Source organism: Mytilus trossulus, chromosome 5 (assembly GCF_036588685.1).
Source record: "Mytilus trossulus isolate FHL-02 chromosome 5, PNRI_Mtr1.1.1.hap1, whole genome shotgun sequence".
Lineage (NCBI taxonomy): Eukaryota > Metazoa > Mollusca > Bivalvia > Mytilida > Mytilidae > Mytilus > Mytilus trossulus.
In genome coordinates, this window is record NC_086377.1 from 8,287,254 (window position 1) to 8,431,432 (window position 144,179).

The 144,179-nt window shown below is 32.4% G+C and overlaps 1 protein-coding gene across 1 annotated transcript; it reads left to right on the forward strand.

Moving 5' to 3' along the window:
• The first annotated feature begins 35,068 nt into the window (after positions 1-35,068).
• Positions 35,069-80,693, forward strand: LOC134717559 (uncharacterized). The gene is made up of 18 exons (XM_063580049.1): positions 35,069-35,338; positions 39,511-39,639; positions 40,497-40,591; positions 42,226-42,397; positions 44,527-44,573; positions 45,307-45,361; positions 48,606-48,724; positions 51,738-51,899; positions 54,811-54,958; positions 56,923-57,095; positions 58,843-58,883; positions 71,906-71,908; positions 73,185-73,187; positions 74,666-74,668; positions 75,338-75,340; positions 77,928-77,933; positions 79,713-79,727; positions 80,608-80,693. Exons 1-18 carry the CDS (start codon positions 35,069-35,071, stop codon positions 80,691-80,693), a joined length of 1,530 nt encoding a protein of 509 aa, XP_063436119.1.
• Positions 80,694-144,179: the final 63,486 nt, after the last annotated feature.

A 144,179-nucleotide genomic window follows, 5' to 3' on the forward strand; every position in this document is an offset into this window, starting at 1 on the left:
GGTATAAATGACATACACATGATAATAGGGGGAAGGGAACGGTGTCCTTTAATACTTTCAACGATTTATTATTACATGTATGTCAATGAGATAACATCTAAAAAAGTAGAAAGTGACAAAATTTACATTATCCTTCAACAGTGAACAACAGGCCATACAACACAACAGACAAATGTCTATGAAAGTTTGTTTTTATCAAAAATCATATCTACATATATCTTGATATCGCCTAATTACATACATGTATGTGCATTTTGAACTATCACAGGTGTGACACAATTGGCTTTAGGAAAGAATTATGCTCAAAATGTTTGTTTCTTTTGCATCAACTTTTTTATGTAAATGTTCTGATTTTGTACGTACATATATGTGTAATAAAAAAAAAAAAAACAAAGAACCAAGAAACACAAAAATAATAACAATTCAACAATTAGCTCCTCCATCATGAACTCTCACCAAGAAATAGGAGTGATAGCAGGTGGACTAATATCCAGGATTTAAAGCTATTACATGTACTTCTTACATTGTTTTATATTCATATATAGTTTTTGCAATACTTTTTTCAAATGGGATGATGTACGTATCATTGATGCATACCCCTTTTCCTTATTTCTTCATATGTAACCACATAATATATAAGAAAAGATATGGCAAACATGATCACCCAGACACATAAATCTCCCTTGCTACAAGAAATATTAAGGATGCATCAGAATCCTGCACTGTGATCAGTTTGTCATAAAAAAACAAAAGTAAAACTCCACAAAGCTTGCAAACATTTATTGTAAGTGATCTGGTAAACCTAAACACCATATTGATATTTCTTTGTTTATTTTGAGACAAATATTTTATATGACATGTTTTACTATTTTAGGAAAACAAGACAGAGACAAATTAAATTTTTGGGCCGAAGCATTAAACATGAATGGATAATTGATGAAACTTCACAACAAAAAGAATGGTATAAAGGGACTGTAGTATCTTTGATATCTGGAACTGATGGAAGATTAACTGCCATTTACGAAGTGTTGTATGAGGGAGAGGATGAACCATTTGAAATTGACCATTTAATACAGGATTATCAATCTGGATCAGTGCAGTTCATTGATGTGTAACAGTTTTATAAGAAAAAAGGTACTTTTGATAAATAAATATTTATTTTTCAGAGAACTTGCTTCTTATGTAGTGTGGACTGTTGCTTACTGTTGAAGGCCAAAAGGCAAACACTAAATGATGACATTTTTGCCATAATTATGTAGTATTTTGTTCTGCAATACATACTCCTTTCCTTATTAATGTCTGGAACCACCAAAATGATATCGGGTATATGTGAATTAGACACCACATAAGAAACATTTACAAACTAAAACTAGCATCATCTATGATTTTTCCTGAAACTTTAGGGTTCATCAGTAAGCATCAATAATGCAAGGAAACAAATATCAGACATTCAAATTAAAATACCATAAATAAAAGTTATACCTATAATTAAGCAAAATAGGCAAAGTATTTCACGTGAAAAATCAGATATCATATAACAGAAAACAACAAACAAATGTCTTGTTTGGGGACAGGTAAACAAATATTGAATATATATATCTATTACATCTCATCTAATAAAATTATGTCACCATTCACCCGAAGATTGTCAAAAGACATGAAAGTTCTTGTGAAATATCATATTTGATAGTCTAGTTATTTTGATTTTTATTAAACTAATATATCATGTATATGATTCTGTTAAACTTACTTATTGTTACTTATATCTACATATTGTATATGGTCATGATGGTATTGCAACAAAATTTTGCACATACTTGATCCAAAATACCTAAGTGGGTTTTCATGCTTAATATTGTAAAACCATAACCTGCATGCATGCACACACAGCTTTTTGAATTAAAATGATGTGATGCTAGAATTTAGTGCCATAATGTTGATTACTTTTATACAAGAATTATAATTCTTGAACAAATGAAGGGTTTAATCAATCAATTTGTAATGTAACCCCCCCCCCCCCACACACACACATCATTATCCAGTTTTGCAAAGAAGTATTTGCTACGGTTGTTTGCATTATTTGTAATAAAACATAAATTGTATTGAACCTTTTCCAACTTTCATTTTCAAAAACATATTTTAAATATTGTAAGATTCATATATATATTATTTAGTAACACTGTGCTCCATACTTTAAAAAAAAATAGTTCCAAAACAAAAATGGCCTTCAATTTTTCTTAAATGCCACACATTTAAATCACTGAATATGACCTGTTGCATGCATTTTAATGTTAATAAATGGTAGCTTGTACTAGATAGACACTTGATTTATACTTTAAAGTCTTTTTTTCAGGATTTTTGTGACTTAGGACATTACTGGATTTTTTATAAGATGGACTTACTTGTATACATAATTTTTGACTTATGAACATATATTGTTGTTTAGAATTGTTTAATTTGAATAGTGCTCATCAGAAGGAAGATTTTGATATATAATATGGTATGTTTTATCCAGTATATAGTCTGATATTAAAGTTTAAAGTTGAACATGATTTTGACTTTAGCGGAACCTTAACATGTTTAACATTGAAGCCCAAAGCCTATATGTTCCCTGGAATATGCAATTCTGCACGAGACATGTGCCTGTGGGGGGAGGTGGGTCCAACCTAGGACAAAAAAGTGGGGGTCTAACTATATGACCCATTCAAATGCAATTGAGCAGCCAAAAAAAAGGAAGGGTTCGAACCCTCCGACCCCCCTTTTGGATCCGCCAATGAGAACAAGTTGTAAGGTCTGTAAGCCGACAAATGTGCACATTTTCCCTTCAAAATTATGAATCCATGATTATTGGATAGACATGCTTTAAAATATTGATAATTTCTACTCACCGATTGTAATTTCCAGCTCAGATTATTGAACATGTGGTCTAACATCTGTAGTTACCTGTGTAAAAATTTAGTTTGCCGACCTCAGGTCCGGGGTGTTTTGCCGACAAAAAAATAAAGAGGGTAAACCGTTTACGGTGAAGAATTGTTTTCCGTTTTTAATGAGACTTGACAAATTTTACTAATTATTTTTTTAATCATCGGAAATGTCCTTCTTGGTGTAATTCGAATTAAAACTGTTTTATTATGCTGTACAATATTGATAACTTAGTCATAATCTTTAAATTTATTTCAGGTACACCCTTGTACATTTTTCCTATTGCGCAGAATTTATCAAAACTTTGTCAAGTATAAATTTGAATGAATTCATTGTCATCTTCTCATTCTTCTGCAATACTATTTAAACTCTATTTTATGCAAAAGCTTCTGGTTTTTAAAACCAGTTATGAATGAAAATGTTATTTAACAGATATTATAAAATAAAAAGTAAGGATATCAGTAGAATTATTTAAAGTCAAACGCACATGACTGTCAAAAATGAACGGACAATGCTACGGCAATAAACGGAAAACGACAAAAGAAAAACAACGATCGCAAAATAAATGAATAAACAGAAAACAAGTTTACAATCGCACAATAGACGATAATAGTATAAATAATGGACTATTTCACAACAAAATCAAATCTTGAGAGCCGGGTGAGACGTGATTTTTTTGTTCACTGATGGCCGACTACCGCCAAGTTACACTAAAATATTTGTATTAAACATTTACCGACTGCAGCAACCTATGAAGTGTTTGTTTTAAACATTTAACGACTGTGTCAACCTTTTATAAGTTGTTATAAACATTTAATGACTGTGCCAACCTTTAGAAAGTTGTAACAAACATTTAACGACTGTCCCAACTCTAAAAACGTTGTGACAAACATTTTTTGACTGCATCAACGTCTGAAAAATTGACACAAACAAATTTTAACTGTCCCAACCATAAAAAGGTTGGGACGGACATTATGCAACTGCCACAACTATTAGAAAGACTGTAATAAATAGATTTTGACTGTGACAACACCGTAAACCACTGCAACAGTTCTGAAATGACTGATGGTAGCATTTTTTGACTTTCACAACCCGTAGAAAAGTTGAAACAGACATAAATAAACTGTTGCAACTAAATATGACAGATTTGACAGTCATTACTGGTCTTATACAGACTAAGACAGTCGTACAACGACTGTTACTGGTATGGACAGTTGTTTTTTCGTCCAGTAGTGTGTAGTGAACATATAAATTTATCATGTTGTTAATGATATAAATATTAAATGATACGTTGTTTTTAGTAACTGGCGAATAACACACGGTATTGTGGCTTAACCTTGGCAACATAAGTGTGGTTTGATGTGACAAAACGATAGCATAACGGTCAACGTTATTAACAGCGCGTCAGTTAACATTTTCAGATAGGAGTCCATCATAGTGATTAGAATAATTCTGCTCAAAAGCTTCATTTCAAGCAGCAGAGCATAAACTGAGTCATGACAGAACGAAAAACACAACTCCAGGAAAAATCGTATAAACAAAGATTTATGTTATTACTTGGATATTTTATTGAAATTCCGGAATGATGAACATTTCAGAAATTGTTGCATACAAATATTATTATTTAGAGTCTGATTGGCGAATTATATCATTAACTTTGTTTTAATTCCCGAATGTTCAGTATGCGTGTGTCCCATGTACTCCAACACTGCTGTATGTAACTACATGTTAATAAAACATTGGGTATTATAAGAAAAGGACGTTCTGGAAAACTGATTGAAGTAAACCTGATCATGATTTGTGGTTGTCTTATATGCTCAGGAACATGGCATGATTATCGAAATAATAGTAGACTATGTCATTCAGGTTCTAATCATATCATCAAAAGTCTTAAACAGTAAATCACTTATAATTCAATAATTCTTATATGATTTGCATGTCTGCAAATACATGTAATTTGTTTTTTCTATGGTCGGGTTGTTGTCTCTTTGACACATTCCCCATTTCCATTCTCAATTTTATTTAATACTTGAATCAGATAAGTCTGTTAGAATTATGTTGCCTTTTTTACATTTCGATCCGCCATGTTGCTGTAGGGTCTTTCGTACCTTCAATGTTCATGCGAGAAAGTTATACATGAAATCAAAAGGATCTAACTAAATTGAATATGTAATTAAGATACTAGCAATAATGATGATAATAATTATATATGTATAATTATTATACCAGCAATAATGATGACAATAACCATATTCCTCATTGTAAGCACATACTTGAAAATCAAATGAAAATGAAATAGAATTCAAATTATCAGAAGTGTAATATGCTTCATTAAGCAACCAAGCATTCAACAACACACTAATAGGTAGGCAGTACTTGCAACCTTATGCGTTACTGTTTGACGTGAACTTGGACTGATCGGTGAATGATCGGTGACGGATGTTTGACTGATCGATGACTGATCGGTGATCGGTGACCCATAGGATCCGTCAGATAAGTCAAATAACCTATGTGAGAGTTACCGTGACAACGGTCATCGATCGATCAGTAAATCAAATGTATGCACGGATCGGACGGATACGTATATATTTCAAATTATAATGTAAACCGAACTCAACAGTGTTTACGATCCATGAACGCGGACCTCGACGAAGACACCATAATTTACACGTTAATTTGGTTGCAATAAAAAAGTAAAAGTAGTAAAACAGTTATATTAGATGCTTAATAAAAGCGTTAAATTGTTTGTGTTGATTAATAGTTTTCATTCCCCATTTCCATTCTCAATTTTATTGTATTAAATATTGTAAACATTAGAAACACATATAATACATAATAGTATTATATGTATATATATATATATATATATATATATATATGTCTCAGCAACTATACAAATCCTTGGTCTCAGTTAAGATGAACTGCTACATACGAAAATGCCGATAATCCGCCATCGGAGTTTTGAACTTTTTAAAGTTTAGAAAAGGTCGTTTTTCATGAATTTAAAAGAATGTCAGATAAATCACAATACAATTTTATTCGCATTGTTTAAAACTACCAAAAAACTCTTTTTCATTTAAAAAATGACACTGTTTTATTTGAAATCAGTTATTTCAAACTACTCGAGATAAATATTTTCATTAAGAATTTAGATATAATAAGGATTAAAATACTTAAACTTTTATTTTGTGGAACAAGAATGTAGTTATTGAATATTTTGATATAAATTATCAACCGCCATATTTTTCAGTACTTTTTGTACATCAAGATTGGCTGTTCTTCATAAAATATGCTTACTTTAAGGAAAAAGATATTGAATTTTTGAACACTATGCGTAAAATGCAAATATTTCTTCATTTTACTAAAAATTATTGACTGCCATTGGATTTTTTTGTACTTTTTATGTTTAGAATAGTTTTTTTTCATGAATTATAAGAGTGTCAGAGAAATCTTACTAAAATTTTATTCGCGTTGTTATAAATAACCAAAATTAGTCTTCTTTTTATTTAAAATGAAGCTACTTTATTTAAAATCAGTCATTTTTACCATTTTGAGACAAGTCTTCTGATCAGGTTTGAGATATACTGAGAATTTAAATACTTAAAGTTTTATTTTTGTTGAATAAGAATGTAGTTGTTGATTTATTTTGATACAAACTATTAATCTTCATATGATTTCAGTACTTTTTGTACATCAAGATTGGTTGTTCTTCATAAAATATGCTTACTTTAAGGAAAACGATATTAAATTTTTGTACGCACTGCCTAAAATTCAAATATTTCTTCATTTTACTAAAAATTATTGACGCCATTGTTTTTTTTGTACTTTTATAGTTTAGAATATTTTTTTCATGAAACTGAAAGTGTCAGAGAAATCTTACTAGAATTTTATTCGCGTTGTTTAAAATAATCAAAATTAGTCTTCTTTTTATTAGAAATGATGCTATTTTACTTGAAATCAGTTATTTTACCATCTTGAGACAAGTCTTCTAATCAGAATTGAGATATAATGAAAATGAAAATACTTAAATTTTTACTTTTATGGAATAAGAATGCAGTTATTGATTTATTCTGATACACATTATTAACCGACATATCATTTCAGTTCTTTTTGTACATCAGGATGGGCTGTTCTTCATAATATATGCCTACTTTAAGGAAAATAATATTAAATTTTTGTACGCGTTGCCTTAAATGCAAATATTTCTTCATTTTACTAAGAATTATTGACCGCCATGGATTTTTGTACTTTTTATAGTTAACATAGTTAAGAAAAGTTTTTTTTTCATGAAATTTAAAGGGTGTCAGAGAAGTCATACTAAAATTTTATTCGCATTGTTTAAAATAACCAAAGTTAGTCTTCTTTATATTAAAGATTAAGCTATTTTATTCAAATTCATCTATTTTTACCATCTTGAGACAAGTCTTCTGATCAGAATTGAGATATAATGAGAATTAAAATGCTTAAACTTTTATTTTTGTTGAATAAGAGTGCAGTTGTTGATTAATTTTATTACAAATTATTAACCGTCATATGATTTCAGTAATTTTTGTACATCAAGATTGGCTGTTCTTAATAAAATATCCTTAATTTAAGGAAAAAGATATTAAATTTTTGTATGTGTTACCTAAAATGCAAATATTTCTTCATTTTACTAAAAATTATTGACCGCTGTTGGATTTTTTGTACTTTTTATTGTTTCGAATAGTTTTTTTCATGAATCTTAAGAGTGTCAGAGAAATTATACTAAAATTTTATTCGCATTGTTTAAAATTGCCAAAATTAGTCTTCTTTTTATTTGAAAGGATGCTATTTTATTTAAAATCAGCTATTTTTACCCTCTTGAGACAAGTCTTCTAATCAGAATTGAGATATAATGAGAATGAAAATACTTAAACTTTTATTTTGTGGAATAAGAATGCAGTTATTGATTTATTCTGATACACATTATTAACCGACATATCATTTCAGTACTTTTTGTACATCAGGATGGGCTGTTCTTCATAATATATGCCTACTTTAAGGAAAATAATATTAAATTTTTGTACGCGTTGCCTTAAATGCAAATATTTCTTCATTTTACTAAAAATTATTGACAGCCATTGGATTTTGTACTTTTTATAGTTAACATGGTTAAGAAAAGTTTTTTTTTCATGAAATTAAAAGAGTGTCAGAGAAGTCATACTAAAATTTTATTCGCATTGTTTAAAATAACCAAAGTTAGTCTTCTTTATATTAAAAATGAAGCTATTTTATTCAAAATCATCTTTTTTTACCATCTTGAGACAAGTCTTCTGATCAGAATTGAGATATAATGAGAATTAAAATGCTTAAACTTTTATTTTTGTTGAATAAGAGTGCAGTTGTTGATTAATTTTATTAGAAATTATTAACCGTCATATGATTTCAGTACTTTTTGTACATCAAGATTGGCTGTTCTTCATAAAATATGCTTAATTTAAGGAAAAAGATATTAAATTTTTGTATGTATTGCCTAAAATGCAGATATTTCTTCATTTTACTAAAAATTAGGGACCGCCATTGGATTTTTTGTACTTTTTATTGTTTAGAATAGTTTTTTTCATGAAACGTAAGAGTGTCAGAGAAATTATACTTAAACTTTATTCGCATTGTTTAAAATAGCCAAAATTAGTCTTCTTTTTATTTGAAATGATGCTATCTTATTTAAAATCAGCTATTTTTACCGTCTTGAGACAAGCCTTCTAATCAGAATTGGGATATAATGAAAATTATAATACTTAAACTTTTATTTTTGTTGAATAAGAATGCAGTTGTGGATTAATTTTAATACAAATTATTAACCGTCATATGATTTCAGTACTTTGTGTACATCAATATTGGCTTTTCTTCATAAAATATGCTTATTTCAAGGAAAAAGATATTAATTTTTTGTACGCGTTGACTAAAATGCAAATATTTCTTCATTTTACTAAAAATTATTGAGCGCCATTTGATTTTTGTACTTTTTATAAATTAGAATAGTTTTTTTCCTGAAATTAGGATTGTCAGATAAATCTTATTTAAATCTTATTCGCGTCGTTTAAAATATCCAAAATTAGTCTTCTTTTTTATTAAAATTTTATAGGCTTCGATTGTGACAGGAATATAGAACGTCCTTGATTATGATAAGGTTTTTTTTAAAAATCTTATGATGATAAGGATACAAAAATTTTCAATATAGACTGCATCTTTCATTAACTGATCATTTCATTTTGCTTTTCCCGAGTATGTTTGGAAAATAATAAAATCAATATCGCGATATAGACACTGTTTTAGAACCCGCCGGGTTTAAAAATATATATCCTTAATAAAACAAAAAGACCATTCTTTAATAATAATTTTTATGTTAGGTTTTTTCTGTACATTTCTTTTTCATAAAACTTTGCTAAATTATTATTATTAAAGCAAAATGTATCATCATGATCATTGAACGTTCGATTTTTAATAGTCACCATTTTAATTAAACTTAACGAAACTAAGATTCCGTAATTTGTATAAGTTAATCATGTGACGTATTACAGGTCAATCCGTCACCAAGGTCGATCGGTTCTATCCGTCCGATCAGTCCGATCAGTCAATTACTTTTTCTATAAGTCTGACGGATTGCTGACGTGAGTTTGACGCGAACTTGACTGATCGGTGACTGGTCGATGACCGCTGATTGATCGCTGAAATAGTAACGCCTAAGGTTGCAAGTACTGTAGGTGGTACGGATGTCTTTTGTTATCTTCTAAGAGCCTCAAATTTCAGGTTCATCTAACGAGAGATTTTGGACACTTTTTAAACACTTAAGTGTCTTTCTTGATTGATCTTAGTTTATGTGAAAGATTTTAACTGATTCACCGATGCAGGCTTAGATATGAAAACTCTATCAAATATGCCAAAAAATGTCACTTTTCAGATGATTTTTGTCAAAAATAAAAGTGATCGCATCCGTGTTCATCCCCAACCTTTATATATGTTATGTTTTATCATCATAACATGGCATAGTTCATTATTAAGAATGAACACAAATGCAACAAATTTTTATTTGAGACGGAAACCGTCTAAAATTTAACTAAATTACTAAAATTGTGACGATTTCAGTTATTAAGCAGGACTTAATGAGGCTAGTACCCGATAAATTGGCATTTTATTGTCAAAAATAGCCCATATTTATATAGCAGATGCTTTTTACTTTCCAAGAAGTAACTAATAATTTACATTTTCATAATTTTGCCAGATGGACGACTATATTGCATAGGTTTTTAATGGCTTTTTGATGACCTTAAATCTTACTGTCAATTCCTGTTAAGAGTACAGGTGGATAGTTGTCTCATCAGAACCAGCCTCCAATTTTGCTGGGAGAAATAGGTAATGTATCATCCCTTAACTTTTTGTAGTACTGATCATGCTTATTCGGTTTATATATTTTTTTTATCATATTTAATAAATAATTACACAGTACATAAAGATGAATGATTTGCAACTCCATGAATCATATTTAATTATTTAAATATGACATGTACTAGGTGATGTCCATTACATAAATTCCTGGACAGACATCACTTCATATTTAAAGAGTAGCAAATCATTCTCATACTTTGATTTGGTGAAATAAATAATGATAAAAGGTTAGAAGGTACAAGTAAGCTATTGTTCCTTGAATAATTCTAACCCAACTGCGCAAGTGCAAAATGCACACCATATGGTTCAGAAGTCTAGAACTATTTGCAGGTTTTAAGTCCAATGAATTTAAAGATTTTACATCTTTATATACTTGAGGTGTTAAAGGAAGTTGTTGTAGTAATGTCGCTACACTTTTATTTTGTGGAAAGAAGCCATTCTATATTAACCTATATTATAGAATATTATAGAATAGAATGAAATATTTTTATTTCCCAAATTACAGGGTCCATACAGGGCATAAAATCAGATAAAATTGATTTACATAATAGGTAACAACAACATTAATAGAGGCATATAAATATATATTGGGAATATAAGTATTGGTCAGAATTAAGTAAAAATACACACATATATATAGTGAATAAAAAATAATAAAATTACATTATATTTGTATTTATATAAATTGTCTAGTTTTACATCTTTGTCGCCTTGTCTGATTTTACATGAACTCCGATAACGCGCGCTGAATTATAGGTTACTGTGAAATATACTATTCATTGAACAACCAAACAAACACGCATTCAACCACAAGTACTGCATATAAAACTGTATACTGAGCAAGACGGCCGCATCCATTATTCGGGTTAATTTCAGGTGCGCATAGCATATATAAAGTCGATGATCAGTAATTTTAAGTGAAACATATCCGCTTTCATATGTGATGCAAACATCCCGTACCGATCAACTAAATACTGACGGAAGGGTAATTTCTACATTACAATAAGAAATCTGTTTATAATAGCTTCATTGTAAGCAACAAATCTCTATGGAGGCAATCATGACAGAAAACGCAAGCGTTGAAATATCGTAACAATTGGGAAGTAGTTACTCCATGTGCAGGCTTTGCGTGAATACTGCTACATAGAAATGGAAAAAATATTACTGGATAGCCGAAGTAATTTTTGTTTTCATAAAGTTTAGTTACTAAACGACTTTTAGGTATCAGCCAAAAAATAAGGCAAACTTAACTATAACCTTCGGTGTCCTGTGTTTAAAGTTTTATTATATAGATGCATTCAACATAATTACTTTTAATTATTTAAGGCAATTGACATCATTTATATAGCAGATCATACAGTTAAATGATATTTCTATTTCTACCTTATTTTCATTTTTGTCTGAGAATCTCCCCTATAAAGTCGAATATGAATAAAGGCATATGTTCACAAGAAGAAGAGTATAGTTCCCATTAAAAGTTGATAGTTGATAGTAAAAATAGTACAGTTTACGCCGTATAATAAATTTCTATGGAAAGTTGCATTGTCAATATTTACAGAAATGCAACATTATCTCTGCTACTTTTACTAATAAGTTCAATTTGGGTACTCTGTGCAATTTTTGTACCGAAACGTTATATCTAATATTTATATTTGGGTTTTAGTTATGAAGTTTTTGTTAGCCTTATATGATTTTTAAATTTGTGTGTCTTTTGTATAATTCGGAGTTAAGTATGACTGTTTTGAGTCATTAACACATTTTGGACCGTTATCAACTGTTTAGCCATGAAAAATTATCAGAAACAGTTTTATTTCTAAAAAAAGGGTTGGATATTCTAAAAAAAAAGTTGAATACGAGCATTTATTAATATTCGAATATCAGAATATGCCATCCAGAAGACAGAAATATCCCTTTAAATCTGACCAAACGCGTATGTACTATAGTAGCCAAGAAACTATAGGAGGAACTAAAACTTGCATTATTAAAACATTATTCTCGGAAACAAGATTACCCGGTAGATGTTGCTGAAATACTCACGTAGTGAGCATTCAAACACAAAACCGAGACGTCAGAAGGAAACTTATTCTTATGAAAATATAACTGTCAATCATAGAACTACAATATTTTAAACAACGCTTTTGAATCTCTTCCAATTTTACAACAATCGAGATAACCGAAGGAATGGATTCCAAAGTTGGCACGAAATATTACCACTTTTCAACCACTACTTTTCAAAGTTCGATTCACATCGTTTGGTTGTAGATGTGGTTGGACTGTATAAACGAACGGGACTCTACGACATTTTATTCTAGAGAAACATTTAAAGTTAATGCAAGAATGAACTGTCCAACTTGCAAACTGGTTTGATAAATGCTTGTAATATTGTCTCAAATGTTCATTTTTTTAATTACGATAAGAAGTTTAATTAAAGACAGATCACGCAAACAAATTATACATAAAGATGATGATAAAAGTAATAACAGCATTCATTAAAAAAACATCCCTGATGATATTTGATTCTATAAATGCAGAGCAAATATCTTTTCCAGTCGAAGACATTCTTTTTTTATTATTTGAAATACACCAGTGTGGCTATATGCTTAGTTTAAACTATCAACATATTTCCTATATTCACAAATGTAGGTTTGGCAAGCGATAAATCGGATTCAATCCACATTTGTTTCTTAAAATGTGCTGTATCAGGTCAGGAAAATGGTACTTAGTTATCTTGTTATTTCGTATCTAAATCTGTTTGTGTGTGTCGTTTGGTTTTTTGTTGCACTTTTTTGCTATTCCATCCATTTCAGTAAAAGCCTAAAATTCAGCAGATACGAATTGTGGTCCGTTCTCACTTACTATTTGTTCTGGCAAGCATCAATCACAATCAAGAACATGTGATCAATAAATGGTCCAGCAAAGTCAATATGAATTCGTTTCAACGGACTTGACGGCCAATCCTATGGATGAAGTTGTGACTGTTTTGGGTTACGATGGTGCTTTTGACATCCGGGACAACGTTTTACTAGTGATTTTATCTCAGAATCAATATGTGACCATCATACGTAGCTCCTTGCCTATAATTTCATTTTCACCGGGTGCACAGAATGTTACAGTTCTAAAGTTTGCTGTCTAAATTTTGTCCGAACAATAGTAAGTATTCCCCACTGCAAACAACTTTGACTGATCGACAGTTCTTTTTCCGGTTGAAATACGGTTTCAAATCAATATCATCATTGACGGTCCACCCTTTTTGTACTAATTCATGGACTCTTGATAAGATCTTGTCACGCTCTGTTTCTCGTCTAATGTTATTGTTTGTTAAGCTTAAATATATATAGGAAGATGTGGTGTGAGTGCCAACGAGACAACTATCCATCCAAGTAACAATTTAAAAAGTAAACCATTATAGGTTAAAGTACGGCCTTCAACACGGTGCCTTGGCTCACACCGAACAACAAGCTATAAAGGGCCCAAAATTACTACGTAACCATTCAAACGGGAAAACCAACGGTCTAATCTATATAAACAAAACTAGAAACGAGAAACACGTATATATTACATAAACAAACGATAACTACTGTACATCAGATTCCTGACTTAGGACAGGTGCAAACATTTGCAGCGGGATTAAACGTTTTAATGGATAAAAACCTTCTCCCTTTTTCTGAAACAATAGCATAACATCACAACATAGAAAACATCAACTGCATCAAATTCATCACCATCTGCTTCTGTAGATTCCTGTGGTATTCTCGAAAGCGCATCTGCGTTCGTGTGCTTGTTAGTGTTTTTGTACTCGATGTCATATGTATATCCACTTCGAAACAACCCATATCTCTATATACGAACTGCTGAAGTGGTAGAAATTCCCCTTTTCGGATTGAATATTGATACAAGCGTCGCTACACTTGCCTGACATGGCAGTTGATAACTTTATTCAAAAAGGTCTGATCAAGGCAATTCAGATTTCTGCTTTTTTTAGAAGGGGTTCTGAACCCTTTTTTGCGATATCTTACAAAAATATCTTATGAAGGCGTAATCGAGGTATATCTCAATGTAAACAGCTAGTTGATCAATTGATTATTACAGATTGTATTTTTTTAATGTTAATAATGACCGCCGGCTTATACTAGTAATGCAAAATCGTCCGGTATAAATGCTGTTATTTATAAAAGAAAATTTAATATAGATATAGGAAGATGTGGTGTGAGTGCCAATGAGACAACTCTCCATCCAAATAACAATTTATAAAAGTAAACCACTATAGGTCGATGTACGGCCTTAAACACGGAGGCTTGGTTCACACCCAACAAAAAGCTACAAAGAACCCCAAAATAACTAGTGTAAAACCATTCAAACGGGAAAACAAACGGTCGAATCTATATAAAAACGAGAAACGAGAAACACGTATAAATGACAAAAACAAAAGACAACTGCTGTACTTCAGATTTCTGACTTAGGACAGGCGCAAACATTTGCAGCATAATTAAACGTTTTAATGGTATCAAATGTTAAACCTTCTCCCTATTTTTTTAAACAATAGCATAGCATCACAACATAGAAAACCACACCATTAAATATGTTCTACAACGATAATGATGGTGAATGATATACGGTTTTTTTCACCAATGCAACCGTGAAGGAGACGATATGCAAAATATAGAGATGTGATATTTGAATTACCAATTTTATAAAATGGACGACGTTACCCTGGCAACGTTAAGATCGTCTTGCATTTTGCAAAAAAATGACATTCGCTACACTTGCCTGACATGGCAGTTGATAACTTTATTCATTGATTTAAAAATAAACGAGTAAGCATAGAATGTCTCTTCTGAAACAATTGCTTGAAGGAGATAATGAAATAAACGTTGGTGTTTGCAGTCACAAAAAAATAAGATGATTAATTGCCTATATACCTTACCTGTGCCATTTTCATTTCTATCACTAGTTCCTGAAACATAATATGAGCCGTAGAGATAGACTTGTTGAATAAGTTGCAATTTTTGTCACCAAAAAAAAAAACAAAAAAACTTAAACTACAGATCTAAATGAGATGAATTATTAAGACAAACATACTTAATGTGTGATTTGTGCAGTCAGATTGTACATGAATTAGTTTTAACTTGGCTTTATCTTATTTCATATACATTTCAAAGAATACTAGAACACACCCGCGAAATCGTGGGCATATACAGCTTGTGAACTGTTGTAGGATGATTTTTTGTAAAAGATATTATGAATTGAGAATAACATAAAAGATATCTCCCTTTTTCCAAAGTGCGATATTTGTTTCCAATCTGTTAAATTCAATTATATTCGTGTTTCTGGCTTACGACCACAATTATTCTTCTCCCGCCTTGCTACAATGCTTCTTTTGGTTAAAGTCAAATCAAATTAAAAAATTGCACCGTTTCAAACATGAAATAAATGTAACTGCTTATATATAGACCATTATTAGTCTAAAAATTATGCTTCTATGACAATCCATCAGTGCTTTTTTGAGAGTCTTATTAATATGCCAATAGTAGGATTTGAATCATGTATAAATGACTAATACCGACTAATGTTAATTTGAGGGGTTGTCGATCGGAGGGATCCTGATCCCGAAATTCCGGGCTTAAAACCATGAAATCCAGATATGCAGAATTTAAAGAAATTCAAATCCCGAAATCGAAAAATGTATTCCCGCATCCCGTAAGGATCAATTCAGTGGCGGATCCAGAAATTTTCATAAGTGGGGGCCCACTGACTGACCTAAGAGGGGGCCCACCCCCCATAAATCCGCCTCTGCAATTCCCAAATCCCGAGCTTAAAAACACCCGATCCCGACGTCCGAAAAAGGTCCTGCCTCCCTCTAAACTCTACCTTACTTTCTTTTTTGCCAAATCACTATTTCCCTTTTAACGATAAATTATATATAAAAATTCCCTGACAGAATACAGAGAGTCTCTATGTATTAAAGAAGTACAATCGTAGTTTACATGTAGATACACGCGAAAAATATTTATCCTCTCTAAGGGATATGATAGTTGTGATTTTTGCGATCTAAACACCATGATATGGAGACGCTCTACGATTGGTTGTACTTGTGTCACATGTTTTACTTATTTTGATATAAATGCAACTGTTATGTTCCCTTGAATAGTAAACATTAAAAAAAAATAGTAGACAGAATACAGAGATTCTCAATATATTAAAGAAGTATAATCGTAGTTTACATGTAGATAAACGCGAAAAATAATTGTCCTCTCTAAGGAGGTATAATAGTTGTGGTTCTTGCGATCTACACATCATGATATGGAGAACGCTCTGATTGGCTTATCTATTTTTCTTTTTTGTTATCTATCGTAAGATTGGTTGTTTTTGTGAATGTTTCAAACAGGAAGTCTTATCTATGACTAAAAGTCAGTCTGATGATTGAATCATTTCCGGACTCCTTTTGTCATTTTTCTCCCAAAATAACTCAATCTGATTAATCATAAGAATGGATGACAAATGCGACTATGCATGACACAGAGGCATGATGATTGATTTATGTGAAAGGAAGAGAAGCGACACCCAAAATGAGGTCTTCTCGTTTAATAGTATAGATATAAGTTTAGAAGGGAGGCAGGGCTTATTTCATATACGGTTAGTAGTGGTATTGCGTCCCTTTATAAAAACAAAACGATACTGAGAAAAGATCCTTGAGGTTTAACAGACGAATAAATTGATGATTAAGGTGGTACTTTACACTACAGGGAGATACATGGTTGTAACCATTTTTTTTGTAATTTTTCTGATTAAACGGTTGGTTCTATTTTTTTTGAATTTCATATATTTTGTCAAAAGTTCAAAGTAAATACTTTGTCAAAATTTTAAGAAAATTAAACAAGCCAAATTAATTTTAGTTCAGGTGTTAGGTACCATCTTAAGATGAAAATAAATTCATAAAATACATTTAAACCTTACAAGCTGTTATTGTTGGCATCTGTTTTTGTAGGATCAATGAAAGTAGTTTCTTACAGTATTGAACACTTGATCATTTTAAAGGTCACTTGTCTAAATTTCACAAGTTAAGATAAATTCGTTACATAGTGTGCTAGTGACGTAATACGGTATATATGGGGTCAGTAAAACCATACGGGGATTCGAGCTTGTGAATTTAATCCGGCTGCGGCATGATTTGGCTTTTTCAAAGAAATAACTTGAATCGCTGTATATCATGATATTAATAATTCGTATATTTTAACAAATTTGATTCACATGTTTAACTATATTTTCGAAGGTGTGAGAAAACGGCTTTTAGCAAAAAGCATATTGACCGGCAAAAATTATATCGCACGGTTATTTTCAGAATATCTAAATACTTTGTGTGACGTCATGTAATGAATTTCAGGATATTGTTTAACGTTTTGAAACACATGATATTTGTTATCGATAATTTGGCGGAAAAAATCTTCAAATACATAAGATGTAAAAAAAAAAAGTAAATAAAATAACAACTTATATGTTGTTATTGTCAAGGAGACAATGTAATATCTATAAAATTCCAAAAAACCCTAAATGACGAATTTGATACAAATATGGTCGAAAATTAATAATATAACAAATATAGCCTTTGTATGAGGCGAATACAGGACATATCGACCCAAAGAAGTATATCGATCTCGGACTTCGTCCTCAGTCAATATACTTCTTTCAGGTCAATATATCCTTGTATCGACCTCATACAAAGGCTATATTTGTATAATACTAAATACTGATGTTTCTCTGAAACTACTGATCTGATTTTGACAAAACTTGGCAGTAATGTTTTGAATAGCTAGTTGATATCATACAAAAAGTTAAATTAATTATGTTCATTTGTCAAAAAGTGTTATTTTTATTTTTGAGAATAGCTTAAACATGAAATGCCGCCATGTCAATCAAAATTACATACATAAATAGCAAAGTAGACTGTTTGTGTAATCAGTGGATTTTTTTTCTATCCTGTATTTTGATTATAAAAGACTCTTTAATATATAACATCAAATAAAATTCACCTTCATCAATTCTATCAACTATCTGAGATATTGACAGTGACTGGTCCTCAAAACTATCTGGAACATATCCCAATTGTTCCTAGTTAATGAAAGAAATCAAGTTAATTAGAATGTACAGACTTTAAATAATACAAATTTTAATTTCATAAACATATTTAATTTGATATTATACGTCATCATATATATATAATACAGAAATTTTGTATATTTAATACAGGTTCTTTTTTGCAGTCTGTATCATCTACCCTGTATCGCATACCTTATATCGCATACCACGTATCGCATACCAAATATCGCATACCACGTATCGCATAACACGTATCGCATACCACGTATCGCATACCAAGTATAGCATACCAAGTATCGCATACCAAGTATCGCATACCACATATCGCACCCCTTTTGGACCATCTGAAGATTGTTTACGGAACTCTTTAGTTGTTATGCGCTTGAAATTTTGAAGAATAATGACACCTGTGTCCATTTATTTTATTTATGCAAGTACTTTTTGGTTACCGCAACTTTTTCAAATAAAATACCAGCAATGATATAGTTTAATGTTTTTCAGAGGCTTGAATAGAACTCCTGCTATTATATAGAGATTAATACATGGCCTTTTCCATAGCAGCCTGGGTATCATCCCGAGACCCCCATACCAGCCCGAGACGGAGTCTTGAAGAAGCACTGTTATGGGTTTTTGCACGAGACGCCCCTGATATGGGTTATCAGACCGAGCTGATATGGGTTATCAGCCTGGGTGGGGAAATATGGCTTGTCACGGTACTTCCGTTCGTTACACATATGCGAAAGCTATCATATTAATGCCAAGTATATGATAAATATTTCTCACACCGGTGAAAAAATGTGAAAATAGCACAAAAAGAAGAGAATATATATACCCAGCGTCTAAATTGAAAACTACGTTAAAACCTATGATTGCGTTGGATAAAAACCGCATTTTTTATACGTGTGCATGTAAAACACATTTCGTTGTAGAAGGGTCTTAATACAGCACAAACCACATTTTGCAAAAGACCAAAAAAGTGAAAAAGTATATTTAACCAAAACGCATTTGACTTACAGGTCGAACAACTGATTTTCTTAAACCCTGCTGACTGCCATTTAGGAGATAACTGTATTTCATTTTAAGCTCCGACGGCATCAATTGGGGATTTGATGGTCGCAAATTAAGTTTACTGGCGACGCGTTAGCGGAGACAGTAAACGGGTATTTGCGACCATTAAATCCCCAATTGATGCCGTCGGAGCTTAAAATACAATATTGTTATCTCCATTCTAATGAAACTGACAGAAAACAACGTTAAAACATGTAATCAAAATCTGTCATATGCCGTCTGCGCTTGCGCGTACGTCCCATAGCATCAATTGTGAATTGATGCAATGTAAAAAAGTGACGTTATCCAATCAAAATGAACATTACAAACGTTGTTGCATTAGAATGGCGATTGCAAAATAAAATTATAATGAATCTGATTTCAAGTTAAAATATATGATAAAAAGGTATGTATTTTGCTCAATATTGAAAGCCGTATAATATTAAACCCCCAACAAACAAAGTTTTGAGGGATATATAGGAATCCCCCGTCCGTCAGTCCGTCTGTCTATCCATACTTCTTGTAAGCACAACTTCTCCCAAACAAATGGACAGATTCCTTTATGAAACTTTACATAGTCCTAATACACAACCTGATGATGTGCATGAAGGAAAGTTATCCTGGTTCGAAACATTTCAAGAGAGAAAATGAAATTACTTAGTTTAATTTTGCAATATGTGATATAACAGGTCTCGTAAGCGAAACTCCTCCTTAACCACTTGATTAATATTGATGAAACTTCACACACTTACTGTACATAACCCTAGACTGTGCATGAAGGAAAATAATCCTGGTTAGAGATAGTTTAACGTATTTTGTTTTTAATATTGTAATATGTGGTAACATGTCACGTAAACACAACTCCTCCTTAGCGGCTTGATCGATTTTTATGACACTTTACACACTTGCAGCACACAGTCTAAGAATTTACATGAAGCAAAACAATTCTAGTCCTAAACATTTCAAGTGAGACAATTGAACTAATTTAGTATATTGAACACGGAAAGTGGGGGTATCTTTTGTGAGTTGACTCAACGTTCCATGCAACTCTCAGAATGACAGATACTATCCACACTAGTCTGTGTCAACTCTTGTTTATAGTTGCTACATCTAAGTTGTTTGGGATTTTAAACGACAATTGTCTCATTTACAATCCTACCTGTGACATGTTGTTTATAAAGGCTACACTACAATATATCGATATGTAATTCTTGCTTCCATCACACTAGTTTGCAAAAACTTATTTGTTATCGTCTAGTGAATTACAGAAAAAAAAGGTAGCTGTACTGTTTTCAGAAAAAGGGGCGAAAGATACAAAAGTGACATTCAAACTCGTAAGTATAAAAATAAACTGACAAAGCCATGTTTAAAAAAGAAACAGACAAACCACAGTACACAAAATAACATAGAAATCTTAAAGACTGAGAAACACGAACCCCACAAAAAACTCGGGGGTCTCAGACTGAGCGGGTTTAATGGGACGATCTTATGATATTTAGAGGGGGTTACGCTACCATCTGCTGTATATAATAATTACTGAGTTCGGCGCTGATCTGTAACACAAAATAAGGTTCAGGTTCACGTATTGCTCTTCTTTTTTAAGAAATTAACTTGTTCAACTTTTCGTATAACAGCGTACGTACATGCCAGTGTATACTCGTGTTTATTAAAAAGTAAACTATGTCAGAAATTGGAATTTATTGCAGATATGACACTTCAAATTTTATTAAGAAAACATTAAGAGTATCAAAGGAGATCCAAATGCAGTGATTTAAAATTACATATAATTCGAAAACGGGTCAAATCAACTTCATATGACTACTCTGAATTTTTTTGTTATGAATAGCACAATCAAGTGAGAGCTGCGTGAGTTCTATAGGAAATTTTTCTCGGAGAAAATGTTTCTCAATGAGTAAAGTTAATCAAGTGCATTTCGTAATTCCTAATATGTACGAAATTATTCTAAAAAGAGTAAAATCACGCGAAGGCCGCGTGGAGTCTGCATGGACAAATCGAGATAGATTATTCGGAACCAAATAACGGTCTGTACCCAATCAATAATATATTAAGTTTATCGCTATTATGTGCATTTTCCTTTGATCTTTTTTGGTGATAGTTTTCATATCATGCTACTCGCTTGAGATGGAAAATTATCGCTAGAAACTAAGCATGCATGTGACGATGCTAACGAAATTGACATAAAACGGACAACGTCATCATTATGATCATAGGTAAAATACCATTGTTCACAAATGATCATAAAAGATTAAAAGCGATATCTGTAAAGTATACAGTTAGGGACGAAATCAAAAGATAAATGAAGGATAAAAAACTTTATAATTCAAATAAAACTGCTGCAAGATTTGGTTATCCGACATTTATTTTTTACATGTATCCATATAGGTCAATAAATTTTCTCAAATTAAGTTATGAGGGGGGTCAGTGAAAAAACTATGTGAATTAAGTTTTTTATCCTTCATTGAACTTTTGATGTCGTCCCTTACAATAGTGATATCTGTAGGGCTGTATCTGTATAGTAAGACTACCAAATGCAGGATAAAGAAGGGAAACATTACAAAAACTAAACTTATGTACAGTTTTAATAATAAAACGCGATAAGAAACACACAGACAACAACATGTGCAACGTTTAAACTTCATTCCTTTCCTTAAACAGTTATTTGTTGGAAATAAGTAAAATAATGCCTCATCCCATATTGTGTAGTTGCTGATAACTTTTAATTTACATTTTCAGTCTCTGATAAGTTCTACTCTCTCGCGTCTAAAGCCAGGAAAGCAAAGTACGCAGCAAATGAGCGGCATGATTTAGTAAAACATAACAGAAAATAATATATATGTATATCTAAAGTTAATTTCAAGTTCTACCAACCACTCTACTCTGATTTCTTTCTAAATTTTCCTCACTATTTATTTCTTCTTCTTCATTATCATTCTATATTAAAAAAAAAAACACACATAAAAACAACTAAAAACCAAATTAAAACATAAAGAAGACATTTAGGTAAGAATATGTGCAGTGTACGGCTTTTATTGGTTAGTAATCAATATAAAATGAATCATCTAAAATTTTACGGTGGTCATCTTGCTATCTTTCATTTATATGATAACGTAAGTTTCTCTAAAATACAGTAGTTTTATTGGCTTACAACAATTGCAATAAATGGTGCACATTTAGTTTCCATTGTAATTCCGATAACTTGATGATAAACAGAGTTTCCATTGCTAACAAAAATGTAATCTAGGAAAAATGCAAGTGCTGTAATCGTATCAAGCATTATCTAAAGAAAGAGTTAACGTGGATGTGTATTTATACATCCCCAAAACCATTTGAAATAAGAATACAAAAATCTCCAAAGATTTTTTAACACTAAAAAAAAGTTCATACCATTATTTTCATCAACTTTATTAGTCAAGATAGTAATAAGGTATGTGACAGATCAGAAGTAGACAAATTACTAGATGCTGATATGAAAAAGTTATGTTTAAATGTGTGTGGGTTGTTTTTGGTTTGTTTTATTTAGGTAATCAGTACATACTGGATTTTCAAATGTTCAGAAGAGACTTTAAGCTGGTAGTGGCAATGCTAGAGTTGTTTACTATATGTGAAGCGTACGGATCTAAAGTAGAACAATTTATATTATTATACTTCACGTTAAAATGCCATATTTTGATTGGCTAAGACGAGGGTGTCAATTTACTCTATCACATGGCTGAGCGGGTGACAATTTTTTTGAATGTTACCCTCTCGTCTAGACCAATCAGAAATCGATAAATCAAAGAACAATGAATTGAATTTACAGCAAAGAATTAAATACACCGCTCAGCCATGTGATAGTATACAAATAACACATAGCTGAGAGGGTGAAAGAGCAGATTGGAACCCCTCGAAAAGGCATTGTCAATATGCAATTTTTAATGACCTAACAACAGTATCGTAACTATATCCCTTCTTAATAAGTCTATTTAAAGTTTTTGATGTAAATACAGACATTTGTGTTCTTTATAAGGAATATTTCAATAAAAAATAGGATGTGGAATACCTGAACGTATAAGAAGTCTGCATTTTGAGTTATATTTACAAATGATGTCCTTATACCGATGATAAAATTAAGTAAATGTGTTGACTAGTTTGTGATACTGAAAACTCTGATGTAATAATTTTTCAGTTATACATAAATTTCTCTCGTTAAAATCTAAAACATTGTTACATACACGAGCGAATCGTACAAGTTGAGATATATAAACACCGTAAGATGGTGACAAAGGAACGTCACCATCTTAAAATTGATCATTAATGATAGGAAATGAAAAATCATCTCTTTTATCATAAATTTTAGTATTAAGCTTTCCGTTAATGATATAGATATCAAGATAAAGGAAGGGACAGTGGTAATTTTTGATTTAGCTTTATTTAAAGTTAGTTCAACATGATAAATTTCTTTGGTTGATACATACTGAAGTCGTCATTATTGAGAGCCAAAATATCATCAAAATTTCTAAAAATATAATTAAATGTGTGTATCAGATGTTGTTTCGATTGGTCTTGTCATGAATTGTAACTCATAGCAATACAAAAACAGGTCTGCAATAAGTGGTGCACAGTAAGTCCCCATTGTAATTCCGATAACCTGACGATTTACAGAATCTCCCGAATGCGATTAACAATGTTATCAGTAAAAAATCAAGGGCAGATATAGTATCAAAGCATGTCCAATTGACATAGTTCTTTGGTTTATTGCTACTTATAAATGACATAAAAGAGTGTGAACATATACATTCACATTTTGACTTTTTAAATCCTCAGTTAATTAGGTCTGTGATTTTTTTTATTAATGGGAATGTGAGACAATGTAGTATAGAGGGTAGAAAAATCAAAACTTTGAACAGATTCAAAATCACCAATATAAGTATGCAATGTATTTTACGTAACACCACCACTACTTGCTGCTTCGTGTGCCGGTACGAACACAAACCGCTTTGAGCCTGTAATTCAGTGGTTGTCGTTTTTTTATGTCTTACATATTTGTTTTCGTTCATTTTTTTTTACTTAAATAAGGCCGTTAGTTTTCTCGTTTGAATTGTTTTACATTGTCTTATCGGGGCCTTTTATAGCTGACTATGCGATATGGGCTTTGCTCATTGTTGAAGGCCGTACGGTGAGTTGTTAATGTTTGTGTCATTTTGGTCTTTTGCGGATAGTTGTCTCATTGGCAATCATACCACATCTTCTTTTTTTATTATATTGAATGTACTTCAGAGATTTTCTTTATTCCAGAAATAGGCATTTTAATCAGGAAACCTAATGTGAGATATCTATACGAATATCAACAATGTTCATAATTCTATTCAAATAACTTTTTAATTACATTTTATGCTCACATCAACTTAATATTGTATACACCCGTCAATGACGCACGCATCATGGTATATACCGCTGTCAACACTTCCAACGTACTATATATAACTCAAAAACGCTTTCGCCAATTTCCGATATCTTGTCTAAATACTCACTATTATTATTCATTCATATGTTATTTTAAAAGCATACATATAAGATAAATTGGAAGAATAAATAACATGGAAGAATAAATTACATGGAAGAATAAATTACATGGAAGAATAAATCAGAACTCTTAACTGTCTGTGTGCAGCCCTGGTCTATATGGTAGTGTGTCCAATTAAAAAAATGATTAAAAAAGCATATTCTCCGAATGAAATTATGCATACGTTAGAATGCATGTAAATCCCCACTGAAAAACATTACGTAGTTAAAATTAGATATTGACGAAAAACAAAGTCTGAATTACAGATACATGTATGCTGTTGGAGAGAAACCCAGTCTTTTCATACGAACTGTAACGCAAAATAAAATCAATACAAAAAAGGAAAGGGTCAGAACAAGAGGAATGCATGCGATGCATTAAGGATGGTTATTGTTACCAATTTGGTCATTTGTTTATCTTTTCCAAATTATGTCATCTTAACTTTTGAAAATTGCCATAAGCGTTGGGCTTTCAAACTCTCCGTTCTCCGCATATGTATAAAAAAGAAATGCAATTCGTGAACTTGAGTTATTTGTTCATTATATGAAAAATCGATACTCCACAACGGCTGTTTTCAGGGCTAGGTAGATCAGCTGGGCAGCCTTCTAACCACGACGATGTGTTGTTGGTAGATGAATCATTGACTGTATTAGATGACTGCAATTGTACAGTTTACAATTGTAAAACAACGTTACAATGGCCCTCGGACGTATGGGCAGCATGTGCACTCACCCATCCACAATGGGGTTCAGAGTGTCGCTGACGCGGGTCTACTGTAAGGGACGTCTATCATTTAAGAACTGAATTGCTTCTTGTTGTAATTTGTTTGTGTAAGCACATGCTATCGTGTATGTTTACATATTGTGATATAAAGAATGACGTGAGCCTGCTGTTATATAGCCAATCAAAAAAGTGGATTATGTTGGCTTATACATGTAACGAAATTGTTTGCAACTATCAGTTTATCATTTTGATAGTAGTTATTGGTAATTATATTCATACCTCAACTGGCCCTAGGAAAAGTTTCCTCAGCATGTCTGCCATTACTGGATCTGCAAATACCAAAAAAAGTGTTATACACCAATTATATTTTTTTTGATACTTTTGATTTCAATTTCTTTGGACAAGGATTCATTTTTTTTTTCAAATATTTCGAGCTTTAAAATAACAAAGATGTAAATATATTCTTTCAACTGGTTTCTTCTACTCACAGATAATTATTTCAATTCAAAAGCAAACACAAATTCAGCAACAACCTTTTGGTGACTCGGCAGTAAGCGGTCTTAGGTTCATGTATTGCTTTTCTTTTTTTTAAAGAAAGCAACTTGTTTTAATCATGAGTGGTCTTTTAATAAAAAGGCGTTGAACAAATGCAAGCGATTTCCGAGGAAAGCATTAGGATATTTGATGACATGGCGGTTCAATCTAAACCACTATGATACATTACAAATCACTTTTGCTGATTTAGCAAATGTTGTTTTAAAAACCATGCATCCTATTAATTTCAAAAAGCTTCCTGTAATGATGTTGTCAATGATATTCTACAATATCTATGAAAGGTATAGCTGTATAGCTTGCGGTAAAGTAAGCGGTGTAAGTTAAGGCTCACAGAGATATTGTTGGATTTTTTCAAAACTAACTCTACCCATTTTTATAAGGAAAGTATGAGTCATTTTTATCAAATTGGGATCAAATGACTTTGACTGGAACTTCGATTTGCAGACCCCTTTCAAGAGGTAAACCATCATTTAAAAAAATACCCCTTCTTATCATTGAAAATACATAAAAGACAACTAAATGAAGGTTAAGATCAATAATGACGATTTTGACTTTTATCGTTCAGGAGTAATGGTTCTTGAAAGATTGAAAAATGGAGTTTCCAGTCGTGTCCTTGCATTTACGCATGAACTGTTCTACCAAAGCTTCCTTAATTTTAATATATTGTTACTGATGACACAATGGAGATCAAGTTCAAAAATGACGATTTTTACTTTTATTGTTCAGGAGTTATGGTTCTTGAAAGATTGAAAAATGGTATTTCCAGTCGTGTCCGTGCATTTTCTCACCAAAGCTTTTGAAATTTTTATATGTTTTTACTGATGACAAAATAGAGGTCAAGTTCATTAATGACGATTTTGACTTCTACCGTTCAGAAGTTATGGTTCTTAAAAGATCGTAAAATGGCGTATCCATTCACATTGTTGCATTTACTCATGAACCATTCAATGTAAGCTTTTCAAATTTTAATATGTTGATACTGACTACAAAATGGAGGTCAAATTTGATATTGACGATTTTCACTTTCACCATTCATCAGTAATGGTTCTTGTGATATTGCCAGGATACAAATAAATGTTCAAGAATAAATCCGGTTTGCTGTCGTTGTGACAGCCTCTTGTTTTAGGCCTAAAATGTTTTAATGAGCGTTTTTCAGTAAAATATTCATGCACAATTATTACTGAGACGGCACTGTTTGGGAAAAGTTGTCATTTGGGGAATAAGTTTAAGCCATTTTCATGGGAATTTTGTTCCGCGCTTCATAAAAAATGTACTTCGGTCAACGCTTTTACACCACAATATATTTACAAAAAGAAGCATTCGATTCTTAAATAAAACTTTTCTTTCATGATAACACGTGGTCCCAAAATAAAGTGCACAAGGGAATTAAAATAAAACAATTATAAAATTCGTGTTTTCATGAACATAGCTAAACAATGTAATTAATATAAGTATTGAATGCTTCTTTTTGACACTTCATATGGTTGTAAAAGCGTTAACCGTGGGCACACTTTTAGAATGAAGCGCTTCCTAAATACATATTAAATATATTATTATTGAGTTTCAATATTTTAGCTTGTCATATGAATGCTATCTGTATAATACTATCTTCAAGTTGCAAAAGGTCATTATTGTTAAGTATATATTAAAATGCTCCACTGGAGACCTCGTTTGGAAAATAAAATTAATCGTATCATTTTTATACGACCCCAACATTTATTTTCTCGATTGTATAATGGTATGATGTCATTGTCGTCTGCGTCGTCCGAAGACATATTGGTTTCCGGATAATAACTTGAGTTTAAGTGGATAGATATTTATGATTTTTTTCCAGACGGTCCCATACCACAAAAGGAGGGTTGGAATCGATATGAGGGATGATATTTCCAACCGTTTAGGAAGGGTGGATCCAAAAGGGGCCCAAAAGAAGCATAGATGTAGGAATTATGGGGCCAAAAAGGAGCATTTTTCTTTTTTCCAAACAATAATGACAATAACTTGTGTTTAAGAAAATGGATCTCCCTGAAATTGTACTACAAAAGTTCAATACTACAAAGGAAAGCATGAAATTGAGTTTAAGGATTGTTGCTCCAAGTGGGTTTCCAAACGTTAGGGATGGAGGTGTTTACTATTTTTTTAAGGGATTCCTTTTTTTCAAATTTTTTTAAAATTTCGAATTTTGAAAAGTTTCAAGAAGCTATCTTCAGTTGCACAGTATTTTGCAATAGATTTGTTAGATCTTTATAGTATAGATTATTTATGTTTTTTTAAACGAGATGTATTTTCTCATTCTCATCTCATCTTAGGGAGGAGCCCTGAGATGAGAATGAGAAAATGCATCGAGTTTAAAAAAATATAAATAATCTATTTATCGCTATCATATGTATTTTCGAATACAAAGACTTTTATACGATGATAATGCATTTTCTTTTGTGGTACTATTTTTTTTTGCGGAGGGTTATTTGATATAAATATGTAGTCGCTCAGGTAGTTCATTCATTTGAAAAAAGATGTCTCATCTGACCATCCGGCGTGTTCGAATATGGCAAAGACCATTTTCACTGTTGATAAGCTGTAATTTGGTGTACCTACGTATCAAAATGAAGTGAACGGTTGAATATATAATGTATTTTCAAAGCAGACGAAGAAATTTACATGTATGAAGAAATGAACATGCAGACAGACCTGCGTTGATTTGTTTAATTGTCTGATGTAAAAAAGGACATTTTTTATTTGTTAAAAACATGATTTTATTACTTTTATGAACTTCCAATAAATTATTTAACGGCGAAATTCACGGTAAAATATTAAAACGAGAAATCATCTTTTCAGCGCGAAGTCATCCGATAACATTTTTTGTATAGTTTCGGCTAATCTTTTCCGAATGGCCGACACTCTAGCGCATGAATTAGATTATTACGCTGTTGCTAAGGACCTTAGAAACTAGCTACACGAGTGATATGAAAATTATCACAAAAACATCAAAGGAAAAATACAGATAATAGCGATAATTCACCATATTAATTGTGTTACTAAAACCTGTATTATGTACTCTTTTTTTTATAACTATCCAAATTCAGTCAATATCAAGCTTGAATATTGTGACCAAGTTTGCCCAAACTGTTTATGGTTTGACCACGGTCGTATAAAGCTGCGCCCTGCAAAGCACCTGGTTCTCTATTCAAATTTTTTTCCCCTATAAACATACCCTAATTTCAAGGTTCAATGAACACTGAACTATGTCTATAATTTTAATGTGAAACTTGTCATCACATAAACATAGATTGTCGGTAATATTGAGTATTTTTCTAAACGCCCTCTTTATTTCACAACTAAAGCTTTTGCATGGTGCATAACATTACACCTCTTACCCCCTTTTTGTACGCCCGTCAATTTTGACGTGATTTTTCATGGTATATTGTATATTTTAATGTTATTGTGTTTTTTGTAAAAAAAAAAAAGGGGTCGTTTTTTCACATGTCGCATCGTATTGCAGAAACTGTTCAAGATGATTGCATAAAACTTTACACACTTGTTATTTATATTAATCTCTGAAGATCTGTATACTTTTTCGTGATTATTCTTTATTTTATTTTTGAGAAACAGATTTTTTGGTATAAAGGGATGTTTTTTTTCATATTTCGCGCCATATTTCTATTACTTAAAACTTAACACACGAATCCAACCAGCAGCTCCATTGAATAACATGGATTTCAGTCAGGATTTCAGATGTGGTAGAATGGAGCTTGAAAAAAAAGGTAAATATTTATTAAAATCCATTTAAGTAGAAAAAATGTTGTAAGCAATTTGTGTCGGTCTTTTTATTAACTTCATAATCGATTTTAGGAAAATTAGGAATGAGTCAGGATGTACTTAAGCATGACATCCTGTACAAAACCTGGTTATATTCCAAAAACATTTATTACGTTTTTTCACAAGACGACGGTTGTATCATGATATTGCGGCGCAGCTGTTTATTTATATGTGTTGAGACCCCTTTAAAAATGACAAGGACCTCCACTGGTCAACTTAGGTGTAATCATGGTCGCGGTGGTTTAAAAAAAAATCTTGAAATTTACGATACACCAAGCATATCCCAAATTTAGAATAGCGGTTTTAACCTTTTTCGAAACTTTCACTATCTAAATAAACTTTTATATTTTTATTTAATACTATTTTAAATTTCGATATAATAACCCATAAAATATCCCGTTTTGGGCCTATAACACTTTAACCCCGCCTATATTCTCTGAAATGCACGGACTTCTTTAACGGCGGGAACTTCATGGCATGATGATCAGTCGATATATCATGTCGTGAGACTGTTTCCAACAAAAATACGATAGAAACGTACTCGTATAGATGTTCTGTATCCGATTTTATTTAATATTCCATGATGGATGAAAGGGTTTCCAAAAAGTAGATTTTAAAGTTGCGAATTACCCGCAGATAATGAATAGTATAGCTCCAGAAACGTGACAAAGAGGTGATGGAATACACATCCGACGCGCTAGTCATTATATATGAAACACCCTCTTGGAAAATGTGTTCTGTTTGTAGGACTTGGACATAAGATAAAGAATGGAAACGGCGAATGTGTCAAAGAGAAACAACCAGCCCAAATAAAGTGTACAAAACAACTCAAAACCACCAATGGGTCTTTAACCGAGAAATACCACACCAAGATTGTTGCATTTGAATTTCGGGAAAGCTAAATGACTAGGTTTCGCCTTAAACGGCATCTTTATGTGATTATTCTAACTGAAGAGGGTAAGTTTTTTTTTTATTAATATGAACTAAATTCTCACTTTCTTACTTGTACATTATATGGGGTTCATATGGATAGTAAACCCGGGAGACAGTTACGATCCCCTGTGCAAAAAATATAAGTGAATTATGAAATAAAGAAAAAAATCCTCTGCATGTACAATATTTTGTAATGGATGTATTGCAAATATTCTCTCTTCACTCAAATAATATTGATCTATTTTTTTTTTATAGCTTTCTATAAAGTCCTAAGAAACCTCCAGTTGAAAAAAATATTGAATATGTTTTTATAACTCAATGGATAGTTTTCATTATAAAACTTATATATATATTCTTTTTCTGAAAAAAATTCTTTAATCTGTTCACATTTATAAGTTTACTTTCTTTTAATTGCTTCCTTGCAGGAAGCAATTTTCCGACATGTTTTCCGTATGGAAAGTGACCTCAGTGTGACCCGTGTCGTAAAAGTCAGGTGTTATGTGTACTATTGTTTTTTGTTTGTCCTTTTCTTTTTTAGCCATGGCTTTGTCAGGTTATTTTCGATTCAGAGTTTGACTGACCCTCTGGTATCTTTCGTCCCTCTTTTAAACACGTGTTCAATATCCATACTTTTTTGCCGTTGATTGTTAACCAACATTTATATATATATCTTTATTCTCATAAACCAAAGTACAATGGTACAGAGACATATACAAATAAATTAACATAGTATAAATTTTAAATACAAATGTAAAATAGAGACATTTATAAAGTGATTACCCAGGAGATTCTAGGCATTTAATAATAATTCTTAAAAACTTGCACAGATTGTTTAGTTCAGACGGGTTGCTACTATTCATTAGACCTTGAAATTTTAAAATATTTGGTCTGTTTATAAAATGATGCTTTAGTAGCAGTTGTCTACTATTGTTTATTGCCGAGCATTTTAAAATATAATGGAACTCGTCGCCAATGTCACCGGAATTGCACAAAGTACAAATACGATTTTCTCTCTGAATGTTTTGCCATCTACCAATTTCGAAAGGAATTTTTGTGTTCAACGTTCTAAATCTACAAAAAGAAGCAATGTTTTTGTCATCTAAAATATCAAAGTAGGTTTCGAAATTTATACTATTTTTGAATAATTTATAATTTAGAGCTTTTGGAGAATTCTTTTTGACAATCGTTTAACTTCGGCTTCAAAACAACAACTTGATTAACCTGACGTTTATACAAAATTTATGCGAATTTTTTTTATAAAATCGGGCACAGAAAACAGTTTATGATGTTTGTATGCATTGGTTCTAGAATTGAAATAACATTATTTTTTACCGGTCACTCGTTTCATATGACTTTAAATGATGACCAAAATTACAGATACATGTACAAGAAGTATTGTCTCGTCTCAATAATAAGTTCAACTTTTGACTGACTAGTTCAAAAATAAGTTGCTACCCATGTTAGACTTATGTTGATAGTAAGATTTAGAAATAAAAGTAAGAAAGAAATAAAGTAAGAAAACTAAAGATTTTTTTTTTTTTTTTCAAACTCGTGTTCAACAATCCAGCCATTTTAAACACCTGGGAAAATGCCGTGGTCAAATGCATGTCTCAATTCAAATGCATTGATCTACAACAAAAGGGGGTCTAACCGTGCGGCTTAAAAGTCTTCGTCAGTTAAACTTTGTAAATAACCACTGAATTGTATTGGTCTTATATCGATTAAATCACGACAAAACTTGTCCCCTTTTGACTGGAAAGCTTCGATCACAGGAGAGTACGATGTGAATAGTTTTATCAACGAAAAACCTTCCGCATTTGTTGCACAGAAAATACGGTTCTTTGTATGAACAAGTTGAGGTACATAGATTGACAATAAAACTGCACTGTTCTGTAAGTAATGGGTGTTTTCGGCTAAAAGTCCAACTTCAGTATGAAGACCTGTTGAAAGTGTAATACCGGCGACTGAAGCAATTTAAATCTTTGTCTATTTGTGTCCTGAAACGCCACAAAGATTCATCGATATGCAAGTTGGGCAGCAACTTTGTCTTTCTTCTTGACTTCCATTAAATGCAGGTTTAGAAATAACCTGTACTGATTCAGTTTTTTTGTTGCCTACTCACAATTGTCCGCGGTCAATATGGGGTTATTTTTACGACGTGCATATTCCTTAAAGGTGATTTTGCCTATGCGAAGTTGCCTGCTGGAAAGTGGTAATGATATCTGTGATTTATCGGTAATCCCGGCTGACTCGGCTGCTTGAACTTTTGACGCATACAACAATCACTTTTCAATTGTGGCGTCAGATATTTTTTTTTTTATGACGTCAAAATTTTACGGGAACTTGTGTGATATTCAGTAATGGCGGACAAATAATGATAAGGTATAATTATTAAACCGAGAAAGGATTATTTTCCTGGAGGTCCGTAATAATTTTGAATATTAACTTCTATGAAGGCCATAACTATTTTATTGTACTGACATAGTAGTTATTTGAAAGACGTCATGCAAATTGCCACCAAAGGAGTTATTTTGCCTACGCGCTCATTCCTGCCTATGCGCAGTTGCGAGCGGGAAATATGGGGGTATTTTTTACGACGTGCATATTCTCCTAACAGCTATTCCGCCAAGGCGCAGTTACCCTCTGGAAAGAGGGTTATATTTATTATAGTGCATGGTTACTATAGTAAAGTATAATAATATACAAGTATGGCCTTTGTCACAAGTTAATATTCAAAATAATTAAATCGAGAATATTGGACGCCGTAAAGTCGTTATTTGCCGAAAGACGTCTTGCAAACTGCCACTAAAAGGGTTTGCTATTTAACCTACGCACCCATTCCTCGCATTTAAATTTGGCTACGACAGGTAAACGACCCGCGGGAATTCGGGGTTATTTTTACACGTGCATATTTTCTAACAGTTGTGCTGCCTAAGCGCAGTTGTCCGCGGTATATTAGATGGGTTGATTTAATTTGTGATTTTTATTTTTATTAGTGGTTGCTACAATCAGGGTGATTTATATGTTCCTGCTACCATTAAGTACCATCGTAACTTGGAACTTAAAGCAAATGCAAATCCTTAAATATTATTGTATTTGCATAATATTGTTTAACGTTGATTTATCTGAATAAATAATGCAAGTGTATGACCGTATTTGCACGTTAAAATTTATTTAGAGAACAGACTAACCCGCGCACCTAGTTTAAAATTTTGAACACGATAATTAAAACTGAAATGCATTTGAGTAAATTTGCATTGCAAGGTGAGCTTTCAATTTTTTATTATTGTTTATAAGATTATTAATTGTTACAGCGATTTGAAGTAAATTCAAGTTAAGAAATAATAATTCAGCTACTATCATTTTCCCTCCGCAAGCAAAGAATCATACGTTCTCCGTGAAGATATCAGTCGGCACACTTTTGATCAGATAAGGATAACACAGGCACAAGTGTCCATTTTTTTTGGACACTGGTCGCGGCATGTAAAATGGACACAGATGACAGAAAAATTCGGTCTAGCACAAATGCAAATGCAAGTACATGTGGCGGATAATAGATTTAATATATAATATGTAAATTAGCAACTTAATTAATTGTTTTTTTTTAAAGTAGCTTAATATAAATATATATAGATTACCTGCTAATGCTTTTTTTTTTACTTTCGTTCAGTTTTCACAATAGGAACTTGTCTGTCTCGAGGAAATATACAATTCCTTGGTCACGCGAAGCAGTTGCAGACGAAAGTTAAACGAGGTGGTAAAGGTATTATTTGTTTGTCATGCAATTTTTATTTCAACTGTAACTGCGTGTGTGTATAAATTAATTAAAAAAAAAAGGACAATTCGTTTTTTAATTTCTCTTTCATCGTCAATTTACTCTCAATTCACTTCGCTCGTGTACAAACTACCCCTAACGACCCTCCTAAACATAGGTTCTGTAAACGTTTTAAATAAAGCCCAGTATGAAAGCTTGTTTCAAGCTCTTGACTGCAAGCATAAGCACATGGAAAGATGGCATCTAACATGTATCACTGTGTTTCTTGTGAGTTTTCCTCGGAAAAGCAGAGTAATTACATAAAGCATTTAGCAACTCTAAAACATAAAGCGTTAATTGAATTGACACAATTTAGTGAAGCAGGAGAAGCTGGTACTAGTAGTAGCACATCGGAGAATGCAGCAAGATCAGATGAGAAGCAGGTTTTTACAGAGGACTTTTTCCCCTTCTCAAACAGACTTGAGCTACTGCTTTACGTGTTACGTGGGTCTAAATATCATTGTATTGTAAGCACTTTTACGATATTGACGTTAATAATGCACCTTCTCACTATCTTGTTCATGTCGAAGGCATCATGTTTATACCACTTTTCACAAGCACTTGTTTCTATCAATAAAAAAATGAGCGGAAGGTCGACTAATAAAGGACTATCCATTGGCATTACCATATTACAATTTTTATTATAACCTATTTTACAATGATAGTCAACCTTCCCATAGATAGGAAGAGAATCATTGTTAGGTAAGGTAAACTTCCCTCCTTTAATAGTAGACTAGCCCAACAGATAAAAAATATATCTCGGTAGGACTAAGCTACTATTAAAGGAGGGAAGTTTACCTTACCTAACAATGACTTTCCGGTTCAGCTAACAAGCAAGCTAACCAAAGATATTAATTACCATTAGCTACATACTGACTTGAAATGTGCTGTAAAGCCTTTAAACAATATGGGATCATAAGAAGGGTAGTCAATAAAGTATTGAAACATGTAGTCATCTTACTACCCTCTTCCAATAGTGTTGTTCATCTAATACAATACATTTAAATTGATTAGAGGGGGATTTAGTTTATCATAGGACCCTATGGGAAATGCATACAAATGACTCCTTTTAGTGAACCACTGAATGGAATGAAACCAAACATAGCATAAATGTTCCTTATGAGGTGCTGACCAAATGTTGTTACTTTGTAGTTGATCCTTCATACAAGATATCTGCCAGCGGGGATGACTTTTTAGCTCGCCTCACTTGGCGTCCATTGTCTGTCGTCGTTAACTTTTACAAAAATCTTCTCCTGAAACTACTGGGCCAAATTAAACCAAACTTAGACACAATCATTATTGGGGTATCTACTTTAAAAAATGTGTGGTTTGACCTGTCAAACTAATCAAGATGGCCGCCATAGCTAAAAATAGAACATAGGGGTAAAATGCGGTTTTTGGCTTATAACTCGAAAACCAAAGTATTAAGAGCAAATCTGACACTGGGGAAAATTGTTTATCAGAAGATATATCTGCCCTGAAATTTTCAAATGAATCGGACAACCCATTGTTTGGTTGCTGCCCCTAAATTGGTAATTTTAGGGAAATTTTGCTGTTTTTGGTTATTATCTTGAATACTATTCTAGATAGAGTTCAAAAGTAAACAGCAATAATGTTCAGCCAAGTAAGATTTACAAATGAGTCGACATGACCAAAATAGTCAGTTGACCCCTTTAGGAGTTATTGTCCCTTTAAAGTCAATTTTTAACCATTTATCTTAAATCTGATATATCTTTTACAAAAATATTCTCCTCTGAAATTGCTGGGTCAAATTAATGCAAACTTGGCCACAATCATCTTTGGGGTATCTTGTTTAAAAAATGGGTGGCGTGACCCAGCCAACCAAACCTAGATGGCCGCCATGGCTAAAAATAGAACATAGGGGTAAAATGCAGTGTTTGGCTTATAACTCAAAAACCAAAGCATTTAGAGCAAATCTGACATGGGTGAAAATTTTTATCTTGTAAATATCTATCTGCCCTGAAATTTTCAGATGAATTGGACAACTGGTTGTTGGGTTGCTTCCCCCCACCAATTGGTAATTTTTAATGAAATTTATCTGTTTTGATCATTATTTTGAATACTATTCTAGATAGAGATCAACTGTAAACAGCAATAATGTTCAGTAAATTAAGATCTTCAAATAAGTCAACATGACCAAGATGGTCAGTTGACCACTTAAGGCCACTGTTTTTTAATTTGTTGGTTTATGGATTTTCTCGTGTCAAAAACGTAATAGACTCGTCCACTGGAAAAACGAGAATATCAGGTTAAATAATCTGTTGTCATGCATTCCCGTTTTTTTATCCAAATGGACGATATTTTTTTATTATCTATAAAACAAGAAAATATCAAATGATTTGTTAAAATTCAGTATTTTAACTTGATGTCTTGAACTTCCACCTGTCCACATTTGGACAAGTCTATTTATATGAGAACATGCATCCTACGGACTGGTGACAAATAAGGGAAACGAACTTATTGTGTAATTGGTTTTAAACACGGGTTTCGTTTCACAAAATTATTTGCGCAAATGACATTTCAAGGTCATTAATAATTGATTTGTCTATTTTTAGAAACGTAAACTGAAAGTTTCATCACTTCTGTTAGTGATTAATGCATTTCATTTCATAAAAAGGATATTTTAATTATTTTTCAAGGATAATGCATTTGTTAGGGTCGGCGAGAATAAAAAATAAGCCTGAAAATTCGATTTTATTTTTATTTTGGAAATAGGCAAAATCGATCGGCGGATCCGTAAACCAACAAATTAAAATATCCTGGCCTTAGAAGTAATTGCCCTTTATAGTCAATTTTTAACAATTTTCATAAATTTGGTAAATTTTGGTAAGTTTTTACAAAATATTTTCCTCTATAACTAGGGGGGGAGTTTATTACAGATAGAGAAAATTGTAATATCAAGAATAATCAGTAAAGATTAATCTTCAAACAAATCACCATCACACAATTTTGTCATGAATCAGTCTGTTTCCTTTGTTTAATATGCACATACACCAAGGTAAGCGACACAGGCTCTTGAGAGCCTTTAGTTTTAACATACATGTAGGACCCTATGGGAAATCCATACAAATGACTTCTTTTAGAGAACCACTGAATGGCATGAAATCAAACATAGCATGAATGTTCTTTCTGAGGTGCTGACCAATTGTTGTTACTTTGTAGCCGATCCATCATCCAAGATAGCCACCATCGGGAGACTTACTTTAACATAAGACCCTTTGGGAAAGGCATACAAATGACTTCTTGAAGAGAACCACTGAATTAAATGAAATTAAACATAGCATGAATGTTCCTTTCCTTCTGAGGTGACTTTGTAGCCAAATTTTATCTTTTTTTAATATGATTTCAAAAACCCAAGTAGAGTCGGGTGAGTGATACAGGCTCTTGAAAGCCTCTAGTTGTGTTAACCTATTATGGAACTTTTTAATGTGTTGTTAAATGTAATCTGAGATCAATTTCAGATGTCTAAAACTGTTTACAACCCACTTTGTCAACTGTTATCAGCATTTTTGAAATTTTTGTTAACTTTTTTTTGCCAAAAATGGAGGTGTTGTTAATATGTTCATTGACCCCCTCAATTAAGGGCCCATGATTTGGCAGATTGACTTGAACAAAAACAAACAAAAAAACATTGAACTGAACATGTCAAAGAAAAAAAACTTATTTTTTTCCCATATTTAAGGAATATTAGTGTTAATATTAAATATTTTAGAATAGACAATTTTTCATCAGTTAATTTCCAGAAAAATTTGGCCTCATTAGAGAGGTTTGAAAAGTTGTTGCAAATAGTTTTTGATAAATTTATATTCTGGATGAGTTCTTAAATTACACAACTCTTTCATCCAGTTGAAGCTATCTGGGACCCTGTTTAAACAATTCACCATGCATGATACTTTTTATTGAGACCTGTTTAAACTAGTGTAAATACTTCAAACAAAATATTTTTTTACTACAATTTTTATTTCAAAAAAAGTGGATCATACTATATCAAAGTTTCTTGTGGATCACTTCTAAAGATTTTTCTCCCTCAGCTCACTACTGATGACCTCCATTTTTCAGCCGGTGTCCTAAACAGGAAGTTGTATAAATGCTTGTTTTTCCTGGAATGGACTAAATAACGATAAGGTGTATGGTATGATGTTGTTATCGGCTTCAGCATCGTCCCAAGACACATTTTGTTTCCAGACACTAACTTTAGTTTTAGGAAATGGATCAGTATGAAATTTTATAAGATGATTTTGGGGATGATGCCAGGTTCCGACCGTTTAGGAATAAGGGGCCAAAAAGAAGCATTTTTGTACTTTCAAGACATTAACTTGTGTTTAGGAGTATGGATTTCTCTGAAATTTTACTTCAAGGTTTGATACTTCAAACTCAAAGGAAAGGCTTGGATTGAGGATGGGGATAATTTCTTAAAGAAGGGATTCAAAGTGTCGGGGGGTTCAAATTTTTGAAAAATTTCAAGAAGAATCTTTAATTGCACAGTATTGCACAATAGATTTGTAAGATATTTAATTTTGTAAAATTTGAGGATGAAGTCATTGAGAAGAAAGATTTTTGTTAAGAGAACTGATTTCAGGATAAGTATATGTTTACAAAATTCTTTTTCTATCTACAGGATCAGGAACTGTTCAAGTTTATTTTGCTCATTATTATAGTAGTTGTTGAAGATAACATAAAAACTGTTCCACCATTCCATAAAATATGGAATCTAAAGGTTGATGGATTGGAACTTAAACAATCTGTGGTAAGATACATGTACTTATTCTTGTGACAAATTTGTCCTTTTTGCATGTTTTGATTTATATAAAATCAAATTTTGTTCAGTTCACCTTTTCTAAAATGATTAATGTGAGCTCATGCCATCATTTGGCATTTGTTTTTCATTCAATGTAAACTAATTTTATAGATCTTCCTATTTTAATTACTGATCCAATTTCAACTTAATTCAAGCTTAATTATAATCAAGGTATCTAGTATAAAGTGTATTGTTTTATTTTCTGTTTTTTTTTTTTGCAAAAACATGACCCCATGACTGAAAATAGAACATTCAAAGGTTTTAAATGAACTTTTTGGCCCAGGACCAAAGAAAAAAAAAGTATGTGTGTTAAACAGGGTAGGATTTTTTTTATTGAGTATATCATTCTACAGGAGCAGCATTGTGAGAAAAAAAAATGGTGAAAAAAACTAAGTAAGGATTAAGAAATATTTCAATTCTGATTAGGACAATTAAGGTAATTTCTATGTCCCATGTATTCTGCAAACTAAAAGTTGTGTGAATAAGTCCAAGTTGTGTGAATAACTCCATTATAATATGTACATGATGTATGACAAAATTGCTAATTAACCTTAGTGAGTTATTGCCCCTTACTGACAATTTACACTATTTTTCATTGTTGACTTTCAAAAATCATCTACTCTTAAACTAATGAGCCAATGCCAACCAAACTTCAGCTGAATGATACTTTGGGTATCTGTAAAAGGTTTGTTGTATAAAACACATGGGGTCATGGATACCAGCCAGTTTTTAAGTCAACCTAATATTGCATACATATTCAATTTTGTGTAATTAAATGAAAATTATAATTTGTTTATTTCTTACAGTCTTCTAATAATGGAAAAGATGTTTCTTTCATAAAACCATCAGACATTATTGAAATGCAGCTGTCCAAGAAACTTACAGCAGTACAGTTACAAAGGTAGATGTATTATAATTATTTTACCCAAATTTGGCAGTAATACTATGGAAAAGGAGTCCACTTAGTGCATTCCTTAGTCAATCCACATGTTTTGTAAGCTTAACTTCTCAACAAATGAGCCAATAGTTTAAACATATATTATTGTTGACAAAATGAAAAAAAGGATTAGATACAACTCTTATGGGCCATTGCCGATGAGCGATGTTCAAGAAAGAAAGAAATTCAGGTCCAAACTCTTTAAAGGGATATTAATTAAATTTGGAGATATGACGTTGCTATCGTAAATTGCTATTTTCACAACTTCAAACTATGACTATCGAGAAAATATTAAGTTTTTGACTGAATTTTATCATTCAAACTTATTTTACTTGAAAACGAGTTCATGGACCCCTCTTTATAAAATGCCATTTGGTTTGATTACGGAAGAAGATTATGTGTGCAAATTTTCATGAAAAAGTAAATAGTGCAATTTTTTAAAATTTGATAAATATGTTTTTTCAGAATAAAAAATGTGTTAGTTTATTAGGATACTTATAAAAAACAGAAATTACAAATTATGTAACAAAAAACAACTCATGTTTATCTTTTAAAACAAAAAAAAAAATATGTGAATGTATGTCTTGTTTTTGAAAGGGAGGATACGGCCACGAATCCAAATATTGAACAAATTTGCAAAATTTCGACTCGATTTTACTCTATATGTAGCACATGAAGATATATTTTTTATTACATATTTGATTTAATCAGGTATAAAATTGTCTATGGAAACTTTTATCAAAAGGTAAATACATGGATCAAAACTATGCATAATGGTATGCCCTAAAGCACAACTCCTTATGAAGGGATTAATAATATGAAACTTTATACAGTTGGATAAAACACAAACTGAAAATGTGCATGCAGGAAATGGTTCTGGTCCAAAAAAATTTAGAGGGATAATTGAATTTATTTTAATATTGTAATATGTTCCAACAGGTCATAGTGGTTTTCCCTTGAACAGAAATCACATTTATAGCTCACCTTGACTTAGAAACTTTTACATAATTTACAAGTTAATGTTTGTATTTAGATTTGGGACCAACTTATGATAAGTCAATGATATTTGGTATGCAGTTGTATAAGGTTTGGCACTACGATAGTAGAGGGGCATTATCTTTTCTGGTCTGTTTGGATGTCTGTCTTATCTGTCTGTCTAGTGTAAGCTTAAATTTTTGGTTACGGTAGTTATGATCAAGTTGAAGTCCATTCAACCCGAAACTTAGTATGCATGTTCCCTTTGATATGATCCTTCAAATTTAAATGACAAATAAGAGTTTTGACCCCATTCTTAAGGTCTACTGAACATAGAAATTGGTACGAGTGGGTCATTAGTGAACTCAGGACACATTCTTGTTTGATAGTCAAATGGAAGCAAACACCACCAATAAACATTCTATGCACTGAACTACATTAATTTAATTTGATATATAACTTTTCTCATAAAAAACACAAGCATAAGTTTAATAATATTCATCCACAAAATGCTGCCAATTTCCCATTTATTAATTTGTTTTGTCTGAAATATGTACCTATGCCACACATGTTCAGCAAGCAACATATGATAAATAAATCTAATATATTTTATTTGAATTTAGATTTCCAAGATGTGGACATGTCTTTGAAGGTCAAAGTAGTGGCAGCAAGTGGAGGACAGAGATTAAGTCATTGATGGCCCTTAATTCAGTTTCAGAGAGAATTTATGTTGGTGACAGAGTAAAGAATGGAATCAATGGAGAGTCTGGGAGTATTATACATTTTTTTTGCCAGGTAATTTTGTATAAGTTGCAATGACCAAAAAAATGTTGCCAGTTACAAAAGTAAAAATATTCTTGACAATTAGCAATCTTCAAACTTAAAAAAAAAAAAAAAAATAAAAAAAAAAAATAATTTACCAGGTAAATAGGGGGTCACCGACTTAGTTTTGTTACTATAGCAACCTCAGTTTCGTGTTGTCCTGAATATTAACATAATATTTACTTGCTATCTAAACTCTCAAAAAAATTCATTATATCAAACCTTCTAGCATAATTCTTGTTGCAGGTTAAAAAGTAGATTAGTATCTATCAAATATAGAGTTAAGGGCATACGATACAGTTTTGATCCTGTATTTACAAGTTAATCTCCCTGCAAAATGAAACAAATTGCTGTTTTGAAAAATAGGGGTCAATTAACTTGTTTTCAAATTAAATCAGTTTGAATGATAAAAATCAGTTGAAAAATGCATCTTTTCCCGATATGACACAGTTTGACGTCGCAAAAATTACATTTTACGTTAGCAACGCCATTACCTCCTCTGTAACTGTATCGCATGCCCTTAAAGACTTGTATTGTTTTGATCTTTAAAAATATGAACATTTCATTCCCACTAAAATTAAAAAAAACAACGTAAAAGTGAAAAATGTTTCCAGTATTTAAATAAAATCTACCAGTGATTTCATCATAAAAATTTCAAGAATGAAAGTGCCATGTGTACTCTTCAAAATAAGGCAAATAAAAGTGTACATCACAGACCTTTAAAAAAGAGTAATTTTCACGATTTTGTCTCGTTCGTTTCGAAGAAAAGAGTTGTCTCTCGTCAGAACATTGCATCTGAAGTCATATACACACTTTCCTTGCTGGTGCACTATTTTGATTCTTTTTCTCTCGCAAATTAGACGTTTGAAGCCAACATTTAAATTTCCAAGAATTACAACTATATTTACCTACTTTATTATCGGGTAATACAAGAGATAAAATGCATGTATCAGTATCAGATCTTATATATTATTTTGTTGTTGCACAATATTAACCTTCAGAAACATGCACCATCCATCGGAATGGAAAATTGTTTGAAATAACCTTTCACGTCACTTTTGTTAGGAAAGTCTGTTTTTGTCCTCTCATTAGCAAAATTATTGAAAATAAAAAAAAGAATTGAAAGATAGCGCTGGAATATTTGACAAGTTTGTCAATTCAAAAAAAAAAATGAAAAGCAGATCGGTGCAAATTTAAGACAAAATCTATGCATGTGAAAGAATAAAAAAAAAGTTAGATGAAAATAGTCGCAAATGCAAAAAAGTAGAAAACCAAATTAGTATTTTATTATTTTTATTAGAATGAAGGTGAAATATAGTGTAGTAACTTTTGTGTCCATTTGTGCTAAATTTCCACAAGATATCCGTGCTATGCTCAATTCCTCTTTTCTTGAAGGACATATTTTTAAGTGTACACCATGTTGGAATCTGTGGAAATGTGAAATAGGACCTTACGATTTCATGTTTTTTTTATTGCTTGAAACAACATCATAAAGCTTTTATGTCACTACCAAGTTTGTTAGTTGATGCACATAAACAATTGACCTACTTAACCTAATTTTTTTTAAAGCATGTAACCTTAAATGGACATATATATTTTTTTGGTCTCGCATATGTATTTGCCTTCCAAAACATTTTCTGTTCTCCAACTTTAGTTTGCCTTAACCAAATATTAAAAACTTACACACAATGCTTATTACCATCAAACACATATCAAGTATGTTATTGGAGGACTTTACTTCTACAGTTCCTGAGTTATGCCCATAAAACAAACATCAGAATGGCTGAATCTTGTTTTTGTTTGCCAACTTTAGTTTGCCTCAATCAAATATTATCAAACTTATACACAATGATGACTACCATAAAAAATTATCTTGTGAACAAAATTTACCTTTTCTGTAGGAGGCACTACAAACTAGTTGTATATAACTGTAATCAAGAACCAGTAGAAAGAAATGTAATTATAGAATTGAATTGCTAAAAATATCAGTGCAGATTTTCTACTAAGTGTATAATAAGGTTTTCTTGGCGCAAATACAACACTTTAGTACTTCTGATTGGGTATTGTGTAGTGTAGGAACATATTCTAGTTTCATTTTTCAGGAATTTGAAGATACAGAGAAAATCTATGCATCTGTTAAGTGTGATAGGTAGGTAAGAATAAAAATTGAAGAAATATCATGGTATATATGTAGTTTACTTTTTCAAACAAAAAACATTATATTTCATACGTTTTCTTTTATACTGTAATTCAGCTGAATTCAGCTCTCAAGTAAGACCAGTTAAACAGTTACCTGGGCAACCTAAATAGACACTTTGCGACCTTAAATTCACTGATGGTAGCCATTTTGCCACCAGATTTCTTTTTAGATTGCAACTGTTTGAAAAACTTCAATCCTTGTTCCAATCATCTTTCATATTTGTTTCTACTGCTTGGTCTGCAATGTGCTTGCAAGTTATGTGATTTCCTAAAGTTTGGGCATACCTGTGTGAAGCAATGCAAGCCTGTCAATAAAAGCAAGAATCTGTTGAATATTTTATTGTATGCACCAGGGAACACTACTTTTATTCTGGGGAAAAGGGGAGGGATTAGCCTAGAAAAAAACATACATTTGTATTCCATTTATTTGATTAACAACCACTATAAAATTTCAACTTTTATATGATCATGTAAGAAACCAACTTCTATGTCTTTTTTTAAAGTATCAATTCAAAAGTGTTCTCTTAGACTAGTCTGCAGGTTATGCTCTTTTACAGCAGATTACTTGCTATTGACCTGGAATTACATGGCCACTAAATTTTTTAATTGGCCACTAGAATTTTAAAACACTAGAACAGGGGAGACATGTGTCTACTCTTGTTGAATTTTGTATTTATTTGCAGTACCAGAACTATTACTGTAAGAGCAGATGGTCTGATGAAGTTGGACGAGTCAAATGTGAGTTTATAATTTAAATGGACTTGCATAACAATTAAGAGACAAATACATGTACTATAAATATTTTTGATGCTTGGCAAAAACTGCATTAAAGTTTGCACCAGTATAGTGTACATATGTACTAAATTTGATTGTGTTTAATTTGTCTCAATTTAATGTTTACTGTTGCAACTTATAAATACATATGAATATTGAAATTTAGAGGCTGAAGTTTGATTGTTCCTGAATTACATCCCTTCATAACATGCAACTGTACCACTAACTTACTTTTGATAAGGTTCTATACCACAAACTTTTGACAAGTCACAAGGTTCTGTACCACAATCTCAAGAAAAGGTTCCATACTGTTGATAATGATTTCTGCAGTCTTCCGCCAGACTACACGAATGAATTTTATTTTTACAGGACATTCGGTCTGGTAAGCATCCTAGCTTTACCAGACCGAATGAAATTTTACCAGACCAATTTTTTTTACATCTAATTGTATATTATCCCGAAAAAAACAACAAACATATGACTTTGTTGTGCCTTACTCCTCTCCAAAATACACAAAAACAAAATAATGTAACAGGAGGGTATATTGTTATGAAACTTGTGCACAATTGCTTGAATGCATTTCAGTGAAGAGTAATATCTTATTTTATTGGATTGTGAACTAAACATAATTTAGAGTTTCTGTTTAAAATATTATTTCCTCGTTCTTCTTTCTTTTTCATATATCTTTTGGTTTTCAATTCTAGTGATTATATTTCGTAGCTGAATATTGAGATCTGCTTGGATTTTTATTCATTTATTGTATTTAATCGGCAAACCCGTAATTGTTCTTATCTGTTTCCAGAATTGGATCCGGTTTTAACTGTTTTATTTACATTTCCTGTTGTGCCAATGATGACAGCCATTGTTGTTTTTGACAGTCAGATATGTTTTTACCCGGATTTACAATTTCTGGTTGGTGATTTTCGCCATAAAGCTATCGGTTGAACAAAATAAACATTGCTGTGATGTATAAAAAGATGAAAATGAATTTGAGCTCATTTGGCAATTTTGCTTGAATGTTAGAAAAAATCCATGAAAAAAACCACAAGACATTTGGACCGGAATTGAACAAAATTTTACCAGACCGATCCATTATTCTCCGGATTTCTCTGACAGTCCGACATGTTTCGTGTAGTCTGTCTTCTGCCCAAGACTAAGAATAAGAGACAAAAAACATTTTATTTAGTTTTGGACAATAAGTGTCTTAATATTGTTCCACCAAAGGAAGGATTTGATTGATTTTAAGGGTTATGGACCAAACTCCTTTGAAATAATGTCAAAAAGGGGGCTAAAAAACTGGTTTCTTTATTCTTAACAGTAAGTATTATGTCTGGATACTCTTCAATAGGGTTTATATTGCACGAAAGGAAGATTGATTTTATTTGTGTGTTAGCATATGGCTATAAATGTTCAGAAATAAGAGGACAAAAACCAGACTTTTGAAACTTTGTATGAATAGTTTATTTCTCAATCAATTTCAGTGGCAGATCCATGAATTTTCATAAGTGGTGGCCCACTGTCTGACCTAAGAGGGGGCCCGCTCCAGTCACGCTTGAGTGATTCCCTATATAAGCAACCAAATTTTTTCCAAAAAAAGGGGGGCTCCTGCCCCCCCCCCCCCCTAAATCCGCCTCTGAATTTTACCATGGTTTAATTAAGTGTTTTTTTTTTTTGATTCAACAACAATATATATATCACATGCTGTTTAACAGATTTCTTCACTGGTACAGCTATTTCAGTAAAGATCCCTGTATGTTAGTACCTTCCAGGGTTTCACGTGGGTCAATTATTTTTTGCCACCTCTTTCGCCAAAACAATATATTTTGCCACTATTATTTTTTTCTCCAAATAACATAAATTTATTTTTCGTTAACGTTCTCCGTTTTTCTACGCACCGACCCCCTTAATTAAGATGATTTTGTCCCATTCTGTCTATGATTATTCTCTCAAACATATTTTGGAATCTACATTCTAATGAATAAACACCAAACATTTACTTTAATACAACAGAATTTTTTTTAACTTGTAAGGGAAAAATGTTCTTTGTAATTAAAACAACTTTTCTAAATGAGGGGGCCACTATACTTTTATTAATAAACAAGATATAAGTCATGGAATATAACAAAAATAATGGACATGTTTTAATCATATAATACTAGAATAGTTTGTACGGAAAGTTTCTTCTAAAGAAATATACTGATGTGCCCTTTTGTACTAAGAAGTGGTTTTTACAACAAAACAAAATCTTTTATGACATGAAATTAATCCATCATTTCGTGTGTAGTCATTACATTGAAGGGTTACTTTCATTCCAGAGATTCCCAACCTTTTTGATATAATTTTTCATGACGACAGTTTTCTCTTTTTGACCATTGTAAATGAAGAAGTTGAGAGTAAAACTATGCTTGAAACACGTGTTTCACTCAAACGACTTTAGACCAGGGTATCTTCATGTATAGTGTTTATTTCTTGGGGTTCTTCAATGTGCTGAATCTACCAGATTGGTTGGTATTTTCGGTTTTTAAATTGGTTCAAAGGGTTATAAATTTTTATCTACTTTAACTTCTATTTAAGTTATGAAATAATTACAATAAGTGATTGAGTTATTACCCTATATTGCATTGCATAATTTATGTTAATGTCGTTTAACCCCCACTTTGTAAAGAGGAGATGTATATTCCTTTCTTTGTCCTTTCAGTACAATATGTTTTACTCAATGTATCTGCAACTCGTCATGCTCTAAGATATTGACTTCATATTGTGCATTTAGTTTAACCATGACAAGTTACAGATCGTTTGAATATTGTTCAGGTCCAATTATTAATGCAGAGTTATGGTCCCTGGACACAGAAATTTATCTTGAATAATCTTGCATAACTATATTGGAAATTTAACTTATTAATCTTGCATGACTATATTCATTTGATATTTGATATTTATAGTTTTGACATGAATCTTTTTTCAGGAAGCATTGAATTTTAACTGGTAGAGGCCTGGATGTTTCCATGCAATACTATCAGAATGCTGGATACTTTCCACTCTAGTCTGTGTCAATACTTGTTTTCTGTTGTATTAAAATTAAAATCTAGTATCTTGAGAAAGAAAGATGAACTCAGATAAAATTATTTTCTAAAGAATTGGAAAAGAAAACTAAAGATATATTTTGGATTATTTTGCATATATGTGAATTTCTGTATTTTATATATAGGTGTATGAAGGAAACGATTTTGAAAGAGTTAAAAATCTGGTTCAGATGTCAAAACAGCTAGACATGGACATCTACACTGTTCCTGTTAACATATTTGTGGATGACACTAGTGGAAACAGGTATATACTTTAAGTAACTATATCACATAATTAATCTAATGATGGCATTAGCACTTGGCAATACAGTTGTATTTTATTGTACATTTTAAACCAAATTAAACCAAACTTGGCCACAATCATCATTGGGGTATCTAGTTTAAATAATGTGTCCTGTGACACATCCAACCAACCAAGGTGGCCGCCATGGCTAAAAGTAGAACATGGGGTAAAATGCAGTTTTTGGCTTATAACTCAAAAAACAAAGCTTATAGAGCAAATCTGACATGTGATTAATTTGTTTTTCAGTGAAGATATATCTGCCCTGAAATTGTCAGATAATCAGACAATCCATTGTTGGGTTGCTGCCCCTAATTGGTAATTTTAAGGAAATTTTACTGTTTTTGGTTATTATCTTGAATATTATTATAGATGGGGATGAACTGTAAATAGCAATAATGTTCAGCAAAGTGAGATTTACAAATAAGTTAACATGACCAAAATGGTGAGTTGACCCCTTTAGGAGTTATTGCCCTTTATTGTCAATTTTTAACAATTTTTCGTAAATCTTAGATAACTTTTACAAAAATCTCCTCTGAAACTACTGGGCCAAATTTTACTAAACATAGCCAGAATCATTATTAGGCTATCTAGTTTAAAAATTGTGTTTTGTGACCAGGCAAACCAACCAAGATGGCCGCAACAGCTAGAAATAGAACATAGGGGTAAAATGCAGTTTTTGGCTTATAACTCAAAAACCAAAACATTTAGAGAAAATCTGACAAGAGGGGAAATTGTTAATCAGGTCAAGATTTATCTGCCCTGAAATTTTCTGATGAATCTGACAACCCATTGTTGGGTTGCTGTCCCTAAATTGGTAATTTTAAGGAAATTTTACTGTTTTTGGTTATCTTGAATATTATTATAGATATAGATAAACTGTAAACAGCAATAATGTTCAGCAAAGTAAGATTTACAAATAAGTCAACATGACCAAAATGGTCAGTTGACCCCTTTAGGAGTTATTGCCCTTTATAGTAAATTTTTAACCATTTTTCGTAAATCTTAGTTAACTTTTACAAAAATCTTCTCCTCTGAAACTACTTGGCCAAATTTTACCAAACATAGCCAGAATCATTATTAGGCTATTTAGTCAAAAAATTGTGTTTTGTGACCTGGCAAACCAACCAAGACGGCCGCAACAGCTAGAAATAGAACATAGGGGTAAAATGCAAGAACCAAAGCATTTAGAGCAAATCTGACAAGATATAAAATTGTTTATCTGGTCAAGATCTATCTGCCCTGAATTTTTTAGATGAAACGGACAACTAGTTGTTAGGTTGCTGCCCCTAAATTGGTAATTTTAAGGAAATTTTGCTGTTTTGGGTTATTATCTTGAAGATTATAATAAATATATTTAAACTGTAAACATCAATAATGTACAGCAATTTAAGACTCAAAAATAAGTCAAAATAACCCCCTAAGAAGTTATTGTCCTTTATAATCAATTTTTAACAATTTTCATAAAGTTTGTAAATTTTTACTAACATTTTCCACTGAAACTACACGGACAAGTTCATTATAGATAGAGATAATTGTAAGCAGCAAGAATGTTCACTAAAGTAAGATGTAAAAACATATCACAATCACCTTAACACAATTTTGTCATGAACTGTCTGCTTCCTTTGTTTAATTCACATATGCCAAGGTGAGTGACACCAGCTCTTTATATGTACCTGTATCGCTGTGATGAGGGATGTAACTGGGAACTTTATCAATGGAAATTTAAATCTGAATAGATTTTTCAGTCCTAACTTTCTTGAGAAAAAAATAAAAAATCTTAAAGTACTGTCACAAAAAATGGAAAATGGCCCTAGCCTGCAGTTCAGTCGTACATTATTAAGATTTCAAAAATAATTGTAGCTGTTGTTAAATGACAGAATTCAACTAGTTGAATTTTAGATAATTAACTATCAACTTTAATTGAATGTTTCGATTTAGAAGATGCAGATCTCTTCCATTGGTCTAAATTGAATCCTAAACTAAAGAAACGAAATTACATTATACAACAAAAAATTAATTCCAATAGTGTCAACCTTCTTTATGTTCTAGCTCTTCTTTTTTTCATTCTTTATATGCAGACTATCAAAAGATACCCCCCCCCCTCCCTATGATATGATCATTCAAATTTAAATGCGAAATTAGAGTTTTTATCCTATTTTCACGGTCCACCTAACATACAAAATGAAAGTGCAGATGGGGCATCCGTGTACTTAGGACACATTTTTGTGTGATATGTAAAATTGAGAATGGAAATGGGGAATGCATTCCATTTTGGTAAATTTCTTGATGGTAGTGGGGTGGGTTTGGACAGAATCCTAAGAGTTCTACTCAGCACTACAAACAACTTAATGACAAGAATGACATCAATATCCTCTTGACATACTCAAAATTATAAATGTTTGCATAGATTTACAGCTCTGTTTTATAGAGAGAAAAAAATGTAATATAAAACTACATAATACAGATATGTGATTGGAATCAATAATAAAGCCTAGAAAAGGGTGATAGGTTGTTGGGTCCTACATTGGCCAGCTCCAATGGTCTAAGATACTTGGTCAATTTGCAATGATAAGAAATGCTGTTTTTTATTAAACACTCTAAAAAAAAACTCTTAGAAAGATTTAGGGACCAAGCACTTGTCACCTTGCCTCAGTAAATTTATTTTATCTGACTCAATCTATTATTAGGGAATTCAATTGTGTTGAAATTTACTGCTTAATTTTTTCAGATCAGTATTTTTCATTTTTTTCGGTGATATCCTTGATTATATACATCCCAAAATTCACTTAAAATGTGGTCACAACAAATATATTCTCATCTCCTAAATTGTTAGCCTGTCATTATTTTAGTACATTTTTGACACAATTTAAGTACCTTTGTAACCTACATATACAGATCACATGAATGTTTTTGAGTCATGCATAGATGTATAGATATATATTTTATTACTTGCCTATTTATTAATCTTATTCAGGTCCAAAAAATGGAACCCTTTACAGGTTTGGACCCTTCAGTTGGCTGGACTTCCAACAGATGAAAAAATGAAAAAATCCACTCACCATTTCATTGGCGTTACTCAACCAGAAGATGACTCATTTATTACATCTGTAGTGGATGACTTGAATCATCTGTTTTAGTAAGTACATTACCATCCACCATAACAGCATTATCACTATTGCAATAGTGTTTAATACCACTATGGTTCAATGTCATTAACTTAAATGGAGACAGACATTTTACCTAAAAGCAGGTGTGGGAGTGCAAAATCAAAAACTTGCTGATTATGATATATGGTTAAAGTATGAATATCAATTCAGGGGTGTGGAAATATGTGTTGTGAGCACTTGTCCACGGGCAAGTGAAACCTAAAATTTTACTTGTCCGGAAAAAAACTTACTTGCCCTGATGAGCCCAATAAATATTGAAGTATTTATTGTTAGCTAATATATGATTCTTACTTAGCACTGTTGTGCATCACAAAAAATTTAAATGAAATCCATTTGTTTATATGTGTAAAATATTAGGAAAGTAGGAAATGGGTTAACACTCATGGGACAGAAACCTAAGAGCAAACCAACCAATGAAATGACATGTAAAGGACAATTTCTCAGCAGTTTTTTAATAAAAATTGTAGCCAGTAGGTACGTACATATACTAAATTTGAGGACAGTGATTGGAGAAATGTCAACTAAATAATACATAAACTATTGATTTTGTGGTGTTTCTCTCAACTGACACACTTGTTTTTTACTTGATTATTTATTGTTGTCTTGATGGGAAGTTAAAGCGTCCCTTCTATTTACCACTTTGACAACAAATAATGTTGACCTTTCCTCTATAAATAAGGCAAACACTTATTTTCCGAATTTCCTTAGATAGCCAGGGGCAATCTGATATCAACGATGTCTGAAATTTTCGCTTTCATTTTTTTTTAAAATACTCTGTGTCCTCCATTTGCATTTAAGGTTTCCTAGACTCTTTTTGCCTTGCTTGCACAGCTTTTTATTAAGTATTTATCAATCTGAATCACGATACAAAATTTAAAGAAATAACACTTCCCGTAAATGATGGATAAAACCTAATCGACGATCCTGGGTCAATGGACAAAGCCAATGCAATATTACGCGACTCGGGTTCGCATACTTATTTTTATTTATTTTGGCAATCAATCTATTTCCGTTATTATGTAATATTTATCGTCATGTTAATTGATGTTTTTGCTTGCTGAACAATTGGTTTCTTTTACATTAATTAAACGTTTTTGTTGGATTTGAACTTTGTCTTTTATATTTTTTTACTTGTCCACGGGCAACCAAGACAAAAATATTTACTTGTCCGGTTGTTCAAATGTACGAGTCGGGCGAGTCGGGCATAGCATTTCCACACCCCTGCAATTATATGGGTAAAGGGCAGAGTTGTTATAGAATAATGATATGGCAGAGAAGTGGTTTCAAGTTTCATATAAAGTGCCCTTATTGACATGAAATAAAAATCAGTAGATCATTGGATATTGTAAATCATTCAGGTAGTCTTGTTCTATTCATTTGTACTAAAAAACACCAGCCAGTTGTCATCCTCACTTCACACAAACACATATATACGAATATCAATTATATGCTAACCAGACATGTTACAATGTTAAACTACTTATGCTATGTGAAAATCAAGACTTGCATAAAAAATATTCCAATATTAGAGACAGTGGGGTCATTTTTCCTCGCAGCTTTCAGCTCTTTGATTGACTTGTATCTCAAAAACTAAAGCATTTAGAGAAAATCAGACATAGTTCAAAAAATGTTCATTACGTAATAAAGATCTAATTGCCCTGAAATTTCAAATTGAAAAATCCCATTGTTGGGTTGTTGCCACTTGATTGGTAATTTTAAGGAAAATTTGTAGTTCTTGGTTATAAACTTGAATGTAATAATAGTTCGAGAAACTATAAACAGCAAACATGATCAGCAAAGTAAGAAATACAAATATGTTTACTTGACCAATATTATCAATTGACCCCTTCAAGAGTTATTGCCCTTTAAACAAAATTTACACAAAATGTTCATCATATTTGGTAACTTTAAAAAATCTTTTCCTCTGAAGCCACAGAACCAATTCCAACCAAACTTGAGCTGAATAATACTTTAAGGGCAACTAGTATACAATTTGTGTTTTATTTTCTGTTTTGTCAAAAAATCATGGCATGGCTAAGAATAGAACATAGGGTTTTATAATTGGTGAAAGAGGAAAGCAAAAATTTAAAGGTTAGGATTCTTTACTCAGGCTCTGGAGAGTCTTTTGTTTTTCTTGAGGAATACAGTTTACATATGAGTTTTTAGCAATTATCTATTGATATAGATAGTGTGATATAGACAATAACTGTTTAGTGTATTTTAAAGTAATATGAAACGAGTGAGTGATGAAAAATAATGCTTGTCCAATTCTTGAGCCAATGCATGCATACATCATAAACTAAGTCCTCTGTGCACAATTTTTATCATTATTTTTGCAAATATGTCATATAATCGACTAATTTTTTTCTCTCTGTTTGTTATGATTTAACAAATATGGCTGCTCATTAAATGCCGTGTTTTGAAGCAGAGTTTTACCGATTGTCACCTTATAGTAAACAAATACAAAATGCATGGGTATTTAGCACGTGTTTAACATGTATAATCAGATATTTGTTCATTTCAATGACAGATCCATGCTTCCTGGAAGCATGCAATAAAAAATAAGTAAACTTCTTCTAAATGTGGACAAAGAAAAGAATTTTCCTCAGAAAGAAGTATATGTACATAACTTGTATAATGAAAACTATCCATTTAGTTTTAAAAAAACATATGCATATTTTTTTTTCATTTGAGGTTTCTTTTGACTCTAAATATCAGCTGTATTGAACTAGGTTGTATGGTATACAAATATTGTCTAGCAATATTTGATAGGCTCAGTAAACGTATAACACACTCAATTGCAGGATAAATATAGAATAATAATCTTCTCTACAATTTATCATGTTTATGTTCTTAAAACTAAATGTGATTTCATTTCAGTGATGGTAAAGTAATGTACGATGCCGCTAAAAATAAAGATGTAATTGTAACATCGCAAATTGCAGTTGGATTAATGGATAATAGCATGGCGTCAGAATTTTGTCATCATATGGGTGCAGCAGCCAAAGAAAACTGTAGATTTTGCCGCGTAAGACCATTAAGCCTATTTATTATAATATATATCAGCAAATCAAAATCTGGTTTTCTCTCCTGCTGTGAAGCTCTTAATTCTGCTGAAAAAGACCTTGAATATTGCCTGACTATATTATTTATTCTAGGTATATATATGAAGGAGACAACAATAATGATATTTTATTGAGTGAGTAGTGCCCAACTACAATGTCAGTGTCTGTCCTGAACAAATGGACTTAAACAAGTGAAACTTTACATACTAAGTTACAGTACACAACCTAAGAATGTGCAAGTAGAAAAATAATCTGGCCAAAATATTTCAATGGAGAGAATTGAGCTTTTTTCTTTTGATATGGCTTAATGGCTCTAGATGTAGTAAGCACCAATACTCCTCATAGCTTGTTGATATTGATTAAAGTTAACTCTGGGAACTCCTCCACTGATTATCAGTTGCAATCCAAAACTTAAGAATGTGTATGGAGTCGAGGTAATTAAATCTGTGTTCAAATACTTAGGAGATGAAATTACTTACTTTAAAAAAGGGACACAGATGCAGTTACAATTTTTCCCAGTCTGTTGATTTTTTGCACTATGACCCTTGGACTTCAGAAAATCAAGTCATTCATAAAAATATTGATTTTAATATGTGGTATGTAGTTTTTGGCAAGGTTTGACAAAGTTTGACAAAAGCCCAGTATATAGTGTATGGTGCTGTTGGGTGGCGAAGATAATTATGGTACATAATTTGTGTAACTTCTGCAGTTTTCACCCAGATCCCTAAAACTTAACTGGAAGCTTCTTTATATATTGAAATTTTGCGCCAGGTGTTCTTTTGGAATAGTATATAGATTTTTCAGTTTCCCTTACTTTGGAACTTTAAGTTATTTAACAACAAGAATAAGAAAGGAAGGTTCAAGTTTTGTCTACTCAACTCTCTTACTTTCCAACCCATATCCCTGACACTGACTGGAAGCTTGTATATATCATGTATATATTGAAATTATGCAACTGCTTGAATATTTTGTCCCAGTTTCTAAATTTCGGAACTCAGCTATTTTTCAGCAAACTTAAGAAACGAGGGGTTCATTCATTTTTAGGCAAACCCAAGTTCAACATACAAGTTTTATGTCATAAACATCCTCTTAAGTTTTCAACCTGCATCCCTAAAACTTTGCACACATGTTGAAGTTGTGCACATGCTATAATGAAATTGATAAAATAATGTGTTACTATTTTCTGCACCTGAAAACTTTGTTTATTTAAAAATTTGTAAACAGGGTAATTTCTTTTTGTAAGTACAAACAGTTTCAACTAAGATAATAATTCAAACATTATACTTAAATAACCTGGATTTTGATCCATTTTTTCATGATGAGTGTATAACAAATTCAAATTTTGTTGGGGTCTGATGAATTTTCAATTGACTATGTATTTCCATGCAATAATCTCAGATGCTGGATACAATTCAGGTTACTCTGTATCTCTTTTTAAATCAACTAAAGATTTGCATAAGGCTGAAAAAAAAAGATCTGAGTTTCCAGTAACCCGACCTATCTTGTTTTTTTTAGCCCCGACCCTGATTTTTAATTGGATCTTCCAAAAAAATGAAAAAATTGTATCAACTGACCCTGTTTTTGACACAGGCTTCTGTTAGATAACATAATATTTTTTCTCTCGTGCTTCGACTTGCATAGAAAGCCAATAAAACATTTTATTAATGTCAAAAGGTATTCCAAATAGGTTAAAATCCACCAGCAGGTACTTCCAAAACATTGCAAATGGCACACTTAAACTAATTACAGACCCGGACTTGGAAAAACCATGAACATTTTTCGGATTTCATTAACAATGTCAAAAAAGAAAAAAAAAATAATTTCAACCTACCGACCTTATTTTTCAAAATGATGTTACCGGAAACACATCTTTTTTTTTAGGCCTAATAACAAAATGAATTTCATATTTTTGAAAAATTTGTTTCAGTTTGGAAACAACCACTTAAACATCAGAGATACCAGAACGAAGGAAAAAACTGAGGATATACTAAAGGAAATTGAAACATCAATTAATGGTAAAGAAACTTCAACCAGATATGGAATCAAGAAAAAAGCAATTGCTGAGGAGATGAACAAAGCTGCTTGTTGGGATCCACACAGGCATGCATTAATTTACTAAATATGTTGGAAAAAAAATTATAACATAACATATATAGAAAAGAAATAAAAATACATTGCACAGAATCGTTCAAAATATATTAAAAAAAATACAAATAATCAATGAACAGGGCTTGTATACCTGTTCTTCATCTTGACAGTCAATGTCTTCACCAACAGGTCAAAAAGGCATTAGGAAAATGTGAAAAAAGAGGATTTGTTATTTTCATTGGGCAACAACAATTGCACATCATACTCGTGATACTGAAATTATTCCGATTCTAATTTGTAAAATAAAAGTGTAATTCAAGCAATTTTGCTTTAATGGTATATGGGACATAGCCATCTTGTATGCATATTTTGACAAACACTTTTATATGTATATATATAATATAGTATTTCTAGTCCGCCTGGAAAATAGAACTTTTTTGTCCCTAAAATTTATTTTTCATAGACCTGTATGAAACAATCCGTATGGAATGTACAAGGAATATAGTAGGAAAATTGCTTTGATTTCCTACCAGAAAAGAGTGAAATTCTAGTCAGACAGTAGTAGGAATCCACACGGAAAATAGCCGAAAAATTTAAATTAGCAGGAATTTCTTAGTAGGATTATTGTATATTCCTACCAGGAATATGCAAATTAGCAGGAATAATTTGGTAGGAAAATAAAATTTCTACTAGAAAACCTGGTAGGAAACCTGGTAGGAATTTTTCAAAAATCCACCCAGAAAAAAAAAAATTCTGGTAGGAATCTAAAAATATACAAAATGTAAGTGTATATTCACAAATACATAACTGGGTCAATGATAAGTTTGAATCTCAACAACAAAGAACAAAGGAAATTCATGGAATCAATTCCTCTTTTAAAAAAATGACTTTTGAAAATTTTAAGGAAACTGAATGCAATATATGCAAGCTATAGTAAGTGTTATACATAAACATGTAGATCTAAATTAGTTTAAGAACAAATAATGAGTAAGATTATGCACTATTAATGAATTATTAATTGATTACTAAACATTTTTGGCAGGCAGATAAAACAAAAATCATCTTGAATGTATAAGAATTACCTTTAGTCTTGATTAGCCATATTTTCTTACATTTCTATATTGTTACGTTGTTTGACCCTAGCTTGCAGCTTTGTATTCCAACACAACTTTTCAATCTTTCCCCTCCAACTTTTGAATTTATGAACTGGAACTTGCTTGCATTTAACATTGCAAAATGTGTGTCATTAGCAAACAGGAATTCAGTTCAAGATAACTTTCGAGGTAGACAGATTTTCTGGTAGGAATTCATAAATTAATTCTGGTAGGAATCTTAAACATGAAGTAGGAAAATGAAAAATCAAATCAGATTTTCAAAACAGAAAAAAATCTATACAGACTTTAACAATTCTACCTAGGTAGTAGGATTTTTGAAGTAGGAATATTAAAAAATCCAGTCAGAATGTTGTTCATCTTCCATGTCCGTCTACTGTCTATATGGAATCTTTGAATCTAGGTGGATTTCTACTTCATTCCTACTAGTGTCTAGGTGGAATCCTACTACTTATTTCGTACGGGAATGTTTCATCAAATATTGAATTGGTTTACAGCTAATTTTCTAATGCATGTAAAGCAAAACTTTGGTTGGCTTGCTTGGTTTATTTTATCATTGTTTATACAAGCTTTGTTAATAAGATTGATATCCTTAAACAATGTATATAGGCATAACTAAACCTGTTTATATTATATTTAAATTCCAGCGTTTTACCAATTACAATTGTTCAATATACAAACAAAGCAAGTAAGTTAACCAAAGTCTTGCTTTACATGCATTAGGAAATTAGCTGTAATATTGGTAATTTCTCTGAATTATCCTTTTTACAATTTTATTGTCTTTTATTCTATCTTCCTATTTGCATGAGGTCGCTCATTTTCTTTCATCAAATTATGAATTATCTCACTCTTTATTCATAAAAGTATGATTATTTTATAATTGAAATTACAATGCACATGATAACCTGCATAATCACTATCCTTATGTAGAGCTTTCTGCAATAAAAGTGGCTGACTCAACAAAATCTCACGTTGATTGAAGAAAAAAATTAATTGAAATCAGTTTTAGGCCTAAAAAAATAATGTTGTGTTTCTGATCACTCCCTTGAAATTTTGAAGGGACGGTAGGTAGGGATTTTTTTATTTTTTTGGATAGACAAAAGTTAGGAATTTAATAGAAAGTGATTGATTACCTTCTTTAAAAATCTCCCTGAGATAACTTTTAGTTTACCCCTTTTAAAATCCCTCTGAAATAAATTTTAGTTTACCACCCTTTTAAAATACCCCTGAAAAAAAACTTAGTCCAAACCTAAAAAAAAATTGGGTAGCACTTCCCCATGGATATTAGCTATTTAAACCCAATTCCCCTATTTCAGGACCAAAAGTTTGGGATTGTCAAGAGAAAGAAATTGAGAAGATGTGGGGCAGATTCATTTATCATCCCAAACCTACATATAGACAAATATATTATATACACTGTACCTGGCAGGACACTTTCTTTTGGCAAAGCATCTGTGGCTTTTCATCAGAATGTCAAGTCCAAATAATTATGACGTCTGGCAAGGCTAATTTAATTTTTTTCTTGGACGCCTTCCTGCAACGTCGTAGACCAGAAACAAATTAAAATAGTCTTGCCAGACGTCATAATTATTTGGACTACAGAATGTCTAAAGGGTTGATTGGCTGACCAGGTTCAGATGGATTAATATCAGGTTCATTTTGAAGAAGGGTCTGGCATGAAAATTTGATAAATTTAATTCCAAAAGATTGTATTGTTCCAAGTTCCAACAGTTGTGTTATTGTCATCAATATTTCCAGTCATTTTTGCTGGTGGCCGAGCACAAAATTTGTGTTGCGTATTTTTGTTTTCATCGATGTTAGACATTGGATGAATTTCATTGCTTATGTCAAAAAAGGTGTTACTTTCTGTAAAATTTAGAAATATTTTTTTCTCCACGAAATGGTCACACTTATTGCGTTGAACATCGAATAGCAGGACGCGTTGTGTTTCCATGTTTAAACACTGACAAACGAAAATAATTACTGCGCATGCTCCCGCATATATAATTACCCAAGAAGATTCCACTTTCCAGTATATTCTAAAAATAAGCCTCCAGTTTACAATTAGCATTGTTTTCTTTTGATGCGAAAAAAAAAATCGAGGGACTTAAAAAAAAAAAATTTCTTTTTAGAAAAAACGGTTGGTAGGCATACAATTTTTTTTCCCACATCAGCTTTAAAAACTTTTTGAGTCGTGGGGTCTGAAGGACGTTCGGTCGGGTGACCGGAAACTCAACATTTTTTTTTAGGCCTTAAATGGCCCTTGCATAAAAATGTAATTAGAAATAGAATTGAATGTTTCTTTTAGTAATCATATAGGGGTGTTAAGTGTTGATAGTGCAAACGTTTCTAGAATGAAGTACCTATTGCCGCTTTTATGTTTGGTCCAGAGCTTGATCATGTTGAGTTGTAATGTGTTAGCAATTTTTAGATCTGTTGTGGTGGTCAAGTCCATATCTCAGATACTAAGCAATAGGTGTAGTATATTCGGTGTCTGAAAGGACTGTAAGGTGTACATGTCCAACTGGCAGGTGTCATCTGACCTTGACCTCATTTTCATGGTTCAGTGGTTTTATTTAAGTTTTGGTCTGTTTTTCTTGTACTGTATGCAATAGGTCGTCTATATTTGGTGTATGGAATGATTGTTAGGTGTTTATGTCTAGCTGACAGGTGTCATATGACCTTGACCTCATATTCATGGTTCAGTGGTCAAAGTTAAGTTTTTGAGTTTTTTTGTTTTTTTTCCCAATACTATATGCAATATGTTTAACTTTATTTGGTGTATGGAAATATTTTATGATCTATATGTCAGTCGCGCAGGTTTTATTTGACCTTGACCTCATTTTCACGGTTCATTGCTCAGTGTTAAGTTTTTGTGTTTGAGACTATTTTTCTTAAACTATAAGGAATAGGTCAACTATATTTGTTGTATGGAAGAATTGTTAGCTGTACATGTCCACCTGGCATGGTTCATTTGACCTTGACATCATTTTCATGGTTCAAAGGTCAATGTTTAGTTTTGTTGGTTTGTTAAATTTATGTGACAATTGTAATAAAGCTTTATATTTAGGACTATCAACATAATATCAATGATTAGTAAAGAAGGCGAGACATTTCAGTGTGTGCAATTTGTTGATGAAGCTGAAGTCTAATCAACTTGAAACTTGGGACACATGTTCCCCATGGTATAATCTTTTTAATTTTAATGCCAAATTAGATTTTTTACCCAATTTCATGATCCATTGAACATGGAAAATGATAGTGCGAGTTGGGCATCCGTTTAGGATTTCATGCATTTAAATAATTTTATGGTTTTTAGTAATAAAAATTCAGTACAGAATGCAAAATTTAACATTAATTTATTAGGAAAACAAATATTTGCATGCCTTCTGAACTAAATTGGCACTGCCCTTCTGGAAAGGCATTTTTGTTTTAATAAAACTTACCATTGAGAAGCAGTTATCGCTTGCTATAATTATAGATTATCGTTGATCATCTCAACGAGATTGATTTTCTCGCTTGAGCTGGTACAGCGAAAGTGAGAAAAGCAATCGAGTTGAGATGACCAATGATAATCTATTTATCGCTATTTTACCTATGACGACGTTGTCAATTTCATCATGTTCATGTCAATTTCATTAGCAACGCCACATGGCCTCCTTAGTTTCTAGTGATAAGTATTCCATCTCAAGCGAGAAGCATGATATGAAAATTATCACGAAAAATGCACAAAATAGCGATAAATAGAGATTATATCATGAATAAGGCATGGGAACTTAAGGATGTACACCTATGAGGAACCAAAAATTTCTAAACTAAACTTTATATCTTAACCTGATTTTGAGGTTTATAAGACTGTAACAAAATAATTGGTGAAGAAAAAAGTCATAGGGTGGTGCACTTCTTTTTTTCGCTAAATCCCTTTGAAAATGTCCAATTTTGATGATTTTCCCATTTGCATTGATTTTTACCTTTTATGGGGCTATTATCGTAAAAAAAAATTACAGTTCCACAATAAACTTTTTTTCATACTTTCTATGATAAAGAATAAGTGGACCAATCTGAATAGGTTTTACTTAAAAAAACTATAGGTAGGTGCTAATATAAGAACGTTTTATCATATGTTGACACTGGATTACTCAAAAACTATTCATTGTACATGTAAATACACAATTTTTTCACTTAGTTATGTTTGATTATTATGTTTTTTAAATTGATTAATATTTTTCACTTGTATCACATGTTTTGGAAATAATTCAAGAACAAGATTTCAACAAGACTGAAAAGTCAGAAGAATACATCCTTAAACTAAATATACTTCCTTCGACCTGGTTCAAAGGCTATAATTATATAATGTAATGTGTGGTTTGTTTCAGAGTATAGTATTAAACGTCTTTTTAAAGGAATTTATTGGTGTATAAATTGGACCACTTCACTCATATAATATTATTATCACTTCACTTCACAGGACTTTTATGAATGTTTGTGAGTGACTTGTTCAGTTTATACACCAATAAATTTCATTTAAAATGTATAATTCTTTACAATTGGAGATAAGTGAAAACAAATATGTTTTTGGCTGCCCTCCTATTATATGGGTTATTTTCCACCAATTGCCAGACTAATTTTGGGTATTGATGCATGTTTGAAGCAAATATGTCATTTGAATGTGAATGCAATATACATTATGAGGTCAGGAAAGTTTATGTTGCAGTAATTACCAATGCACAAAATTATTTTTAAGCAATCAGTATAGTGCAAAATATGGACTTATGATATATGATGGGCTGTTCATGCATGGAAAGACACCCAATTGCAGGATAAAAATTGATTACTGCTAGCATTATAATGGGAGTCTTAAACTTTGAAACTGTCTTGTTTTCTTTCAGAATTGGAAAGACAACATAAATACAGATTGATTCAGAATATGATACAGAGGATTGCATCAAAATAATACTACACATCAAAGCTATGGATTAAAACATTGGTCAATATTCCTAGTTTTACTCAAGATTAGAATATAATTAATCATGTTTTAAGTAGTGACTGTATTTAACCAATTGTTCTCATTTAGATGAATTAGAATGTAGCAAAAACTGCAAACAATGTATTGACAAGATTGATAAGAACTGAATTTCCTAATATTTTTTTGTGGAAATAAAATTAAACATTTAATATTGTTAGGCCAAAAATGTCAAGGATTTGAAGCAAGATATTATACTTATGGTAAAAATGATGAGGAATAGAAGCAGTAAATGATTATTGTAGCTTACAATAAAAAAAAATGCATATTGACATTAATCATTGTTATTGCAATGAACAAATATTTGGCAGATTCCATCAGGTAATCTATGAATAATGATGTTAGATGAAATTATAAAAAGTTTTGTTTTATGATTGTTTCAAGAAGAAATGTTTAAAACAAGTTGATAAGATGCAAAATATATATTTGAAATAATTAACTTTTTAATTCACAAGGTTTATATGTGCTTGTAAAATGGTCGCATTGGCTTTCAATGGTTTACTTTTATAAATTATTATTTGGATGGAGAGTTGTCTCATTGGCACTCACACCACATCTTCCTATATCTATTGTATAATGGTATTACACAATGTACTAGTTCGTATAGTTATTCCAACATCCCTGTTCCCATATATGTTATAATTTGTTTTCGCTTTCAAATATCTTGCTTTATAGCTCTGTGTTTGTCAATTAATATCATGTAAGGATCATCTTTGTAAAAAATTTCAGCAATATTGTTGATTCAAATATATAATGTTGACAATTGATGTTATGGGACATACACACAAGCATAGACGGCATATTATAGATTTTAATTACATGTTTTAACGTTGTTTTCTGTCAGTGTCATTAGAATGGAGATAACAATATTGAATTTTAAGCTCCGACATCATCAGTAAACTTAATTTGCTACCATCAAATCCCCAATCGATACATAAGCTTAAAATGAAATACAGTTATCTCCTAAATCTTATGTTCTAATGTCTGAAACATTTGAGTATGCTAGTTAAGAACTTAAGAGTTAATCTTATTATATGTTTAACTTTTGAAAATGACTTGACTAGGATCCGATTTCCAATGACAATGTCAGTTAAACCAAAACAAATATATATTGTCTGTCAATTTATAACAAAAAATATTTTAAACATCATTTTTTCTTTTTAACCTGTGATTTATGCTAATTTTAGTATTGGAGTTGTTTTACTTTCTTAGATTCCTAATCCACTTTCTGTTTTTGTTTTTTGGTAAAAACTTTTTTGTGGTTTTCAATACCTAAACATAAATTTTGCAAGGGGCAGGGGTATACTGTTGTTTTTGTCCATCTGATGAGATTAGCCTTTTTCATTTGTCCATCTGATGAGTTAAGCCTTTTTCATCTGATTTTAATAGTTCGTCGTTATACCACTGTCCAAGGTTAGGGGGAAGGTTGGGATCCCGCTAACATGTTAAACCCTGCCACATTATTTATGTATGTGCCTGTCCCAAGTCAGGAGCCTGTAATACAGTGGTTGTCGTTTGTTTGTGTTACATATTTGTTTTCCGTTCATTTTTTTTTTATATAAATGAGGCTGTAAGTTTTCTCGTTTGAATTGTTTTACATTGTCTTATCAGGGCCTTTTATAGCCACTCTGCGGTATGGGCTTTGCTCATTGTTGAAGGAAGTACTGTGACCTATAGTTGTTAATGTCTGTGTAATTTTGGTCTTTTGCAGATAGTTGTCTCATTGGCAATCCTACCACATCATTATACCCGCCCTTTGTAAAAGGGGGGTATACTGTTTTACCTATGTCTGTCCGTCCATCAGTCTGTCCGTCCCATGAATATTTTTCGTCGCATTTTTCTCAGGAACTACAATGCAAGGATTTCTGAAATTTGGTTTCAGGTTTTATCTAAGTCATCTTTACTTTGTGATGCGTTTTCAGATTGATCACTAGACAACTTCCTGTTTACCGAACACTTGTATGATTTTATACATGATAGCCAAGATGAAAATTTTCGTCACATTTTTCTCAGGAATTACAACACAAGGATTTCTGAAATTTGGTTTCAGGATTTATATAAGTCAGCTATACCGTGTGATGCGTTTTCAGATTCATCACTCAACAACTTCCTGTTTACCGAACACTTGCATATTTTTACACTATTAATATTATCCACTTGCGGCAGGGGTATCATCAGTGAGCGGTAGCTCGCAGTTTCACTTGTTTTTATAAGCTCTGATTATGGATAGGGGTCAATCACTTATGTTTGCTTGTCTGTCCAGTACAATATGTGCTACTTTATAGCCACAAACTCTGCAACTCCTCTTTAACCACTTATTACAATTAAATGAAACTCAAGATTTTAAACCAGATTTGCATAAAAAAAAAATCAGATATTAATTTGGTCATGTACGGGGGTGGCAGGGCAGGGGACAGCCAAATGTTGTCCATGCATTTACTGATGAACTGTTCAACTAAAGCGTTTCAAATTTTAAGTTAAAATTTAACATGTTACTGACAACAAAATGGAGGTCTCGCAAAATGATGTAACATAGACTGAGAAATAAGCAACCAAAGAGTTTCAAATTTTAACATGTTACTGACAACGAAATGGAGGTCTCACACAATAATATAACATAGACTGAGAAATAAGCAACCAAAGCGTTTCAAATTTTAACATGTTACTGACATCAAAATGGAGGTCCCACACAATGATATAACATACTGAGAAATAAGCAACCAAAGTGTTTCATATTTTAACATGTTACTGACAACGAAATTGAGGTCTCACACAATGATATAACATAGACTGAGAAATAAGAACAAACAAAGGCAAGTGATGTATTTAAGGAGTAACAGTACTTGAATTGAAGAGTTGTCACTGTCAATTGGTGATTTGATGGTAGCAAATGCAGTTTTAATGGCGATGCACAGCAGAGACAGTAAAACGTTGATTATAGACTGTCAAATCAAAAGTTGACGGTGGCAACTCTTCAACTATAGTACTGTTATTCCAATTCTAATGAATTACCAAAAAAAATACGGTAAAGCTTAAATAAATGTATAGATTTGACATACCAAAAATCTGTGAATGAATGATGTTTGTGCAAAGACATCATGGCTAAATGTGACATCATACAAATGAAAACTTACAAACTGGAGGTTATTACGTTACTTTTACAATTCTAATTCAGATAAAGTTACATTAAAACAGCGAATGCAATGTAGGTGTTGTTCTATTTTCAATAATCTTAACATTTGTTGATTCAATCAATTTAAAATGGCAGGTCCCTACGTGATTTCTTTAGTTACGCCTGGTCAACTGGATTTGACGGTAACTTTAGCCAATGAAAAAAATGATCTATTGAAATTGCATTAGCATATCGAATCATTACTTAATTGTATGAATTCACGTACTAGTTATATGTAATTTCGGGAAAAAATCCTAGTTTGTTTTATTTCATTGCTTGTTAAACTAATACATGTTTATTCATATAATGGTCATTGGATGTCCTGTTCTATTGGTCTGAGACTACTATAACACTGTTACAGTAGTCTCAGTGTAGGTGCAAAAAATGTTTTTCTTTTTGTAATTGAAATGTTTGCATAATACTGCTAATTGTATGTATTCTTAGAAAAAGAGCAGAAGCCTAATACATATGATTTTTGTCTGGACTGCAACATCTGTCACAGAAAGTGTGACTTGAGAGTGATCTAGTGGCAGCATGAGTTATGACTTAAAAGTTCAAAGACCTGGATACTTCATACTGCATAATATATTAAAATTTCTGATTTTCTGCATTATGAACTTCTTTTATAAGTAATAGGACACTATTTGGTTGGTATGTGCATGTCTTGAAAGGTTCTCTTGCCTGTTCGAAAGATTTCAATTGATCTTGACCTCTTTTTCATCATCGGGATCAGTGAACAAGCTTAATAATAAAAAAATAGATGTATGATTGCCAATGAGACAATTGTTCACAAGAGACCAAAATGACCTAGACCTTAACAACTACAGGTCACTGTATGGCCTTCAACAATGAGCCAAGCCTACACCGCATGGTCAGCTATAATAGGCCCCGATAAGACTGTAAAACAATTCAAAGGAGGAAACTAACGGCCTTAAGTTTTGTTTGAGTGAATATCTTGTATACTATAAGCAAAAGGTCTTTATTGGGGGCCTCGGTGGTCTAAGTAGTTACTATTGTGTTCACTAGCCAGTCAACACTGAGGTTGTTAGTTCAAACCCTGCTCTAGTGGGTGCACTCAACTTCAATCTTAACATCGCATGATTAGCATTCATAACATTTAGTAACTGATGACTTTAATTTGATTGATTCATAGCCCTACCTTAGCAACTTTGGAGAAAGCAGTATTCCGCGCTCAACAAAATCAATGTACTTAAAACTATCTGTAGAGTAGCTTATCAATTGAGACTCGTGTACTTCATATGCTGGGATGTTGCTACTATGAAATTTGCTGCCTAATTTTGTGTGTTGAATAATTGGATTGTATGTATGTTTATGCGACACCTAACCTAATTGTCATGGTCCATTGGTCGAAGGTAATTTTTTTTATGATACAGGTACAGATCCTCTTGTATCTGCCCCTTGTCTAAAATTATTTTATTACGCGTCCTCTCCGATCGTGTGTATTTTTCACTAGAATGATACTGTTGTGTTTTGATTGCTCATGAAACGGTCTAATTTATGTGCTGATATAACCTTTTCAGGTAGACTATTCCAAATTTCTACTACTCTGTGAAACTGTTCTTTCTTGCATCTGATTCATTAGATTTAACAAGTCTGACACACTGTGCTATTACAAATTTCGATAATAGTCCTGTATTCATTATTTATATTTTATTACGTTTCAAGTTGAGTGACTACACATTCATCGTATACTACAGTACAATCACAAAACACTTTAACCAGATCCAGTATTTACCACCGACCAGAAATCGTGATGTATCGTAAGCAACCTTGTTTGCGGGGCTATTGGTAATGTGTAAAATGCATTTACAGCTCTTTTCCTAATGCATGTAGTTTAATGTTTTGTTTGGCTTGCTAACTTTTCATATAAAACTGCTCAACCATTTAGTGTATAAGTTTTGCAAACACAATTAATTGATAGTTGGTGTTTCAGCTTTTATCATGCTATTGGATGCTTTTGCAGAAAATTATGTACCGTTAATGTTATTGCAAACATTTATACAACAAAACAAGCAAGCCAAACAAACCTTTTAACTACATGCAGTAGGAAAATAGCTGTAATTCATTAGCCGAGTCTTAAATTAATCGCCTATTTAATTTGACTCGAAAGAATTTTAAAGAGTAGCTAGGACTCGGATGAATCTCCACTGAGAACAATAGCTATTGTATTCATTCATGAAAATTTTAATTTCATCAGTCGACGGGTAAAGTACTTGAGGAAATGTTTTATTTCCTTTGCAAGAAAAACAAACATCAGCATATATGTTATTTCTAAACTTCCCAATTGCCACAGAATCCCGGTCTTCATTTCTTTTGTTCTGCCACTGCCATTGATTGTTATTCAAATATGATTCAACATGGACTAAGATAAACATTTGTAAGTATCTGATATAAACAGCCGATACAAGATTTACCATATAAAATAGAAATGACAGTTTAAAGACGCCCTAATTATATAATATTTCCCATGATTATCTATTTTATTGATAACATTTGCTGCTTAAAATGATTTAAGATGAAAAGGTATAACAAGAACAAGATTATTTTACAAGACCTTGGTTGTATAGTTTCGGCAACACTTGCATATACAGAAATACTGAATTTAAAAACAAAATCGATAATGAAAAATGACTAAAATTTTCAGTACTGAAAAATGACTGAAATTTTCAGAACTGAAAAATAGCTGAAATTTTCAGTACTGAAAAATGACTGAATTTTTCAGTACTGAAAAATGACTGAAATTTTCAGTACTGAAAAATGACTGAAATTTTCAGTACTGAAAAATGACTGAAATTTTCAGTACTGTAATCAACTTTTTTCCAACATTACTGAAAATGATATAAAAATTAATATACTGAATAGTGATGTTTCCTAAAAGTACTGTTTATATAGCGGCATTTAATGTACTGTTTAGTTATGTTTCCTAAAAGTACTATTTCTATAGCGGCATTTAATGTACTGAATAGTGATGTTTCCTAAAAGTACTGTTTATATAGCGGCATTTAATGTACTGTTTAGTGATGTTTCCTAAAAGTACTGTTTATATAGCGGCATTTAATGTACTGATTAGTGATGTTTCCTAAAAGTACTGTTTTTATAGCGGCATTTAATGTACATGTAAACGCTAGTCAAATTGTTGGTAGTGTATATTTCAAATGCTTTTATGATATTTTTGCACTGTTTATGTGTGTTTCAGTTAGTAATAGCTTGTTGGATTTTAATATTTTCTTAGAATAGAGTAAATTTTAGGTCAATCAATTGTGTTGCTCATTATAGTGATTACAAACAGGATGTGATACCAAAGGAGCAAGGAAAATACCTGTACAGATGTCGCAAGTGTGGGTAAGTTCATTATTATTGTTTCTATGGACATGACACAGAATTGTACATCTATATCATTTGGCGTATCAAATGTATAATTTCAAAGTGTCAATGAAGTGCAAAATACATGGGTCTTTTATCTCAAAAAATGCAACAGGTGTCATGTGTAATTGGCTTGCGCCACACAGATGTTGGGACTGTTTAAGAAATCAATAAGAAACATCGATGAACAAACCAATAAGAGTGATATAGAGCAGCATTATATCTGTTAACTTGTAAATAATTTACACAAATGTAATGAGCAACATAGTTTCGCCTTCGTCGGCAGTGATGTAAATGGATGTATAATAATAATACTAGACGCCATATTTTGGTACTCATATTTAATCACTCATAGGGCGCATTCGATGGTTTGATACTAAATCATTCACGGGTATTTTGCATGATTTGCATCATTTGCATAATATGGAGAATATAAAAAAGAAGATGTGGTATGATTGCCAATGAGAAAACTATCCACAAAAGACCTAAAAGAAATTCATTTTTAATCAGTTAAGATGTGGTCTAGAGCTCGCATGCATGTCAGTAACTGTCTTTGTTGATATACGCATCATTGCCATTTTGCATAGGTTTTTTTAGTTACCTTTTCTGACATCAGACTCTTTTAAACTGAGTCAAGCGCGCGAGGTTTGTTTAGACTTAAAACTAGATTCAACACACCAATGGTTATAAAAATGTTGGGTATGTTTCTCATATTTAAAAACGCTGAAACGACATAATGTAGATGACGTAAAGCTCTAAACGCAGCACAAATTTGTAAATTTAGACGATTTACGTTGGCATTAAATTTCAGACCCTTTTATTTGCTGAGTCAATTATCACTTTCGAAACATTAATTGTCAGATGCAGAAAGGTTGATGCCGCCAATTTTATGATGATAATGTAATATTCATCCATAACGACTTTACATGGTTATCTCACAATACAATTCAACAATAGGTGGTAAAATAAAGTAAACGTACCTAAATTTATAGAAAATATTAGTATTGCTTCGGAAATGTTTTCTGGAAAAAACAGCAACTTATCTATCAGTAATTTTGTTTAGAATGTGTAACTGATACCAATGATCTGTTTCATATTTCAGAAAGGAAGAGAGAACTGATATGTAAGTATAATCTACGTCTATTGTAAAAGACAAATATTTAAAGTTCGCAATTCGTCAAATTGTTCCAAAAAATAAGCTAACAATAGATTGTGACACGACGATGGCTAGGTCTAAGTGTTCTTTGGTTTTTTTTATTAAACGTGTTGTTTGGCTTTTTAAAAAAAAATTCTTTGCTATGGTGTATGTTTTTTTTGGTTTTTATGATTTTCGAATGCCCATTGTATTTGGTTTAAAACATATTTCGAGAAAATAAACATTTAACGTCTATTATACTGTAATCGAAAACAAGTCCCATTTTAAGCCATTGTATCTTTTATTTTGCTCACCCGTGCATATTGTTGTCAATGTATTCGAATCATATGATACTGTAATACGATTAATAGGTTCAGCTAGTTATAACACAAAGTTAAATCCATCATTTTCTACATAAGTGAATGCTTGTACCAAAAGCGGGGCGAAAGATACCAGAGTGACAGTCAAACTTATATATCTATAATAAACTGGGAACCACATGGCTTAGAAATATAAAAAGAAACAAGAACAACAAAAAAACAATCATTGTTTATACTACAGAGATACAAAGAAACACATATCAAACAAAACAATCATGTTGATGTACTAACGTTGTGAGATTAATTGCACATATATAAATACCAGGTTTTACAAATTAAAAATTCATGAAAAAAAGATTAATGCATAATGTTGTCTCGTTGATAAAGACACTCTGCGACGTTTACTATGCGTCCAGTATATTTGAACTGCGGTTAAAAGTTTTTTCTATCTAGTTACCATATTGGATAGGTAAATCAAATGTTGCTCGGACAAAACACTAAGTAAAAATATAGAAGTGCCATGTCGAATGTTTGCTCATTTGTCACATTCCTATGTATACAGCACGTAAACATTGCAGGGTTTGCACCGCACACTCACCATGTTACTGCATAACTTGTTCAATTACATTTAGTCTATTTATCAATTTTTTTATTATTAATTATTTGATATTTTCAGAATGTAAGTGTCAAGTAGAAAACAGATAAGTATAGCGTATTATTGTATATGTTGGTTTGTTTGTTGGTGTTGGTGTATACAGATATTTATATAAATTAGTTAGGTAGCTTTACAATTTGAAATAATCTCAATCACTATGAGGAAACATGAGAAAACAAATTAAACTCATAGTAATGACTTTACTATTGAATTATCTGACAGAACACTCGATATTCTCAAAATGTTGTACTTTTATTGCATTACTTTTTCAATTAAATCCAATGACGATTTTTTGTTTTTAACTGTATGATTTGCTGTTCAATAAATTGATCATTTTGACTGGTTTTTGTTCAGCGTGTAACTGTTAAGTAACAATCAGAAAATGTAATTATATATACTATAGTTCATTATATAAAGAGAGTAATACAAATGTGTTAAGTAAAACAATAAACATGTCATGATTGTGATATATGATAGACACCCGTTATGTCTACAAAAGAGGCGGAAGATACCAAGAGACATTTAAACGCATAACGTTATAATTTAGTACCCAGAACGACAAAAAGACAATCAAATGAATACAAAATACAACAATCAGGATTGCGTTGTTTTCTATATGTATCTTCATCTTCATTACATTTTTTTTTGTACATAACGTGTGATTAATTCAGTAATAAAAGTAAAACAATACACTTGTCATTAACGTGATGTATGTGAGACTCGCGGGTCGTCTACAAATGAGGCGAACGATACCAAAAAGACATTTCAATGCATTGGTCGAATATAAACTGACACCGCCATGGCTAAATCCTAGTCCTACAAAAACACCAACAACAGTCGTCAAACAAATTGTGTGATTTCATGCACTGATTAATACATTTACCGTCATTGGAAATGCTGAAAGCAGTGTAACCCTGTATAGTTACCAAAACTGTTGTCAGGTTGTTTTAGATTTATGAGTTTGACTGTCCCTTTGGTATCTTTCGTCTCTCCATTGAAGTATATGTCCTTGGAAAACACATATCAATATGATTATATCGACCTGACGTCCATTTTTTTTTTAGGTTTCTTAACAAATTATAAATGTACAAAGCGCCAAATCATAAAACTTTTACATTGCAATAACTGGCATCATTATATCTTATTGACTATACTTTTCAAAAATATGACAAAAACAAACTGTCATCTACAAATTTTCTCCTATCACATTACTATTTATTCATTTAATTATATTGGAGATAACTTAGTTCATTTCTAAATGGTATGCTGTATTTAATGGTTATTTATTTGATTATTTCAGGCAGTAAGTGTCAAGTAGCATACAGATAAGTAATTTACACTTATATAATATGCACTTTAAAATGTAATAATATGTATATAAAGGTGTTAGAAGAGTTGCAAAGTTAAACAATAAACATACCATTGTGAGAGAGAAATTTTCTCAGTACCGCTGTTCGAAAGTCGTATATCGAATGAGAGAAAACAAGTAGGTGTCACGTAGAAAACAGATAAGTATAGCGTATAATGGTATATGTAGGTCATTATATAAAGATATCTGTACCAATTAGTTTAGTAATAGTGAACATTAGATAAACCATTAAAATGATATATGGTAGACGTGAGCATAGCTCTAAAATTTGAAATCATCAACATAACTATTAGACACGATGAGAAAACAAAATATAACTCATAGTAATGACTTTACTTTTGAATTATCTGACAGAACACTCAATAGTCTCGAAATGATGTAATTTTATTGCATTACTTTTTTAATTAAATCCAATGACGATTTTTGTTTTTGCCTGAATGATTTGCTGTTCACTATAATGATTAATTTGACTGATTTTTGTTCAGCGTGTAAGTGTCAAGTAACAAACAGAAATGTATAATTATATATACTGTAGTTCATTATATAAAGAGAGTAATACAAATATGTTAAGTAAAACAATGAGCATGCGTATAATATGATGTATGATAGCCGTTACGATATGTCTACAATAGAGGCGGGAGATACCAAGAGACATTCAAACGCATAACGTTACCCAGAACGCTAAAAAGACAAGCAAATGAATACAAAATACAACAATCAGGATTGCTTTGTTTTCTATATGTATCTTCATCTTCATTACATAACGTGTGATTAATTCAGTAATAAAAGTAAAACAATACACATGTCATTAACGTGATGTATGTGAGACTCGCGGGTCGTCTACAAATGAGGCGAACGATACCAAAAAGACATTCGAATGCATTGGTCGAATATAAACTGACGCCGCCATGGCTAAATCCTAGTCCTACAAAAACACCAACAACAGTCGTCAAACAAATTGTGTGATTTCATGCACTGATTAATACATTTACCGTCATTGGAAATGCTGAAAGCAGAAATGTGTAAAACTGTATAGTTATCAAAACTGTTGTCAGGTTGTTTTTGATTTATGAGTTTGACTGTCCCTTTGGTATCTTTCGTCTCTCCATTGAAGTATATGTCCTTGGAAAACACACATCAATATGATTATATCGACCTGACATCCATTTTTTTTAGGTTTCTTAACAAATTATAAATGTACAAAGCGCCAAATCACACAACTTTTACATTGCAATAACTGGCATCATTATATCTTATTGACTATACTTTTCAAAAATATGACAAAAACAAACTGTCATCTACAAATTTTCTCCTTTCACATTACTATTTATTCCTATAACTATATTGGAGACAACTTAATTCTTTTCTAAATGGTATGCTATATTTAATGGTTATTTATTTGATTGTTTCAGGAAGTAAGTGTCAAGTAGCATTCAGATAAGTAATTAACACTTATATAATATGCACTTTAAAATGTGATAACATGTATATTACGGTGTTAGAAGAGTTGCAAAGTTAAACAATAAACATACCATTGTAAGAGAGAAATTTTCTCAGTACCGCTGTTCGAAAGTCGTATATCGAATGAGAGAAAACAAGTAGGTGTCACATAGAAAACAGATAAGTATAGCGTATAATGGTATATGTAGGTAATTATATAAAGATATCTGTACCAATTAGTTAAGTAATAGTGAACATTAGATAAACCATTAAAATGATGTATGGTAGACGTGAGCATAGCTCTAAAATTTGAAATCATCAACATAACTATTAGGCAAGATGAGAAAACAGAATCTAACTCATAGTAATGACTTTACTTTTGAATTATCTGACAGAACACTCAATAGTCTCGAAATGATGTAATTTTATTGCATTACTTTTTTTAATTAAATCCAATGACGATTTTTGTTTTTGGCTGAATGATTTGCTGTTCACTATAATGATTATTATTATGACAAAAACAAACTGTCATCTACAAGTTTTCTCCTATCACGTTACAATTTATTAAATTAATGTATTGAAGATAACTTAATTTGTTGTTAATGGTATGCTGTATTATATGGTTATTTATTTGATTATTTCAGTTGGTAAGTTTCAAGTAGCAGACAGATAAGTATAACGTGCACTTCAAAATGAATTAATTTGTATATAACGATATTAGTAGAGTTGCAAAGTTAAACAAAGAACATAACACTTAAGTGAGAAATATTCTCAATACTGCTGTTCGAAAGTCGTATATCGAATGAGAGAAAACAAGTGAGTGTCAATTAGAAAACAGACAGGTATAGCGTATTATTGTGTATGTAGGTCATTATATAAGGTATTTGTACCAATTAGTTAAGTACTAGTGAACATTAAATAGACCATTAAAATGATGTATGGAAGACGCGAGCATAGCTTTAAAATGTGAAATTATCAACATAACTATGAGGCAAGATGAGAAAACAAAATATAACTCATAGTAATGACTTTACTATTGAATTATCTGACAGAACACTCGATAGTCTCAAAGTATTGTACTTTTATTGCATTACTTTTTTAATAAAATCCAATGACGATTTTTGCTTTTGCTTGAATTATTTGCTGTTCACTATAATGATTAATTTGACTGATTTTTGTTCAGCGTGTAAGTGTCAAGTAACAAACAGAAAAAATATAATTATATACACTGTAGTTCATTATATAAAGAGAGTAATAAAAGTGTGTGAAGTTAAACAATAAGCCTGCTTATAATATGATATATGACAGCCCTGCGGTGTGTCTACAAAAGAATCAGAAGATACCATTCAAATGCATAACGTAATTGTACCAAGAACGACAAAAATACAATCAAATGATTACAAAATACAACAATCAGGATTGTGTTGTTTTCTATATATCTACATTACATACAGTGTTATAAGTGTAGTAAAGTTAAACAATAAACATACCATAAATATAATATATGTGAGACTCGTTCCGTCTAATAAAATGTCGAAAGATATCAAAGAGAGATTCAACAGCATTGGTCGGATATAAACTTGCACCGCTATGGCTAAATCCTAGTGAGACATACAGATACAACAGTGTACAAAACAAAACGTAATATGTTGTCATTACCCGTCTTTTGGAGATACCTTCATTGAAAATACAAAATCAAAAATGAGTAAAACTTATGACATATAATAACCAAAACTGTGGAAGTTATTTGGCATCATTACTTAATATAAATTAAATATATGATTGTCCTTTAAATTACCGATTCTTGATAAGTATTCACCAGATAGTGACGTTCAAAGACATGGTATCCTGCTCAGCCCTGTCATAGAATTAATTGTCTCCTTTGTATTAGTCAATCAGGAGTATAATAGAAAAAACTGTCATTTAACAAAATGTTTTTTTTTCTATATTTTTATTACGTATTCAACTAATTCCATTAAAGTTGGTTAATTCATTGCAGAATTGCATGCTGTAATTTATAGTTATATTTTTTGTTTTTTTAACCACTTGTAAGTTTTAAGTAGAAAACAGATAAGTATAGCGTACATGTACATAGACAATTTATAATGTAAGGTTTTTGATGCAATGGTAGTAGTAACATAGTTCAGAAAAAACACTTAAATGCTGTATCTCAGAAGCAAGTTGCGAAAGATCATATAGAGACATTAAAAAATATTAGTAAAATGTAAACTAAACAAATACCATGGCAAAAGTATAAAAAGACAAACAACAGTTAAAAAAAAACCAAAAAGACAGGGTATTTTAGAGACGATGAAAGCCAATACAGTTTTAAATGAAAATAGAGAACATACACAAAACTGGTTGAACTATCACTAGGACAACTTTTTCTTGAGGATGTTAGATAAGAGTCTAGGGTTAACGTTTGTTACATATCCGATGATTTGTCAAACCCTCATAAGATTTTCTAAAAAACCTTGGCAGAAGATATTTATGATTCAGAAATCAGGTATTTAATATATATTTTCATTTTCAGTCTTTGTCTTATAGATGGTTTTGAATTAATTTAGTTTTACTTGAAATATTTGTAAACCTGCATTGATTTTCATGAAACTTGGGCTTTATTAATACTGTATATCTCGTTTTGTATACAATGTGAAATATCTGATAAATCCATAAATACACTCATCATAGATAGTTATTTAAACTTCGCTTATCAGATAGTCTTTGTTGTTAGTGTTGTATCGTTTTATCGTAAATAATCCAATTCTAAGTTTGTTTTCTCGCCAATTAATATAATACAGACGTAATTGATAAAAGTAAGAATTCGTTTGCATTGTTTTTTTTCTAATATGATTGTTATATAATTAACAACTGGCTACCATAGAATTAAAAAAAAACATACAGAAGTATTTTGTTATCATGATTGTTATTATTTCCAAATGTATAATCAATCTTGAGGTTTTAATATCCATTTACAATTATTTTTGGAGAAATGTATTCATTTTCATCATTTGATTTGCCATTTGTGTGTATATCTATATCTTTTTTTTTTATAGCTCCTGCAATTAGGAAACCACAGTTTCTTTTAAATAAGATTAACATTTTCAGAGATAATTCTAAACCTAATATGCATATTTAAAACGTTGTATCTGGTGTTTTTAGTTGAGTATTTCTCCTTTCGTTGTTTTCTCAAATTATTCATCAGATTTTAACTGTATATATATTTTTTTTCAGGGAATTGTAAGTACCAACCATATAAGTATGTTGTGATAAGTTTAAACAAAATGAAAAATAAAAGAGCATGTGATATTGAAAATTGTTTCTTATAATTTTATTAAATGGGAAAATATATTAAAAAAGTTCGAGTAATTAAAGACACAGTTAAAAATATGTGACAAAATACATTTGTATGAAAGAAGCAATCCCTTGGGAAGTTTTGGCTATACATTTTTTTTTCAATTTCGCATACAGCTATTCATATCTTGATTTAGCTTTGGATTTTCAAACATTTTAGTATCAATCATCACTAAAGACACATTGACTGTCGAAATGCACACCTGGTGCAGAAAATTAGTATATTTTATGTTATTACAGATGATTTCTTTTTTTCAGCGGTTTGTAAATACAAACCAGATAAGTATTTTGTGATAAGTTTAAACAAAATGAAAAATAAGAGAGCATATGATATTGAAAATAATTTCGGATATTTTTATTAAATGGGAAAATATAATAAAAAAAAGTTTGAGTAATTAAAGACACTACTTAATAGATGAAACAAAATACATTTGTATGAAAGAAACAATCCAATGGCAAACTTTGGCTATACTTTTTCTTTATTTCGCATACATCTCTACATATCTTAATTAAGCTTTGGATTTTTATACATTTTTGCCTCGATCATCACTGAAGAGACATTGACTGTCCAAATACACACCTGGTGCAGAAAATTGGTATCGTTTATGTTATTACAGATGATTTCTCATAAAACGAATACAAGAATGTAATTTTCTAGTTATGACTTGTTAATTGTAGCTTATGAAAGTACATTAATGCCATTACCTTCATAGTCTATATTTCTACATTTCTACGTCCGGAATCTGAGGTACAGTAGTTGTCGTTTTTTCTGGTTTTATATAGCTTAGACGTTGGGTTTTCCCGTTTGTGTGGTTTTGCAATTGTGATGTTGGGGGCTTTTATAGTTTGTTGGTCGGTGTTAGCCAATGCTTCTTGTTGTAGGCTGTGACTTGATCTATACTTATTTACTTTCATAAATTGTTCTTTAAATGAATAGTTGTCTCATTTGGGCTCATACCACACATTCCTATACCTATATTTGCACCGTTACTTCTGTATACAGGCATGTATACCATCTATACAGTAGTCAAATCTTAGTTTATCATATAGTTTATGTTATTAGTGTATAGTGTATTTATACACATTAATGGTACTGTTTGGTTCTAAAATAGTACAGCCCATACAAGTATAATAACATTGACAATTTCAACCCATCAATTTTCGATTTTTTTGTTGTTGATAAGTGTCACTTTACCAACCGATTATTATACAAGTAGCTTTAGGCATTTGTTTATATACATGTTGGATATTAATGAAAACTGGCAGTATGTTGGACTGTTGATACATAATTTCAACATATGGAACAATGTTACTGAAAATTACTTAAATTACTGGAAATCAAATATACGTGGATACTATAATCAGATTTATTACGCCTTAATTACAAATCCTTTATTAAGAAACAAGAAAGTAAAGAAAAGATGTGATTAAATATTGCCAATTAGACAGCTTTCAAGGAAAAACGTAATGATATTAGTGGTAGTACAAATTTCAACAATAGGTAACCCCACGGCTATAACCAATGGGCACTTTAGTACAATATTGTAAGCTAAACAGATCTCTACATGACAATATGTGAAGTACATTTAATGTGTAACTCGCCCAGATAAGTTCGATCGGTAAGTACGAGCGACTCATTCTAAATAATATATTTTCTCATTTTAGCTGTTCATGTGGAGGGTAAGTAATGCAGATAAAACTTTGATCAGCATTTTTCTTCTGTTGCTTGACAATACATATCTTGAATTAGTCATGCAAAGATGTAGAGATTTTAAAAGAATTAATATGAACTCTAAACGATTATGACGTTTGTATGTGTTTGCTACTTTCGATCAACAACGATTATGAAATCGTTTGTCAAATGTCCTGCTTTAATATTTTTTAAGTTGCGTTCTTAAAAGATAACAGGATAACACATGACAGAACTTGTATTTTAAAAGTATGTCTCTTAGAGGACACTATTTTGTCTATTTTAGTCTTATGTGTGTCTCTGTAACAAATCGTTTATATTTGAAAACATTGATACGTTATCATACTGAATACATACTTGTCGAACACAAAATACTTCAACACTTACATTAAATATATGAGATATATACATTAAATAAAGGCAACAGTAGTATCTGCTGTTTGATAGTCATAAATCGATTTAACTTAAACAAATCTGGATCATAAACAAAAACCGAGAGAAACTCAGAACTATAATATGTATACGAGTAAAGCAACGGAACAATATAAACAACTTAAAACTGTCGTGTACTGTTAAAAAATAGTAAAATTGAAAATGGAAATGGGGAACGTGCAAAAGAGACAACAACCCGACCATAGAACCCGACCATATTCTATAGTTCAACTAGTACTAAGGACAGAGGCAGTTCTTATTGAAGTTTGAATACATTGGAAGCTTTTACTTGTATGACTTCTGTTCAATAAGATAATTGAAAGCGATCACAATCCATAGTGTCTGCTGATTTAAGTCGTGCATAAATGCTTAATTAAACAAATAAACGAACAAAAGATTTTAGTTATTTCAAAATAACAATTATATTTATTTCTGCAGTTGGATGGATAGAGTCCAGTAAAGAGACAAGTATAAACTACACATTTGCTAGAATCAGAAATAATCCAGGAACTTCCTTCAAATGAAACAACTGTTAAAAATATATACTGTTTTCTTTTTTAAATGCTTTTTTATTGTGACTTATGCAAAGATTCCAATTACATTTAAATGATGTACTATGAAAATGTTTGCTTCAAAGTGAATAAACTGTTTTTAAGAATGTATTTCGTTGATAGAATGCCGTTTTGACCACGAACTTGTTGCATCACACAGTTCTTTGGAATTGTCTTAAATAACTAACTTAAAACTCTCACACTCTGATGAATACAGTTATTACACTACACATACTTATATAACTATCTGTTAACTCTCACACTCTGATAAATACAGTTATTACACTACACATACTTATATAACTAACTTTAAACTCTCACACTCTGATGAATACAGTAATAACACTACACATACTTATATAACTAACTGTTAACTCTCGCACTCTGATGAATACAGTTATTACACTATACATACTTATTTAACTAACTTTAAACACTCACACTCTGATGAATACAGTTATTACACTACACATACTTAAATATATATCTGTTAACTCTCACACTCTGATAAATACAGTTATTACACTACACATACTTATATAACTAACTTTAAACTCTCACACTCTGATGAATACAGTAATAACACTACACATACTTATATAACTTACTGTTAACTCTCGCACTCTGATGAATACAGTTATTACACTATACATACTTATTTAACTAACTTTAAACTCTCACACTCTGATGAATACAGTTATTACACTACACATACTAATATAACTAACACTAAACTCTCACACTCTGATGAATTCAGTTATTACACTACACATACTTATATAACTGACTTTAAACTCTCACACTCTGATGAATACAGTTATTACACTACACATACTTATATAACTAACTTTAAACTCTCACACTCTGATGAATACAGTTATAACACTACACATACTTATATAACTAACACTAAACTCTCACACTCTGATGAATACAGTTATTACACTACACATACTTATATAACTAACTTCAAACTCTCACACTCTGATGAATACAGTTATTACACTACACATACTTATATAACTAACACTAGACTCTCACACTCTGATGAATACAGTTATTACACTACACATACTTATATAACTAACACTAAACTCTCACACTCTGATTAATACAGTTATTACACTATACATACTTATATAACTAACACTAAACTCTCACACTCTGATGAATACAGTTATTACACTACACATACTTATATAACTAACACTAAACTCTCACACTCTGATGAATTCAGTTATTACACTAAAACATACTTATATAACTGACTTTAAACTCTCACACTCTGATGAATACAGTTATTACACTACAAATATTAATATAACTAACACTAAACTCTCACACTCTGATGAATTCAGTTATTACACTACACATACTTATATAACTGACTTTAAACTCTCACACTCTGATGAATACAGTTATTACACTACACATACTTATATAACTAACTTTAAACTCTCACACTCTGATGAATACAGTTATAACACTACACATACTTATATAACTAACACTAAACTCTCACACTCTGATGAATACAGTTATTACACTACACATACTTATATAACTAACTTTAAACTCTCACACTCTGATGAATTCAGTTATTACACTACACATACTTATATAACTAATTTAAAACTCTCACACTCTGATGAATACAGTTATTACACTACATATGACGATTATGTATATTCAAATAATTGTATATTTTAACCGCGAAAAACCCTAATATATTTGAGATAATGTGATTGTATGTACTCTTGTATTGTTAAACGAAATAAACTATAAAACTTGTTAATACCATATATGTATTTTTTTGTAGTAAACCTTCGACAACGTTTTTGTGTTTTATTTTAATACCGATTTTATATCCTGTATGTAGTATCATAATAATGATTACTTTTAAAGCAACGCCATCTATTGGAAAAATCTCATTTCCAAAATTTCAACAAAGAATAACAATTTCTGTTACTCCGAATATGCTTGATATGGTTATATGTAGCTAGTAGTTGGAGTGTTGTTTATAAAAACTGTCGTTCAAAACATGTTGAGACACAAAGTCTAACTATATGGTGCGGGGCTTCCCAGATTGTCGCAGATTGTTCTGCGACCCCTGCATGGGTACACATATATTTTAAAGTACACTTCCGAAATCCAATTTATCAAATACTGTTCGTGTTTTCCCTCTCAGCATTACACTGCGGTCGGAAATATAAAACTGTTGTTCGTATGTCTCACCATCAGAGTAAGGTCCGGTTCGTAATCTAATTTGAGTACAATTCATGAAATAACTTTTAACAAACGGCCAATTTTAACAACAAAAGAGAAATGTTAAGCTTCCCTATTTGTGAGCTTTCCATATCTATATTCCAGCAGCGTTTGCATACGGAGTATTTATCTGCCGATTGATTCGAAATTCCCGGGTTTGTATTTTCTATTATGTTTTTATAGATAAAGGGTTGCTGTTCACAAGGCAGCTATTAAACCAAGATTTTCAAATAGTGAAGTTGAAATCATTCCTTCGTTAATTTTACGGACGCCATCAAGAGCATGTTGACCGTTTTGGAATAACTATTTAACAGATTATATCAGATATGTTCCTTATGTCGTAACAACAATCCACGTCTCTTTTCGCTACGAATGTGATCTACCGAATTAGATTATATGACGAGTTTGTTATAACTTAGGCAACACGACAGGTGCCACATGTGAAGAATGATCTACTATCCTTCCAGATCGACTGAAATCGTCTGTTTTTTAGGGGACCGGGTTGCTTAGTCCTTAGTTTTCTATGTTGTGTCTTATGTAGATATAGAAATTAAGATGTGGTATGAGTGCCAATGAGACAACTCTCCATTCAAATAACAATTTATAAAAGTAAAACAGTATAAGCTAAGGTACGGCCGTTAACACGGAACCTTGGCTCACACCGAACAGTAAGCTTTAAAGGGACTCAAAAAATAACTTACTTACTTTTATGTGTCTCTTTATTTATTTATTTTTTATTTTTTAAGCCATGACTTTGTCAGTTTATTTTCTGCATACGAGTTTAACTTTCCCTCTTATATATAATGCTCTCCCCCCTTTTAAAGGCTGAAATAAATGTTAAAAAAAATAGTAGGCGAAGAAAACTAAAATCTGTGTAATCATATTGTAAAAAAATTGTTTTTAGGAACTTTTTTTGAAGGTCTTGATCAGAAAGCTTCGACCGTATTGTACAATTACAAGTAAGCTTGTTATATTTCCCAAATAAACTAAAAAATCATGAAGATTTTATATATAAAGGCTTGATTTTGAAAAGCCCCTCGAAATTGTAAAATTTCCCCAAAAACTGAAATAGTACTTGTAAAAATACCACATCCTTATATTTGTATAATGTATGTATACTTCTCTTGAACTGAATTTTAATGTGCTTATTGTTATGCGTTTACTTTTCTACATTGGTTAGAGGTATCGGGGGAGGGTTTAGATCTCACAAACATGTTTAACCCCGCCGCATTTTTGTCCAAAGTCAGGAGCCTCTGGCCTTTGTTAGTACAATTTGGAAATTAGTATGGCGTCCATTATCACTGAACTAGTAGATATTTGTTTACAGGCCAGCTGAAGGACGCCTCCGGGTGCGGGAATTTCTCGCTACATTGAAGACCTTCTGCTGTTGTTTTTTTATTTGGTCGGGTTGTTGTCTCTTTGACACATTCCCCATTTCCATTCTCAATTTTATTCCAAAGAGAACTAAACTTTTAAAAAATCTCGTAATGGTGGCATTTGTGAACATGTTTATAAAACCAACACTAAGATCAGAAGTTGATTTGAAAACTGAATCTTAAAGAAAACAAATGAATTGGTGGACGATTCTGTTAAATTTAAAAAAAATATATAGGATAAATGGGGATACAGAAGGAAAGAAGAACTAACAATGTGTTCGACTTAGAATCCTATAATGCTGGGTCGTACTTAATGTGTCATGTTCCAAATTTACTTCTTTTGTGTTATTTTGTGGCCCAGTAGTAATCAGAACCTATTAGAACGGCAATTTTTAATATATCCATGTCGCTGAGAGTATACACTTATCTTATATAGCAAAGAAGATGTTGCATGTCTGCCAATGAGACAACTCTCAACAAGAGAGCAAATGATACATAAATTAACCGTTATAGTTCACCGTACGGCCTTGACAGTGATCAAAGCCTGTAACTCATAGTCAGCCAAAAAAAGGCCCCGAAATGACAAATGTAACACAATTCAAACAAGAAAACTTACAGCCTTATTTGAATATAAAACATGAACGAAAAACAAATATGTAACACAACAACAAACGACAAACACTCCATTAAAGTCTCCTGTCTGGGTACAGGCACATACATAGAGAGTGTGGCGGGGTTAAGCATGTAAAAGGCATCCCCCTAACATGGGATAGAGATTCCCCTAATTTAACTAATGTATGGCAGTTAAGTGACATTGTTTGTCATGCGAATTGGAACGGTGATGCGATAGTTAAAACACTTGATACTTCCATCCGATACTAAACTAAACGCTTGGCATACGATATATATATTGATACACATACTTTGATCATGTCTAACTGGACGTATAACTTTTTACCATTTTTTAAATATTTGTCTGTATTTAAACGTTTTAATATACTTTGTTTTAATTATAATATTTCAAACGTGTAAGTACTTACTCCGATCATCGTTGACGTAATTGCAAAGCATACTATGACGTCTTCAATGAAAATAAGCACACTTGAATTAGTTAGTTTCAACGTATGTCCTCTTCTGATTGATAGTGTGAAGTGATTGTTGTATTTACTTACAAGAGACAGTTAAGTGCACCCACGTAATTAATTTATTAATATAATTTAACCATAACATTAAATGTGAATTTTATATAATTATTGAAGAACTTGATAGCAAGTTATAACTATTGTCATGGTTTTAGAAGGAATTGCGTATGTTCGAAATATACCTGCATCTTTTTTGACAATTGTGTGTACAAGTTGAATTGTAGATTTGTTTATTCTAAAAAATTTCCTTTGGTTTAAATAGATAAAATTTTGCTATTTCAATTGAAAACATATCTAAAGAGTGCGGTGTTTTATTTCACCTTATTGTGAAATATATCCGACAGTGTATACAGTTAAACTATCACGGCGTAACTATTTATGTTTTGTATTATTTAAACAATTGAATTCGTTGTCATTGTCCTATTGGTTTTGTTATATGATTTTTCAAAAGTTCATTAATTTTTGCTGACAATGTATTTTATTTATGTTATTTATTCTCCTTTCAAATACACAATCCGGTTTATTACCTGCGAGTTGTCCATTCGTTGAGTATAAGAGCATGCGATAAAAGTTACACGACAAAGGATTATAGTAATAAGCTCGGGATCTCAATCCCATTTGAAATTGATTTCAACTCAAAGGATATAAAATGATTGTATACAGAATTACTTAAGTCGCTCTTTTTCATCAATTTTGCATTCGTTCAACTTACATGAACTACTCTAGAACTTAAAGAAAAATATAAAGGTTGAAACCAAAATATGCAAGGTTACAAACCCGTAAATTGATTAACCTGTATCGAAAAGTGTCAATAATAAAATAAATACCATAACCATAATTTGCAAATTATTACATGTATGCAATATATAAAATTATAAATGTTTGTACTGTTTTAAGACAATTCAGATCTTAAAGTATGGTTTACAAGAGTATGATTACTTTGTATAAACTAAATCGACGTCTTTATAAATTTAATGTTAGGTTACTCTTGATATTGTTGTTCTATCCACCAGAAATTTATTTCTATTGATACATTATGTTTTGATAACAAATTTAATTCAAAACTGTAGAACATCTTAATTTGAATCGCGTCATATGAGACAAGACAATAAATTATAAACAAAGAAGATCATGTATAAGATTAAAACTGTTTTTTGGAAGTCAGTTGCCTGGCTGTTTATTGTACTGATCTCGGACAAATTTCTTATATACTGTCTTCCCCATACTCATTATGCATGGGATATATTAATAAGTTTTACAGACTCCTGGAACAGTTTTTCGAGCATATTGAAAATCGCAAATAGGACTGTTTTAACCAAATATCTCTGAATTGCACATAACAACTTTTAGACGCCAGTTGACTTAAATATTGGTCCGTATCGCATATACTCATCAAAATGTCTACTACGTAACATGAGTTTTACCTTCATATGTGAAGTACTGTCTAATATTTATCGATAAAAGATATTTCTCCAATTAAGAAAAAAGGTGATCGTTCATCGTTCTAGTATATAAGGTAAAACAAACTAGAATGCATATAAAAGACATCAAAATGTAATAAGATGTGCGTTTAGAATCAGTTCCATAGTGTACATATGTTCCCTACGAAACAGTGCATAAATTTTGAAAAAATATCATTTCAAAGAGTGTTTAACTGTTTAAGATTGCTCTTTTTAGTAACAAACAGATCTATAGAGGTATTCAAAATAACTCTTGAACAACGTTTTTGACAAGATTTTCCATTTTTTTTTGTCTGATATTAACACTTTTATTGAAAGACGCCCATATTTGTCTAACTATATTTAGCAAGTTATAATTACTTGATCGTAATTGAATCCTGTACAAATAAAAGATAAAATTATCATCTGACTGAAAGAGTGCGATTATAGCTCTTCATCTTTTATATAAGCTTTGGATTTCAAATGATTTGGCCACGAGCATCACTGAAGAGACATGTATTGTCGAAATGCGCATCTGGTGCCAAAAAATTGGTACTGTTAATTTTATTAACAGTTTGATATATTTGTGCTTATCAATTTATTTAAGATTTTCTTTGTATGCATTAATGTTCATCATTTATATGTTGTCAATATGAAAAAATGAAAATATTTACGTATTTTAAATTCAAATTTGGTAAATTAACAATCAAATTTTAATTTCGTCGTGGATAATTCTTATTCACGAAATAAACGAAATTAGATATGAAATGAAAATGTCTGCAATTACAGTAAGATTATATTCTTTATTTTAAATGTAATGTACATAATGATATGTGTGTAACACGCCTAAGTAAAAACTAAATGTAAGTAACATGAGCAAAACTCAACCTAATCGGAAAGCTGTTCAACCATAGACGAGCGCCGATTTGAGAAAAAGCCTCTCTTTAAGGTTTTTAATGCACCTATCGAACACACAGCTAATTTTGGTATTAATCGAAAGAAAAACTTCTAGAGCATACGATTTGGGTGGTCATCAAAGTTCCCTATAGTCACGTTTCTTGCAAATCTCACGAGAACACAGACATGTTGAATTACTTTGGATTATACGGTGATACCTAACATTGCATATATCGGCATTGTTGTAAATATATTATTCGTTTTTATCTAAGATAGCTTTGAATACGTTCTAAAAAGACATGGAATCTAATAAAAAGACGATTTTATGAAAAATTAGTTGATTCTGAGGCATCTGTAAGACCAACCCTAAAATGTAAAAAAATACCATATTTTTTTAGATTGTCAGTGTCAATGAATTATTAAAACTCTTATATGTTTTGTTTTTATAAATTCCATATACCCTGAAAAGATTGCGACACACATTGAAGCTCAATGATGGATAATAAACGTTTGACGACTTTTCTAAAATCTGCATTATTAAACGGTATTCCGGATCTGTATCGTGTTTATCCCAGACGCTAAAAATTTATATAAATCTAGTATCTAATATGCATAGGTAACACTTGAGGTTTCCAAAACACAAGTCGTGTTTTAACATATTACTATATAAATATTCGTATATGTGTTACCAAAAGACCACTTTAACCATTACTAATGATATTAGCATGTGATATGTAAGCAGCAGACTGCATTTTGTATAATAGAATATTCTTGAATATTATCATCATTGATGAGTGTCCAAGTCCTGTGAAATGTGCGCCACTTCCAATGAAGCGCTGCCGCATGACGTCCATAATTAGCAATCGGCTGTATAATATGTCAAAATATCACACAAGAGACTCTCAGTATGACAACTAATAGAGGTTTCACAACCTTAATGAATGCTGTTAGCTTAAGGCAAAGACATGATGATGTGTTAAGGTTGTTAGAGGCATTGTTGGTTTAACAAAGAGGAAGGCTTCATTGATAAGATGGAATCTTACAAGGCATGTGCTTAGTCAGATAACATCGGCAATGAGAGCACGTGCGTGTATTGTCCAGGTTGGTGACCAATGTCACGATGAAGCAAAACCAGCTGCAATGAAAAGGGATAAAACATATGTAGATGATCTAACTGTTTATATAACAGAAATATGACAAATCCATTTGACGTTGATAATCTCTCCCGTCAGCATATGAACATTTCAACTGGTCTCCATGCAAGTCACGACATTGATGATTCACTGTTAAAATCAGTTGAAACTTGAAAAACAAAAACGTCAAAAAGGAAGATATTTGTTGAGTCATCACTATCAACAGACAAAGATCAGGACTGAAGACATTTGAGGATATGAACCCCAAAGTACAACTAAAATGCAAATCTAGGCAAGTTGTAAAGGTCATTTGATTCCCGAGCTTGTGTTTACCCGTGCACTATCTCTAACTAAATGTAGAGATGACGTATCTGTGGAAACTGTTTCGTCCTAACTTATTTGTCCCATTCCCACTGCATAATTTTATGACGATGGAATTATGAGGAAGACAAATAAGTCTGATCTTCCCATGAATTTGAAAATTAAGGTAGGATCAGTCACTCACATTCCTCCAATCGATCACAGTGCTACCGTACCAATAAGAAATGGCATGATTTCAGTCATTTGATGTTTTAAAATGGATGTCGATCCACAATTGGAGACTTGGCCAAATCTTACATTATGGAGGCACTCATTTTTAGCCATGGCGTTGTCGGTTTATTTTTGATTTATGAGTTTGACTGTCCCTTTTGGTACCTTTCGTCCATCTTTTACAATCATGCTTCCGATTCACAGACAAGGTTGTTGATGTCTTCGATCGCTATGACACTAGTACTGAACTTTCCATAAAATCAGCAGAGCGACATAGACGATCGACAACAACTACGAAAAAGTTTCATATCGCTGAAGGCCAAACTGTTCCAGACTGGAAAAAATGTCTATCAAGCAACAAAAACAAGCAAGCTCTGATAACTTTCCTTTGAGATTATCTGAGCAGCAATTTGTCTGATATGTTCCAGGATGAAAACAAATGTTTAGTTCTTGACGGCGCATTTTCCAATCCAGAATAGAGCGACAACACTCCATGAGAGCATGTAATCGATCTCCAGATCTGTCCTGTTCGTACGAAGACACCGACACAAGAATCTTGCTTCATGTTATACTCTGATAAAATATTTTAGCAGTTGAATATAAGGCGACCAATCATAGTCAAGTGTTCCGATACAGCTGTTCTTGTGCTCTGTGTTAATTATTTCAAGATTCTTGTGTCGACTGAACAAATGTTGTTATTGACGGGGTCAACTAATTGTCTTAGGGACTGTAGAAGGTACATACCAATCCATGAGTTAAGTAAATCTTTTTCACCTTTACTAGCTAACATTCTCCCTGTTGTTCATGCTTGCACTGGTTGTGATACCACTTCTGCTATAATTGGGATTGGCAAAAAGACTGTTTTCAAGTTGATAAGAAAATCTCCGAGTAAGTTTACAACTCTCCAAAACTTTGACAAGGTTGCTTTTTCCACATCGTTGTCAGCAGCCATAGAGCTTATTTCAAAACTTTGTATGACTTAAAAGAAAAATTCGCTTCATCACATGTTGACTTAAACAAGTTAAGTGTTAAACTTGTAACATGCAAAAACTCAAGTGAACCTGCATTCAAAGAACATATTTTGCGGTCATTTCAACAAACGACAATTTGGATGTCCTCACATCTCGATCATCCAAATCCTTTGTCTCCTTATGAATACGGATGGAAAAGAGTTCACATGGCCCAGATCCATTCTACTTTTTAGGCATGATAACGTCCGTATTCCTGCAAGATTTAGTATGTTCTTGCAAGAGGGAATAAATACGTAGCAAGAAATGTATTTGCCGAGAGCAGCACATGTCTTGCACAGCGCTTTGTCCATGTCAGGGCAGTGATACTTGCCAAAATATTTATTCTAAAGAGAACATCAACCTTTAAAAAAGATCAAATGAATGACGATTATGAAGATGAAAACGATACCATTGACTAATAGCGAAAGAGCATTTGAGCAATGGGGCAACATAAAGTTTAAGTTGCCTCACTGTTATTCAATGTAAATATGTATATTATTATTAATTTTGTGTTTTGTAATAACTCTACCAAATGGTTTTGTACTTAAGTTTCGTATGCGATGAAAGTGGTAGTTAAAAAAAAAAAAAAAAAAGAAACAACACCTTGCAAGTGATCTAAAAAAAAAAAAAAAACAACAAAAAAACAACACCTTGCTAGTGATCTTCGGCCTTGACGTGGTTATCAAGCTTAACACAATTAAATCATATTGTATTTATAACTGTCGAACTAACAGGAGACCAAAATAACATTTATTTTTAACTGTGCCGTAAACATCGTAAATATGCGCTTTAAAGCAGTTTTAGGATATGTTTTAATATAGTTTTATCAATATTTTGTCGGTATAAAAAACAAGCTAGGCTAGACATTAGAACTTAAAAAACTAGTTATATATGTTACTAATATAAAACCAATAGAATGTGTATGTGATTAGATGCAAAATTAAATATTACGCAGAGTTTTGCGTCAATATCCCTAAAAATTATGATTTTCACAAAAATACGAGATGTTTTCATTTTTAACCCTTTTTAAAAAAAAACTATTTCAGAAACAAAAATTAGATAGACTATAGATTGTCAAATGATATATTTCATATTATATTGCATATGAATTTGTTCTTAAACTGCATTTTTCGAACAATATCGTCAAATTATGACTTATATTTTTTTCCCCTTTTTTGCCGTTTTTTGAAAAATGTGACCATTTCCCAGTTTGACGACCAGGCAATTCTGAATGTAAGATGAAAGACCTTTCAAATGATATATCATATAGCCGTGTGTTAGGTAGGTGCATTAAAAACCTCCGAATCCTTGTTTTGGCGCTCGCCTACCACACCATAGGTTTGTATACAAAATCATAATTGTTTTACAAGTCTTTATTTAAGAGACGCGTCATGCATAATTAGCCGACAATTGTGTATAGTGTAGAAAATTGTTGTCATTTGTTATTTGCCGTACACATGTAAAGTACCTTGTAATGAATTATTGACAACATGGCTCAGGCAGCTTCTAAAACGTGTGATATTTGTGTTAGTGCCCCTGGATCTCATTACTGCTTAGAGTGTGAACAGTACTTTTGTGACAATTGTAAAGGCTTTCATAAACGACAGAGAGGGACAAAGTACCATCAGTTCCAGTCTTCCTCTGATATTATACCGGAAGTTAAATCTAAATGTAAAGTCATCAATATAGACGTAAGTTTTGTATGTAATACCTGCAACGTAGCGGTATGTAGCAGTTGTGTGACTGGCAGTCACTAAGGGCATGCCTTTTCCAAACTTCTCGACAGCATATAACAGCTAAAGGAGACGAATACAACTGTCATGTATTACTAAGTATAACATTATTGAGGTAGAAGGCATCTGTTTAGATAAGCATTTTATTCTACACTACAATAATCAAGCAAGTTACATACATATCGCGACAACTGTGGTAGGTAACGGTATAGGCGGTGCCAAATGGTTTTCATCACTTTAGATATTACAGTTCATTTAATAACAATTCGTAGTAACTTTAATAGTTTATATTGTCAGTTTCAATTAGACATAACATTTCCTCCCTTCAAACTTTCGAATTCAATAGTAAAGGTATAGTATGCATATGAAAAGGTCATTGATAAAAATCTGTTGTATAAAGCACGTGTGGAAAGAATGATTGAAAGAAAATAATTACTGTCTATGTGTAAACAAAAACGTTAACTTAAAAAAACCACTACTTTCTTGCATTCAAAATATGTATCCCTACAGTGATTGCAATAGAAAAACATTCGTTTTCTCGCGCACACAATCACGCCTAAAATAGGTTGTAAAGGGAATTATTATTACATTTACCCTTACGACACTACAACCATTTTTACAAATTTAACTTGGTAACCGGCTTTCGGGTTCTCAACGGATATCTTCTCTGAATTGGTTCTGACTGCCTTGTTGTGTCAGTTGTATATCTTGTACCGGTTGCTCAGTTGGTTCATCCGGAATGATCTCTATTTCAACTGTTTTGTCATTTGTAATTTCTTCTGCCTGTTTATCGTTAAAGTGTGAGTTTCGTTTCTGGTCGGCATGACGTTTCCAGATACTGTTGGGCGAAACTTCTACCTGATAATTTAACAGTCCTTCACGTTTGGTTACAAGTCCACTTGTCCATTTATTTGGTCAACGGTAATCACGTACGGCAACTGTTTCTCCCTCGGTAAATTGTCACAAAGTCTCTTTTATTGGTTTAATTTGCATCTACTTGTCTTGCACTTGTATATTGCTATCTGGTTTAATTAAGTCCACCTTCTACCCATACATAATTTAGCAGATGTTTCATTTGTTGTAGTATGGGGGGTATTGCGATATGCCAACAGCAAATTTGCTGTCTCTCTTCGCATTGCCTTCAAGCACTGTTTGAAAGTCTTAAAAAACGTTCTGCGAGTCCGTTTGTTGCAGGATGGTAAGGTGCGCTCTTTATATGCGTTATTCCATTCATTTAAGTAAATGTATGAAATTCTGCAGACATGAATTGTGGTCCGTTATCACTTACTAATTGTTCTGGCAATCCTGCTCTCGTAAATATATGTAGTCCTTCAAACTCTAATTATCTGTGTTGAAGTGTTACTTTTCATCGGCCATTTAGAATGAGCATCAATCACAATCAATAACATGTGATCAATAAATTGTCCAGCAAACTCAATATGTATTCGTGTCCACGGGCTTGACGGCAACTCCAATGGATGTAGTGGTGACTGCTTCGGATTACGATGGTGCTTTTGACATCCGGAACAACTTTTTGCAAGTGATTCTATATCAGAATCAATACGTGGCCACCATACGTAGCTCCTTGCCAATAATAATTGCATTTTCACTACACCTTGGTGCGCAGAATGTAACAGTTCTAAAGTTTGCTGTCTTAATTTTGTCGAAGCAATAGCACGTATTCCCTACTGTTAACAACCTTGACTGGCCGACAGTTCGTTTTTCCGGTTGAAATACGGTTTCAAGTCAATATCATTATTGACGATCCAACCTTTTTGTACTAATTTATAGACTCTTGATAAGATCTTGTCACGCGCAGTTTCTCGTCTAATGTTGTTGTTTGTTAAGTTTAAATTGTCTAGCTGCTTTAACATGAAAACATCAACTGCATCAAATTCCTCACCATCTGCTTCTGTCGATTCCTGTGGTATTTACGAAAGCGCATCTGCGGTGTGTGCTCGTGAGTGTTTTTGTACTCGATATCATATCTATATCCACTTAAAAATAACGCATATCTCTGTCAACGTGCTGCTGAAGTGGTAGACATTTCCTTGTTCGGATTGAATATTGACACCAGCGGCATATGGTCAATTTTACGACCATACAGATACGTATGAAACTTTTTAATGCCCAAAATTATACCTTGGACTTCTTTGTCGATTTGACTGTAATTTCCTTCGGCTTTATTAAGTGACCTTGATGCAAATGCAATAGGGCGCTCCGTTCCATCTTGCATTTTATTTTAATAAACTACCCCTAATCCAAATGGAGAAGCGTCACAAGCTAATCGAATAGGTAGTCCTGGGGCATAATGATATAGAACCTGCTCAGATGTTACCAAATGTTTGGCCCTCTTGAATGATACCTTTCATTCTTCAGTATTGGTATGAATGTATTGTAGTAATTCATTAATCCGAGGATTGAACGTAACTGGGTAACGTTTAGTGGTTCTGATGTGTCCGAAATCGCTTTGATTTTATCCTCTGTTTTGTGTAATCCATGCTTATCTATTTCATGTCCTAAAAACTCGATTTCATCTTTGAAAAACTTACACTTTCCCTTATTAACTGAAAGGTTGTACATTTCTAATCGCTTCATAACTTTCTCGAGGTTCACTAAATGTTCTTGATCATTTTTACCGGTAATAACCATATCATATAATATGCATTATACTCCTGTCAACCCTTGAAGTATTTGGTCAATGGTTCTCTGCCAGATAGCAGATGCGGAAGCTACACCGACTAACATCCGGTTGTACTGATAAAGTCCTCTATGCGTATTTACAGTCGAGCTCTAAATATGCCTGTCTTAAATCGATTTTCGAATATTTTTCACCTCCAGATAACGAAGCAAATATATCGTCAATTCTAGGTAAAGGACATTGATCCACTTGAAGCTGCTGATTATTGTGACCTTAAAATCGCCACAAATTCTGGTAGAAATTTCCTTGTTCGGATTGAATATTGACACCAGCGGCATATGGTCAATTTTACGACCATACAGATACGTATGAAACTTTTTAATGCCAAAAATTATACCTTGGACTTCTTTGTCGATTTGACTGTAATTTCATTCGGCTTTATTAAGTGACCTTGATGCAAATGCAATAGGGTGCTCCGTTCCATCTTGCATTTTATGTTAATACACTACCCCTAATCCAAATGGAGAAGCGTCACAAGCTAATCGAATAGGTAGTCCTGGGGCATAATGACATAGAACCTGCTCAGATGTTACCAAATGTTTGACCCTCTTGAATGATACCTTTCATTCTTCAGTATTGGTATGAATGTATGGTAGTAATTCATTAATCCGAGGATTGAACGTAACTGGGTAACGTTTAGTGGTTCTGGTGTGTCCGAAATCGCTTTGATTTTATTCTCTGTTTTGTGTAATCCATGCTTATCTAGTTCATGTCCACAAAACTCGATTTCATCTTTGAAAAACTTACACTTTCCCTTATTAACTGAAAGGTTGTACATTTCTAATCGATTCATAACTTTCTCGAGGTTCACTAAATGTTCTTGATCATTTTTACCGGTAATAACCATATCATCTAATATGCATTATACTCCTGTCAACCCTTGAAGTATTTTGTCAATGGTTCTCTGCCAGATAGCAGATGCGGAAGCTACACCGACTAACATTCGGTTGTACTGATAAAGTCCTCTATGCGTACTAACAGTCGATCTCTAAATATGCCTGTCTTAAATCGATTTTCGAATATTTTTCACCTCCAGATAACGAAGCAAATATATCGTCAATTCTAGGTAAAGGATATTGATCCACTTGAAGCTGCTGATTATTGTGACCTTAAAATCGCCACAAATTCTGACGCCTCCTGACTTCTTCACTATTCACAAGTTGGCACTTTTGTAATAATTCCTTCCTCTTCAAGACGATCAAGCTCCTGTTCAGTTTTCGGTCTTAGTGCATACGGTATCGGTCGCGCCTTCATGAACACGGATTTAACATTATCTTTCATAAATTTCCTTTAATTCCATTCACACAACCGATGTTGTCACTAAATACGGATGCATGTTGAGCAAGCAATTCTTTTGTTTTCTCATTAATATTGTCAATACTTACTTTCTTGATTTTGCTCTAGTCTAGTCTAATTTTTCGTAACATGTCTCTTCCCAATAAGATTCCTCCTCCTTTTTGTACGATATACAGCGACAATACTTCACTTTGGTCGTTTTAGTTTACATTTACGGCGGTTTCACCTAGTGGTTTAAATTTCTCACCCGAAAATGTTCTCAAAATAACGTCCGTTGAATCAAGCTTACGATTCGGAAACATTTGATATAATTCCTTCTTCGGAATAATCGAGAGAGCAGATCCTGTATCCACTTCCATTTTACAGATTTGTTGTCGATTTTTACGTCGACAGTTATCTCCTTTGTTTTGGAATTTACTTTTTTAATTCCCTTCATCATTGTTTCCTTTCTGTGCATCATTGTTCGCAAAGACTGTGTAAATCCCAAATTCATCATTCTGAGAATCATCAGCATTCAGTGAGTGCACATTCCGTTTTATCATTTTATTAATACATGCTGGTTAAATAAGTCCTTTCTTCTTACATTTATGACACGTTTGATCTTTAAAACGACATGTATCGGCTTTATGTCCTTGTTTGTTGCAACGGTAACACGTACGGCAAGTTTCTGTTGGTAAGAGTAAACCTTCGGTTTTTGACTTTTAACCTTTTGCACAGCTGATTTCGTAGCTGTTTCCATTGCCACGGAAATCTGCATAGCTTTTTCTAATGTTAATGCTTGGACTGACAATAGTTTCTTCTGAGTTTATTCAGATTTTAACCCACGAACCAATCTGTCACTTAATGCATCGTTTAGATCCGGGAAATTACAATATTCCGAAAATTTGCAAATTTGTGCTACATACTCATTAATAGACTCTCCACTCTTTTGGTCCCTCTTATGAAAACAGAAACGGTCTGTTATCACCAATGGTGCTGGTGATAAATGTTCTTTCAAAACTTTCACAATACCATCGTATGATTTATCTTTCGGTTTTTCTGGTGTCGTTAAATTTCTTAACAAAGCATAAGTTTTTTCACAGATTAAACTAAATAAAGCAGGTACACGCTCTTCGTTGACAATTTTTATTCACAGCGAAATATTGTTCTAGTCTTTCTCTATAAGAAGTCCACTGTGCAATTCCATCATTAAAATTTTCGGTTTTACCGATATATCCACCCATATTTCTTTTTAACTCGTTGCCAATTAGTTATGTATTACTAAGTATAACATTATTGAGGTAGAAGGCATCTGTTTAGATTAGCATTTTATTCTACACTAAAATAATCAAGCAAGTTACATACATATCGCGACAACTGTGGTAGGTAACGGTATAGGTGGTGCCATATGGTTTTCGTCACTTTAGAAATTACAGTTCATTTGATAACAATTCGTAGTAACTTTAATAGTTTATAATGTCAGTTTGAATTAGGCATCACAACAACATACCTGTATAGTATGGTACATGAGACAACCCAAAACATGAAGCAGCTAGAAGAAGGTCTGAAGGCATTTGATGTGAAGGTGGAAGGAATAGTCAAAGCTATTACAGAAGAAGGTACAAAGATAAAGACCATGGTTGATAAATATATATCAGAGAAGATTGCATCGGTCAGGGATCAAGCCAGGAAGGAAAGGGACAAATTTACAAAGCTATTGGAAGATACTCAAATGGATTTGAAGGCAGGACGCGACATAGACAATAAAATACATGAACTCAACATGACCCAAAACGATCTAAAATTGTTGCAGTCTTTACAGAAGATTAGAGATGATATCGGGCAGTTGACAAGAACGCCTTTACCTAAATTTCCTAACATACAGTATACTGCTAAGTCCGCAACAGATAACGACGTTAAACAGCTGTTCGGTAACTACATAATCAGGTAAATTTGCTAAAAATAACTGAGCATTGTGTAGTCATAATTCATGTTTCAATACACCCATTGCATCTTAAGTGCCAGTATTTGTAAGAATCAGGCAATTTAGGGAAAAATCAAAACATGATCAGAAAAAACCCACCGAGCTAATCATGCTATTTAATACTAACCATCGTCCTGAGTTAAAAATAATTGGTCTTTCGTTTGTGTGTGTCTGGTAATATCAAATAACTTGGTTAGAAAATTGGTTAGAATGATAGCAAATTATAGCAAACTACAGAGTTATCTCCCCTTATTCGTTAATTTCTAGTGCATTTCAACCAAATTGTATCTTCTATTACCAGAACAGATAATGGAAATACATGTTATTTTTGTGCATAACTACATTTTATGAACTGAAATCAATGTCAAATTGGGTGGGTTTTTTTGGTCATGTTTTCACCACTGCCTGATTCTTAGGCAGGCTGACACTTAATGAGACGCTTATTTTTGAAAAAATCACAACGTATGTCGGGATATGATATGACAGACGAGATAACTCATGAAATACAAATATGTGGTCATTACAAATGTATTGTTAAATGTTATGGATTTACAATGTGCTTCAGTAGATAAATGCAGGGTATACGGCAGTGTACAGTTTAAGTTGTATTGATACGTGTACATGTGACAATCTCGACAATACGTAAACCTATGTAGAAATACAAAAATACTTGCTTTCAAACTAGTACAGATATATCTGTTTTTCTCGTTATATAAATATTTTATTCCAATTTCATGCATTTTATGCAAGATTAAAATATAGATAAAGACAATAAAAGTATACCGCTTTACAAAAGTCGTTTATCGATTAAACTGAAAAAAAATCTGAACAAAACTGAGGGAAACACACATTAACTACAAGTGGAAGGCAACAGAACAACATTCAAACTGTACTGCTACAAAAACAAACGTAAACATACAAAGAAAATGACTATGTTAACAACTGTTTCACTCCTAATACGTGACAGAATATTTTGAGAAAAAAATGTAAACATTTCATTTTCAGTGAAATGCGCACACAACAAACCATACATAGAAGAAGAGAAGTACCTTCACCCAAGAAGTATTGCAATATACTTGTATATTATGCAGTTTTTAAATTTACGCTTTTGGGAATGTTATCTTATTATCAATCATTTGAGTGAATTACACACTAAAATAAGTCGTCTTATGATATACAAACGCATACTAGTACCATATTTTTTCAATAGTATATAGATTTTGTTTCATATAATTTTCGTAAATATACTGCTCGTCCAATTGTGCCAACTGTATAATTAATATATATTTAAAACCTGTTTATACTTATATAATGCCACTATGGTTTATGTATCTAAGCATTTTTCCACTAGGTACGTTAGAAAACACTGGCTCGAGCACTATTGCATATAAGTAAATGTATCTTCTTATGATATGCAAACGTATACAAGTATCATAAATTATTTTCAATAGTGTTAACACTTTGTTGCATTTCATTTTAGTTAAAACGTGCCTGCTTGTCTAGTTTAAATATTTAGAACCTCTTTGAACTTATATGATATAAACAAATATAAAAGTCATTCATCACAATTATATGAACTATTGAGGCACGTATTTTCAAAAGACGCCATACTAATTTACAACAACACGAAGTAATATTGTTTTATTGAGTGTAGTTTGTCCTTTTGTAATTGGCCTTTGTATGTCATATCTTTCCTCATATTGACATGTCCTCTACGTGATATTGTCACCTCTTTTTAACATAAAAATTATTATTGATTCACAAATTATTCGCAATCGACTATCAATGAAGAGTTCAACCACCTCAGCATTCACATTCAAAATCGACTGTTGACGAAGGAGTCAACGATTTCAGCATGCACATTCACAGTCGACTGTAGATTAAGAGATTAACGATTCCAGTATTCTAGCATTCCTGTATTCACTTTCACATCGACTTTTGTTGACTGGGTGAATGATTTTTTCAGTCACATTCCCGAAATGCAGATGCAGTTAGAACAAGGGATTTCGATTGTATAGTATAGTTGAATTATCAGTTATGGAAACATTATTGGAGTAATCGTATATAGTTCTTCAACAAGTTGAAACGAGATTATGTTTTAATGAATGGTTACATCAACATAGTTCGTCTTACATTCAGTTTTGTATTGTCTGTAGGAAAGGTAGGGAAAAGAGAGGGAAAAGTGTATGAAAATTAGGAATAATTATATAAGGATTTATAATATATAAAAAAGAATGACTTTAATATATTGGTCCCTTAGTATACGTTAATTGTTATTTTCTTGATGTCAAACTGTGACGTATCGGAAAAATATTGAGTGTTCGACTGATTTGTATCATTCAAACGTCAAAAGTGCAATTGATTTGAATTTGATATATATGCATGTACAGCAAAACATTATGTTTTTTCCTTCATTCATGAATACTTTTTTTAAATATGAGTTATTTAAAAAAAATCAAAATGCACAAAATAAGGGACATCTATATAAAACAGAAATTAACAATAATTTAACAAAAAGGCACGTTGTTCTGTAAAATGGCAAACTACGTCAAACAATTCTAATCGTCAGTAAGAATATAACATACATAATATATTCTAAATATATACTAAAGAACAGTAGCACATGAAGGTATGATTTGTATTACATATTTGATTTAATCAGGCAAACAATCATATACACAAATTGTCAGCATAAATTAAAATCACAAAAATACTGAACTTAACATTTGTTTGATCTTTTCAAGTAATATTTGAAAAACCCATATCACAAATATGGATGTCACTGTGTTGAATTACAAAAAAAGACTCAAGCTCTCATTTATCTTCATTTTTTTTTCTCTCAATCGAGTAATGACTTTCGTAAATAAACTCGTCAAAGATACCTGCTGTTATCTTTATTTAAGACAAACATTTTGTCGATTTGAGTGTAATATGTTTTATAATTAAGAAAACGAAGCTTATGAATTACATTAAATTTTGGTTCCTGGTTGATGTAAACTTTTTTATTTGTTTAGTGATGTCATCCGATTTGGTTTAAAGGAACGATACACACCAATACGCCCATTACACATAAACAAAAAGTTGAAGTTAATCATAAGGTCTTGTCAAAAATAAGGCAAACTATGTAACGACACCCCCACTAACAACACATGGTGAATTGTGATACTCTTAGTGGGTAAACAGATTCTGTTCTACCCTGAATCATATGAAACCTCTCTGAAGAATTGTATCTCTGTCTTGGTGTAACGGATTTATTTTTTCTTATAGATTATTATTTCAATTAATTCGAGATTCATTAACTTGGTATATGACTCTTGTATATATTTTTTTGGTTTGTTATTTTTGCACTGTTTATGTGTGTACCAGTTAGTTAAATCTCAGTATTATTATCATCTTAAAAAAGAGTTTGATCATAATTTAACCAACTGTGTTACTCATTGTAGTGCTTACAAACAGGAAGTGACACCAACACAGCAAGGGAGATACCTGTTCACATGTGACAAGTGTGGGTAAGTTTTTTATGCGTCTATGCACATGACGCAAAGATGTATACATCTATTATATGGCGTATCCAAAGTATAAAGAAAAAACGTTTGTTATTCCCTAACTTCAATGAAGTGCAGAATATCGTTGACTTCGAAAATGCAACTTCTGTCGTTTGTTTTTAGCTGAGGCTGCGCAGATGTTGGCAACATTTTAGACATCTATACATTTTTTTATAAAAACCAAGAAAAAGTGTTTTAGAGCAGACATCTACTTCTTACGTTGAAAATACTTTCAAATTGATATTTAAAATTGATATTAATAAATTTTGGTATTCATAAAATCACTCACGGGGCACTATTGGTTTCGCATCGACAATAAAGACATTTATTCTAAAAGCAGTTGTTGACATGATATTTGTTAAATATGTTTTAGGGCCCCAGTGGTCGAGTGATCTTAGCATTTACCACTATAATCACTAGACTGTCAAACCCGGGGTTGTAAGTTCGAACACCGCACGTGCGGGTGCACTCGACTGTAATGTTTATTGATTAGGATTGTCAGTTTTTATATCAGAGTCGCTGGTTTTCTCCGGGCACTCCAACAAAAATAACTGGAGTTCACAAAATTTGCATTTGTTGTCAAATAGTTTGTTTCTGTGTATGTTGCATTGACGTTTGTTTTATTACACTTCATTTTTTCTGTTGTTCCATTGATCCCCTCTTTTGGTGTGTTTCCCTCGTTTTGGTTAGTAACTCGGTTTTTTTTCCATTTAAATTCTTACTGATAACTTCAAAATATATGGATGTCAAAAAGAACAAACATAGGCAACATTATTTCAATAATAAGAGCTAATGATATTCCAAAGTTATGTCGAACAACATATCTATAATACTAAAATTACGAAGTCAAATTTGTCAGCCGTCATCACGTAAAATCGATTAATCAAAGAATTAAACTTGTTATATAACTAATATAGTACAATGGTGTTGATTAAAAAGTACACCACTCCAGGCCCCTTTTTTTTCCACGTAATTAATATTGCCAATAATTAAGAAGTTCCGGATCGAGTCCGACACCGATACCAATAGTATATTCACTTGTTATCTATTACCTTATCAGTACGTTCCACATCTGACAGGCGCACCACCAAACGGTGTATTTAGAATTTTGCTGTATACTGTTGAGTAAAAAATATTCCATTCCAGGCCCTTTTACAACATGTAATCACACTCCTATGTATACAACAGGTAATCACATTCATATGTATACACTAGATGATCACACTCCTATGTATACAACAGGTAATCACATTTATATGTATACACTAGATGATCACACTACTATTCATACAACATGTAATCACATTTATATGTATACAACAGGTAATCACACTCCTGTGTATACAACAGGTAATCACATTCATATGTATACACTAGATAATCACACTCCTATGTATACAACATGTAATCACATTTATATGTATACAACAGGTAATCACATTTATATGTATACAACAGGTAATCACACTCCTGTGTATACAACAGGTAATCACATTTATATGTATACAAGAGGTAATCACATTCATATGTATACAACATGTAATCAAATTCCTATAATTCATCTATGAACACATCAGGCATACCTTTAAATGTTTAATTCTAACTATGAACACCTCAGGCATAACTCAAAATGTCAAATTTAAACTATGAACATATCAGGCATAATTTAAAATGTCTAACTCAACTATGAACACTCAGACATACCTTAAAATGTCTAATTCCAACTATGAACAACTGAGGCATAATTTAAAATGTCTAATTCTTTTATGAACACATCAGGCATACCTTAAAATGTCTAATTCCAACTATGAACAACTCAGGCATAATTTAAAATGTCTAATTCTTTTATGAACACGTCAGGCATACCTTAAAATGTCTCCTTTCAACTGTGAACACATCATGCATATTTAAAAATGTCTAATTCAACTATGAAGACCTCAGACATAACTTTTAATGTCTGATTCCAACTATGAACAACTGAGGCATAACTCTAAATGTCTAATTCAACTATGAACACCTCAGACATAATTTCAAATGTCTAAGTCAACTATAAACACCTCAGGCATAATTTAAAATGTCTAATTCCAACTATAAACACATCATACGTAACATTAAATCTTACATACAACGATTAACACCTCAGGCATAATCTTAAATGTATAATTCAACTATAAACACCTCAGGCATACCTATTTATGTCTATTTTCAACTATGAACACATCAGACATAAATTTAAATGTCTAATTCCAACTATGAACACCTCAGGCATACCTATAAATGTATAATTCCAACTATGAACACCTCAGGCATACCTATAAATGTATAATTCCAACTATGAACACCTCAGGCATAACTAAACATGTATAATTCCAATTATGAACACCTCAGGCATAACTAAACATGTCTAATTCCAATTCGGAACACCTCAGGCATAATCTTAAATGTATAATTCAAATATAAACACCTCAGGCATACCTTTTTATGTGTAATTTCAACTATGAACACATCAGGCATAAATTTAAATGCCTAATTCCAACTATGAACACTTTAGACATAATTTACAATGTCTAATTCAACTATGAACACATCAGGCATAATTTTAAATGTCTAATTCACCTATAAACACCTCAGGCATACCTATAAATGTCTAATTCCAACTATGAACACCCCAGGCATAACTATATGTACATGTCTAATTCCAACTATGAACACCTCAGGCATAATTAAAAATATCTAATTCAACTATGAACACCTGAGACATAATTTAAAATGTCTAATTCCAACTATAAACACATCATACGTAACTTTAAATGTTACATACAACGATTAACACCTCAGGCATAATCTTAAATGTCTAATTCAGCTATAACAACATCAGGCGTAATTTTAAATCATCTCAAAGATTATAATAAAATATGATAAAACAAAATTTTACACATGGGATGAATAATGACTTCACTATTCAATATACTCATAGAACAATACGTAGTCTCAAAATGTTATACTTTTACTACACTACTTATTTAAAAAGTGCTATTGTCATTTTTATTATTCATTGCTAAATGATTTGTTATTGTATGATGATTTTTTTTCCAGCTGGTACCGGTAAGTCTCAAGTAGCAAACAGATAAGTATAGCTCACAATTATATATGTAGCTTATTATATATATGATATTTATACAGAGGTGTGAAGTGAAACAATAATTATTCCATTTATAAACTGTATGATAGACTTACGTTATGTCTACGAAAGAGGCGGACGATACCAAAGAGACGTTTGAACTCATTATTCAAATGTAAAGTGATAATGCATTGACAAAAAACTTTTCAGACATAAAGTCAAACATCAGTATACAATATACCTTATGTTATTCCATGCGCTGTTTTCCAGATTATCATTCATTAGAGATGCCCAAAGCAGATATGTTAAAAACATATCACGTATAATAAACCCAAACTGTTGAAGTTATATCGATAGAGAACGTACATCAATGTGATTATACCGACATAACGTCAGTTTTTTTTAGGATGACTAAACCAAGGTTTATTTGCATATTTTGATGTATAAAGTTACAAATTTCTCAAATATCACATTTCAATATTTTGTATTATTGATGACTATACTTTTCAATAATCTGACATAACAAACTGTCATCTTAAAATGTTCTCCTATCTCAATAGTACTTATTCAATAGATTCCATTTAAAATGGGTGTTATTCATTGCTGAATTGTATGTTGTATGCTGTATTTTATAAATATTTATTTGATTTTTTTTTTCAGTCAGTAAGTGTCTAGTTACAAACAGATAAGTATAGCGTACAATTCTGTATACAATTCACAATATAATGCATTGATGAAAGAAGTAAAATAGTTAAATGAAATAATACAACTATCATTGAAATATTATATTTATCTAAAACGCGCATGCCGTCAACCAAAGTGGCGGCAGAAACCAATGAGACATTCAAACTCATTAGTCAAATATAAACTGACAAAGATATGACAAAATATTAAAGAGACAAACAACTGTATTCGAAGAAAACTAAATTAAAAAGCGGGTGATCTCATGTGCGGTTTTTTAGGCTTAACTGCATGGGAGACGCTAGAAGCAGATATGGTAAAATCCAATGACGTATAATAACCAAATAACCAACACATTTAAAGACTATATACACATAGAGAACAAAATTAAAAATTGTAACACCAACCCAAGGTCAGCTTTCCTCGATGGTGTTGAAATCAAAGTTTCTGTATAAACTTATAAAGTGACACTTCGAAATCATATCATTATCTCATTTCAATAGATAAAGAAAGATGTGTTGTGAGCGCCAATGAGACAACTCTCCATCCAAATAACAATTTTAAAAAAGTAAATCATTATAGATTAATGTACGGTCTTCAACACGCAGCATTGGCTCACACCCAGCAACAAGCTTTATCGAACCACAGATGAATTATCACGTTAAGATTGGTTAAACGCCGTCACGTGGTGACCCCCTATGAGACCGTATGGGGTTAGTAAGTTTCATATGGGGTTCATGACGCGTTAATTGCGACGTCATCTATTAAATGTTGTTGTGTTTCATTGTTTTTTTTTCAACAAAACGCCGCAGAAAAAGTCCAGCGTCCGATAATTCGTTATACGGTTAACTACTGACCCCCTACGGATCCATAGAGGGTGAATAAAATTCATAGGGGACTCGGCCTCCGGCCTCACCCCCTATGGATTTTACTAACCCTCTATGGATCCGTACGGGGTCAGTAGCGAACCATATAACTTATAATAAAAGGCCCCAAAATTCTTAGTATAGCGTACACTTATTTATGCAATGTATTAGTTAATACTAGTATATGTATATACACAGGTGTTACTAGAGTAGTTTAATTAAACAATAAACATACGTTTTAAAGAGAAAGGTAGTGGAGAAGGTGTTTTGAAATTGGTTGGTATCTGTGGTTTTTTAAATTACCATTTTTAAAAGATTTTGAAAAAAGCATGTGCATTTTTTAATGACTATTGTCAGCTTTTTACAGCAACATGCATAAATAAGCAAACGCTTCGAGCTTCAAAAACTATGTCCGGAATATTATATTCATGTCACACCATTTCACTATTTGATTATAATATTCAAGACATAGTTTTACAAGCTAGAATCGTGTGCTGATTCATTCAGGTTGGTGGAAACCTAAATGTGGTGGTTACGCTAACAATATTGAACGTTTTCCTAACGTCACACTATTGCGGGTTTTCATCTTGTTGATTCTTTTTTATTATACCTCTCAATTAATTTATTTTTCCCCAAAAAAGAAAAGTGTGCTATGTTAAATGCATTTACTCCGGACAATGCAGCAACTCCTCATTAATAGGTTGTCGTTACCCGAACAAGTTATAGCAATTGATGTTTAGATGTTCAAGATCATATAAGTATACGTATACTCGTAAAGTCCGACCATACGCGTACGGTCTATGAAAAAAATAACACATATCCGTGTTGAATAAAGTACTTCCACTGTTTTATTATCATATGATGAGAAATATGTCGGCAGTTTTATTGTATATTGTGCATTTCCATTATAATTTTGACTTTCAAAAAAATCACACACACACACACACTTAAGACACGTCCATATCGCTTTGATTTGATAGCACTAACGTGTAATTGATAAGGCGGAATAATAAGACATACTTTGTTATGTTTTTACTACAGTGATTTGCATACATGGACATAATAAGAACCAAGACACATACAACAAAATGGATGCAACCAACGTGTTGATATCACAAAAGAGAAAACAATGCGGGTTGAAATTCCATTAACATTTTATTAAGAAGATATAGATATAGGAAGATGTGGTGTGAGTGCCAATGAGACAACTCTCCAAATAACAATTAACAATAAGTAAACCATTATAGGTCAATGTACAGCCTTCAACACGGAGCCTTGGCTCACACCGAACAACAAGCTATAAAGGGCCCCAAAATTACTAGTGTTAAACCATTCAAACGGGAAAACCAACAGTCTAATCTATATAAAAAAAAAAACGAGAAACGAGAAACACGTATATATTACATAAACAAACGACAACTACTGCACATAAGATTCCTGATGTAATACGAGTATAAGATTCCTGATGTAATACGAGTATAATATTATTGACAATTTCAACGTATCAATTGTCATAACCTTTTATCTGTAAGTGTCACTTACCAAGCCATAACTATTAATAATAGCTTTGAGCATTTATTGTTATATGAAAGATATGACAAAAGGCAGTTTGTGTAGAACAAAATCAAGATTTGAATGTGTATTTGTATGTTGGAATATTTCAATTGATAATTATTTTTAACATGCGGAACCACATTACTGAGAATTAATAAAAGTACGCCTTAGCTAAAAATTCTTTAACAGGAAAAAAATATAAAAAAAGAAATATTGTCAATGAGACAGCTTTTAAGGAGAAAGTTCCAACATTGGAAGAGATTTATAAATTGACAATTCGTAACCATATGGCTTTAAGTAATGGACATTATAATACCGCATTGTAAGATAAACATATCAAATATGTAAAGTTAGGTAAAAGTGAAAACTATCGCTGATAGTTCGATATGTAGGTCCGAGCGACATGTTTTACATAATATGATGTTTTCTCATTTTAGATGTTCTTGTGGACGGTAAGTACTTCAGATATAAGTTCCGATCAATATGTTTCTTTTATGACTTAGCGAAAGATATGATGAAATAGTCATACAAAGACAGAGATCGATAATCCTAAGTGTATAAGTATCACACGTAAAATATTATTGGCTTATTTTGATTTGTCAGGTTTGATTATAACAAAAAAATGTTACTCCGCATTCTTTAATCTAATTACAAAACGGGTTGACAGAATGTCTAGAGAATAGCTTTTTGATACATGATTCCTTTTTACTTGCGGTTAAATCGATTTATTTACTTTATTTTTGCAGAGTAATGACCTTTATCAATGAAATCAAATAACAAATACAGAAATTGGACTACAACTCTCTTCAAATGCAACTATAGTGGAAAACAATCTGAATTGATGTTTTTTGTTTTTGTTATATTGAATTTTGCTAAAAGTCTGATAAATAAATACTTTGCAAATACTGTATTACAATGCTGTTCAAACCACAAACGTGTACCATCACAAACAGTATTCACACTTTTTTTATTTTTTTATTTTAACTTATGATAACATTATACATTATCATTGCGGAGACATATAATTGTTTGGATTAGCTACTGTTAATACATGCAACGTGTTATCAAAGGTACCAGGATTATAATTTAGTACACCAGACGCGCGTTTTGTCTACATAAGACTCCTCTGTGACGCTCATCAAACTATTTATGAAACCAAACTGACAATTGTTACACATTTAAAGGAAATGTGTTAGATGCCGCTTTTAGAAATATGACACCAATTCTTCAAACTGATTACCTTTTTCTAATACTATAATAATTACTATTATTATTTTAACTGTAGACCTGTAACGATTTATAAATAGAAGTTGAGACACAAACAAACCACATAATTTCGACGATGAACGTAACTTTCATGTAGTGTCGCTTACATTATTTTTACTGCTTTATAAAGTCATTTGATATTAATCCTTGGCAGGAACAGAATATTCATGTTTGTTTATACCAGCTTTGTCTGTTATTTACAAGTTATAAGCTATGTATAACAGAGGGGCGGAAGATACGAGTGTTAAATCCGTGCCTAATGTATGAAAGACAGTGTCAGAGTATCTGTGCGTTAAGAACGGGTTTCAACAATTCTTTCACTCTTTCTCAATCCTACATATACCATCAATTTCAAGTTGCAGGCAAAATATCCAAGATCTTTGACCCAGGCGGCCTCTGGTACAGTTATTTTTTTTATATTCTATTGTTTATCTGTGTTTGTCCATAACATGTTTGAACTATTTGCTACTGGGCATTAATCAACTGTTTTATTGTTTCTAATGTTACCATCGGGAATGGGTGTAAATTTTAAAAATAAAGCAATGTTCTGACGTGAGAAAGTAATGAATCGGCATAATAAAACGATAAAACAATGGGTTTTTAAACACAAAGTACAAACAATAAAATGTAGGTATTGCATTAACCCTTCCACGTTCCGCCAAATTTGACGTAAACTTATAAAAAGACACTATCAAAGTTCAATCGCATATAGCATTCGCACTGAAGCTTACACACAGGTGGTTGTGGGTCCATTTGAGAGATAATTGATTAAATATTGCAAAGAAATACACATATCAGAAATTTTGTCTTCTGAAGTCACGTGTTATCTGTCCAAAAGTCACGTGACTTGCGGAAAAAAAGTAAACAAATACAAAAATCTTGCGAAAAAGATCGTTTGGAGACTTTTATAATGGCTAATAGGATATAGTTTTGGTGTCAAAGCAATGTCCTAAGTCTGATAGAAACAGGAAAGTTACAATTATGGTATAGTTGGAAGAAATACGTGATGTATACCTTCCAAGCGTTGATGTCCGCAATATGCAAAATAACAGATTTCAGCCGTTTTTTTCGTCAAAAATCTTATCCTTGACACAAATTTTATGTTAAACTATGTTTATTCAAGCAGCACATAGAATTTTGACTTTAAAAGTAAAGATTCAATGTATTACCAATAATTGCTTTGGTGTTTGGGGCCTATGATGTATTAGTTTAAAGGGGGGGGTGCAATTAGGACACACATTATTTTAAAACATACTGTCATTGTTTTTAATTTGAGTTGTGTATGTATTCATGACCCTCTTTTTGAAATTGAAAGTAAAGTTAAGTTAAGTTACATTTAAAGTTAAGTTTAGTTAAGTTACATTTGATATAGGAAATTATTTGTTCACCTCCGGCTTGGTGGTTCGAACATGCAATCTTCCTGCTGTGGGCTAGTGCAGCTTCCCACTGAACCACGGGAGTTCCAGTTTAAAACATTGAAATTTTAGTAGTTAACTGTTCCATTAACGAAGTGAGAGTAAACAAATAATCAGTCTGTTTTCGTTTAGAAATTAAGTCTCGATATAACATATAATTGTTGTAAATCCCATCATTTTGAGCAAATATAGGATGATATCATACTTTAGTCTGCCATTTTTTTCTAAACTTTTACCGGTTTCTTTATTTCAACAAAAGTGTTTTCGGCATTACCATAACCAGGCACTTCAGAAACAATGTTCTTTTACATCTATTTCAACTTAGAAAAAAATATCATGACTTCTTGTTTTTTTTGTCTCTTTTTTAATTCATTTGGAAAGTACTGACCACAAATTGAGAGTGCATTTCAAGTAAATGATTGCGATGGTACACTTACAATCACTTATTTCACTTTAGTACAAGTTTAAATCATAATATGAATAGTTTCCCTCAAAAATACACGGCGAAGTTAATAAAAAAAAGTTATATTGCCCCCAAAATCAACAATATATTTTCCCATACTCTTCGGAAATATTGTGTTTAAAATTAAAAAAAAACACGGTTTTCACAGGAGAAAACGTTTTTCGTTAGGGACGATTTGGTACCAAACCGTACTCGGGAGAGGTATAGGCACCACGAATCACCCAGCTGTGATATAGGGGATTGATTTGAGCCATCAACCACTTCTGTACGTCAACAAATGTCAAAGAATCAATACTTTTCGCAAGCTAGTTGCCCAAAAATATAGCCCATCGGTACCACAGTACCGATGGAAACAGGACGGGGTTAAGTTTTGAAATTCTCTTCAAAACGATTTTTACTAAAAATTCATTACACCTTCATAAAAGATTTAAAAAAATATGCTACTTCAATTTTGATCGATTCCTGTTAGTTGGCAATCTGATTAAAAATCAATTTTATTATGACCACTCTTTGCTTACAAACTTCTGAATAATACTCCATTTTAAAGTCTGTTTTTGTAATAAGTACATCAGCTTATAACAAGTTGGCCTTCAAATCTTTGAAGGTGTGTTACACCTTGTAAAACCCTAAAGGTCCCGTTAGGTTTATGACTCAGAGAGTTGTAATTGTGTATTACATGTCCGAAAAGTTTCATATTTTGTTTTGTCCATTTGTCCATTGTGACATAAGGGCGGAGTGTTGTCAGATACTTGTATGAATCGAAGTGTGGATACATACTTTTTTCGGGATTTTGGGAACCGCCTCTTTTTAAATATACAGCAGTAGCATACATTTGTAGGTAAAATCTAGTTATTTTTAAACTTAATTCACCCTGCCAAGTGAGCTTTAGCATAGCGTATGCTCGTAAACAGCATAAACAGTCAGCATACACAATGCTTAAGCTCACATGGCGGGCGTGTAGTTATTAAACAGATATGGTGTTATTATCAATTAGTCAACTCTCCGCAAGAGATACAATCACAACTAGTGCCGATTATGTATAGACTAATAATTGAATGCTCTTAATTGCTTTAACTACTTGTACGAAACGTAGAAGAGAAATGGTAAATAAATGGGTTGATGTCATATGTATTATAATGTTGATTTTCTCTCCAAGGATGATGGATTTTACGTAAAGCGGCAGTATGATGAAAATAACATCGATTGTGTTTATTTTTACGCAGTTTTAGTATGTCAATTACGTGCTCAAGGTTTGTCCTATAAAAATAAGAAGATGAAGACCAATTGCAATAATATAAATATCTACTAAAATTCAAATAAAATGGATGTCAGCATTTATAAGCAACCGGACTTCAACAAGTGAAAAAACGAACGTTATTGTATAGTCTGCGATGTGTGTTTATTCAATAGGCCTTTCTTTTGAATTGCTCAGAAATATAATTCATAAAAAATAGATATAAATTTAGTTCATTATTTGTATAAATTTTGAACTAGATTTATTAGTTCAACTAGAAAATGTGCGTTTTAAATAAGCTTGCGTTAATGTGAGCTAAATATCCAGGAAGCAGAGACCGTTTCTGGTTTGTTCGGATGAGTGGTATTACACTACTGCACAAGATAAGAAAGAGTGAAAATATTGTGGCGGCCACAACCGATATTAATACTCAGAAAATTATTTATGTCTCATTTAACAAAGAAGCTTTAATTCAGCGGTCTTATAGAATTTTTAAATTTGCTCTCTGTGAAAATAGTAGGCACAGGTTGTAAGAAAACCAAATACTTCACAAACACTAAATCAAAGGCTATTCAGTTACAAAAGTTGAAGTATGCTAAAAAAAAAACCTTGCTGCAAATCATCAAGTTGAACAAATCTGAGTGCCAACGTTTTAGTTTCAAGCTAAATGCTAAACTCATCATATATACAAGGATTAAAATTGTTAACACCAGACTCAAGTTTCGTCTACAAAAGTCTGACTAGTGACACTTCAATCAAAAAGTTGAAAAAAAATCAAAATCAAATACGGACTTGAGTATTGCGGACCCAAAATTCCGAGGTGGTCTATTTTATCTTATGCTTTTTTTTTCTGTTTTAGGATCTATACAAACTTACAATGCTGCAGCGTCGAACCAGCCAACAAAGTTAGAAAAGTTACATACTATATTACGGACAGAACCAGTCACCAAGTTAGCATAGTCGGCTTCACATCTTGACTTACATCTAGAAATTGACAATTAGGGTCGGTTGAAAACAAAACTTTACGACAAAAGAGATGATTTCAGCTTTCCTATTGTGAACTTTCCATTTCTAAGTAGTAACATTCCAGCTGCACCTGCATACGGGGTATATATCTCCCAATTGATACGATATTCCCGTGCTTGCATTTCCTATCATGATTTCTTGATACAGGGTTACTGCTCAGAAAGAAGCTATTAAACCAAAAGTTCAAAATGGTGAAGTTGAAATCATCCCTTCGTAACTTTTACGGACGCCATCACGAGTTGGTTGACCGTTATGGAATAACCGTTTCACAAATGATATCGGATATGGTCCTTACGTCGTAACTACAATCCCCTTCTCTTTCATGAATGTGACCTACCGAATTAGACTATTTACCGGATTTGTAATGACATAGGCAACACGTAGGGTGCCGCAAGTGGAGCTGGATCTGCTTACCCTTCCGGAGCACCTGCTATCACCCCCAGTTTTTGGTCGGGGTCGTGTTGTGTATTCTTCAGTTTTCTATGTTGTGTCATGTGTACTATTGATTTTCTGTTTGTCTGTTTTGATTTTTAGCCATGGCGTTGTCAGTTTGTTTAACATTTATGAGTTTGACTATCCCTTTGGTATATGTCGTCTCTCTTTTAGCACATTTACATGATATATAACAGACATAACCAGACAGCAAGGTTAGTACAGTGGCGTGATATATAACGGACAGAACCAACCACCAAGGTCAGTACAGTAACATGATATGTAACGGACAAAACCAGCCAACAAGGTCAGTACAGTTACATGATATATAACGGACAGAACCAGCCAACAAGGTTAGTACAGTTACATGATATACAGATGGGTGCACTCCTAACCTGTACAGCAAGTTAACTTGATAACCAGTCATTTGGACTGGTCAAAGTTAACCTGTGACCGAATGTAGGACTGCTCTGACCAGTCCTAGGACCAAAATCTAGTTAACTTGAAAAGCGGACTTGGTCCTAGGACTGTTTTTATGTCTGCCAAAAAGTTAACTTGGAAACAGGTCCGCTATTGATATAAGTTAACTTCGAACCAGTCCTGTCATAAAGTTAACATATTAAAGTTAACTTCGGAACCAGTCCTGTCATAAAGTTAACATAAGTTAACTTGGAAATCGGTCCTGCCACAAAGTTAACTTCTGCTTTGACAAATCCGATCAAAATCAGACCAAAGTTAACTTTTGACTGGTCTGCTAAGTTAACTTATAACCAGGACCGCTCTTCGTTGATTTAAAAACAATTTTTTTTTAATATCTTTGTTTCGTAGTATAAACATCGAAAATAAAGTAATTTGAAAATTAATACTTCCGTTTTATGAACAGGATTAAAAACAAATATTTGAAAATAAGTACGCACAGAACGTAACACAAATTTATCTGTGATCTGACAATCTATCTATTATAAAAACGATCTCGGTTACAATGATAACAGGCACTGAATATATATATATATTCCGAGATCAAATTCAATCATACATTGTATTATGTATATTTTTGAAAAGAAGTATATTTGATGTTAGGTGTATACGTCCTTGTTAGTTATACATCCTTGAACTATGCAGCCACAATCAGCAATAGTTTAATTCATTTAAATAATGACTACAAATTTTTGTTCGCCTAAACTAAGGGTGCAAGCATGTCCTTTTTTTACTCAAAATACTGATACGTAACAAAATTTCAGTAGTTTTGATGCCTCCAGTTGACTTGTATAACAAAATTATTTGACTGCATCCACCAAAACTGACCATATATGCACTTTAATTTGTAAATCTATATACCCGCATAGTAAATCAGCCATATTTTTTATGTCAGGATTCAATGTATAATACAATCATGGCAATGGACAGCAATATTGCAATATAATAACAAAACATTTTGGTTCGCATAAATTTAGGATACCAGCATGTCCTCATTTTATTCAAAATATTGATACGTAACAAAATTTCAGTAGTTTTGATACCTCCAGCTGACTTGTACAACAAAATTATTTGACCGCATTACCAAAACTGACCATATGTGAACTTTAAATTGTAAACCTATATACCAGCATAGTAAATTCAGCCTTATTTTTAATGTCAGGATTCAATGTATAATACAATCATGGCAATGGACAGCAATATTGAAAAATAATAACAACAAATTTTTGTTCGCCTAAATTAAGGGTGCCAGCATGTCCCCTTTTTACTTATAATACTGATACGTAACAAAATTTCAGTAGTTTTGATGCCTCCTGTTGTCTTGTACAACAAAATTATTTGACCGCATCCACCAAAACTGACCATATATGCACTTTAATTTGTAAATCTATATTCCCCGCATAGTAAATCAGCCATATTTTTTATGTCAGGATTCAATGTATAATACAATCATGACAATGGACAGCAATATTGCAATATAATAACAAAAATTTTTTGTTCACATCAATTTAGGATACCAGCATGTCCTCATTTTATTCAAAATATTGATACGTAACAAAATTTCAGTAGTTTTGATACCTCCAGCTGACTTGTACAACAAAATTATTTGACCGCATTACCAAAACTGACCATATGTGTATTTAATTTTTAAATCTATATACACCATGACGTACCCACATAGTATTAATCAGCCATATTTTTTATGTCAGGAATCAATGTATAATATAATCATGACAATGGACAGCAATATTGCAATATAATAACAACAAATTTTTGTTCGCATAAATTTAGGATACCAGCTTGTCCTCCTTTTATTCAAAATATTGATACGTAACAAAATTTCAGTAGTTTTAATACCTCATGCTGACTTGAAAAACAAAACTAGTTGACCAAAACTGATCATATGTGCACTTTTATTTGCAAATCTATATACCCGCATACCATTGTACCGAGCGCCTTAATGTCTTCTCCTGGCGCTCCTGTTCACATTTTAGTAGGACCGTAAATGTACACATAATCAATAATGTTGGAAAACTATTAATGCAAAAAATATTCTGATTAAATTGAGAATGTCAGAATTTCATCTCTTTATTTATTATAACAGTCAGATCATATATAGGAGTTCATGATGGTGTACGTGTAAAACAAAACTATTATGCCACTTTATTAAAGTACCAAACTGACATGTCTGAATTAATTTGTACTATTTACAATGATTTAATAAAAAAAAGTATACATGAGTTATTCGGATAATAACACTGTTATTCGGTAATTCGTGTTACCCATGACAAATCTCTCGATAAATCTGACGAATTTGACCAGGTTGTTGATAGTTTTACCACACCGTATGCTTACGGACACTGTACAATTTCTGTTAGAATATTCTGCGGGAAATAGAATAGTAAATCCAATGCAAACAAGTTGAATATCAATGAAATATCCATGCAAGTATAAATTTATGCATAAAGTAAAATTTAGGAAGGGACAGGTAAACAACGGGGAACGATGTAACGTAGACAATGTTGCCGATATCCCGTGATATAAGAATATTGTTCCGATGCGTTGGATAACCTTTCTATCCGCCTTCTAATAAAAAAACTCTGTGTGATCGTATAGCCATTTTTTATTTATATAAGAATACAAGTATATCAAATAAAAGAGAGCACTTGTATAATATCTAGTAGTCTAGCGAGTAAATAATAAATGATATCTGTGGGAAAACAATGCGAATGTTGTTTACATATTTCAATCATGCGGAAAGCTCAAGGCTGATATGAACACTCTTATAACGATAATCTGTCATAAGCAGACCTGTCCTCAGGTCTGGTCAATAGCAGACTTGTCCACAGGTCTGGTCAAAAGCAGACCTGTCCTCAGGTCTGGTCAGGAGCAGACCTGTCCACAGGTCTGGTCTGAGGCAGACCTGTCCTCAGGACTGGTCAAAAGCAGACTTGTCCACAGGTCTGGTCTGGGGCAGACCTGTCCTCAGGACAGGTCAAAAGCAGACTTGTCCACAGGTCTGGTCTGGAGCAGACTTGTCGATAGGTCTGCAGCAGTCCTAAAAAGCAGACAGACAGACCCAGCCAACAAGGTGAGTACAGTTACATGATATATAACGGACAGAACAAGCCAACTAGGTTAGTACAGTTACATGATATATAACGGACAGAACCAGCCAACAAGGTCAGTACAGTTACATGATATATAACGGACAGAACCAGCCAACAAGGTCAGTACAGTTACATGATATATACCATACAGAACCAGCCAACAAGGTTAGTACAGTAACATGATATATAACGGACAGAACCAGACAGCAAGGTTAGTACAGTGGCATGATATATAACGGACAGAACCAACCAACAAGGTCAGTACAGTTACATGATATATAACGGACAGAACCAGCCAACAAGGTCAGTACAGTTACATGATATATAACGGACAGAACCAGCCAACAAGGTCAGTACAGTTACATGATATATAACGGACAAAACCAGCCAACAAGGTCAGTACAGTTACATGCTATATAACGGACAAAACCAGCCAACAAGGTCAGTACAGTTACATGATATATAACGGACAGATCCTGCCAACAAGGTCAGTACAGTTACATGATATATAACGGACAGATCCTGCCAACAAGGTTAGTACAGTTACATGATATATAACGGACAGACCCAGCCAACAAGGTGAGTACAGTTACATGATATATAACGGACAGAACCAGCCAACTAGGTTAGTGCAGTTACATGATATATAACGGACAGAACCAGCCAACAAGGTCAGTACAGTTACATGATATATAACGGACAGAACCAGCCAACAAGGTGAGTACACTTACATGATATATAACATACAGAACCAGCCAACAAGGTTAGTACAGTTACATGATATATAACGGACAGAACCAGACAGCAAGGTTAGTACAGTTACATGATATATAACGGACAGAACCAGCCAACAAGGTCAGTACAGTTACATGATATATAACGGACAAAACCAGCCAACAAGGTCAGTACAGTTACATGATATATAACGGACAAAACCAGCCAACAAGGTCAGTACAGTTACATGATATATAACGGACAGAACCAGCCAACAAGGTCAGTACAGTTACATGATATATAACGGACAAAACCAGCCAACAAGGTCAGTACAGTTACATGATATATAACGGACAAAACCAGCCAACAAGGTCAGTACAGTTACATGATATATAACGGAGAGAACCAGCCAACAAGGTTAGTACAGTTACATGATATATAACGGACAGAACCAGCCAACAAGGTGAGTACAGTTACATGATATATAACGGACAGAACCAGCCAACAAGGTCAGTACAGTTACATGATATATAACGGACAGAACCAGCCAACAAGGTCAGTACAGTTACATGATATATAACGGACAGAACCAGCCAACAAGGTCAGTACAGTTACATGATATATAACGGACAAATCCAGCTAACAGGTAGGAAAAGTTACATGATATATAACGGACAGAACCAGCAAACAAGGTCAGTACGGTTACATGATGTATGGACATGGACATGAAAATTTACTATAATGCTGGCAATACGAAAATACCGATATATTTTGGCATGCATTGATAACAAATAAGATTCGGTATGATGGCAAATAAAGCAAATGTCCATCAAAGTTCAAATGAAGTGTGTGGAAGCAAATATAATAGGCAACCGTACGGGTCAACAATGAAATAAACATCACTAGTCTTAGATGCATTATTTGTTTTATTAGTTAATAGTTGCTTTGAACTAGCTGTCAGTTATTGTGAGTACTCTCAGATTTATATTTAGTGTCTTTTTGTGTGGGAGGTACAAGTACACTGCCGCGTCCACTCTGTGTAATCTAATTGTTTTTTTTTTACTTGTTATTATATGTTTTTCAACTGATTTTTATAGTTCTAATGTCGTACTATAACACCACTCTTTCATGTTAGGTTGGAATCCCGCTAACATGTTTAATCCCGCCACATTATGTTTGTTTGTGCCTGTCCCAAGTGAGGAGCCTATTATTCAGTGGTTGTCGATTGTTTATGTGTTACATATTTGTTTTTTCGTTCATATTTTTGTACATTATTAGGCCGTTTGTTTTCCAGTTTGAATTGTTTTACAGTGTCATTTCGGGAAATTTTAAAGCTGAATATGCGTTAAGGTCTCATGGTCTCATTGTTGGAGGCCGTATGGTGACCTACAATTCCTAATTTCTGTGTAATTGGGTCTCTTGTGGATGGTTGTCTAATTGGCAATCATACCACACCTTCTGTTTTATATTCATAATGTATTGATCAGTTGCACGTGCGGAACCACATCTGTTCAATTATGAGTATGCTTTATATAAACAACACACCACACAATAAAACCTGTATACAGAAAACACAACTATAAAGGGTCGTCCTTGGGACTGAATTAAAATTTCCTTCACCGATTGTTTAGAGTTATTTCCCTTAAGGTAGCTTGTGGAAATAAAAGTGTCAGCAAAACTTTAAACCTTTATTTTTCATTACAAATTTTATTTGTTACACTATAAGTTATTACTTTACTATATGGTACAAAAAACAACCCAACAAATTGATTCGGTTTGGCCCCAGATGACTTTTAAAATGTTTATATCATTGAAAAACCCAAATTATCTCCCTATATACCTATATTTTTTTATTATTGTTTGCAAATAAAATGTACATAAACTAGATAATCGACAATTTGAGCGATATCTGTAATAAGGTTATTTTTTATTTCGATATTACCTCTATTTCTCCTATTAGTTCATCAGAAAAAAAAAGACATTACCAAAAATGTATGCTTCTTCCAGAGGCAGATTGTGAGCTTAAATGAACGGTGACACCATTTCTTTTTATTTTCTTTTTCTTTTAAGTATATGATAAAGTTCATTTATTAAAAATAATACAGCGTAATCCTATACTAGTATTAGAAAGAAAAAAAAGATGTATAACCAGGAGCCCCCGTAACCTAGAATTACCTTCTGAATTTTGCGAAAATTTATATACAAAAAATAGATGATAAAAGTACAATTGCAACACATTACATATATTTGCTTAATATTAATCAAAACATTTCAGCATGGCTATAGGGGCAATCGTAGCTACCGGTGTTTTTTGTTGAATTGGCGTCATGTTGTGTAATGGAGGACCGGTGTTTACATGCAAGAAATGTGTCTCAGGTGCGTTTATTGATCAAACCTTTTATCCCGATATAAAACTGCAGAAGTATCCAATTCTCGAGGAGCAAAATATGAAAAGGTTGCACTGGTGGGTTCAAAACCAGGGCCCGTATGCCAGTACGCATAAGGCTACTAATACAATATTTGTTCCGAACGAACGAACTGTCATACATGTAAATAAGTAGTACGGTTGGATATTTTAACTTCAGAGTTTTTATGCATATTGGTCCTGGAATACCACCGTTATAAAAAATATATCAATATTAAAATTTGCTTTTTCGGGATTGTGATACCATCGCAGATTTAGGATGGGGATGACTGGTGTGTTTCTATTTCCATTTTCTAAATTAAACTTCAAGTTAATACGTGGATAAACGTTTAGCTTTACGAGGAGAAAAAAAACACAAGTTGTGATCCGACTCTGTTTATTTACATACAGTTACACTGCAAGTAAATCAACTGGGATTATTGAATATAAGATTATATAAATGAAGATTCTAACTTTCAAATTACTTTTGGACACAAATTAAAGTTGAATCAGGCCGTTGGGGTTCTCGTTTCATTTTTTTACATTTGTCATTTCTCTTGCATAGCTTACTTTACGACATGGGTTTTGCTGATTGTTGCAAATCATACAGTAACCTATACTTGTTAACTTCTATGTCATTCCGTTTCTGGTTGAGAGTTATCCCTCTGGTATTCATTTAACATCTTAATTTCAAAACAAATTTGTTGTTGACATTTTTTTGAAATACATGCCAAAATTATGTTTCCCGGTAAAACAATATTTAAAAGCACTCATAAACAACAAACTGTGTAGATTTTATCAAACTATTATTTATTTTTTTATTTCAGATCGAATAATAGTTTAACATTTAGAAGCCAGAACGTTAGTTTATGTTAAAATGATTTATCATCGGAAAAAAAATTCCATTTACCATGCTGTATTTGTGTCCTCTTTTCATGCTCTATTTAAACATGCCTGCAACTAATACAGATACTAGTCTAGATCACGTGATAGTATAATATGTATAATAACGTGATAGTTCAATATGTGATAATCACGTGATTTAATTGTGTGTCATAAAATCAAGGGATTTATAAATGCTGTTAATAGTATTATGTCTTGTAAAGTATAACAAAGAAAGATTTGATTTCTATTAAAACTATTGTATTAATTTGTTTTGGCTTTCTTTTGTCAAAACTATAACCTTCTTCCTTCGATACGAAAATGCTGACACGAATTATAAAGAAAATATCTGATTGTTTTACTATTTGTAAGAAGTTGTGTGATGCACATCTTCTATTGAAGTATGTAGCAAGAAACATAATGCAAAGTAGCAACTCATCACATCTCGATTCTGGTTGCCTGATGCATCACTTTTATTGAGTTATGTAGGACAAAACCTACAGCAAGGTATACAACTCATCACACCTCGATTCTGGTTGCCTGATGCATCACTTTTATTGAGTTATATAGGAAGAAACCTACAGCAAGGTATACAAACTCAGCACAACTCGATTCTAATTGATTGCTTGCTTGCTTGATTGTTGTTGATTTCCTTACATCCAGTGGCTAATATTTCATGCATGTGAAGGACAAGAGGAGGTGGATCTTGATGAAATATTTAAAATATCAATGAAAAATGAGGGTTTTAGATAGGAACAGCAATATCTAATTGTTCTCAGTTTGTAGGAAGCATGAAGTTCTTTGTTCATGAGGTATAACATTTAACGTCACTATTCTTACGGGGCTGCAAATGTATGCATCATGCACAACCAAACTCACGCTTAACTTTAGCGAGGGTTTACTTCCGGTTAGGAGGAACTCAGTGAACACCACAATAAGTTATTCCGTTCTTAAGTGTTTCCATCTCAGGTTGTCCCGTTACTAGTATTTCCGATCTTAAACAAAACTTACAACTTTAAGATATAGACACACAACCTGTTACAACCGACCATGATTGTTTGCAGCCATGCCCACTCAAACATTTATCTATTGAGAGGCTATTTACTTTGTTGTACAAAAAAGTTATCAACGTTAACAAGAAATACAAAATGTATCCTAAAACCTAATGGTCTCAAAATATACACACCTGTTATAGGTTGCACTTTTGTAAAGAAAAACAATAGGTGTGGTTTCCGTCTGATAATGTCCGTTGGGGCGTGGTTGTCGTCTGATAATGACCGTTGGGGCGTAGTTTCCGTCTGATTATGACCGTTGGGGCTTGATTTCTCTGTTAATGACGGTGTTTTTTTTCTGTTTAACGAGAAGTACCTTTTATAAAACATGTTCCTGTTTTTAATTTTATATTTAAGTTGTCGAATTGATTATTATATCTTGCCGTTAATTATAAAAGTAAAGATGACTTGATTAAGTATTTATATACTGAAAAATTGCACTAAAATAAATGGCAGTTTTACTACGACAGGTATTCACTCTTTGCCATAGAAATAGTACAACTTCTCGAATTCGCTATAGGCATTTTGAATTGATGCAATTTAAAAAAAAAGGTTAATCAATGAAATAAACATTATAGTAGAAAAACTGGTCATTATGGTGATACATGGACTGCCCGTAGGACAGTGGTATTGACTTCGCATAGGATAAAGTCATCATAGATACCAGGATTGAAATTTCATATTTACGCCAGGATGTTATGGATAAAATTGTTGACTTTTAAAATCTAAGTTTCGTAAAAAAATATATCCTAGATTGGAATGTTCATATTCACTACATTTTTCAATGGTCAACACATAGGCCTGTACGGCATATTTTTAACATTGTATATGTCCTGAATTTTTACTTATACTAGAATTCTGTACTATTCCTTCATTTAGGGTCTACCTTCACTTTGACCGCATGTGTATTTATATTGGTTGCATAACCAAGTTATGTCTCTATGAGATGATACATAGAGATCATATCTGGAAACCAGTATTAAACAAAACAAAATGTATGTAAAATTGAGAATGGAAATGGGGAATGAGTCAAAAGGACAAAAACCCGAACATAGAAAAAAACAAGAGTAGAAAGTCACCAACATAATATTACTATTATATATCTTTTGAAAGAGGCGGTATTTGTGAAACAGCTGTATTTACAAAGTATAACATTTAGCTAATTTTCACCAAACAATAACCATTTGGCATTATGTTACAACAAGTTATGTTGTGTTATTGTACAGGAAGTACACCACTGACTCATGATCCAATTGTTTTCTATGTTAAATTCCTCAATTTAAAGCAGACACACCTCTTTCATTTTAAGTTCAAATAAAATGGCAATCATTACATGTCAAAGCAACAATTAAGATTCACCAACACGAACCCAATTAAAAACGGGTTGATCTCATATGCCTTGGAGGAAGAGGCGGATCAAGCCATTTTAAAAAAGGGAGGTTCCCAACCCAGGACAAAAGGGGGATTCCAACTATGTGTCCCCATTCAAATGCATTGAGCCGCCAATGGGAGGGTTAAGTTGATTATATTTCTCTAGGGATGTTTCGCATAGAGTTTATCTATAAAACAACAGACGACCTCTCAATTTTCAACAGCGAGCAACCACATACCGTATAGTCAGCAGTTATCATGGTTATAGAAAAAAATTGAAACAATGGCTTGATTTGTAACAAAACTATAAAACTAAAACGATACTAAATGACTGCTGTAGTTTTTATTTTTTTCATTGCCAAAAACAATGACAAAAGAATAAGACACACGTTGTTTTTTTTGCAAGAAAGGTTGTCTACCTCATTGAATATAAATAATGCATAATCGTACAAAATCTTATACATGTGAATATCATCATATTCTCTAGTATTATTTAGACAAGACATAATCAAAATTGATTTTAATATCATTGGGAACTCTTGGTTTTATATCTGTCTTGTCAGCAGTAACACCTTCTGTACGGCGGAAGGTTAATTTATAGGTTAGTGTTTACTTCATTGCATTCTTCTTAGAGATTTAAGAAGGCATTATATTAGTGAATGTCCAGTAACATTTTGGACATGTCCTTATATATACATGTACATGTTCACTACCAAACGCTTTGAAGATTTATCTGCTAAGTAGTGCAATTGAAAGTAAACCAATAGAACGTGTATGCTTATTCTGAGGTATGACAAAAAGAAAGAGGAGCTCGGGAAAATGCACAAAATTAAAATGAAATAAAATACTGCAAAATTGCATTAATGTTCATGGCGCATTACAGTCCTTTCAAAACAAGACGTCATACGAATGAAAAAACAAAGCAGAAGGTGTTCCGATTAAGTTGAGGATGTACATAACATTGCAGGTAGAAACTCAGCTGAATAGGTTTTTGTTCACGTTCTATTGCTAAGCCTCCAAATGATAAAAAAAAGTTTTTGTCGAACTGTCATTTATCCAACCAATATTTCTAGATAAAGTGTCTAGTACAATTTTTTTTTTAAATTTTGATATTTTTGTCAGAAGACGAAAGTAAATAATGAGTCAAAATTTTATGTAATGATAACGATTCGACTTAACTTAAGTCGCAATGAAAGGTACAACCTTAACTGACCAGATTCGAACTATATTGCATTTAAATGTTATTTGAGGTAGATGTTGTTTTATTTTATACCCCTATTTTTTGGTGTTAATTATTCTTTAGTTTTCTATGTTGTGTCATGTGCATTATTGTTTTTTTGTTTGCGTTTTCATTTTTAGCCATGGCGTTGTCAGTTTGTTTTAGATTTTTGAGTTTGACTGTCCCTTTGCCTAGGTTTCTTTCGTCCCTCCTTTACATTGTATAGCATTATTCGCATATTAACTAATTTCATCAAGTCAACATGGCTGTTCATAAGTTACACAATGTCAACCTGTGGATTTGACGGTATCTTTCAAGAACTGAAAATACAAAATTATAAATTGCAATAGAATGAATTAAACACATTTTGTCTAGCAGTTATTCTAAAAATAATCAATGTCAGCTACAGTTCTATCATTGCTAATAGATGTATCTAGCAGGGGGTTAATAGAACAGCAACACACACGGCTAACCATTTTTAAATAAGTTTGTAATGACCATATTTTTCCAATTAAAATTGAGAATGGAAATGGGGAATGTGTCAAAGAGACAACAACACTTTATTTGATACCTTAACTACATAAGTGTCCTTACAAACAACGGTATATTAATGGGTCTTCCAAGTGCTCCACGAAACCTCTTTCTAAATTATTAACATCTATTTTATCAGCAATTAAAGACGGGCTTCAAAGTTATTGTGAAACTGCATATTCTAGAGGTGGCGTGAATCATATGTGGATACTATAAATTCCAAAGATCTTTTAGAGAACATACAATATAACTCTCTTTCATCTTGTAACAGTATTAAAACATTTGACTTTTCTACTCTTTACACAAGTATTCCACATTCCAAACTAAAAGCAAATTGAAAGGGTTGGTATTACTTTGCTTCATAAAAAAGAATGGTAAACGTAGATACAAGTATCTTGTCTTAGGGAGGGATACATCCTACTTTGTAAAGAATCACTCTGATTCAAACAAAAATTTCTCTTAAACTGATATTATCAAGATGCTTGATTTCTTGATTGACAACATATTTGTAACGTTCGGAGGACGTGTTTTTCAACAGACTGTCGGCTTTACAATTGGAACAAACTGTGCCCCTCTACTTGCCGACTTGTTTCTTTATTATTATGAGGCTGACTTCATGCAGGAACTTCTTAGGAAGAAAGATAAGAAGTTAGCAATATCCTTTAAAATTACTTTCCGCTATATAGATGATGTTATTTCACTAAACAATTCAAAATTTGGTGACTATGTAGAACGCATCTATCCGATCGAACTAGAGATAAAGGATACTACAGATACAGTTAACTCGGCTTCATATCTTGAATTACATCTAGAAATTGACAATGAGGGTCGGCTGAAAACAAAACTTTACGACAAAAGAGATGATTTCAGCTATACAATTGTGACATTTCCATTTCTAAGTAGCAACATTCCAGCATCACCTACATACGGGGTATACATCTCCCAATTGATTTGATATTCCCGTGCTTGCATTTCCTATCATGATTTTCTTGATAGAAGGTTGCTGAGTCTGAGTCAATGACACATCTGCAATATATTTATCAATCGTATCACCAGCAATAATTGTGATACATAGCTGTGTACATTATGTATATACAACTCTAAAGATTAACCCAACAATGTTAGATCTGTAAATTTACTTTCTCACTTTTTTTGTTTTTTCTTCGGCGGGATTCGAACTCATGCTACTGAGATATCGTGACACCAAATCGCCTGCACTGTAGCCGTCCCACTAGACCACACGACCACCTGGGCTTCACATAAATAACATTTTCGGTGGCCGTGTGTTACCTTTCTTCGTCAGTTTAAATCTAGCGGCGTACTTCAGTACATGGTATATAAGGCATGGAGATGTTATTGTTACATATCAGCTCGATTATCTATAGTAAGGTTTTTACAAATTAATGCAAGATACAGTTACAGAAAATAGTTATATTTTTAAGTACGTCTGAGTCAGTGACATCTCTACACTATATGTATCCATCGGATCACCAGCAATGATGGTGATACATAGCCGTGTACATTATGTTTATACAACTCGTCTAAACATCAATCCGACAATGTTAGATCTGTACATTTGCTTTCTCAATTTTTTTGTTTTTCCCTCGCCGGGATTCGAACCCATGCTACTGAGATATCTGGACACCAAATCGCCTGCACTGTAGCCGTCCCGCTAGACCACACGACCACCTGGGCTTCACAAAAAAAGAAAAGTTTCAGTGGCCGTGTGTTACCTTTCCTCGTCAGTTTTAATCTAGCGGCGTACTACAGTACATGATATATAAGGCATGCAGTTGTTATTGTTACAGATCAGCTCAATTATCTATAGTAAAGGTTATTACAAATTAATGAAAGATACAGTCACAGACAATAATTATATTTATAAGTACGTCTGAGTCAGTAACAAGTCTGCAACAGATTTATCCATCGGATCACCCGCAATGATGGTGATTCATAGCTGTGCACATTATGTATATACAACTCGTATTCATATCAACCCAACAATGTAAGAGTAGGTCCGGTAAGACCTCTTTTTGGCCCCAAAATATAGCGGTTTTACAAAATTGTTAAAATGTAAACTTTTACTTAGTTATTGGATAGAAGAATGGTTCTGCTACATAAATATGGGCTGTTTTTGACAATACAATCCACATATATTGGGTACTAGCACCATGAAGTCGTGCTAAATTACTGAAATCTTCACAATTCCAGCATTTTAGTTAAATTTTAGACGGTTTCCGGGTGAAACGGAAGTGGCCGCATTCGTGTTCATCCAAAATATTGAAATGGAAGTTGTATTTGATGAAAATACATAATATATGTAAAGATTGAGGATGAACACGGATGCGGCCTCTTTCGTTTTTGACAAAAACCATCTGAAAAGTGACATTTTTTCGGATATTTGGTAGATTTTCATATTTGAGCTTGAATCGGATCTTTTTTAATGAATTAATAAGTTAAAATCTTGCACATAAATTACTTGAATCATATGAAATAGACACTTAAGTGTTTAAAAAGTGATCAAAATCTTTCGTCAGATGAAACTGAAATTTGAGGCCAAAATCGGTCCTTACCGGACCTACTCCTTTGCTTTCACAAATTGTTTGCTGTTACCTGTCCGGGATTCGAACCAACGCTTCTGAAATATCGTGACACCAAATCGCCTGCACTGTAGTCGTCCCTCAAGATCACATGAGCACCTGAGCTTCATAAAAAAAGCTTTCGGTCGCCGTGTGTTACCTTTCTTCGTCAGTTTTAATCTAGCGGCGTACTACAGTACCTGATGTATAAGATATGGAATTGTTATTGTTACAGATCAGCTTAATTATCTATAGTAAAGGATCCTACATATTATTGCAAGATACAGTCACAAAAATGATTATATTTATAAGTACGTCTGAGTCAGTGACAAGTCTGCAACAGATTTATCCATCGGATCGCCAGCAATAATTGTGATACATAGCTGGGTACATTATGTATATACAACTCCTCGTCTAAACATCAACCAAACCATGTTAGATCTCTAAATTGCTTTCTCAAGTTTTTTGTTCTTCCCACGCCGGGATTCGAACCCATGCTATTGAGATATCGTGACACCAAATTGCTTGTACTGCAGCCGTCCCTCTAGACCACACGACCAAAATAAAGCTTTCGGTGGCCGTGTGTTATCTTTCCTCGTCAGTTTTAATCTAGCAATGTATGGTGCATAATTCATAGTTGTATTCGTTTTATTGTTTTTATCAGTGGTATATTTATCGATATTTAAATTTACTAGATGCATGAAACAAACTTATTAATTAGTTTAACTAAGAACAGAAATTGGTCTTCAAAATACTTGTTAGAAAACTACTACAACTGATGAACGTCCAACTGTTATATTTTTCTCCGAAATGTATATATGAGTGTTAATTTGACAAATTTATCTATGTTTAAAGGTAAATTTGCATATCAAATGAAATTCACGGTTCATATACCTATTTGTATTCATTTGTATTGAATTAAATTTTAAATCACGCCGTGTATTATATAAAAATTGATTTGAAATCTATCTGATAATTTGTGCCACTATTTTATACTGGCGTATGTACTTATATTGTGTTATCAAAATCATTACAACAATTGTTTCTGTAACAAAATACAACCTTTATTAGAAAAAAGAGTACCAAGTATCTTCAATTTGGTACTTTATTTTGCCTTCTATTCATTCGAGCGTCACTGTTGAGGATTTTGTAGACGAAACGTGCATCTAGGGGTATTCAAAATTTTAATTTTAGTATCTTTCATAACATCATTTACAATCCTTGGGACGTTGCCACGGCGGGTGGAGTTTTTAATCCCTGCGGGTATACACAAAAATTACAAGAATTAACTAAATAAAGCTGTACTTGGCTAAACATTTGGGAATGTGTTGTCCCCACTGCTCTTGAACTTCGTACTTTATTTGGAGTTTTAACTTTAATCCGAACGTCAATGGTGAATCTTTTTGTAGATTAAAACGCGTCTGGCTAAAATACAAAATTTTAATTTTGGTATTTATGATGAATTTATGAAGATGTCAAATAATCTCGCAACAACTGTTTGAAGAGTTCGTATGTGACCTGTGTAAGACAACATGTCTGTTCGTCATCTAATAAACTCGTAATTCGACAGTGCAAATCCAAATTTCATCGGCTCTCATCTGTTTTGGTCTCAAAAACAGTTTTTGTCACTAGATGCACGCAAGAAACGACCTATCATTCAATCAATTTAACATACTTGACAACAATAAACAATATTATATATTTTCAACATTTATTGATGTTACAAAGCATACATAACACACGGAAAAAGAACTACAGAGAATAAATGTTGTCTACTCGAGTAAAAAGTGTATGCATCTCGCAAAGATTGCTTAATTTTTAAATATATTGCTTTTGTTATTCTTCTCATTTAGTAAGTGTCTGAATCTCCTATTGTTTAGATAGTATCTCTTGATTGCATTTTTGTTTTATTTTAGCCGATTTCAACCCTATAATGAAATATTTTGATGATCGAAAACACTGAAGCGTACGTTAACGTATTTGGATGTTTTGTTTTTTTATATGTGAGAACAAAACAAGAACACGGGTTAATTAACAATGTCTGTTAAAGGGCACTTTGGGAGTCAGCAATAGTTCAATTATTAAATATCTTACAATACAAGTTGAGTTTAATATACTTATCTCACATCAGATAAATTGACGATTTTGTTTATTTAATCATGAGAGCTTCCCTGGATTTTATCGATGTTGTAAAATAACATGCACAAATGACATGGTAATTGATTACGAATATGAATTAATGATTTTCTGCCTGATGAACTACTACGTTTTAATTTGCTAAATGATTTAAATGTTCTTACTAATATTTGATGATGTACTGTTTTAACCTTCTAACTAAAAACAATACAAAATGTCCCTACAAGCTTTAGCTTTCTAGAAACTATGTATTCACTGTCGGTTCTGCTTCCTCAACTCTCTCGATAATTTGGCAACGTGACTGTTCCTTTATAATTTCTTCAAAGCTAAATTCCTCTGATTTATTCGAAACCAGTACGTTTAAGATGCAGGATGTCGTAGACGAAAGTACCCTTCCCTGCTGTAGGGTCCTGATAGTAAGTATCCAAGCTTTGACTTCATCGCGATCGGTCGATCTCCTCGTATTTCTTTGTCTTCGATAAAGTCCCAATAGTGGTTGGCACCACTAATTAATGATATCTCAAAATAATCGTATTTGGTAACTGGATGAGCGAGTCTCAATCCTTTTAGATAGTTCGTATCTCGGTTAACGTTGCACATGTGATTGTGAAGTGGGACTGCTATTGTAGGGTGAATTAGAACTTCAATTTGAAATTTACGCCTAGTTCATGTTTCAATGTGTACGGTGGATTTACGTAGTTCTCTCGTGCTAGTGTTTTCCTTTCCAAATGCCGATAGGTGTACAACTCTAACTCCTTTAGTTTTCAAATTCAAATTTTTCGCTAGATTCTCTGTTAAAAAAGATCTTTGTGCACCTTCGTCAAATAAAATATTCGTATCCGTACACATACTACCTGACCATACAGGAGCTACAGCCGTCTTCAATAGCACAGTTGTGCGCATCGATGAATGTAAAATGTTCGTATCTTCCTTGTTTTCAGTAATATTGATGAGACTTACAGATGTAGATTGATTCTGACTGATTATTTTGTATATATTGATTGTTTGCAGTTTCCCTGTTACCATGGTTACTTTCATTACATAAGCTGGAATGATGTCTCTTGTTACAGTGTCTACATGTTCTTTTAGATTTACACTCATTAGCATGATGATTTCCTAAACAATTAAAGCATAAATTATCACAAATTACGATAGACATTCGGGCTACGTTATCCCTAATATGGGTACAGTTTGTTGGCGCATGTATCTCTTTACAAAAAGCACATGGTCTCTCCGTAAATTTCTGTGGTTGGCTCTTCGAGTTGTGCGTGTATTCGCGGTGATTCTATTCCTGTATGAAATATACATGTAGATGCGGTTGTGAAGTAATTTTCTGAAGACTCGAGATATGTACCTGTATTTTTTCCTTCCTCCATGATCTGAATTTCGTTAAGTATACTCTTTCTAAAATCTTTCAAATTCCAACTTGACGGTCCGTATTGTCTTGCTAGGTTTTGGCGTATTTCTGCGGGCAACTTGTTCAAAATAACGGGTACCAGTAGTGAAACATAAGTGTCTGTAGTCTGTCCGAGTGACTCTAAACCTCGAACGTAAAATTGAGTTTTGTCATTATAATTGCGGAGGCTTACTTAAGTATAAATCGGCGGCGAAATCTCAAGTAGAGCTTGCATGTATGTTTGTATTATAGTATGTATCTGTCCATACCTCTCTTGTAATAACGAAATAGCTTTGCCGTAGTTAGTGTTTGTCATAGAAAACCTGATATGGTCTGAAACGCTTGTCCCTATAGTAGTGACTTTAAGTAGTTAGACTTCTGTACGTCGCTGAGTGTTGGATTTGTGTGAATAGATGTTTCATATGAATCCCAAAAGGATTGCCAATCTAGAATATTCCCTTTAAAAGTAGGCAAGTTCAAGTTTGGTAATTTGTGATACTGATTATTTTTGCTAGAAGACGAATGTAAATTTGGAATACGCATAGACGGGTTCGTAGTAGGAGTAATCTCTGATATAGCGGGGATACTTGTATAAAACGAGGCTGCATTCGGTTTTACATGAGATGTCGACGTGAACCAATTGGCGTACGGGTTAAATTGAGAAAAGTCGCTTGAGGGTACACTATTTGATGTAGGTGAAATCAAGGTATGCATGGGTGTATCAGATGGAGTGAGGTGACTAGCTTAAAAAACGATAGTATTGACGGGTAAATTATAACTTTTCGACTGGGAGGGATTGATGAGTTTTCTAATTTGACGAATTTTTAAATCTAAATCGAACATATACTCATCTGTTTGTCGAATTTCATCCACCACGTCTTCATCCACAATTTTATCATTCAGATCTTGAGGAATATCCTTTTTCTGAACACGGAATCTAAAATAGCTGTGACGTCCTCCATTTCGGAAGTGTCTCGTATCTCTCCAAAATTCTTCTTAAGTCTTGTTATTAGGCGAGCGCCAAAACAAGGATTCGGAGGTTTTTAATGCACCTACCTAACACACGGCTATATGATATATCATTTGAAAGGTCTTTTATCGTACATTCAGAATTGCCTGGTCGTCAAACTGGGAAATGGTCATAAATCAAAAATAAACTGACAACGCCATGGCTAAAAATGAGTGCCTGCATAATGTAAGATTTGGCCAAGTCTCCAATTGTGGACATCCTTTTAACATCAAATGACTGAAATCATGCCATTTCTTATTGGTACGGTAGCACTGTGATCGATTGGAGGAATGTTAGGGACTGATCCTACCTTAATTTTCAAATTCATGGGAAGATCAGACTTATTTGTCTTCCTCATAATTCCATCGTCGTAATATATGCAGTGGGAATGGGACAAATTAGATAGGACGAAACAGTTTCCACAGATACGTCATTTCTACATTTAGTTAGAGATAGTGCACGGGTAAACACAAGCTCGGGAATCAAATGACCTTTTACAACTTGCCCAGATTTGCATTTTAGTTTTACTTTGGGGTTCATATCCTCAAATGTCTTCAGTCCTGATCTTTGTCTGTTGATAGTGATGACTCAACAGATATCTTCCTTTTTGACGTTTTTGTTTTTCAAGTTTCAACTGATTTTAACAGTGAATCTTCAATGTCGTGACTTGCATGGAGACCAGTTGAAATGTTCATATGCTGACGGGAGAGATTATCAACGTCAAATGGATTTGTCATATTTTCTGTTATATAAACAGTTAGATCGTCTACAAATGTTTTATCCCTTTTCATTGCAGCTGGTTTTGCTTCATCGTGACATTGGTCACCAACCTGGACAAGACACGCACGTGCTCTCATTGCCGATGTTATCTGACTAAGCACATGCCTTGTAAGATTCCATCTTATCAATGAAGCCTTCCTTTTTGTTAAACCAACAATGCCTCTAACAACCTTAACACATCATCATGTCTTTGCCTTAAGCTAACAACATTCATTAAGGTTGTGAAACCTCTATTAGTTGTCATACTAAGAGTCTCTTGTGTGATATTTTGACATATTATACAGCATTGCTAATTACGGACATGCGGCAACGCTTCATTGGAAATGGCGCACATTTCACAGGACTTGGACACTCATCAATGTTGAGTAATTATTATAATATTCAAGAATATACTATTATACAAAATGCAGTCTGCTGCTTACATAGCACATGCTAATATCATTAGTAATGGTTAAAGTGGTCTTATGGTAACACATATACGAATATTTATCTAGTAATATGTTGAAACACGACTTGTGTTTTGGAAACTCAAGTGTTACCTATGCATATTAGATACTAGATTTATATAAATGTTTAGCGTATGGGATAAACACGATACAGATCCGGAATACCGTTTAATAGTGCAGATTTTAGAAAAGTCGTCAAACGTTTATTATCCATCATTGAGCTTCGATGTGTGTCGCAATCTTTTCAGGGTATATGGAATTTATAAAAACAAAACATAAAAGAGTTTTAATAAGTCATTCACACTGACAATCTAAAAAAATATCGTATTTTTTTTACATTTTAGGGTTGGTCTTACAGATGCCTCAGAATCAACTAATTTTCTTAAAATCTTCTTTTTATTGGATTCCATGTCTTTTTTAGAATGTATTCCAAGCTATCTTAGATAAAAACGAATAATATATTTACAACAATGCCGATATATGCAATGTTAAGTATCACCGTATAATCCAAAGTAATTCGACATGTCTGTGTTCTCGTGAGATTTGCAAGAAACGTGACCATAGGGAACTTTGACGACCACCCTTATCGTATGCTCTAGAAGTTTTTCTTTCGATTGATACCAAAATTAGCTGTGTGTTTGATAGGTGCATTAAAAACGTTAACGAGAGGCTTTTTTTCTCAAATCGGCGCTCGCCTATATTGCTCCTTTTAGTCCGGAACGAACGGCTTTCAGCTTTGTATTCATTTTCCCTTTTGGTCACGGCACCATAAATGTCGAGGCTAATTTCTAATATCGTATACAGAAAATGATAACAACCATACAGTTTGACATTTACTTCATTATATCAGAACTGCTAAGGCGACGTCCAAGACTAACGTCAACCCTAGATACATAACAATAAAACGCAACGTCTTGACTCCCGAGTTATTATCATCAGTTCTATACTATAATAAGTGAAATTGAACATTTCGCAAACATTACACTACAGTGAACTTGAAATAGGTAATATGATGTGAAGCAGACGGTATGTATGTAGGTAGGTAGGTAGGGCTAGTTCAGTGTTTATGAACGCCATAAAAAAAAACTCCAAATGTTTACACAAGAAACTAAACTTTTAAAATAATACAAGACTAACAAAGGCTGACTTAAAGCTTAGTTTCTTGTGTAAACATTTGGAGTTTTTTTTATGGCGTTCATAAACACTGAACTAGCCCTACCTACCTACAAAGCTGAAAGAAGATGCAAACAAAAACAGTAAACAAAATGACAATAATACATAAATAACAACAGACTACTAGCAGTTAACTGACATGCCAGCTTTAGACTTCAATTAAACTGATAGAAAGATTATGATTTCATTAGATGAATATCAGGTATAATCCTTCTCGTTAGGGTTTTAGTATCATGCCATCAACACATCATATAAATATCAGACATAATCCTTCCCGTTATGTATTTATGTATGTATGTGTGTGTGTATGCTTATATCAAACCTTAATTTGAATCATCATTTTTTCATATATTACAAAGTGCAGCTATATCGGTTAGGGGACTGGTAACAATCTTACAATCAATTCACTTGAAACTCAACATATACCCTTTTTACTACACTTACCAAAGAGGAAATCCTAGATAATCATAGGTATGTTATGTGTTCCTCTGGAATTTCAACCAAAGTTGAAGAACTGGATCTTCCATCATTGTATTGGATACCTAAACTACATAAGTGTCCTTACAAACAACTGTATATTGCTGGGTCTTTCAAGTGCTCCACGAAACCTATATCTAAATTATCAAAATCTATTTTATCAGCAATCAAAGACGGTCTTCAAAGTTATTGTGAAACTGCCTATTCTAGAGGTGGAGTGAATCAGATGTGGATACTTAAAAGTTCCAAAGATCGTTTAGAGTACATACAATCTAACTCTCTTTCATCTTGTAATACTATTACAATTGACTTTTCTACTCTGTACACAAGTATTCCACATTCCAAACTGAAAGACAAATTGAAAGAGTTGGTATTGTTTTGCTTCATAAAAGAGACTTGCCAACGTAGACAATGGTAGATACAAGTATCTTGTCTTAGGGATGGATAAACCCTACTTTGTAAAGGATCACTCTGATTCAATCAAAAATTTCTCAGAAACTGACATTATCAAGATGCTTGATTTCTTGATTGACAACATATTTGTAACGTTCGGAGGACGTGTTTTTCAACAAACTGTCGGCATTCCAAAGGGAACAAATTGTGCCCCTCTACTCACCGACTTTTATTATGAGGCTGACTGCATGCTGGAACTTCTTTGGAAGAAAGATAAGAAGTTAGCGATATCCTTTAACTCAACTTTCCGCTATATAGATGATGTTCTGTCACTAAATAATTCAACATTTAGTGACTATGTTGAACGCATCTATCCCATCGAACTAGAGATAAAGGATACTTAAGATACAGTTAAGTCGGCCTCATATCTTGACTTATATCTAGAAATTGTCAATGAGGGTCGGTTGAAAACAAAATTTTACGACAAAAGAGATGATTTCAGCTTTTCAATTGTGAACTTTCCATCACTAAGTAGTAAACATTCCAGCAGTAGCTGCATATGGGGTATATATCTCCCAATTGGTACGATATTCCCGTGCTTGCATTTCCTATCATGATTTTCTTGATGGAAGGTTGCTGCTCACAAGGAAGCTTTTATACCAAGAATTCCAAATGGTGAAATTGAAATCATCCCTTCGCAAATTTTATGGACGCCATCACGAGTTGGTTGACCGTTATGGAATAACCGTTTCACAAATGATATCGGATATGTTCCTTGCGTCGTAACTACAACCCCCTTCCCTTTCATGAATGTGACCTACAGAATAAGACTATTTACCGGATTGGTTATCACATAAGCAACACGACGGGCGACACATGTGCTTACCCTTCCGGAGCATCTGATATCACCCCTAGATTTGGGTTGGGTTCGTGGTGCTTTTTCTTTAGTTTTCTATGTTGTGTCATGTGACATATTGTTTGTCTGTTTGTCTTTTTTCATTTTTAGCCATGCCATGGCGTTGTCAGATTATTTTCGATTTATGAGTTTGACTCTCACTTTGGTATATTGCGTCCCTCTTTTATACACACTGCCATAGCAAACTGTAAAATTAAAATGCTCGACTCCGACGAAACTTTGAAACGGAAAGTCCCCAATCAATTTGTAACATCAAAAGCTTAAACTCTTCAAACGATGGACAACAAATGCCATATTCCTGAATTGGTACAAGCATTTTCTAATGTAACAACACAATTCAAAGGGACCATTTATATTGTAACTAATGGCCCTTACTCCTAGTATAATAATTATTAAGTATTTAAGAACAGATTGTTTTACCACACTTCTATAAAATAGGGACGAAAGATACCAAAGGGACAGTCAAACTCGTAAATCTAAAACAAACTGACAACGCCATGGCTAAAAATGAAAAAGACAAACAGAAAAACAATAGTACACATGACACAACATAGAAAACTAAAGAATATAAAACTATATATTAGATTAAATTTCGAAATGCCTTTAAAGTCCTTTAATGTTCTACATTAGTTCTATAACCGGTGGCACATCTTTGTGATAATAATGGATGATAATAAATGTAAATATTGGAAACGTAACGTCATGATAATAAGTCCCTAACAATTCATTAAAGGAACGTCAACTTTGCAAAAGTAGCGTCTTATCTATTTAGGGTTTGGTTTATACATTTAGATGAACATATATGTATTTTCTTTATTCATTTTTATATATTTCTTTTGTTTTGAGATAATGATAACATGAATAATACATTTTCGTCATTTCGATGTAAATGATTTTACTTTTTGATAAGGTACTGTTTGATTTGAATTTTCCTTAGAGTTCGGTACTTTTGTTGTACACGTTGTCTTTTTGCTTTTATGACATAATTTTCCATGTATATTTTTAATATATACCACATTATAGAAACATAATTTGAATTAAAAAAAAAAGGGGAACAAGTCAAATGATATGTTTTTACTTTTTGTATGTATCAATTGATGTGTTTACATGATTATAAGTTGTTATGTTGATGGTATATCTTATTCATTCAAATTATATTTGTTTTTCAGCGGAACGTAAGTGTAATATACCAAACAGATAAGTTAACGCAATATTAAAAGTATAATGAATTGTTTATTTTTGTATGTGGTGTTAATCCTCAAAATTGGTAATATTAAAGTTTTCAAAAGTCGCAATTATGATAAAGTAAAATGTAAAATCAAAACTGTATCTATTTCTGTCCTATAAAACATGGGCCCATTTATTAACGACTCCCTTGACCGATCCGCCTTTAAAACCGTGAAAAAAAAACGCATGTTTATGATAAAAAAATTATCAATTTTCTTTTTACATTTTAATTTTCCTATTCGTTTCACTATGAATGCTACCGAAGATTATATAAAGGTGGAGGAATTTCGTTTTCGACGAAAACTTGTACAAAAAATGGTAGACAATTTCAGACGGTGGAAAACTCAATCAATAAAATATGTAAATATAAGTTTTTTTTGTACAAAACTTGTTACACTTCGTCAAGCTCAAATTATCTATCAAAATTAATTCAACGACTACATTTCATCTGCCTCTGTTTGTATAGAATATTTACACATCGGATGTTTATCAAGGAAGGGGGGTTGCAGGTTCCCAAGAAAGACGCCATTTGTAGTGAGCGTTAATAAAATGGACTAACCATTTATGAAGCTTTACAAGGGGGCCGGGCACCCTTCTTCATCCATTCCTGCAAATTTCTTCACATAACAACAATGACACCTACCACCCAGAGACTACATGCAGTATTACGTAGTTATAATCTTATTAATTTCAACCGAGTATTAAGAGATGAGTTATACTTCAAAATGGATAGACGTTCCGACAACATTAACTCAGAAAAAACGAAAACTTTTTAAAATTATACGATAACAAGGCCTGTACAATTAAATTGTTTTTTCTGCCAAATTAAATCGTAGAGGTAATTCATACAATGTTTGACATACTGCCCGTTGCCATACAAAAACGTCACTCAATCATCAAACGGTATATGTCTTTAGACATTTGTTTACTCAGAAAAAGTTAAGGACTGTCCACAGCAATGTGCTTATGTTCCATAAAAAAAAAAATCCCTCGTATTTATCACATTCGACCCTGCATGACAATGTTTTTGTATTTGTGAATGTGTTATAATAATCAATACAGCTTAATCGATTTGTACCTGGGTATTGACATGTCCGGGTGTAAACGTATCTAATACCGTGAGTTAGTACGAAGAAGTCTAGGGGTGACGTCAGAAACTACGGCAGATAATTGGAAAAACCTGTCTATGTAAATATATAAATATATAAGATAAGTGTTCAACCGTGTCCTTCGAATGATAGCATATCACAAACAGAGGATAATATATAAATGCCAAATTGCCTCATAGAATTAATGCTTGTGATGTCTTTTTTCTATTGTTACCTATGTAAGTGCTTGAATATATTTCGCTTCACCATGTTAACACATATAGTATTTCAATGCTTTTATAGCTTCAACATAACTATTACAATTTTCCCTTTCAATAATACTGTAGAATGTCATTTAAGCCACAACACTATTTCAAAGAAAGACCTACATTGGATTTTTTTACATTACAGTTACTTCACAGTGTGTTGCAGGGGCATTACTTAGTCTATTTTTTGTTTATTTTTTCAGTAGACGGTAAGTGATACTAACCAAAACAGATAAGTATATTGTGAAGAATTTATGAATAATTGATTATGCACTGATAATAGATAGAAAATTTTGTATATGAGGTTCTACAATTGAAATTATGTTCGTTATAATTGTTCTACAATGCTACACCTGCTAAAGCTATGATTAAAAACAAACAAGACCAACAGCAAAAAACAGTGCACAACTTTAAGACTAAACAGCACAAAACCAAACAAATATTTGATGATCTCAAGTGCGACGGAAGGGTCAGCAGATCATACCCAAATGTGTCAGACGCAGTGTTGTTTATGTGAGTACAAACCCCGTGATAAGTATTATTCGATAGGTCGCAGTCAGTAAATAGGGATGACATTGTAGTTGAAACACATATTCAATTATGATAACCAAAAAAAAAAAAACTTACAAAATAGATCAGTTAGTAAGTAATAAAGTAAATAGTCGTTGTAGGACCTCTTCGTGTATTTGAAGAGATGCAATTACTAGATATACTTATTGGAGTTATGACGCGATTGTCATAGCTCTTATTTCTATTTTGGACAATATATATTTTTGATTCGGGAATTGATGTTTTTACAAAAAATGAAAATGTAAATGGGGAATGTGTTGAGGCGATAACAACCCGACCATAGAGCAGACAACAGCCGAAGACCACCAATGGGTCCACCACATGGTAGCGAGAAACTTCAGTCCAGCACCCGCAGGCGTCCTTTGTATGATTTTAATAACCGATACGTTTTTCTTATAATAAAAATGTGCTGTCACCACAAGATAGCCATGTTGTGCTGAGAAGACGGAAAGCAAACATTAATACACAAATACAGTCCAAACTAAACAAACAAAGTACACCACTCATAGAGGACTTAATACTGTATTTTTGCAGCACACATTTTAAGGCTAACATAACCAGATGCCAATCATAAAATAATCAGATACAAATATTACACTTTATATTAGGATGCTATGTTGGACACAACAGAGATGTGATCTATCAAACTTTCTACAATAAATAAAATACCAATAATAAAAACTAAAATTTATGCCTCGTAAAGATTCATTAGATAATTGAATTGTCAAAGAAAAAATACATCATTTCATTTACTTACATGTCTTAAACAATAAAATAAAAAGACATGCGAGGTCGCTAGTCGCAATTCGTTTCTAAAACATAAGATATCATGTATAAAAACCTATTCCGGAGTTGCCGTTCAAATGAACTTCACCTAAAACTATTTTAACATGATAACTAAGATTATAAATAATAAACTGATGTTTTGGAACAGTAATTTGTTTATTCAGATATTTATGATATGTATAGTTGATTCTATTGGATATTTTCCTTGGAAAATATTGAAGAAAAAAAAATTACCGGGACATGAGGGATACTTGATGAAATGCTGTACATCAAGTTTTATTAAAAAAAACAGCAAAATGTACAAAATCAATTTTGGGGACAAGAAAATAAGTAGATTGGGTACAAGATAAATACAGGTGCGCAGTAAGTTGTTTGTCAAAATTTGAACTCTGATAACTCTGATAAGTCTGATATACGGAATCTCCATACGAAAACAAAGATATTTAGACAAACTTCAAGTCCAGTTTTCATATCAAAACTGGTAAATCTAAATTGTATTTTTTTGGTTGGCTCTTACTTAAAAATATATTATAGATTTTGAAGATATTCATTTATATTCCCAGTTTTTAAATGCAAATCTGTTTAGGTATTTAGATGGTTTCTTTTTTTTCCCTTAAAATATCAGTCATCTGTCATAGACATAAAACGACATGTTTGCCTGGAATGTAATAAAACGATGTTTACGAGATTTGTGAACTGTAAACAGAAAGTTTCCCCTAAAATAAAGAAAACAAAAGTAAGATAATACAAATAAACAAGTGTCTTTCAAAATAATTTGACTTATTTCTTCTAAACAAATCGAGTCTTAATAGCTACATATGTAGGTGTAATAAGTTCCATGAATAATGTACTGGGCAACACATGTCGTCTACAATGTTTAGACCAACTGTTATTTCAACAGTTATGTATATTAAGCGTGGATGCTTAACGTAACAAAAATGCACTGCCAATAGTAATTGATAACAGCAGTGTTGAAGCCTGTTAAATATATGAAATGTATACCTTATTTCATTTAAAATTGATAAATTTATAAATAGACAATGATTTGTGTAACGTTTGTTTATAACATACTTTTTCACCTAACACTTACACCTGTTTGATTTTTTTCTCTTTTAAAATAAAACAAACACTTTTTGTCGCTTTGACACATTCCCCATTTCCATTCTCAATTTTATTTTACGTCATTCCTCTTAAGGAATTAACCATTTGGTATAATATAAGACAACATGTCACAATGCCGGTATAATGTGCTGGTACTAATATCACATTTAAATATTTGACATGAAGAATGACCATACTATTCAATAATTTGCCAGAACAAAATGTTTTATCAAAAGGTGTTACTATTACTTAACACAACTTAATCCAATAATTCCACTGTACTTTCATCATGTATTGTTAATTGATATGCTGTATTCTCTGATGTATGTATTTTACCTTTTTCAGGAGGTAAGTGTGAGGTATAAAGCAGATAAGTATAATATCTAGCAATTATATAAATAATTTTATTATGAAATTGATAACACAAGGTGTTGGTGCAGTCCGCTGTTGATATGTTGCAAAGCCAGATTTGTGAATCCTATCTAACATCTATTAAATGTTAATAAAACAAAAACCTCTACCGAAATGTAAACAGTTGAATAATTAACTTACAGTTTTAATAATAAAGTATTCGAAAATTATATCCGAAATGGATTGGTAAAACACTATGATCTTCGTAATGAATATGAACAATTATGACAGATTGTAGGAAAATTTATAGCATTTGCATTTTTAAACTACTATTGCAAATATTGTCAGTATTCAAACATAAGAATATACTCATCATGTATCATATTTAGGACATCGTTTAAGAATTTTGAGACACTATTTATCAAGCTTTAATCAATTATCGGGATGGTCATATTGTTTTTATGTATGTGCTACACAGGCAAAATTGCAACGCATGTAAACGCATGTTTACCAGGAATTTACTGTACGTTTCTAAACATGTCAGAAACGCATGTTTGGAGCACCGTACGTTAAACGCATGTTTGGAGAACGTATTGTTTACATGCGTTTATGGAAAACATGCGTTTGAAAACACATGGTAAACGGATGTTTATGTGAAACATGAGTTTGAAAACACATGATAAACGCATGTTCATGGTAACCATATGTTTGAGAACATATGGCTAACAGATGATCATGAACCGTATGGTAAACATAACGTTTGGATGATTGGATGATGGTTGCTTTACTTCCAGTTGCAGGTCAGATGCATATTCAGGCTATGAGATCATGATAATCAGAAATGAGCTCCAACCCTAATTTGTATAAGACTGACACCCTAACTCACAAAGTAACAGTTTGCAGGAAGATATGTCTCCCTACCTGGACACAAAATTCTGACTATGTGTTGATTCAGTCTGCTCTTACTTCTTAATGCTTTTTGCCTATCAAAGCAGCTTATACCAGTTTTCAAGTCTTTGCATTGACTCGGTCCCTGTTTGAACCTTTAATAACCTCCTGCACTCAAGGCAAGCACTTTCAGACTAACTGAGGTGTTCTAATAACATGTAGGATATATGAACAAAACATGTCATGATGTGAATTATTCTTTTGAAATAAAACTTTCATGGTATCAATTCTATTTCATCATATGCGCATTTCGTCTGAATGCAGATGTTTTAATCAATAAAGAATCTACAGCTTTACAGTTTGCACTTTGACATGAGTTTTTTAAGGATTTTTAAGAGCGCTTACAAATTATATCATTAAGATAAGAACCCCTTAGCCATCCATCAGCTTAAGATTAAACCCATTTCTATGCATCCGTGTTGAAGGCCGTACTTTAACCTATAATGGTTTACTTTTTAAATTGTTATTTGGATGGAGAGTTGTCTCATTGGCACTCACACCACATCTTCCTATACCTATGTTTTCTTAAAATGGCATGATTGATAATAAATTCTCATCTTTGGTAACAGAATATATTTTAAAAATTTGTTAATAGTATAATCAAATGTACATATATGTAACAAAAGTTAAAGTCTATTTCTTCATCTTTTTTTTCTTCTTTTCACAGTTTTTTTCCATGGCTGATTCTGAAATAAATGCAAGATGCAAATTCTATAAAAACAGCAACTAACTATCAATATATCTTGATTTTAAAACAAGCAAAATAATCAAATTAAGGTTAATATTATTATTACTTACAGCGATACATGAACATCTGTATATTTACAAGCATTCTGTCAGTATTGCATTACAATTAATCGGACCACAGCTGAATTATCACGGTGTGATTGGTTAAACCCCGTCACGTGGTGACCCCTATGAGACAGTTTGGGGTTAGTAAGTTTCATAAGAGGTTCATGACACGTTAA

Coding starts and splice junctions, on each gene's coding strand:
- LOC134717559 (XM_063580049.1), top strand. CDS start 35,069: ATGGCATCTAACATGTATCACTGTGTTTCTTGTGAGTTTTCCTCGGAA. Junction 42,398..44,526: donor TTATACATTTTTTTTGCCAG/GTAATTTTGTAT, acceptor TTCATTTTTCAG/GAATTTGAAGATACAGAGAA. Junction 54,959..56,922: donor AAAACTGTAGATTTTGCCGC/GTAAGACCATTA, acceptor AATTTGTTTCAG/TTTGGAAACAACCACTTAAA.